Genomic DNA, 144,179 nt, shown 5'->3' on the forward strand with positions numbered 1-144,179 from the left:
CTGACACTTGTTTGACCTATCTCATATTACCTCTACTCCTCTCTTCATTCCGTTCTCCTTATAGTCTTATTTGGACCTCCTCGGATGATCTAACACCCTCGGATTGGGCCATAAGCCCAGTTAACAATGTCTTAACAGTACTTCCTAATTAATTGCCCCCCCCCCCCCCCACACACACACACACACACACACACACTATATATATATATATATATATTTTTTTTTTTTTCTTTTTCAAGTCGAGGTTCAAATAACGGTTGTGACTGTTGGCAGAAGGCTGGGTAGATGGTTGCGGAAGCCAAGCAGACAATGGCAGGGCCATCAAAGTTTTAATGCTCGACAATATGGATAAGAAAAGAAGAACGTGAAACTCACAAAATCAGCTTTTAAGACTGCTACTGGATCATCTTTATGCTCATCATGAATTATGTTCAAGTCAAAAAGAGTCCAGCCAAAATGAATCATCAAATCCAGAGCTAATAATACTGGCATTTGGGATTTTAACATGCACAAATGTAGATTATCACTTCAACTAAGTTCTATTGCAAGGAAACCATTTGATATTATAAAAAGGTGCCGGCAGAAGCCATGAATACTAATATTCGCAGATATGGCATAAGTGCAGTATGATAAGGATCTTCACCATGAAATTCTTGCCAGAGTGTATGAAATTGGATTAGACCAGCTGGTCCATATATCCAAAAAAAATATGAAGAAAAAAGACACGTCTTTTCTGGTAAAATCTAATTTACCTGACCTCATTGTTTTCATACATTAGTATTATTTAGAATTTGGAAGGACACATTTGAGGTTATCAGCTCAGTAACCAAACAGGTGTCTTAGAACTCTTTTACATTTCAACCTCCAGCTTGATTTTATAAACAACCATCCATGTTTGCATGTGGAAATGTAATATTAATGAAAATGGTGGATGCAAGAATTCTCCATAACTCGAAATATTATACATAGGGGGAAAATTTTTAAAATCAAAATGCATAATATATTTGGTTTGCAATAGGTAACAATTTTATTAAAGTATCATCTTTAGGCAATCATTTGTAACATAAGGACAAACAAGATACACCCAGAATTGCAGACAAAAAAACTCCAGTGAACAATTTTATCTGTAAAAAAATATAAACATCAACCTTGAATAGAATCTACTCAACTAAAGGTCTGCATTAGACACAGAACACAATGGAAAAGCATACAAGGTAGGCCTACCTTTAATACATAGTTTGCAATGTCTCTCACAGTCCTGTAATCACCTTTAGATATAGAACTTGCCATTGTTTATATAAATTTTCCTTTGCCATTGTTTATATATATACAAGAATCTCAGTCAAAAAATATATGCAAGAATCTGTATTTGTTGATTTTAGGCTAAAGTCCAAAGCACACTAGTTTGGGGGTCTTTGAATTTTACACTCAGAAATTTCAAAATTTTGATTTAACATTTGAAGTCAAATTCTGTTTGCAACATAAATTTGCCAAATGTTTAGTTCATCCAATAAAATGATGTCATGTGGCATAATAAAAATGATGTAACATCATTTTATTAGAGAAACTAAACACACATTATAACATTCCAAATAATTTTTTTTATAAAAATTACATCCTCATGCTTCATTTGAGATTCATAAGGAAATGAAATGATCATTAAGCCTTCATTTGGGAGTTTTAATAGAGAGAATAAAAATTCAATTCCTTTGTTTAGGAGTTTAAATGGAAGGGAATAGAATGGTTAGGAGGAAATACTCATTCTTTTCTATTTCCTCAAAACCTTAAATTTTCATTCTCTCCAAAATTGGGAGGAATTGGAGGGAATGAAATTAGATTTAATGAATTTTTTACAAACTCTCAAAATTCACCTACTTTAGTTTGAAATTTTACAGCACCCTCAAGCTGAGTCAGCCTACCACAGGAAAGACACAGAATTGAGCAAGAATTTGTATGTGCAGAAAAAAATATTCAGAAATATTCATAAATCACCATCATCTCCGGTACAAATTTTCCTAGAGAGCCTAAAGAAAAAAATATTCAAGAAACATGAAATATAATAGAATCCACCAACAATTTTTTAACTTGGGTATTGCAATTGACAATGATCCTGCAAATCACAGCTCCAAAATAAATAGCACCTAATAATACTTGCAAAACCATCACCTAAAAAAAATTACATTATAATGGAGAAATGGTACATAATGTTGGGTTTTGTGGAGTTTAGTTTTGTTTAATCCGGTTTGACGACCCGACTTGAATAATATTGGTGGTTTTTAATGGGAGATTTACTGAGGGTGTTATTGCTGTGTTTTGAGAGAGAGAAAAAATTGTAGCCGCACTTTGTACTTTTCCCTGATAATAGTAAAATCCTTGCAACTCCGTATACGTAGGCAAATTGCCGAATCACGTAAATACTGTCTTGTGCGTGTGATTGTTTTTCTTTGGCGTGTGTTTTCTCTATTTTTTGTTCCTCACAGGTTGAGATTTAGGTTAAGTTCCCTACACATAAAAGGAAAAAAATATAAATGTTCCCAAAAATGACCACATTTCAACCTACTTCTATGAAACCTTTGCTAGAGTCAAACTTGTTTGATATGAAAATAAACTCATACAGGTGAATTAACAAGCATATTCAAAAGTGTAACCAACGCATAAAAACATGACAATAATAAACACATAGCATGGCTTAGCTCGTGTTTAACTATCATAAAAATTGAAAAATACGAAGTTCAACTTAAAGCATACAATCCAAAAGTTCATAATTACATGAAAGTGCTTATAACATACAATCTAGAAAGTCCTTTATAAATATGACATCCCAAATGAAGTTTCATAATTCAACCTAACATAGTTCAACTAAAATATAAGTTCCATAAAACTCGTCAAATGCTAAGCATCACATTTGATCAAGTTGGAGCAACCAAAAGAGAGTGCAGGAGTACCACCCATAGATTCCTTGTTGATGTCCAAATCATAACATCTTCCTCAATCTCATCCAATCCTCATTTGTGCAATTTCTATGGCAAAAAATACAAACATTAATAGTTACAAAATATAATCATTAAAAGTGTAACTTCTGATTGTGAACAACTTAGACCAACTAACAAAGCTGTAGATAAAGCAAACGAAACATAAGAGGATACCTATGTAATAATCTTGTCAAAATTCTGTATTAGTAAATGACATATTTCATTTATGCTACATTCTTACCAACCACTAACTTAGGCAAGCAAAATACTCTCAAGGAGTCAGTTTCATTATTAGAATTCGATATAGAGAATTCTGGAGCCTTCAAAAGGAATTACACATTTCCATTTAAACATGGATAGCCATCTATTTTGCAAAAATCAATAGTTTTTATCATCATGCCAGATTTACAACCATAGTCAGATAGGTCTACAACTAAGTTAAGCATTAAAACCTATATGACTACAGTGTGAATATTGTCATGTGCTTACCTACCCATTAAAAGGTCTCCAAAGGCAAAATATTAGTATGAAGTTGAGCCCATTGTAGTTTTTTTCAATCGAGGAAAAAATCATCTCTCTCACTCTCACACTCACACACAGACACATGCAAATAGGACATAAATCCTCATAAAGATTGAGCCCGTTAGCTATCATAAGACTAGTCCTTATTTAGTCTTTGTTATTTCTATTTTTTTTAAAGTAAAATAATGTTATCGAAAATGAAAACACTACTCTATGTTCATGATCAAGAACACAAAGAACCCCGGAGAAGCACAAGCAAATTAATTAGAAAATCGAGAAGGAAGTTGAAAATTAAAAATTGAGGTACAATTAGTAAAACCTAGACAAATCAAACAAGGTATGAAGCAGGATAGTCTTTAATTCAATAGGTCTATCAACCTCCTCAAAATTGTGACTGTCATGCTCCTTCCACACTAATCACATCATGCATGTTGGCACCAAATTTCATACATTCGGGAATATTTTCAAAATTTTACGCCAACCAAAAAGAATGGGTGCTATTTTGTCCACAACACCCAATAAATCCAAAAATCATAAAATCATTACTACATAAAGCATGAGCAATATTGCAATGGATCAAAAGATAATCCACTGTTTACCTACTGCATCTACAAATACAACACCAATTGACTAGCGGTAAACCCCTCTTGTTGAGGTTATCAATTGTGAGAATCCTACCCCACGAAGTTGTCCACAAAAAGAATGACACCTTCTTGGGTACCTTGGCACACCAAATACTCTTCCATGGAAATAAATGAGCATTAATTCCACAGAAACCATTAGGTTCTGAAATGTTACAGCACCCTCAACTAAGTCAGCCCAACACAGGAAAGACACAGAACTAAGCATGGATTTGTATGTGCAGAACATAAATCACCATCATCTCTATTATAAATTAACCTAGAGAGCCTAGAGAAAAAAAAAAAAAAATCAGAAATATGAAATATAATAGAATCCACCAACAACTTTTTAACTTGGGTACTGCAATTGACAATGATCTAGCAAATCATAGCTTCAAAATAAGTAGCACCTAATAGTACTTGCAGAACCAACCTTTGAAAACCATTGACACCAAAATATACATAGAAAAGTAAAAAAACAAACAAAAGCATGCAAAAATAATGATACAAAGGAGGGGGAAAATCAATTAAAATAAAAGACAGTATATATGAACGTGAAAGATGGATAAATTGAATTTCAATGGCACGTTGAACCGGTAAAAGAAGATAACAATAAAATACGACAAAAGTAACCAATCGGTAATTTAACTCACCTCAATTGGGGCCATCAATTCTGGTGGCTTATCCCAAGTAGACTCAACTGTCCTCTTGTTGTAATAATATCTAGAAAAAAACAAGAATCAATCAGAGTAAGCTACCGAGAAAAGAACACTAAATGCCACCAACCACTTCCATGATTTTCTAAAATTCAAATCGGAATGTTAAACTATTACAATGAAGCATGAGGTCAATAACATTGCAGGACACAAGCAGAAATGATAGGACCTGCAGCCATAGCAAAAAATTACCTAATCTCTTGCCAATCAGATGAGGAGTGTTGATTAAGGCTAGGAACAGTTATTGCCTGGAATTCCAAATTAGAGATTCCAAAACTATAACTAGTCAGTTTTCACAAAACAAAAACAGATAAATCAATGCAAAAGGACTAAGGCTAGATACAAAAATTTATTAGTATCATATATAAGCAATAATCAGAATCCTAATTCAAAGTTTCTCACGATTTCCTTAATTTCAGCCACTGTAGTACATTTCCAGTGCACTTGGATTGGTTACTTCAAAATATCACTATCCTGCCGCTCCAGTTATTTACCCTTCAATTCATACTCACCTCACCTCTCAGGTAATCTGCCCTTCACCTTGATTACATTTTGTTTAAATTACAAAAATCCATTACTATGCTAATCATAGTTGTCAGTATCGTATGATATGCGATACGTATCATATGTAAAAAGTTTCATATTGTAAGGGCGTATCAAGTGCTCATGAATCATACGATACAGTATGCGAATCGTAAAATCATATGCATAGTACGATACATAATCAAATGCTTTAAAATGGGGTTTTTATTTGTTTAAAATTTGTACTTTTATTTGTCAAAAGTTATATGGTGCAATGATCAATAACCCACACAAGTTAGCAAGTAAACCTAGTCTAAAGAAAAAATTGCAACCTTGTCATCTTTTTAGTTATACATTAATTAAACCAAGAAGTTTTAGGTGATTGAATCCACCTTCTATTTTAATAAAATAGAGACTCGGGATCACATTGACAATTCTCTATACCATGAGGATGCAATGATGAGATTGAAAAAAACGAAAACAAAGAAGCATCACCTTCTCCAAATTAATAAATATTAATGAGAAATGTCATACTTCATGAACAAGAATAATTTTTTTCAAGAAACTTGAAAAGCACAAAAAAAAAAAAAAATAGTGAAACACAAAGAAAAGGAAGAAGAAAATATGTGACCCTGGTAACTTTTTAACTGAAGAGATTAGAATGAAATAAAATGTAACAACAAAAAAACACTTACAGAATCTGTAGAAGGAATGACTGAAGGTTGTTGACCAGTCTGCAGTACTGGTGTCGCAAATGCTGCACTAATATCATTGGGCAGGCCAGGCACATGATTTGTTACAGGAGGGACCCTTGGTTGACTCAGATTAGCAGGCATTGCAACATTTGAGAGAGACCCCTGTACCATAGGCTGAAACTGCTGAGATGCCGATGGAACACATGTCTGTCCTTGCTGGGTTGGCACAACTGGCTGAAACTGCCACGAAAGAAATTTCCCATGACACAATAACTCAAGACTCTTATAAAATAACAAATAATAAAACATGGATGGGAGAGGAAATTACTTGCATAGATAAAGATGAACCAGGAACAAAAGAATTAAAAAAAAAAAAAAAAATGTCACATGCCTTCGTATAAAATCTAAATAAAGTGTGAGCATATATATGAGATTAAAAAGGTTTTACCATAAGCAAATATTCATTAAAAAATGATTAATTGAACAGACCAAAAAACAAAGAATAGGTTTAGAAACAGCTGAGCTGAGCACAATGTCAAGCCAAAGTGAAAGCATCATGTTCACATATTCACATTCAAGTCAATTTTAATTGAAAAAGAACCAATCAAGAAAGGTAAGAATTATATTTTTCATAATTTGAGGGAGGCAAACAAAAATGACCGAGATACACAAATGCTCATAAAAAAGGACCACATTTCAACCTACTTCTATGAAACCTTTGCCAGAGTCAACTTGTTTTATATGAAATAAACTCATACAGCTGAGTTAACAAGCATATTCAAAGTGTGTAACCACCCATAAAAATATGGCAATAATAAATCCATAGCATGGCTCGGCTCGCCTTTAATTACCACGATGTCATGTAAACTCCTGTATTCACATAGGTTGCTTGTTAGATAGAGATGTTAACACCCATATACCATAGTCCCTGCATAAGATGGTGGAGTAGAGACTCACCTGCTCCTTGAAAGGAAGAGACTCACCATCAGAATTATCTTGTGAAATCTTTGGTTTCTTCTGCTTTGATGTATAAGAGCAGTGATCCCTGCAGCTGCAAGTCAGGTTACTATTAGCAGCATATCAGACAATTGTTAAGTCTTTGTAAAGAGGTGAGAGAAACTTACAGCAACTGGGCATCCAAGATATCTATGCTGCGATCCATGGGATACTTGTGGGTGGCCACAACCGAAATATTCAGGTCCTTGAAACCTTCTTGGTCTGGGTCCATGTTAGATATTTTAGAAACAACAATTACGACACAATACAAGTAAGGAATATCAATGTACTGTTCACGTTGCCTCTGCCTCTTATTAGTATTAGGAATGAAGGAGGACTGCAAGAGAAGACAGAATTTACTATGACCTAAATGGAGAAGACCGTGAGGACGATGCTCAGCTAGTAATTCTTTCTTCCCAAAAATTTCATCGCAAGTGTCGAGATAGCCCTCGAACCACTCATCAGTAATCAGATTGTAAGCGTGTATAACCAATTCATGTCTAGCTAAAAAATCGAAGGAAACCCAATGGAGAGTATCACCATCTGCTAAAGCAGTATTAGTCCTCGGCCTGAAACCACTACGACGACGTAGCTTGCATTTTGACACGGGAGTGTCGAGTGGTTCCCAAGACTGATCATCGATGTTGTATGTGAGGAAACGACAGTCAAGAGGACGATCGTCAGGAGTATGTTGACTAAGGAATGAACTGACAAGAATCTGCTTCTTGGGCTTAAGAAGAAGAGCGATAACATTCCGACTATGATTGCCAATCTCCACTGGAGGATTGGGTAACGGTTTCCACACTCCTATTTTAGGATCTAAAACTTCCATCCAGGGAGACTCAACTTTCCGTAAACCACCTAAAATGTACAACTTTCCGTCGACGACGAACTTGTGTGGCCCGACTCTACTAACAATCGATGGAGGACCAGGCTGCCAACCATCAATATCACCACCGGTAAGGTCGAAAATCTGAACCCGATCACGATAGCGATGACTGCTAATACAATAGATAGAGGAGTCTAATGCTGCAAAGTAACACTTGTTCTCAATCTCCATCACCGAAAGCGGATTCAGCTTTTGCTTTTGACAGTGTGCGTCTGCGTCTGCGTCTGCGTCTGCGTCTGGGACTTCAATGGAAAACCATTCTATCTGTGATACGGTGGCTCCATCATCCCTCACCGACGGTTGCTTGGACCGGGTGAAACCGCCGAAAACGATGGCGGATCTATCGTCATTTGGCCTTGACGTTGTCGATGAACTTTCGACGGCCATAGAAATAGAATAGAAGAGGGTTTGGGAATTGTGAACGGGAATGGGATGAGAGGAAATAGGGGTTATATACTTTTTGGTTTCGCCAGTGTGCACTGCGGTTTCCTTTATTGGGCCATCCTTGTCTCGTCTACTCTTTGGGCCTATATTATTGTTCGTTTGGTACATTAGGCCCATATCGTCTCATCTATTGTCGTTAACTTTTCTTGTTCCGGGCCTTAGGGCCTACTCTAGCTTGTTTTGGTATATTAGACCCACTTCAAGCCTAAACTCTTTAGGCCCACTTCATCCTTTGGCTATAAATTACCATAAGCTTCTTCCTTCTACCTCTCCTTGGACTTTTGGGTTAACTGTTTAAAAAATTTGCATTTTTATTTTTTATGGTTCAATATGAACACTGGCAAAAAGTAGGAAAAGGTGGGTAAGTAATACCTTCCAGCGAGACTCTCCCAAGTAGGAGCTTTCCCTCACACATTCCGTGTGGATTCTTCCTCCACCTCTGTGAGGTCTTCTCCACCATCTGAGGGTGGGTTTCTCCACCATTACGTGTGGGTCTTCTCTACCCATTCTTTTTGTGGTCACTTTACTATTTTTTTGTAAATCCCTAAATCTAAATCCCAAAAATCTCAGTTACATATAACCATCCACCATCCCATATCTCTCTCAATTGTCGCTTATTTTGTCTGCTGGCTCTAATGCGGGCAACACCGGTGAAGAAACTCAATCATTGGACTCAGCAAGGAAGTGGGTCGGCATCTGATTAAACAAAACCCGGTTTTCATTTTGGAGCTTTTCTCTCTCGCCGAATGAGCAAAGTTCTTTTGGAGTGTGGGTCTTCTTGGTCTGGGTGGGCTTTGATCTATTGTTGATCGATTCTCGATGGCTTTTCTGTCTGATGCAACTGCTGCAAAGATCATTTGTAGGGCGATTCACCGGCATTTATGGGTAATTCTGATTTGCATTTCTTTATTGCTTCTAGGGTCTGAATTTTGGGATTATCTCTTTATTTGGTTCTATTTGGATGTTTTGTTTGTTTCAATGGGCATTTTTACTCTTGGTTGGATATACTTTGTATAGACTAAGATATGAAAAATACAGAAAGGTCACACCACTGAAAACAATGAATTCCCTTTGTTGGAACTGTCGGGGAATTGGGAACCCCCGGACAGTTTATACGCTCCGCGATTATGTGCGGTGCTGGAATCCCAATTTAGTTTTCCTTTCGGAAACTAAATCAAAATGCAGACGTATGGAAAAAATAAAATTAAAACTTGGTTTTACAAATGGATTATGTGTATCGAGTAGGGGCCGAAGTGGAGGGCTTGCTTTTCTTTGGTCCAATGACACAAAGCTGGAGATTAAAAGCTATTCTAACCATCACATTGATGCGATAATTACAGAGGCAGACACTGGTCTTGTTTGGAGATTCATCGGGTTTTATGGATACCCGGAGACCCACCTCAGGGAAGAATCCTGGAAACTCCTCTCCTATCTTCATAGTCAATTTAATTTACCTTGGTTTTGTTGTGGTGATTTTAATGAAATCCTTTCAATGACTGAAAAAGCGGGTGGAGCTCAACGTTCCCAAAATCAAATGGATGGCTTTCGTAGAATTGTAAATCACTGTGGCTTTAAGGACCTAGGATACTGTGGCCCAGATTATACTTGGTGTAACATGAAGGAAGGGAGTAACAGGATTTCGCTTCGCCTTGACAGAGCTTTTGCTACTAATGAATGGCTCGGACATTTCAAGGACCCTATTGTTCACCATTTGGCTGATTCTACATCTGACCACTGCATTCTTGCCATCACAGACTCTCCTCCTCCATCCCGTAGAGGTAAACGTCGTTTCCATTTCGAAGTTATGTGGGTCAAAAGGGAGGATTGTCATGATGTGATTGAGGCTGCATGGCACTCCGGTACTCTCTTTGTCACTCCTGAAGGGGTTGCTTCAAATCTCCAAAAATGTGCAAGTGCGTTGGCAAGCTGGAATCAGAATGTAGTAGGCAATATTCCAAAGAAAATAGCCGAGAAAAGAAAAGCTCTTAACTCCATTACAACTGTTGATCAGCAAGGCAGCAGAGGGCCTGAAATTAATTAGCTTAGAAAGGAAATAAATGACCTTCTGGACAGTGAGGAGACCATTTGGCGACAACGTAGCAAAGTCCACTGGTATAAGGAAGGTGACAGAAATACGAAATTTTTTCACGCCCGTGCTTCGGAGAGGAGGAAGAAGAATTCCATTTTGGGGCTTTGGAATGAGAACGGTGTTTGGTGTGAAAGTAAGGAAAGTATCACAGCCACTGCTATAGCTTATTTTGAGAAAATCTACACTACATCTTCTCCCACCGGAATCAATGAAGTCACTAATGCAATCCCTAGGCGTATCACAGATGAAATGAACTCTAAGCTCACCAAAACTTTCACAAGTGAGGAAGTCTTGAAGGCACTTCAGCAACTCCACCCCACCAAAGCACCTGGGCCTGACGGTATGTCCGCGATCTTTTTTCATTATTATTGGGACATTGTTGGACCTAGCATTATAAACATGGTTTTAAATGTGCTGAATTCAAATCTGCCCATGACTGAAATAAACGAAACCAACATCTCCCTCATACCAAAAACCAACCAGCCAGCTAGAATGACAGAATTCCGCCCCATTAGCCTCTGTAACACCACCTATAAAATCATTTCTAAGGTCCTTGACAATAGGTTTAAAGACATTCTACCAAACATCATATCCAAAAACCAAAGTGCATTTACCCCTAATCGCTTGATCACGGATAATGTTCTTATTGCCTTCGAGTTCATGCATTATCTAAACCATAAAAAGAAGGAAAAGAAAATTACATGTCTATTAAATTGGACATGAGCAAGGCTTTTGATAGGGTAGAATGGAGCTTTATTAAAGGTGTGATGGAGAAATTGGGTTTTGTGGAAAAATGGATTGATATTATTATGAATTGTGTCTCTTCTGTTTCTTATTCAGTGCTTATAAATGGGGAAGCTTGTGGGAACATTTCTCCCTCAAAAGGCATTAGACAGGGGGATCCGCTCTCCCCTTGCCTCTTCCTCCTTTGCGTCGAGGGCTTTTCAGCTCTTATTCATGAAGTTGCTATGAATCAGCAAATTAATGGATTTTCCATCTGTAGAGGCTGCCCTTTAATTACTCACATTTTCTTCGCCGATGATAGCCTCTTGTTTTGTAAAGCAAAGGAGCAAGAATGTCATACACTTGTTAGTATCCTCAACAGATATGAAGAGGCTTCGGGGCAGAAAATTAACACTGACAAATCCTTAGTATTCTTTAGCCTGAACACTTCCCAAGAATTAAGGGATGGCATCCTAAACATCCTCGGTCCAATGCAAGATTCCAGGTATAACAAGTATTTGGGGCTGCCTTCCATCATTGGGAAATCCAAAGCTCAGGTGTTTGCTGAAGTTAAAGACAGAGCGGCAAAAAAGCTTGCCGATTGGAAGGGCAAACTCCTTTCAATTGGTGGGAGAGAGATCCTAATCAAAGCGGTGGCTCAAGCAGTGCCTACATACACTATGGGTTGCTTCCAACTCCCCAAGACTCTTTGCCAAGAATTGGAAAGTATGATGAGGAGCTTTTAGTGGGGGCAAAAGGACAAAGAGAACAAGACTGCGTGGGTTAGTTGGAGGAAGATGTGTCGATCTAAACTCCATGGAGGTATGGGCTTCAGAAACATACAAGCCTTTAACCTTGCCATGCTAGCTAAGCAAGGTTGGAGAATTCTCACAAACCCCGACTCCCTAGTGGCTCGAGTTTTCAAAGCAAAATACTTTCCTTTTGATGATGTCCTCAATTCCAAAAAAGGGAGTAACCCCTCATATGCTTGGCAAAGCATCCACAATAATCTTGAGGTTATTAAAAGGGGCACAAGGTGAAGGGTAGACAATGGCCGGCGAATCCATATTTGGGATGATAGATGGTTGCCAACACCATCAACCCACAAGGTGATTTCCCCCCAAGCTGGCTATGGAGACTTTCCCTGGGTGTCTTCCCTCATAGACAATGACACTAGATGGTGAAAAATTGATGTAATTAATGCCACTTTTCTGCCCCATGAAGCCAGCACCATCCTTAAAATCCCACTAAACTATAATTTGCCCGAAGATTGTCTTATATGGATAGGCAACAAGAGGGGTGAGTTTACAGTTAAAAGTGCATATCATATAGCTTCAGGTATTGTGGATTCAATTGAGGAAGGTGAAAGCACCTCAAGCAGCTCAAGGACCTTTTTGTGGAAGCAGATATGGCAGCAAAAAGTCCCTTCGAAGATCAAAATTTTTGCTTGGAGGACTTGTGTCAACGGTCTTCAAACTATGAAAAATCTAAACCACAGAGGTGTTCATTGTTCTAGCTTCTGCCCACTATGTGACAAAGCCATTGAGACCACAGCCCATGCACTTCTTCATTGCGATCATGCAAAAATGACTTGGGCATTTTGGTACAATTGTCCTGTGGACCTCTCTACCTCTTATTGTGACTTGGTGGATATTGCCTTAGATCTTATTGCAAAAGGCTCCCCGAATGATTTAGAGCTCTTCTTTGCTGTTGCCTGGTCTATTTGGTGGAATCGCAATCAAGCAATCCATGAGGACTCGGGTTCCCCTCCAATTCATGCTTGGGAAATGGCAGGTGGGGTCTTGGCCGAATTCAAGGCAGCTTGCTCCTGTCCAAGGTTATCTCAGTCCATTCCTCAGTCCAAGTGGAAAGCTCCACCTACGGGCTTCATTAAAGTTAACACTGATGCAGCAGCTTTTGAAGATGGGAGGAAATCGTGCATCGGTGTAGTCATTCGCGATAACATGGGTGAAGTTCTAGCAGCTTCAAACAAGGTTCTACCCGCGTCATACTCAGCTGAGATCTCAGAAGCTCTGGCCATGCAAGATGGTGTGCTTCTCGCAACGGAAATGGAAGTCTCCCACGCTATTTTTGAGTCCGACGCCTTATCCATTATTCTAGCAATTAACGATGGAATCCATGGTGGTGAGCTTGGGCACATAATCAGGAACATCAGAGAAGTGGCTGCTTTGTTTTCCTGGTGTTCTTTTAAACATCTGAAAAGGGAAGGCAACAGAGTTGCCCATGAGCTTGCAAAGGTAGCTGGGAATTCTGATGTTTCACAGGTTTGGAAAATGTCTTTTCCAAGTTTTCTAGAGCATCTTCTTATTGAGGATCTCTGTTTGTAATGCTCATGCTTTGTCTATCCTTTGTAATTCTTTTTCAGATGAATGAAATTCTCTTATTTCCCATCAAAAAAAAAAAAAAAATATGAACACTGGCTGCATGCTTAACAGATTCAAGTCCGACGGCAAGATGTTATGAATGTCCTGAAAACATGATTTGATAGTGTCTAGAAGGGCTTCTACACTTGGAGAAATGATCAAAAGCAACTAAAGTGTAGCGTGAATAAATAGTTCCTTTTTTATTTTTATTTATATATATATTATTTTTTTTTAAGAACAAATAAATAGTTTCTTAAGCTCATGGCATGGGATTATAATTATCCCAATGTAGTTAAAAGACTATTTTCGATGCTGGTATTAGACCATCCAATCCATCTAGATTGTAGAAGTTTGAGAAAAGGAAAAACCTCATTCTAGTTTGAGAATATGTGACTCAAGTCCCAATATTTACTGTTTAACTAAGGGAGTTGTGGAGGCCAAAATGGCCCATTAGCATTAATTTTTGAAATATTTAGCAACAGAGCACTGTTTCGGAAATAATTAGGGAAATACCACTTTTTCTGGTACTCGAGCTTGGTGAGCTCGAGTACCATGTTTTTTTAATCCACCATCGCCCCATATTCAAGGAGCCCTATAGTGGCGTTTTTAAGCCCTATAGTGACGTTTTCGGGCCCTATAGCGGCGTTTTTAAGCCCCCATACCAGATTAAGGGGCCCTATAGTGACGTTTTCGGGCCCTATAGCGGCGTTTTTAAGCCCCCATACCAGATTAAGGGGCCCTATAGTGACGTTTTCGGTCCCTATAGCGGCGTTTTCCTGCAAATTTTTTTTATAAGTCCCATAACAGGTTCAAGGGGCCCTATAGTGGCGTTTTTAAGCCCTATAGTGACGTTTTTGGGCCCTATAGCGGCGTTTTCCTGCAAAATTTTTTTATAAGTCCCATAACAGGTTCAAGGGGCCCTATAGTGGCGTTTTTTAGCCCTATAGTGACGTTTTCGGGCCCTATAGCGGCGTTTTTTTTTTGAGAAGATGTTTGACCAATGAAAAGATGGTACTCGAGCTCACCATGCTCGAGTACCGGAAAAAGTAGTATTTCCCTAATTATTTCCGAAACAGTGCTCTGTTGCTAAATATTTCAAAAATTAATGCTAATGGGCCATTTTGGCCGAGTTGTGGAACAGCTATACTGTAGAAGGAACAACTAGCTTCAATCTAGTGAGAAGCTACTTATATTAGAGATTTTCGATCCATCTGATGGGGACTTTGTATAAAATATTTTCTAAGGTGCTAGCCAACATATTAAGAAGCTATTGGGTAATCTACTATTAAATTCACAAAATTCTTTTGTGGAAGGTAGATAATAGATTCGGATTTAATAGCAAACTAGTCGCCAACCCGTGCTATGCACGGGAACCTACCTATTTATGTGGTAAACTAAATTGATTTTATAAAATTTTAAATTGATTAAGAAACTACATTATTGCATGAATTGCTCTTGTATAACTTCAATTTGTGTTACAATTTGATAAAGAAGTCATTGTTTGAACGTGCAATGACTTACGAAAAATATTAAAGAATAGTTCATGACTATAAACTTATAACTATTGAAAAGAATCAAAAGATTAAGAGCTTAAAAATTATAAAAATATATATGTGTGTGTGACTACACAACAGAGAAATATAAGAGAAAAATTTGTTACACTCAAAATAATAATTCATGGTTATAATTATTGAAATTTTCCAGATAGTTTTGGATATTACAAAAATATAACTCAAAAAGTCAGATGTTAAAACTTCCAAAAGGCCAAAAAATATTAAGGAATCATAAGATTTACATCCTATAAATTATTGAAACAAAACTATATATATATATGATTTTATAATAGAGAAATATAAAAGAAAAATTGATTACCTTCAAAAGAATAATACATGGTATAGTTGTTGAAATCTGCTAAACATGTTCAAATATTGCAAAAACTAACACAAAATATTTGACTATTCAAAAGAGAAAAATAAGAAGAAGAAAAAAGTACATGAACCTATAAAGTAATAAGTTTTAAATTTTAATGGGTCTAAACTTTAAACAATGAAAAAAAATCACATGTTAGGTTGTGTTCCTAGCAACCTTGAAAGTAAAAGTAAAGGGAAAAAAAAAACCATGAAATACCATCAGCCAATAAGTTTTAATGGGTTTAAACTACAAACAATGAACAAAAATAATCATAAACAATCATAGGTGCAGGGTTTGGTTACCAAGATCAGATGGTTGTAAAACACAACATTTCAACATTGATTTAGGGTTATGCAGAAGGCAACATAAATGACAGAAAATTGTTTTTACGTTGTCTGCTATGCCAACCATCTAAATATATTAATTCCAAAAAAAATTAAATAAAATAATTCCTAGAATTATATGAGATAATTAAGAAGAACATCAAGCCCTTGCGTGGATGTTATTTGTGGACGGCTGTCCATCACTGCAATTCATAGACTTTGTTGTTAATAAGACAATCGAGTTCAAAACTAAAAGCAATTAGGTGGCCTTTGTATTACAGGATTTGTTCTCGTTGAAGAATCAACTTGCTTCCTACTATGGCTTCAATTTGATATGTGTGTTTTCTTTGTGAAAATTTGAGTGAGTATGAAGGGTTTCGACCTTGGCAGAAGTTTATATTTGTGAAAATTTTTGTTATAGAATTTTAGTTGAAATAGAATTTTCAAGTTTTTGAAACATATATCTAATAGAATTTTATTTAAACTAAACTATTGTAATACTTGATAAGATATAAAACCAAAAATAAAAAGAATCTAAAATAAAAAGAAAAAGAAAAAGAAAATAGTGATGACGTGGAAAATTGTGGGAGCTCCAAAGGCTATTTTCAAGCTTTTGAAACATATATCTAATAGAATTTTATTTAAACTAAACTATTGTAATACTTGATAAGATATAAAACCAAAAATAAAAAGAAAAAGAAAAAGAAAATAGTGATGACGTGGAAAATTGAACCAAAAATAAAAAGAATCTAAAATAAAAAGAAAAAGAAAATAGTGATGACGTGGAAAATTGTGGGAGCTCCAAAGGTTTCGGTTTTATATATATATATAGATTAGCCACAAACCTGCGCGTTACGCATGATAATTATTTTTATGGTAGTTTTATTAAATTATTTTTATACAATTTAAACTAATTTAATAAAGAGTAATGTATTTTGTAATTATATTTTTATTCATTATAAGAATAATCATAAATGTAATATAGAAACAATCATAAATCATAAATTTAATAATTTTTGTCGTACTAAAATGAAAAAAAATACAATTTTTTTCAAAAATTCAAAAGGCAATTTAACGAAAATATTTATTTTTTTAATAAAAGTTATTTATAACATTTTGTGAATCATTAAAAAGAAAATAAAATTTAGAAATTATTCTTTTAGTTTTAAACAAACTTTCTCAAACTTATTTTTTCTGCCTACAATCCAAAACACTGAAAAACGTAACTAAAAAAATTAATAAAACTTAACTATGATTAATTGGACCAATTAGGAAAAAAAATTGTTATTTATAATCTACTAAGGTTATTTTCTTTGTGGAAATTGTAATTTCGTCCACCCAAAACATATTTTCAAATAATCAATTATTAGCAAAATCTAAGAATTAAATTTCTATATATGCGTTGTTATAAAATAATAATAATAATAATTAAAGTAAAATTGCGAAAGATAAAATTTGTCTCTCATCCAATAACTTTTGTTTAGCCAACCTTTGCTTTTCTCTAAATAAATTGTATTATAGAGTACTTTGTCTACCACAAAGGATTAAAAAATAAACAAAAATGATTAAAGTCTCGTAGTTTAACATCTAAATTGAGCACTATAAAAATCATGCTATCAAATTACAGTAGCTACCAAATTAAATTATACAAATCATACTATGTATTAGAATAATATTATATTTTTGTATTTAATCCTTTATAATGCAATAGGATAACATTTAACAATCAAAGAGAAAGAGAGAGAGAGAGAGAGAACTGAATCGCATTAACCTAAAGTAGACCTAAAGTAGATTAAAGAATATAAAAAATTATCAACCTAAAGCGAAGATGCAAGAAAAATAAAAATAAAAATCCACTCAAAAATTGTGTGTGTGTGTGTGTGAGAGAGAGAGAGAGAGAGAGAGAGAGAGAGAACCTTTTTTTTGTAAGGGAAAACTATGCATGGAATGAATAAGATAGTGACAAATTTATAATAAGAAAGTGTGAATAAGAAGAGACAAAAATAGAGGAAGATGAAGGGAAAGATGAAGAATGATATTAATGTAGAGAGTAGTGGGGAGATGAGAAGGTGAGAGAGTGAGAGAAGGAGAAAGGTTAAAGAAGTAGTGGGGAGATGAGAAGGTGAGAGAGTGAGAGAAGGAGAAAGGTTAAAGAAGTAGTGGGGAAATGAAAAGGTAAGGAAGGAAGAAAGGTTGGAGAAGTGTAAATATGAAAAAAAAAAAAATTATAAATAATTATAAGAAAATGGAAAAAAAAAAAAGATGATGACGTGGACGTTGACGTGGCTCAACGTGAGCGCAGCAGCATTAAACGCTACGCTTCAGCTTTTAGTAATATATTGATGAAGTCCTGGATAGAAGAGTTTGTAGTAGATCCAATGGATCATTTGTAAGTTGGACTTAGAGAAGGCGTACGATTACATCAATTGGAATAGTCTCCTTTATTTGCAATAGCGATTTGGGCTTAGAAAGAAATTTAGGACTTGGATCAACACGTATCTTTCTTCATTCATATTTTTAGTCTTGAATGGCAGCCCTGCAGGTTTTTTGGAGAATTTGAGAGGGTTACATCAAGGGACACCCTATCCTCTCTTTTCTTCATCCTAGTTATAGAGTTGCCTTGTAAGGTGATCGATAGGGCGGTAGAGGAAGGTTGTCTGATGGGGTTAATAGTCGAGGGTAGTAATGGAGATGCCTTAACTATGTCATACATTTTTTGCACTTCATAAATAAAAAAAAAATAAAAAAAATCGCTTTCCTCTACGGATGATGCGATTCTCTTTGTGAGGTAGAGATGGAGCAAATAAAAAAGGGATAAGATAAAAATAATAATAAAATAAAAGGAGTTAAAATGAATGCAAAGTATGCATTTTAGTGGAAGACATGGCTGTTATTTGGAAAATGAAATTCATAAAAAAAAAACATTTCAGGTGTTGAAAAAGTTGAGAAACGGCTAGATGATGCTCAAGTCTTGCTGCAAATCTATGGAATAGCTTTATGAGGAAAGTTTCATACTGTTAGGTTCTAAGACTTTTAGGAACTAATGTATTAGAACTTCAATGTGTATTATGTGGCAAATCATAATCAAAACATAGAGTCTAGGTTTAGACTTGCTTAAAGTGTGATTTATTATAAAATTGGAATCAAGTGATTACAGGATTTATTGGACAAAATCTACAAAGCTTGATCAATCGATTATTAGACTCCATCGATCAAAACTCGTGCAGATTTAATTTTCTGTAGAAATTCCAATTCAGCCCAAGCCCATATGACATGTAGGGTTAAGTGTTTTACTTCAAGTATAAAAGGAAAAACCCTAACTACGTTTTAGAGGTCTTTAGAGAGTTGAGTGTTGGATCTTCTGTGGGATCTAGAGGTGTTTACCTTCATACACACACATAGAGTTATCAAGATCAAGATTCGCGTCAAGAACTTGATGATCTCTTCAATTGCTGCATAAAGAACTTTAAAGAAGAAATAAAACCTTTGAGTGGAGTCTCAAAGTCACAAGTAGGAGAACTTGTAGTTGTAGCAGATCAAGGAAAGAAGTATTCCGTGGACTCGGAGCTGTCACGTGGTCATGATAGTAAGTTTTCTACTCGAGGTAGCAATAAGATGTTAGTTGTCTAAGTTCTATTGTAAAAACTTCAATTCTTTCATAGTGGATCTTTTTTTTACCTTGAGGATAGCTAGGTTAAATTCTCCCCAGATTTTTTACCGGTTTGGTTTTCCTGGGTCATCATATCATGGTGTTCTTTATATTTCTGCTGCTTTACATGATATGATATTGTTGTATTAACCTATCACTTGGCTAGATAACTAGGTTAAACAATCTAGTTTATAGGGATCTAAAACTAACGCATACTAATCGCATTTCATACTTATTGCTTAAGCTTATTGAAAGTATGGCACCAACGATTTTCTTTGGCTTTATACAGTTCTTTTCTATTCAACAATGCATCCTGTTTTTTCGTTCTCTTTTTGTTCTTTTCTTTCCCTCATTTCTCCTGTTCTACTCCTTGCTTACTGCTCCTTTTTTATTTCTCTATCATTCAAAAAACACCATGATTATCCTCTAAAGTAAAGGGTTTATAGTGGGAGATAGATAATGATAATTTAGAACTTCTCTTACTTGAGCCTCCTTTTAATCTGCTGTCATTTAGGACAGGAACAAGAAGAAAATGGAAACTTCAAGTGACCAAAGACTATATCTTTACTACAAGAAAAACTAAGTTTTATTGGGTTTTGCACTTGCAAGTTTTATGGCATGGGGTTTGGCCTGTGTCCAGTGGCCAATGGCTAGTGGACCCGTTAGGATACGGACACGTGTCCAAGACTGGATATGTGTCCACATCGCAACATGTCTAGTGGCACTAGCCACTGGACACAAGCTCCACCCATATGGCATGGATATAAGATGAACAGTATGCAACTAAGTCTTGTAAATAATTGTCTTTAGTACTTCTTGTGTAGATATTTTGTATCGTACATATTACAATTTGTATGTTATATCCGTTTTTGGCAATTGCAATTGAGGATCAAACAGATCCATTCCATTTCCATCTAATTAGATATCTCTGGAGCTGTGGATATTAGAATAATTGAAATCGTGCTTTTGTTTAATGAAAGCTTTTGCAAGAATAAAAAACCATTACTTGATGAACTGGGGTTTCTTTCCTCTAGATTCATTCCTGTAAGACAAGGTTGATTCATAAGATAGGGCACATAAACACTGCAGGTAATTATCACCCATACATTGTGATCATGCTAATTAGTAACTATTGAAGCAGAGTAATCTACTTGGAAGGATGATACATGCGTGATGTTTATTGATGTAATATCAAACACATGTCATTTCCTAGAGAATTGTTTGATAACTGCCTCCTTATTTTTCATTTTCTTTCATTTAAGCAAAAATTATTTTTTACTGGCTTCTAGATTGATAGTAAAACAGAAGATCGTCCATTCCATGCGGGTTGGTTCATGATTGGTAGCTGGTGTGATGTTAGAATATATAAAGGGTGAATCCTTGAGTAGCCCTAACGTTTAGAAAATTTATTTAATTAAAATAAGGCTTTTAATTTTGTATAAGTATGTTGTTAATTCTTATCATAATGCGTGTAGTAATTTTTTGTTATTTTTTATTTTCTAAGAATTTATATATATCTTTTCATTATTTCATGATTGTTCTTTTCCTGTATATGAATTTTGTTTGTTTAAGGTTGTATTTCATATCTAAACTTTTACAAGGACACATGTATGTCATGATCTAGGTAAAAACTTATTTTATACAAGGGCACATGTAGGAACAATGTTCATAAGTATATGTTTAAGAATTTCTGAAAATTGGGTTGATCTAAGTAGATCAGTATGTTAACTTCTATAAACTGATGGATTTTATAAAAATGTCTGTGAATTGGGGACATTGCACCCCTCTTTGACATCAAGGACAAAAAGTCTGGGAAGCACTGACGCGGCTGGGAGGGTGTCGCACCAGCGTTCGACGTGGGGTGCGGCCACCGACACCGCTGTTTGCATGTCGGTGCCGCGTTTGAGTTTTTTTTTTTTTTTTTTTTTTTTTTTTTTTTTTTTTTTTTTGTGGATTCGAGCCTACTTGGCTCGATTCACACTGACTCGGTTTCGATTCAAGCCGAACCAGGTTGATTTGGCCAGAATCGGGTTCTATTGGCTGAATTGGATCGTTTCGGCCTGTGGCCGAAACTTACCGAAACGGCCGAAAAAAGGCCGAAATCGTTAGAGCACAATCACAGATGGCACCACCAAGCTCTGCTGATCTGCACCTTGGAATCTTTTTGGGCAAAAAATTAGAGCACCACCATAGTCACAGTGGGTTTCTTCTTCATCCTCTCTCTCTCTCTCTCTACTGATCTGCTTTGTTTTTTATTTTTTGGCGTAGATGCACTTTTAGTCCCTACATTTTAAACTTTTTCCATTTTGGTCCTTACATTTTATTTTTTCCACTTTTAGTCCCTAAACCAATTAGCGCGTTTCATTTTAGTCCTTTCCAGCAGCTAACTAGCGGAAAAGGTTGACGTGGCAGCCGAAGTGAATAAAAAAATAATATAAAATGCCATGTCAGCATCTAATTTTTTTTTAAAATAATTTATAAATTTTAACTAAATAAAAAAATTAAAAACAGAATTAAAAACAAGAAGAACACAAAGAACACAAAAACAAACCCAGAACCAAACACAAACTCAAATTTAAAAACACAAATAACACAAAAACAAACAAAAAAGAAGGAATTCAAAATCCCAAAATGGCAGAACACACAAGAGCACAAACCCAGAAATCAAACACAGAAAAATCATAAAAGAATATTGTAAGAAAACTTGATTGCTCAACACAAACCCAGAACCAACCCAGAACCAAACACTAACCCAGCATATTGTAATATTATAATCGATTGCTCAACCACAGACCTACCTCAACCATACCAACACAAACCCAGCTCAATCCCTCTGTTTTGCCCTTTAACCTCCACATCTCATTTTTGTGGATCAAGCGCCGTTCAAGATCTGCATACCCAGAAATTTGAACCCACAAACCCATTGATCTCCAACTCGAACATCCACTGATCTCCACCATCCTCTAGAAACAAGAAGAACACAAAAAAAAACCCAGAACCAAACACAAACTCAAATTTAAAAACACAAATAACACAAAAACAAACAAAAAAGAAGGAATTCAAAATCCCAAAATGGCAGAACACACAAGAGCACAAACCCAAAAAAATCATACAAACCCATAAATCAAACACAGAAAAATCATAAAAGAATATTGTAAGAAAACTTGATTACTCAACACAAACCCAGCTCAACCACAAACCCAGAACCAAACACTAACCCAGCATATTGTAATATTATAATCGATTGCTCAACCACAAACCTAGCTCAACCATACCAACACAAACCAAGCTTAATCCCTCTGTTTTGCCCTTTAACCTCCACATCTCATTTTTGTGGATCAAGCGCCGTTCAAGATCTGCATACCTAGAAATTTGAACCCACAAACCCATTGATCTCCAACTCGAACATCCACTGATCTCCACCATCCTCTAGATCCCACCATTTCGCCACAAACCCATAAACCTACTGATCTCCAACTCAAAAACCCACTCATCGGAATCACAACCCACAAACCCACCAATTTGCCACAAATCCACAAACCCAGATCTCCAACTCGAAAACCCACTCATCAGAATCACAACCCACAAACCCAGATAAAAAAAACTCACAACCCACAAACCCACCATCGGAATACACGACCATCTATCTCAACCTCAACCGTGATCTCCACCATTGAGTAGAGAGATAGAGAGATGAAAGAGAAAGACCCACCGATTTGACAGAGACCCACTGATCTGAGAGAGAAAAGCACCGATTTAAGAGAGAAAGACACCAATCTGTGAGATAGAATCTAGAGAGGATGAGCGTGAGCCATTTGGGTATGAGTTTGAGCGAATCGAGAGATATAGAAAAGAGGGTCGGTCAGAGAAAGAAAAGAAAAAACCACCGCCGATTGTGGTGGTGGCGGTGGTGATGAGTGAAGGAGGCCAGCCATGGAGTTTGAAAGATATTTGTGAGAGTTTTGGAAGAGAGAGAGAGAAAGGAAGGTTTGAGAATGTTTTGGAAGGGTTGGTTCTGGGTTTATGTTTGAGTTGGGTTTGGAAGAGAGAGAGAGAGAGAGAGGAAGGTTTGAGAATGTATGATTTTTTTGGGTCTATGCTCCTGTGTTCTGCCATTTTGGGATTTTGAATTCCTTCTTCTTTTTTTTTTTTTTTTTTTTTTTTTTTTTTGTGTTTTTAAATTTGAGTTTGTTTTTGGTTCTGGGTTTGTTTTTGCGTTCTTCTTGTTTTTAATTCTGTTTTTAATTTTTTTATTTAGTTAAAATTTATAAATTATTTAAAAAAAAATTTAGATGCTGATGTGGCATTTTATATTATTTTTTTATTCACTCCGGCTGCCACGTCAGCCTTTTCCGCTAGTTAGCTGCCGGAAAGGACTAAAATGAGACGCGCTAATTGGTTTAGGGACTAAAAGTGGAAAAAATAAAATGTAAGGACCAAAATGTAGGGACTAAAAGTGCATTTATGCCTTATTTTTTCTTCTTTTCTTTACTTCTTCGTTCAGTCCGCCAGTGGTTTATTTGTTCAAATAAGATTTTCTTTACAATCTGCTTTTAAGTCCTACATGTGGTGGGTTGCACTTCAAGTTGTATTCTAAAGCAAAGTAATACTCCCCAACCTAAACTTCAATTTAGATTACAGTTTGCTACAAGTCCCACGTGGGACCCCGGGTGTGATTTTTCTTACTTTGTTATTAGTCATTAAATTAATTAATCTATTATATGATATGTAAATATAATAAACCATTATTAAAACTGATACAATATACTTTGTCTATTTTTTTTTATTTATTTTTTTTTATATATAAAAAATGAAAATTATTGATAATTTTATTTCTAATTCGATCCTTGACAATTCCCTCTTAAAAAGTATAGATTACAATTTTGAATAAAAATATTTAACCTTTTATATTATCGCTTGTTTTTGACATATTTAGATTACAAGGCAATAGTAATGTATTTGGCATAAATGCATTTTTACCATTTTTAGTCCCTAAACCAATTAACGCGTGACATTTAAGTCCTTATCGTCACCCAACTAATAGAAAATGCTGACGTGGCTGACGACACAGTAAAATAATAGTTAAAAAATCTATTTTAGCATTAAAAAATTGCCACGTTAGAATTTAAATTAAAAAAAATTAATTTATTAATTTTAACTAAATGAAAAAAATTAAAAACAACGGTGCTTGTGTTCTTGATACGGTGCTTGGGTTCTTGGGTTCATCAGATACATAAGCACCGTACTCTTTTTCTTTTTTGTTTTCTTCTTTCTTTTTCTTTTTCTTCCCCAGATCGTTCTCCGCCTCCATTCTTTCCTTTTCTTCTTTCTTTCTTCTTCTTTTTCTTCTTTCTCCCTCAATCTTGGTCTTAGCCTTCTTGAACTCTCTTTATCTCTTGATTTTGCTCAAACCCAAACCCAAACCCATATGCCTCAAGCTCCTCTCTCAAATCAATGGGTCTCTCTCTTTGGCATTTTTTTTTTGTGGGTTTCTATGCATATGGTGTTGCCGACTTGCCGTGGTGAGGTGGAGGGCGTGGGTTTGTGGGGATCGGCGTGGTGGAGGTCTGAGTTTGTGGATTGGCGTGGTGGAGGATGTGGGTTTGTGGTGATCGGTGTCTGTGGTGGAGTTTTGGTGATGGCACAGATCAGAGTTTGGGTCGGTCAGTGATGGGTTGCATGATTGTTCGGTGGCTGGATTGGTAATGGTTGGTGGCTGGATTGAAGTTTGGTGGTGGGTTTCAGTGGCTGAGATTGGAGTTTGGTGGTGGGATTCGTTCACAGATTGGATTTTGGTGATGGGTTTCGTTCTCAGATAAAAGAGGAATGGTGCCTGGACTAGCTGGGTTTTTTTTTTAAAAAAAAAAAAAAAAAAAAATCAGATTTGGGTGGGGTAGTTTGCTCCGATGGGTTTGTGTGGGTAGTGGATGGGTTTATTGTTTTGGATTTGTGGTGGATAGTTGATGGTTTTGTGGCAGATTCTGATGGATTTGTGATTGTGATTTGAAGGCAGTCACGGGTTAGGAAAGAAAATTCTGTGTTTAGGTTTGTGTTCTTGAGTTCTTTGATCTGGGTTGGAGTTTTTGTTTTCATCATGTTCTTCCAGAGTTTTTTTTTTTTTTTTAATTTTTTTTAATTTTCATTTAGTTAAAATTAATAAATTAATTTTTTTAAATTTAGACGATGATGTGGCAATTTTTTAATGCCAAAATAGATTTTTTAATTATTATTTTACTGTGTCGTTAGCCACGTCAGCATTTTCTGTTAGTTGGGTGACGGTAAGGACTTAAATGTCATGCGTTAATTGGTTTAGGGACTAAAAGTGGTAAAAATAAAATGTAGGGACAAAAATAGAAATTGGGTCAAAACGTAGAGACTAAAAGTGCATTTACGCCAATGTATTTTTTAAGAATATTTTAATAGTAAAAATACATAAAAAATATAAGTAAAAATATTTTTAATAATTTTTTATTGCCCCACCTAGCCTCACCCGCACCCTATTTTTTAAAAAATTGCCGAATCCTACACCCGCACTTGAATCCTAAAACGCACCCATGCTTCTTACTATAACCGAGGATGTCAACTTAACAAATCTCTGAAGTCTATACCCAACTAATTGGGTTAGCTATAAAGATTTGTATGTTGTGATATCATATACTATATATTAGAAGCCGTGATTGTGTCAAGTGACTATTCACTCAATACGACTAGTAGCTACAAGCTCCTCATACCGAGTGGCTCTCCTTATTTTAAAAATTGGGTGAATTACATAATTCTTCAATAGTTTGGGGTTGTTTCAAATTAAACCATAAATTTTATTTACTTTTTTAATTAAAACCAGTACCTTTTTAAATTGCTTCAATTCACTATTTACATAAGTCTATGTTAACTAAAAGCAATAGAAACTCACATAAAATTTAGCTAAAATCTATCCAAACACACACACAAAAAAAAAAAAAAAAATCATTCCATGTAAACTTATATAATAAAAATAAGTTATTTAGTTATTGTTATCAAAACATTTACAATAAAGTATAATAAGTTATTTAGCTACACACACGCCACCCACTCACCCACACCCTATAGATTTAGCCTCCTGTTTTCTGACAGTAAGATTTAAACCTAAGACCTACCACAACCACAACCAACTCTTTGACAACTCAGCCACCTAGTCAATAAACTCTTCTTTTGTGTTCTAATTCATGACTAACCCTTGTGGACAAAAACAACAGAGGGTTTTATTCTAGTAAGTTGGGCTTTTGCACAGGCTTAGTACTTTTCAGTCCATTGTAAAGCATATAGAGGATTTCCTTTGACTGAAAATAATACTTGCTCCTTCTCCCAATATGTAGGGTGCTCTTCTTTTGGGCCATCCCAAAATTTTTGGGAGTTTCCAAAAATGAAAGCATCTATCCATTTAACATCCCTATTACCCTTTAATTTGACATCAAATTTTCTCAAATTTGAACCCACCTTTTAAACTGCATAAGGGCATTTTAGGATGATTATGTTGTTTACCTTGTTTCATAAGAATGAATTTTCAATGCCCATCTATTTTCTGATGAGGGAGTAAGACTTTGGTGGTGTACGATTGTATCTGATTATGTTATTGACTTATCATTTGGCTTGAGTGTGATAAAACCAGAAAGTTTCTCTCAAAGTATATGTGACAATTAAATTTTTTTTTTTTGATAAGTAAGAAGAGAATATTATTAATAAAAGAAGAGCAAGAGAAATACAAAGAGTTCACGGTAGTGAACAAAGGAAAAAGGAACAAAAAGACAGATGCAGCCCCTAATCTATTCTAATAGATGAAAGAAAATCCAAAAGGGTAGAACAATCTGTGAAACCCCAACATCGGGACCAATCAAAGAGGGTCCGCTAGCAAAACTCTAATAACTGAACCACAGTTTTCCCCTCATTCTCAAAAGACTTCCGATTCCGTTTAGTCCAAATAGTTCACATTAAACAGCCTAGAACCAAATCCCAAATATCAGAGCTATGCTTCCCAATCCAATGATACCAACTAAATAATAAGTCCACAACTGAACCTGGCATGACCCAATCAATCCCGAACAACCGAAGCATATACATCCGTAAAGAATGAGTTATCGGGCAAAAAAGTAAAAGGTGATCCACAGATTCCGCATTGCAATAACACAAGTAACAACGATTCACCAAAGGGCGACCGCGAAGCATAAGATTATCCAAAGTAAGAATCTGACCATGGGCTATTGTCCACATGAAAAAAGCCACCCTTTTAGGAACCTTAACTTTCCAAATTTCTTTCCAAGGGAAAGTGGAAGGAGCTGCATTTCGAATCTTATGATAAAAAGATCGAGTATCAAACTTCCCACTACTATTAAGATCCCAACAAAGCCTGTCACACCCTCCACCCCTAAGAATTCAGGTTTGGATGAAATGAAGAAGGGAAAGGGAAGCTGCCAACTCTTAATCATTGAACTCCCTATGAAATCTTAAACTCCATACTCTGTCATTATTACCCACTGGAGGGCTTAACACATCAGAAATAAAAGCCTCCTTATTAGTTGAACACAAAAATAACTGAGGATAAAGAATTTTAAGTGGAATGTCCCCAATCTACTTATCATGCCAAAAGAGAATGCGAGAACCATCCCCCACCACAAAAGAGAAATGCATAGCGAAAGTGTCCCACCCTTCGCTAATACTTCGCCATAACCCACAACCATAAGTCCTAGAACAAGCTCTAGTGCACCAACCCCCTTTTCCCTCCCCATATTTCATGGCAATGACCCTCAGCCACAGATGTGAGGTTTCATGGCTGTACCTTCAAAGCCATTTCCCTAATAGGGCCTGATTAAAAGGCGCCAATTTCCGAATACCTAAACCACCCAACTCACGCGGTAAACACACCTTTTCCCAAGCCACCAATGGATATTTGAAACTCTCAATTGATGAACCCCACAAGAAGTTCCTTTGAATGCATTCCAATCTAGTCGCCACAGCTTTAGGGATAGTAAAAAGGAAAAGATAATAAGTTTGAAGGCTTGAGAGGGTACTCTTCAGCAAGGTGAGTCTACCACCCTTTGACAAATAAATTCGCTTCCAGCTTGAAAGCTTCTTTTCCATCCTCTCAAGGATCGAATTCCAAATAGAGGCTGTTTTGTACAAAGTTCCCAAAGGCATACCTAAATAAATCATAGGCAGACTGCCCACCTTGCACTGAAGGATATTAGCCAAAGACTGAATATTACGCACCTCCCCAATAAGGACAGTTTCACTTTTCCCCACATTCACCTTCAAACCAGTAAAAACTTGAAAACAAGTCAAAACCAGCCTAATAGAAAGAATCTGCTCTCTAGAGACATCACAAAATAGAATGGTATCATCAGCAAATAAAAGATGAGAAACACGGATACTAGTAGAATTAATAGGGCCCACATGAAAACCTTGAATGAAACCACCTTCCTCCGCTTTCTTCAGGATGCGACTTAAAACCTCCATGATCAAAAGAAAGAGAAGGGGAGACAAAGGATCCCCTTGTCTAAGACCTCTAGAGCTACTAAAGAAACCAGCAGGAGAACCATTAACTAGAACAGAGAAACGAACTGTAGAGACACAGGTCTTTAGCCATCTCCTCCATCTATCCCCAAAACCCATCCTCTCTAGCAAATAAAACAAAGCGTCCCAATTCACATGATCATATGCTTTCTCAATGTCTAACTTACACACCACCCCCGGAGTATGACATTTCAGTCTACTATCTAAACATTCATTAGCAATAAGCACTGAATCCAAAATCTGTCTATCACCAACAAAAGAATTCTGTGACTTTGAAATAAGTTTATCCAGCACCCGCCTCAATCTGTTAGCTAAAACCTTAGACAACAACTTATACACACTACCCACTAAGCTGATAGGCCTAATTGTTATCAAATGATGCAGTAATTCTATGTCATTGCTACAGAAGTAGTGCACATATTAAGGTGTGGATAAGCAGTTCATAGCCAACTTATCTTCAAGTAACCAACTGTCAACCTAAAATTATGGGAAAACTTTCCTTCATTCCAAGTATCATTATGTGTATAAACTGGAATGAGGTTTCAAAAAGAGGCATCATGGCCTTGAACTAAGCATGTGGTTCTACATAAGTTCAGTATGCTTGATGGAAAATCCATCATTAAAAAGAATTTCTTTCATCTTTTTTACTTTCTAATAAGTATTGTTTTTCTCTCATATCCCAAGAATGAACAATAGGGCAGACCATTCAGAATTCTTTATTTGCAGATACCCTGATTAATTGAGGGAACGAAGCTGTTTTATAGTTAGCATACAATTACTTTCTGTCAATATTTCACATATATGTCCTTCAAGTTCTGATTTCATATTTCTTTCCTATATACAATCAACATACTAATGTGTATCACTGTCAACAGGTTCCAAATGCTGGACACTCTGCTAATGAGCCAGGCATAGCTGCAGAACTTGTCACTACAAATGAGAGGCTGAAAAATATCATCAAGAAGAATGGACTTTGAAAGGACTTGCATAGCACACATTAGAAGATGAGAAACAAGCTTCTTGTTTGATGTTCTTAGATGATGACAACTGAGAGAATTAAGGTTCCAAATAATTGAAGCTAGTTTAGTGGAATATAATGTATGTTGAGTTTAATGTGTTTAGCATGTATAATTAAGATTATTTATTGCTCCACATTGGCACTGCTCCTTTCACTGGAATGAAGACCTTGCTAGTCAATAGAGCCATGGCTTTCCCATCCCACCTACTTTATTTCTTGAAATTGGAATTTGTGGTTCAATACACTGCAAGAGTGTGCAGGGGCTATAATTTTATTCAAAATTATTCATCAGCAGCAGCTCAGGTAAGCACGAGAAGTGCTCATTTTACTGATGGAGGTGATCTCTTGAACATAATAATGCATTAATCTAAAGGATTTTTTAGATTTGTGCATTGCAAAATGGGGCTTATGGTCTGTGACGTAGGACAACCAACTAACAATAGAACGAAAAAAGATAAACCCTAGGAGTCAGCACCTAAGGGTTGTTTGGAGTCAGCACCAAGCAAACCGGAGCCGGCACCAGTGAAGGAAAACACACGTTTTTTTAATAATTCTCAAAACTGTCTTACAATAATTTGAAAAAGTGTTTAAATAGCTAACAATAAAAATGCATAAAGAAACCCTAATCATTAAGTGCTCGGGATTGCTTAATTTCAAGCCCAATAACTAGTATGCTCCATTTATAAGGCCACAGGTTGGGCCGTCTTCTTTTTGCTCTTCCTCCTATACGTGCGTGTAATTGGGGGCTTGTACCTTGTGTCCGCACCAACTCCCCCCGGGTGAGAAGAACTCGACCCCGTCGAGTGGAAATCTGAAGAGCTCTGATAGTACTCCAGCAAATTAGGATCCAGTCGCAGTAGCTCATCTTGAGTAATCCATGTACAATCAGAATCTGGTCGCCCTCACCACCGAACTAAGAAACGGTGAACTCTTCCATCCTTGGTAGAAACAATCTGCTCATCTAAAATAGCATCAATAGATTCTTTATGTGCATAGAGCAAATTTAAGGGTAAATGAGTGGGAATAGGGGCATCAATAGGATTAGGCAAAGACTCATCAAAAGGGGTATCAGGAATAGCCGTGGGGCTTTTATAAGCAACTAGATCCTCAATATTAAAGGAGGAGCTAATACCATAATCATGAGGAAGGTCAATGACATATGCATTTGGGCCCATTCGTTTCAATACCTTGAATGGTCCGGCACTACGAGCCTGCAATTTCTTAAAGGTCCCAGAGGGAAACCGTTTAGGTCGAATCTGAATCATGACATAATCCCCTACCTGAAACTCTGCATGACGTCGATGAGTGTTAGCATGAATTTTATATTGAGAATTACTGATGCAAGACAATCAGAACAAAACTGAAATAACGGAAAAATAAAAGATATGACCTAGGAGTCAGCACCTAGGCCTTGCTTGAATTTTTTTGCAAATCTCATTATGCAAATCATGAATATGTCGTGCAAATGCCTTAGCAGACTCAGAAATCCTAACATGTGGGGACATGGGCAAAAGATCTAAGGGCTTCCTAGGTGTATATCCATGCACAATCTCAAAAGGACTAGCACCTATAGACCTATTGACAGAGCTATTATATGCAAGTTGGGCTACAGGAAGAATTGAATCCCAATTCCAATTGGCTTCACCCACTAGACACCGAAGCAGGTTGCCTAGACTACGATTAAGCACCTAAGTTTGACCATCAGTTTGAGGATGAAATGTCATGGAAAATTTCAATTTGGTGCTCACTAAATGCCACAAGGTTTTCCAAAAATAACTCATGAAGCGAACATCCCTATCAGACACTATGGTTTTGGGAAGACCATAAAGTTTGACAATCTCATCAAAGTAGAGTTTTGCAATCTTAGAAGCATCAGAGGTCTTAGAACATGGTAGGAAATGAGCCATCTTGGAGAAGCAATCAACAACTACTAGAATGGAATCATGCTTCCTAAAGGTGCGGGGCAAACCTAACACAAAGTCCATACTCACATCCTGCCACAGGTGATCTGGCACAGGTAGAGGTGTGTATAGGCCAGTGTTTTGCTTGCGATGTTTGGCTAGTTGACATGTACTACACTGACCAACTATCTTGGCAACGCCCCTCTTAAGACTAGGCCAATAGAATTGACGTTCCACTTCCTCAATTGTCTTGTCTTGGCCAAAATGACTTGCAAGGCGTCCCGCATGTATCTCCCAAATTAGGAAATCTCTCACTGAAGACCGAGGGATACATAACTTGTTGGCCTTGAACAAGTAACCATCTTGAAGGGTATAATCATCCAGGATTGGCCGTGGGGCATTACTTAGGCTAGTGTAGAGGTCCCCAAAATCTGGGCATGACTCATAATCATCCTTGAGTTGTTCAAACCCAGTAACCTTAACACTCATAATGGATAGCAAAGACACCCTTCGACTTAGTGCATCAGCAGCCTTATTCTCAACTCCCGCCCTATGCTTCACTACAAAGTGATAGCGCTGCAAAAATTCAACCCAACTACTGTGCCTAAAATTCAGCTTCTTTTGGGAATGGAGGTAGCGCAAAGCTTCATGATCAGAGTAGAGAACAAATTCTCGAGACAGCAGGTAATGGCGCCAATGCTAAAGAGCTTGAATAATGGCATAAAACTCTTTGTCATATGTGGAGTATTTTTGCTTAGCGTCATTCAACTTTTCATTGAAATAAGCAATTGGGTAACGCTCTTGACTAAGTACTCCCCCTATACCAATACCTGAGGCATCACATTCCACCTCAAAAGGCTTGGTAAAATCAGGGAGACGCATGACAGGTGCCTCAGTCATCTTTTGCTTTACCTCATTGAAAGCCTTAGCAGCAACTTTAGTCCAAACAAACTCCCCTTGTTTCATGCAGTTAGTGATGGGGGACATAAGGGTACTAAACCCCTTGATGAATCGGCGATAAAAGGAAGCGAGCCCATGAAATCTTCGAATTTCATGGATATTTTTGGGCTCGGGCCACTCCACAATCGCTTGAATCTTTTGAGGGTCGGCAGAAACTCCCTCAGAGGATACTATGAAACCTAGGAAGATGACTCTATTGGTGAAGAAAGAACACTTCTTGAGGTTGCCATATAAACTCTCATTCCTAAGGGTAGTACAAACTTGAGTTAGGTGGTCTAAGTGTTGCTCCATAGACTTACTATAGATGAGGATGTCATCAAAGTACACAACCAAGAATTTTCCCATAAAAGGCTTGAGCACTTGAGTCATCACTCTCATAAAGGTACTAGGAGAATTGGACAATCCAAAAGGCATTATCATTCACTCATATAAACCATCCTTTGTCTTGAAGGCAGTTTTCCACTCATCACCTGAACGAACCCTAATTTGATGATAGCCGCTTTTTAAGTCTATCTTGGAGAAGATCATTGCTCCAGCCATCATATCTAACATGTCATCCAACTGGGGGATAGGAAATCGATATTTCACAGTGATCTTGTTGATGGCATGACTATCAACACACATCCGCCGAGTTCCATATTTTTTTGGAGTTAAGAGTGCAGGGACTGCACAAGGACTCATGCTTTCACATACAAAACCCTTCCTAAGTAGTTCTTCTACTTGCCTTTGCAACTCGGCATGCTCTGCAGGGCTCATCCTATAATGAGGCAAGTTAGGTAGGGCCGCTCCGGGCACAAAATCTATGGCGTGTTGTATGTCACGCATGGGATGTAAATGATCAGGGAGTTCCTCAGGGGAAACATCCTTAAATTCCTGGAGCACTAACCTCACTTCTTCAGGTTGCTCCTCACTGATCTCCCCACGTAGTTCCCTGGCAACTAAGACAAACACAATGGATTCTTGAATTGCTACCCTTTCAAATGCCTTTAGGCTTATGATGTTCAGGCCTTTCGCCTTTGGTGCTTTTGTCTTCTTGCTCATGTCAATTGGCTTGGGTTTCAAAGGATTGAGCACAATCTTCTTACCTTCAAACATAAATGAGCAAGAATTGGATCGCCTATGAAGGGTGACATCCAGATCATAAAGGCAAGGTCTACCTAAGATGATATGCCCTACATCCATGGGAATTACGTCACACCATATTTCAACCTTGTAGGTGAGGAATTGAAGTGGGACAACACATCTTTCTTTTATGGCTATGGAGGAAGTATCCACTCAAGAAACTTTATATGGGTTAGGGTGTGAGGTCAATTTCAAGCCTAGGCGGGAAACAACGCTAGAAGACACTGCATTAATGCAACTTCCACCATCTAGGATAACCTTGCAAGTTTTGTCTCCACACTTAGTGTAAGTTTGAAAGATGGCACTCCTTCGCCAATCATCAGTGTCTCTTTGCTCTGCCAAAGCACACCTTACCACATTCACTCTAGGGACACCAAAGTTCTTGAAGTCATCAACTTGGGGAGAAATGGCTCTAATGCATGCGAGATAGCTAGGATCATCTTCCCATTCTGCTTCAACAACGTGGGTTTCTTCAACATTTGGATCATACACTAGCTCCTCAACATCTTCTACCTTTTCATCATCCTTTTGAATGACAAGGGTCCTAGAGGGACATCTACCAGCGATGTGTCCAACCCCATTGCATTTGAAGCATTGGAGGCGAGAGCCTAATCTTGAAGGCTCATTGACCACACCTTTTCCCTTGTCCTCTTTTTCTATTGGGGTGCTATTGGGGTTGACCTTAGGGGGTAAGGCAAGTCTAGGTTTGCTACCAAAAGGTTGAGGGTTGGCGAGAACACTTCGGAGATTTGGATGCTAATTCTCAATTCCTAGCGAGGTCATATGCTTCTCTTAAGGTAGTGACTCCTTAGGTGATAATCTCGCCTAGGAGGTTAGCATTTAAACCTTTCTTGAACCTATTGAGTGTGACAACCTCTTCCTCGACTATTCAAATTCGCCTCTTGAACTCCTTGAACTTCTCTATATACTCAGCCATAGGAGTAATGCCTTGCTTCAGGCAATCCCATTCCTTAAGGAGGGAGCTCCTATAAGTTGAAGGAAGATAATTCCTTGAGAGTGCACCCTTCATCTCAAGCCAATCAGTAATAGGGGGCTCATGTCGTCGCCTAAGGGTATCCTCAAGGTCCTCCCAGAAAAGGTCGGCTCTTCCAATTAACTTCATCCTAGCATACCTCACTTTCTTATTCTCAGCCCAATGGTAGTAGTCAAAGAATTTATCCATTTGATGTAACCAATCAGTGAAAACCCATGGGTCTAGGCAGCCATCAAAGGTGGGTGCTTCTATCTTTTCTTTGAACATCCTATCATCATAATCCCTAGGGTCATTGTGATTATAGTGATCATGTTCAAAGTTTGGAGCCCCATTAAAGTAACCGTGGTGATTTTGCCTAAGCAGGTTATCTCCTTCATGGTTAACGGTCTCTCTTTGAGATGCTTCAATTTGATCAACCCTATCCATTAAATTACGGAAATTTTTTGCTAGGTCTTCTATGGTTTGCTCTAAGGAGGGCCTAGACTCAGAAGTGGATTGATGTTCAGAGTTTGACATGATGCGACCACTACGTAGATGCATGCACACTATATTTATGAATGTAATTTAGATTCACAAAAGTTCAAGTAACCAATTCTCAATGTAAAATTAGGGTCAGACAAGAGTGCATGTGAAGAAATTGCAGTCAAGTAGTGACAGTGTTCACAATATTGAGAGATAGCCCAAATAAAAGTCAATTTCCAATAAGCTCCATAATTAATAATGAGGATTAGATATTTCAAAGAAATTGGTTTTTTTTTTTTTTTTTTTGAAATTTTAGAATAAGTACTGAGAGAAAGCATAGATAATAAAATAGCTAATTTGAGCACAAAATGGGTAGGCCAATGGGATATGGTGGGACATGCACATAAAAAATATAAAGATAATATTTTTCAATGAGACAAAACTGAATCCACCAAAAAGAGAGTAAGAACCATACCCTTGTTAGTAGCCAACTTACTGCACTTGGTTCCTCATGTGAGTGGGTCTAATCAGACAAAATGGATCTATGACAAAAAAAACAACTTGCCCATACGTGCAATGGGCTGGCAGCAACATCACGTTAGAAGATATGGAAATTATTTATCTTGGAATAAAGTTTTATGTCCATATGAATTTATTGTTCAGTTAGAAGTTTGGTAGAATTTGTGTGAGCTGGACCGTGAACTGAATGGTTACCCTTTTTGTTTCACCAAAACCACTTAAATGGTTGGCATGCCCTCTGCTGAAAGAAGCACTATGGAGTATTACCCCTCTTGCCCAATTGAAACCTAAGGACCCAAGGACTTGTCTCTCCATTTGAGGGTTTTGCTGCCATTAGTCCTTCTAAAGAGGACAAAGTATATATTAAGGCTCAGTGGTCTCATGCTTTGAACATGAAAGTTTTTGGTAGAAATGTAGGGTACTTGTATGTTGTCAAAGATTTAGAACCCTGTGGAACCTAGTGTGACAATGTGGAAGTCCTTTCCTTGATTAAGCAGGAAATTCATGCCTTGGTTAAGGTAAAAGACTCTACTGACTCTTGACTCTTAAGTTGTAGTTTGTTAGTCCTATACTTGTTAAAAGATGTCTGTTGTGAAGGAGCCTATGTAGTGGCATGTCCTTGTGACCTCCCTTGGGCGATTTTTGGAGATTCTAACAATTTCCTGAAGAAGAAATATATGGGGGTCGTACTATCTGTACTAAAAGAGTGTGCATATCAGGATTGCATGAATCATTGTGAGATGATAGACCTTAGGATTTTTGGACAAAAACTTACCTACTCAATATGAAGGCTGCTGGATTTAATTCAAAAAGAATTGGTTGATGCTGCATAAACACAAGCCAGTCTAGAGGTGTTTTCCTTAAGTAAGATCAAGTCAAGTCTTATCACTGTCCACTTCTTTTGAACCTTTTTCCCGGTAGAGATGCTGGTTGTATCAGGCCATAATAAATCTGGGAAGGTACTTGGGCTTTCCCATCAACAAGAAAAGGAGAGAGATAGAAATGATTTAATTTTGAAATAGAAGTGCAAGCAAAATTGGCAGGTTGGAATTGTAATTGTCCTCATCAAATCAAATCTACCTCTTCAACTGTGACCAAAAGTTAAGTGTGAATTTGCACAATCAAGTTTGAGACCTTGGACTGTGTCTTTGTGATTGAATTTTGATTATTAAGTCATTGTGCTATCATGTGAAGGGTCTCATGTCGAGTATATACAAGATTGGTTTGAGTTATATAAATGATTACAGAAGGTTCAAATTTGATTAATCCTTGTGTGGGAATAACAAAGGTTTGACTAACTTTTACTTTGTAAGTGACATGGGTGTCAATTGCTAGCTAACAATATCCCATTCAGTTTGAGAATAAGCTTTCCCCAATGGGGAATAACAACAGTAAAATAATAAGCGATAGGACTGACACATCGTTTATTTGAAACTACACAATATTGTTATGTAAAATTAAACAAGGTTTCAATCATGAAAATTAACATCAAAGGAACAACGTGCTTTTAACAGCAGTAAGCAGGACATATTTTTCTTATAATTTTTTTAAAATGTATCAGAGACTTACAAATTGATCATTGTTTGTTGTTCTGTCCACCTTCCTTTCACCATCTTCATGCACATCATAGTCAGGTTCACTTTTTCCATGGACTTTTTAATTTTTCTGAGATCGGAAACAAAATATCAATCATATAGCTCCATGAATCTCAGTTATGAGAGGAAAAATAGTTTGATAATAAACTTACCAGGTATACATTTTTAAATATTCTTTCTGAGTTTCTAACCAGAGGCGTTGGAGCTGTTGTAATTTCTTTCAGAGGGGCAAGTTTTTTCTCCAAGTTTGCTTCCTTAAGAATCCCTCTTTCCTAAAACAACTTAATTGACATCAGATATGAAGGAAAAACTTTTAACTCTCTTTAAAAAGACAGGGTTGAAAAAGTTCACATACATTAGTTCTTAGCCTAACAGGCTTGGGATTTGTGGGCTTTGGTTTCCTATACTTCACACTAAGAGCACTGGTGGCAGGGTAGCAGAGATGGAACTGTCTTCTAAAGTCAAGTCTTACCTAGCTCAGTTAACCTGCATCATTTTTGCAAGTTGGGAAATGAGACTAGGATGAACAGTTTGTACAAAAGCAGATCTGACAAAACAAATATGATGTTCTAGCAGAGAGGCAACCTTTTGTGATACTTTAAAGTATCATGCTTCCCCAGAGTTATTCTTTCACGGTGCCATTATTCTGATTCTGCACACTCTAGTCATTTAACACAAAAACAACGCTGATATATGATCTGCAAGAAAATAAGACCATCATGATAACAAGAAATTGTGAATGCACAAGTTCAATACCTGTTAACATCTGATGCCAAAAGCATTTTTCTTTTCATCATTATCCGAGACTTTACTGTCATTTTCTGTATCATCACAGGTCACGGCATTTTCCTTGTCATCGTTTTTCTTGACTTTATGAATTTCCCTTCTCCCTGAACTTGATATTATTTTCTCCTCATAATCACTTCCTCCACTAGTCCCTTCAGCTGCTCCACTTAGAGATTGGGAATTGGGAACATCTTTTTCTACTGAATCCCTTTCTTCAGAACTTTTTTTTTTTGAGAATCCTTTCTTCAGAACTTGATAATGCAATAATGTCAATGATTAAATTGAAATTAGGTGTTAAGGTTATCGACCAAATATATAATTTATCCTAAAATATTTTAAACTGAATAACAAAACTCAACTTACTACACAGTCTACACTAGCACTATATTAATTATTAACACACACAACCACACTTATTGATATATAAATAATACAATAAGTGTCTACTTAACCAATCAAAAAAATCACTAACCTTACTATTTTTTTACTTGAATCACTAATTTTAATATTTTATAACAAAAAGTTAATATAATATGATAACAATACACACGTATGTAACAAACCATTTATGTTTCCTAATTATTAATTTATATAAAGTTATATTATATTCATATTATGCACGCACATGTTCACACACATCACAATTCACACAAATAATAATAATAATGCACACAATCAGTATCTAACATGTACTCACACACATATAATATAAATTTATAATATAGAGAGAAGCACTCAACTCAAAAACACTCACTCTTTATTTTTAAAGTCAAAGACAACGAGAGAGAGAGAGAGAGAGAGAGAGAGAGAGAGCGAGAGAGAGAGAGAGAGAGAGAGTGATTTGTGCTTTGTGATGTTGTTTGGTTTTGGGATGAGCTAATCTATGTTGTTTAGTTTTAGACTGGGCTAATCTGTAATCAAGACATGCAAAATTTAAGTCAGGATGTACAAAAATAATTTTAAAGGTAAATTAAACTATTAAATATTATATATATTTCAAGTTGGGGTTCAAATAATCAAGGTGAACAACATATAGGGCCACCTGAGATTACAGTCCTACCATACTATACACACTACTATATGAACTGAAATCGTTTTGCAATTAAAATTCTAAAAATATGTTTTAGAAACACGATTTCAAACTGGAGTGAGCAATAACAAGTGTATAATAAAATTTTCCCAATGAAAAACAAAACCACTTTTCTTACTTCACACAATATCAATTCACCAAAATAAAGTTTGGTTACAAACGTGGAGGCCACAACCAACAATAGATATATATTTGTCTCTATCATGCAACAAGGACACATGCAATAGTGTATGTATAATTATTCCAAGTGAGTCATGTGCTACAAGGACTCATGTCAGAGAGAGAGCGAGAGAGAGAGAGAGATCTGTGATCTGTGATGTTGTTTGATTTTGGGATGGGTTTATTTGTGTTGTTATTTGGTTTTGGATTGGGTTGATCTATGATCAAGGTATGTAAGATTTAAGCCAGGTATCCAAAAATAATTTTAAAAGTAAATTAAACTATTAAAAAAAATTATATATATAATATTTTTTTTCAAGTCAAGGATCAAATAACAGTTGTGGTGGCGAAAGGCTGGGTAGACGGTTGCGGAAGCCCAAGTAGGCAATGGCAGGGAATTTTTTTTCCAAATAACATTAAATATCAAAAAATTTAGTTAGTTGTCACGTTTCAAAACAATGTTGTAAACTAACATCTCGAGTGTCTAAAACTCGAGTTCCAAGATAAAACTCGAGTTTTTAAGTCTCGATTTGTAGGTGGTGGGAGCTGATGTGGAAGAAAATCCATGTGAAACTCCAGTTTTTAAGACTCAAGTTTCACTTTTAAGACTCGAGTTTTAAAAACTCGAGTTTCACTTCTTCTTCCTCGCGTTCTTCTGAGTACCCAGCGTTCTTCTTCGTGCAAATCTGACCCAGTGTTATTCTTCTTCCTCGCGTCCAATCGGAGCTCCAGCGTTCCTCCTCTATTCTTCGTCTCTTCGTCAGATCATTCCTCTATTTGTTAGCGTTCTCTTCGTCTCTTTGTCAGATTGTTCCACTGTTCATCAGCGTTCTTCATCTCTTCCCCACGTCTGTTTGTTCTTACTAGATCGTCCACCCAGTCGCTGAATATCAAATTGTCCACTAGCGTTCTTCTCCAACCAGATCGCCTACCCAGCACTAGATCGTCTTCTTCCGTGCTGCATTCTTCTTGAAGTCTGACAAAAATCGAGTTTCGAAGACTCAATTTTGCTTTATAGAACTCGAGTCTTATAGACTCAAGATCTATGTGGCTAAATTGGTACACGGCAGCAGTAGAACTCGAGTTTGAAAGCCTTGATTTTTGTCATCGATCTCGAGTTTTTAAAACTCGAGATGCTAGTTTCCAGAATCATTTCCAACGTATGTTAACTTATCATATATTTTCCCCTCACTGTGCTAATCTGCAAAATCCCTCCAATGACAGGGCCATCAAAGTTTTAATGCTCGATTAATTAGGAAAAGAAAAGAAGAATGTGAAACTCACAAAATTAGCTTTTAAGATTGCTACTAGCTCATCTTTATGCTCATCATGAAATTATGTTCAAGTCAAAAAGAGTCTAGCCAAATGAATCATCAAATCCAAAGCCAACATTACTGGCATTTGGGATTTTAACATGCACAAATGTAGATTATCACTTCAAATAAGCTCTATTGCAAGGAAACCATTTGATATTATAAAAAGGTGCCTGCAGAAGCCTTGAATACTAATATTCGCAGATATGGCATAAGTGCAGTATGATAAGGATCTTCACCATGAAATTCCTGCCAGAGTGTATGAAATTGGACTAGACCAACTGGTCCATATATCCAAAAAAGATATGAAATAAAAAGACACATCTTTTATGGTAAAATCTAATTTACCTGACCTCATTGTTTTCATACATTAGTATTATTTAGAATTTGGAAGGACACATCTTTTCTTATCTATCTATTTGCTATTTGAGGTTATCAGCTCAATAACCAAACAGGTGACTCAGAACTCTTTTACATTTCAACCTCCAGCTTGATTTTATAAACAACCATCCATATTAGCAAGTGGAAATGTAATATTAATGAAATGGTGGATGCAAGAATTCTCCATAACTCGAAATATTAAACATGGGGGGAAAAATTTTAAAAATTGAAATGCATAATATATTTGGTTTGCAATAGGTAAAAATTTTCTTAAAGTATCATCCGTAGGCAATCATTTGTAACATAAGGACAAACAAGATACACCTAGAATTGCAGACAAGAAAACTCCAGTGAGCAATTCTATCTATAAAAAAATATAAACATCAACCTTGAACAGAATCTACTCAACTAAAGGTCTGCATTAGACACAGAACACAATGGAAAAGCATTTAGGCCTACCTTTAATAAATAGTTTGCAATGTCTCTCACTGTCCTGTAATCACCTTTAGATATAGAACTTGCAATTAGGGCCTACAAATAGATGAGAATAAGGAAATCAATAAAAACACTAACTTGTAATTAGGTTAGTAAAATGTGATTCCAAAGGGGAAAAAGCACACTTCTCCTTTTCCTTTTTATTAGAAACTAAAAGTCTTTCCACAACGTCATCATCACATATTTCCCATTCTCTAGTTAGTTGTTAGACATTACCCCTTGTTTATATAAATTTTCCTTTACCATTGTTTATATATACAAGAATCTCAGTCAAAAAATACATACAAGAATCTGTATTTGTTGATTTTAGGCTAAAGTCCAAATCACACTAGTTTGGGGTTCTTTGAATTTTATATCCAGAAATTTCAGAATTTTGATCTTGTCCTCTGAAGTCATATTCCGTTTGCAACATAAATTTGCCAAATGTTTAGTTCGTCCAATAAAACGATGCCATGTGGCATAATAAAAATAATGTAACATCATTTTATTAGACTAATTAAACACACATTATAACATTCCAAATGCTTTTTAAAAAAAAAAAAATCACATCTTGATTGTTCATAAGGAAATGAAATAATCATTAAGCCCTCGTTTGTGAGTTTTAATGGAGGGAATAAAAAGTCAATTCCCTTATTTGGGAGTTTAAGTGGGAGCGAATGGAATGGTTAGGAAATACTCATTCTTCTCTATTTCCTCAAAACCTTAATTTTCATTCTCTCCAAAATTGGGAGGAATTGGAGGGAATGAAGTTAGATTTAATGAATTTTTTACTAACTCCCAAAATACACCTACTTTATTTTGAAATTTTATAGCATCCTCAAGCTGAGTCAGCCCACCACAGGAAAGGCATAGAATTGAGCACAGATTAGTATGTGCAGAAAAAAATATTTAGAAATATTCATAAATCACCATCATCTCCAATACAAATTATCCTAGAGAGCCTAAAGAAAAAAAAAATTCAAGAAACATGAAATATAATAGAATCCACCAACAATTTTTTAACTTGGGTACTGCAATTGACAATGATCCAGCAAATCATAGCTCCAAAATAAGTAGCACCTAATAGTACTTGCAGAACCATCACCTAAAAAAAATTACATTATAACGGAGAAATGGTACATAAAAGGAAAAAATATATAAAAGTTCCCAAAAACGACCACATTTCGACCTACTTCTATGAAACCTTTGCCAAAGTCAAACTTGTTTGATATGAAAATAAACTCATATAGGTGAGTTAACAAGCATATTCAAGAGTGTAACCAACCCATAAGAATATGACAATAATAAACACATAGCATGGCTCAGCTCACGTTTAACTACCATAAAAATTGAAAAATACGAAGTTCAACTTAAAGCATACAATCCAAAAGTTCATAATTACATGAAAGTGCTTATAACATACAATCTAGAAAGTCCTTTATAAATATGACATCCCAAATGAAGTTTCATAATTCAACCGAACACAGTTCAACTAAATTATAAGTTCCATAAAACTCGTCAAATGCTAAGCATCACATTTGATCAAGTTGGAGCAACCAAAAGAGAGTGCAGGAGTACCACGCATAGACTCCTTGTTGATGTTCAAATTCCTAACGTCTTCCTCAATCTCATCCAATCTTCATTTGTGCAATTTCTATGGCAAAAAATACAAACATTAATAGTTACAAAATATAATCATTAAAAGGGTAACTTCCGATTGTGAACAACTTAGACCAAGTAACAAAGCTGTAGATAAAGCAAATGAAACATAAGAGGATACCTTTGAAATAATCTTGTCAAAATTCTGTGTTAGTAAAGGACATATTTCATTTAAGCTACATTCTTACCGAGCACTAACTTTTTAGGCAAGCAAAATACTATCAAGGGGTCAGTTTCATTTTTAGAACTCGATATAGAGAATTCTGGAGCCTTCAAAAGGAATTACACATTTACAAAGCATTTAAACATAGATACCCATCTATTTTGCAAAATCAATAGTTATTATCATCATGCCAGATTTACAACCATAGTCAGATAGGTCTACACCAATATACCCTAGAGTGTGACTGCATAAGAAGGTGGAGCAGAGCATACCTGTTCCTCAAAAGGAAGAGAACCACCATCAGAAAATTATCTTATGAATACTTTGGTTTCTTCCGCTTTGATGTATAAGAGCAGTGATCCCTGCAAGTCAGGTTACTATTAGTAGCATATCAGACAATTGTTAAGTCTTTGTAAAGAGGTGAGAGAAACTTACAGCAACTGAGCATCCAAGATATCTATGCTGCGATCCATGGGATACTTGTCGGTGGCCACAACCGAAATATTCAAGTCCTTGAAACCTTCTTTGTCTGGGTCCATGTTAGATATTTTAGAAACAACAATTGTGACACAATACAAGTAAGGAATTTCAATGCGCTTTTCACCTCGCCTCTGCCTCTGAGGAATGAAGGAGGACTGCAAGAGAAGACAGAATTTACTATGACCTAAATGGAGAAGACCGTGAGGATGAGGATCAGCTAGTAATTCGTTCTTCCCAAAAATTTCATAGCAAGTGTTGAGATAGCCCTCGAACCACTCATCAGTAATCAGATTGTAAGCGTGTATAACCAATTCATGTCTAGCTAACTGATCGAAGGAAGCCCAATAGAGAGTATCACCATCTGCTAAAGCAGTATTAGTCCTCTGACTGGAACCACAAAGAGGAGGTAGATTGCAGATGGACACGGAAGTGTCGACTGGTTCCCAAGACTGATCATCGATGTTGTATGTGAGGAAACGGCATTCAAGAGGACGATCGTCAGGAGTACGTTGACTAAGGAATGAACTGACAAGAATCTGCTTCTTGGGCTTAAGAAGAAGAGCGACAACATTCCGACTATGATTGCCAATCTCCACTGGAGGATTGGGTAACGGTTTCCACACTCCTATTTTAGGATCTAAAACTTCCATCCAGGGAGACTCAACTTCCCGTAAACCACCTAAAATGTACAACTTTCCGTCGACGACGAACTTGTGTGGCCCGACTCTACTAACAATCGATGGAGTACCAGGCTGCCAACCATCAATATCACCACCGGTAAGGTCGAAAATCTGAACCCGATCACGATAGCGATGACTGCTAATACAATAGATAGAAGAGTCTAATACTGCAAAGTAACACTCGTTCTCAATCTCCATCACCGAAAGCGGATTCAGCTTTTGCTTTTGACAGTGTGAGTCTGCGTCTGCGCCTGGGACTTCAATGGAAAACCATTCTATCTGTGATACGGTGGCTCCATCATCCCTCACCGACGGTTGCTTGGACCGGGTGAAACCGCCGAAAACGGTGACGGATCTATCGTCATTTGGCCTTGACGTTGTCGATGAACTTTCGACGGCCATAGAAATAGAATAGAAGAGAGTTTGGGAATTGTGAACGGGAAAGGGATGAGAGGAAATAGGGGTTTTATACTTTTTGGTTTCGCCGCAGTTTCCTTTATTGGGCCCATATTGCTGTTCGTTTGGGACATTAGGCCCATATCGTCTCTTCTATTGTCGTTAACTTTTCTTGCTCCGGGCCTTAGGGCCTAGTCTAGCTGGTTTTGGTATATTAGACCCACTTCAAGCCTAAACTCTTTAGGCCCACTTCATCCTTCGTCTTTAAATTACTATAAGCTTCTTCCTTCTTAGACCTTAGGTCCGTGTCCAACTCTCCTTGGGTTAGCTGTTTAATAAATTTGCATTTTTATTTTTTATGGTTCAATATGAACACTGGCTGCATGCTTAACAGATTCAAGTCCGACGGCAAGATATTATAAATGTCCTGAAAACATGATTTGATAGTGTCCAGAAGGGCTTCTACACTTGGAGAAATGATCAAAAGCAACTAAAGTGTAGCGTGAATAAATAGTTCCTTTATATATATATATATATATATATATTTATTTATTTTTTAGAACAAATAAATAGTTTCTTAAGCTCATGGCATGGGATTATAATTATAATAATGTAGTTAAAAGACAATTTTCGATGCTGGTATTAGACCATCCAATCCATCTAGATTGCAGAAGTTTGAGAAAAGGAAAAACCTCATTCTAGTTTGAGAATATGTGACTCAAGTCCCAAGATTTAGTGTTTAACTGAGGGAGTGGTGGAACAGCTATATTGTAGAAGGAACAACTAGCTTCAATCTAGTGAGAAGCTACTTACATTAGAGATTTTTCGATCCATCTGAGAGGGACTTTGTATAAAATATTGGCTAAGGTGTTAGCCAACATATTAAGAAGGTATTGGGTAATCTACTATTAAATTCACAAAATTCTTTTGTGGAAGGTAGATATTAGATTCAGATTTAATAGCAAATGAAGTCCTGGATAGAAAAGTTTGTAGTAGATCCAATGGATCATTTGTAAGTTGGACTTAGAGAAGGCGTATGATTATGTCAATTGGAATGGTCTCCGTTATTTGCAATAGTGATTTGGGCTTAAAAAGAAATTTAGGACTTGGATCAACATGTATCTTTCGTCATTTATATTTTCAGCTCTCTTGAATGGCAGCCCTGCAGGTTTTTTGGAGAATTTGAGAGGGTTACATAAAGGGACACCCTATCCTCTCTTTTCTTCATCCTAGTTATGGAGTTGCCTTGTAAGGTGATTGATAGGGCGGTAGAGGAAGGTTGTTTGATGGGGTTAATAGTTGAGGGTAGTAATGGAGATGCCTTAACTATGTCATAAATTTTTTGCACTTCATAAAAGAAAAAAATCGCTTTCCTCTACGGATGATGCGATTCTCTTTGTGAGGAAGAGATGGACAAATAAGAAAAGGATAAGATAAAAATAATAATAAAATAAAAAGAGTTAAAATGAATGCAAAGTATGCATTTTAGTGGAAGACATGGTTGTTATCTGGAAAATGAAATTCATAAAAAAAACATTTCAGGTGTTGAAAAAGTTGAGAAATTGCTAGATGATGCTCAGGTCTTGCTGTAAATCTATGGAATAGCTTTATGAGGAAAGTTTCATACTGTTAGGTTCTAAGACTTTTAGGAACTAATGTATTAAAACTTCAATGTGTATTATGTTGGCAAACCATGATCAAAACATAGCGTCTAGGTTTAGACTTGCTCAAAGTGTGATTTTATTATAAAATTGGAAATGAGTGATTAGAGGATTTATTGGACAAAATCTACAAGGCTTGATTGATCGAAAATTAGACTCGATCGATCAAAACTCGTACAGATTTAATTTTCTGTAGAAATTCCAATTCAGCCCAAGCCCATATGACGTGTAGGGTTAAGTGTTTTACTTCAAGTATAAAAGGAAAAACCCTAACTACGTTTTAGAGGTCTTTAGAGAGTTGTGTGTTGAATCTTCTGTGAGATTTAGAGGTGTTTACCTTCATACACACACATAGAGTTATCATGATCAAGATTCGCATCGAGAACTTGATGATCTCTTCAATTGAAGCATAAAGAACTTGAAAGAAGATCTGAAACCTTTGAGTGGAGTCTCAAAGTCACAAATAGGAGAACTTGTAATTGCAGCAAATCAAGGAAAGAAGTATTCCGTGGACTCATAGTAAATTTTCTACTCGAGGTAGTAATAGATGTTAGTTGTCTATTTCTATTGTAAAAAACTTCAATTCTTTCATAGTGGATCTGTTTTTATCTTGAGGATAGCTAAGTTAAATCCTCCCCAGGTTTTTTTACCGATTTGGTTTTCTTGGGTCATCATATTGTGGTGTTCTTTATATTTCTGCTGCTTTGCATGATATGATATTATTGTATTAACCTAGAACTGAATAATTTATCTAAGTAATCATTTGGCTAGATAACTAGGTTAAACAATCTAGTTTATAGGGATCTAAAATTGACACATACTAAACGCATTTCATACTTATTACTTAAGCTTGTTGAAAGTATGGCAGCAACGATTTTCTTTGGCTTTATACAGTCTTTTTCTCATCAACAATGCATCCTGTTTTTTTGTTCTCTTTTTGTTCCTTTCTTTCCCTCATTTCTCCTGTTCTACCCCTTGCTTGCTGCTTCTTTTTATTTCTCTATCATTCAAAAAACCCCATGAGTATCCTTTAAAGTAAATGGTTTACAGTGGGAGATAGATAATGATAATTTAGAGCTTCTCTTACTTGAGCCTCCTTTTAATTAGTTGTCATTTAGGACAGGAACAAGAAGAAAATAGAAACTTCAAGCGACCAAAGACTATATATTTACTACAAGAAAAACTAAGTTTTATTGGGTTTCGCACTTGCAAGTTTTTTGGCATGGGGTTCGGCTTATGTCCAATGGCCAATGGCCAATGGACCCATTAGGATACAGACATGTGTCCAAGACTAGACATGTGTCCACATCGCAATGTGTCTAGTGGCATTGGCCACTGGACACAAGCTCCACCCATATGGCATGGATATAAGATGAACAGTATGCAACTAAGTCTTGTAAATAATTGTCTTTAGTACTTCTTATGTAGATATATTGTATTGTACAGATTACAATTTGTATGTTATATCTGTTTTTGGCATTTGCAATTGAGGATCAGACAAATCCATTCCATTTCCATCTTATTAGATATCTCTTGAGTTATGGATATTAGAATAATTGAAATCGTGCTTTTGTTTAATGAAAGCTTTTGCAAGAATAAAAAACCATTACTTGATGAACCAGGGTTTCTTTCCTCCAGATTCATTCCTGTTAGACAAGGTTGATAAGATAGGGCATATAAACACTACAGGTAATTATCACCCATGCATTGTGATCATGCTAATTAGTAAATATTGAAGCAGAGTAATCTACTTGGAAGGATGATACATGCGTGATGTTAATTGATGTAATATTAAACATGCATGTCCTAGAGAATTGTTTGATAACTACCTCCTTATTTTTCATTTTCTTTTCATTTAAGCAAAAATTATTTTTTAATGGCTTCTAGATTGATAGTAAAGCAGAAGATCATCCATTCCATGCGGGCTGGTTTGTGATTGGTAGCTGGTGTGATGTTAGAATATATAGAGGGTGAATCCTTGAGTAGCCCTAACGTTGAGAAAATTTATTTAATTAAAATAAGGCTTTTACTTTTCTATAAGTATGTTGTTAATTCTTATCATAATGTGTGTAATAATTTTTTGTTATTTTTTATTTTCTAAGAATTTATATATATTTTTTCATTATTTCATCATTGTTCTTTTCCTGCATATGAATTTTGTTTGTTTAAGTTTATATTTCATATCTAAACTTTTAAAAGGACTCATGTATGTCATGATCTAGGTAAAAACTTATTTTATACAATGGAACATGTAGGAACAATGTTCATAAGTATATGCTTAAGAATTTCTGAAAATTGGGTTAATCTAAGTAGATCAGTATGTTAACTTCTGTAAACTGATGGATTTTATAAAAATGTCTGTGAATTGGGGACATTGCACCCCTCTTTGACATCAAGGACAAAAAGCCTGGGAAGCACCAACATGGCTGGGAGGGTGCCGCACCGGCGTCCGACGCGGGGTGCGGCCACCAACGTTGCCTCCTACATGTCGGTGCCGCTTCTGAGTTTTTTGTTTTTTGTTTTTGTTTTTTTTTTGGATTCGATCCTACTCGGCTCAATTCATGCCGACTTGGCTTTGATTTGAGCCGAACAGGGCTGATTTGGCCAGAATCGAGTTGTATCGGCCTGTGGCCAAAACTCACCGAAACGGCCAAAATCGCTAGAGCACAATCACAGATGGCACCACCAAGCTTTGCTGATCTGCATCTTGGATTCTTTCTGGGGAAAAAAATTAGAGTACCACCGCAGTCACAGTGGGTTTCTTCTTCATCCTCTCTCTCTGCTGATCTGCTTTGCTTTTTATTTTTTCTTCTTTTCTTTACTTCTTCATTCAGTCTGCTAGTGGCTTATTTGTTCAAATAAGATTTTCTTTACAATCTGCTTTAAGTCCTACACGTGGGAGGGTTGCACTTCAAGTTGTATTCTAAAGCAAAGTAATACTCCCCAACCTACACTTCAATTTAGATTACAATTTGCTACAAGTCCTACACGTGGGACCCCGGGTGTGATTTTTCTTACTTTGTTATTAGTCATTAAATTAATTAATCCACTATATGATATGTAAATACAAAAAAACTATTATTAAAACTGATACAAATATACTTTGTCTAATTTTATTTTATATATAAAAAGGAAAATTACTGATAATTCTATTTCTAATTCGATACTTGACAATTCCCTCTTAAAGAGTATAGATTACAATTTTGAATAAAAATATTTAACTGTAAGGACACGATTCTTTTGCGGCCCAATAATGATGTTGGGCTCGCACATGAAAGATCCCTCACAATATGATTTGTAGAGAGTGGGCTTGAAAAGCTAGCCGTTGGACACGGGGTGATGTTCCGGTCTTGATTTTAGAGGAATTCATATAGAAAGAGGAGTTGGGTTTGAACATTTAAGCCCTACAGTGTCGCATCCTATGGGGTTGGACTCCTCGGACTTGATCCAAGGATTATTAAGGTCTTACCCCGATTACCCGACGGTGGGTTTTTCTGTGATGTGCAGGTGTTCTCCTGATGTTTTCCCCCATGGAGTCCCTTTTTTTTTGGAGGTGGAATGGGCCTCCTCTCCAGATTCACCTACTTTTTCTTTTATACTAGCCTGCGTTAGCTGTCCTTCGTCCACGTGTAGGGTCAATCTTTACAAGGTTGATATTTGTCCCATTAGTCTAATCCCAGAATTGTTGGGGATGGTTGATAAAATTGGAGAATACGGCTCTGTTAGGTGTAGAGTCTTATCTGGGAAGGGTAGTAAGGATAACTCTCCCAAGATATTTTAGATCTCCTTCCACATTTGTTCCTTTATCTTTTTTTTACCCCTCCCTTCAATGGAGCTTTGGGTTTGCCGAGAACGAAACTGTCCTCGGCTGCATCTCCGGGCCATTACCTTTTTCGGCTTGGGCCTTTGAACTCCCCATGAGCAAGTGGGCTTGGCCCATAAATTATTGGGCCCCACAATAGCCCCTCAAAACCCTGCTGTCCAACATCCTGGTTGGAATGGGGGGTTTTGGTAATACCAAGCCTTTATTGTGACTCACTTAATTCAGCCTTTGACTGACGCTGGCGACTCTTCACCTGCCCAAGAAGTGTACCGGTCTACAAGATGCTCCTTTTAATTTCTTCATGATGCGCCTATGCCGTTTGGTTATCCGAAGCGCGTCTTTAATATCTTCCCTTCACGAGACCTCCCAGATTTGGCGGTTATTGATGGCGTGGGGGGACGAAACGGGTGTATTCTTGTCTGCAGATTTCCTCGGGAATCTGCACACATTAAGTATTCTCCTCTTCGTCCCCTATATAAAGAGGAGAAACAAGAATCGTTTCTCCCACAGATGAGTCCCTTTAATCCCTCCAAGATTTGAAACCCTTAAATTCCTTCCGGAGTTTACTTTTACTCTCCGGTTATTCCTTAACCTGAAATATACTCGCCATAACAGTAAGCAATGAAAAAACCATTCCCCTCCCAGAAACGCCCTGTCCTAACGAAGCTCGAAATGGCTCGGTCAGGGCAAGGATGACGGAGACTTAAGATTTGTCCCCCCTTCCTTTTAGCCAAAATCCGAAGCAGGGGCTCATCACGTCAAACTTCCTGCGTGACTGAGTCGAGAATTCCCATCATCGTAACCAACCGCTCTCTTACGAGCATACCTAATATGGTCTTAGTGTGTTAGGAGTCAGGAGCGAGGCAGGGACTAAGTGTCTCTGCTTCTTCCTCTCTTCGTTCACTGGTGGCCCCCTTCGCCTCCCTTTCTTAGTCTTCCCAGCACCAGATCCCTCTTGGTGCTTTCACTTCTCCCTCTTTTGCTCATTTTTCTTTCTTTTCATCTCTTCTCTCTTCTTCTCTTCCTTCTTTACTCATGTCCTCCATCTTCCTCATTCATCTCCTCCATCCTCTTCTTCCTTCTCCTTCAAATTCTTCTTCCTTCTCCTTCATCTTTTTCCAAAGAAGGTTCTTCTTTCGATATGAGCAATACTGAGGCAGAGATTGGAGAGACTTTGAAGACGAGTTTAAAAGACACCTGACTGTTTACTTATCTGTACTGCAGATGTTAGTGTTGCTTCGGCAGCTCACCTTTTGTATAGGCTTGTTTGAGCCCCACTTTGTACGTTGTAATGATTTTTCATATTAATAAAAGTTGTTGTTATTTTACTTCGCATGTTCTGTCTATGTTTTTACAAATTTGCAAGCGCTGCTCGGCACAATAATATATCATTTGAATCAATGATAACTAAAGCCAAAATACTTGCTAATAAAAAGATGTCACCATAAATTTAATAGAATTATTTGACATAGCAATGCGTACCTGTAAATAGCGATACTTGTCCGAAACAAAGCCGAGATTAGAACTGGATGTTCTATGTGGTGTAGGAAGTAATTATTCGAAGACATATCACCCGCAAAAATGAACAGCCCCCTTAGGCTACCGAATAGCGGAGCGTCCCGCCATCATCCTAACACTCTTATTGGCCTTAACAATTTACAGTATTTGAGCCGAGGACTTTCCCTATCTGAGCAGTTGGTTTCCCCATAAGTTTGAGTCCGAGGACCATGCAAGGCCTTGGTACTGTACAAAACTTGTAATTTTTCTCTTCTTTTTTTTACTTGGTTTCCCCATAGGCTTGAGTCCGAGGACCATGCAAGGCCTTGGTTCTGTCCAAAACTTGTAATTTTTATTTTTTGTACTTGGTTTCCCCATAGGCTTGAGTCCGAGGACCATGCAAGGCCTTGGTTTTGTACAAAACTTGTAATTTTTCTCTTCTTTTTTTTTTTACTTGGTTTCCCCACAGGCTTGAGTCCGAGGACCATGCAAGGCCTTGGTTCTGTCCAAAACTTGTAATTTTTATTTTTTGTACTTGGTTTCCCCATAGGCTTGAGTTCGAGGACCATGCAAGGCCTTGGTTCTGTCCCTGGGCCCCTATGCTGAACAGGCCTAGGCCGCGAATTTACTGGGCCCACAAATTAAGAGGTATTCCCGTAGTCTTTGGTCATGCGGTACTTTTTGGCGTCCCAGTGTTCGAGGTGCGCCTTCACGAGACTCCTTTAATCTCAGGGTTGCAGACGGCGTTGGAAATCGAGTCAGAGACATTTTGTCTGTAGCGTTCCTTGGGACGCTGCGTGAATTAAATGCCACCACCTTATCTTTTTAAATAAATAGGAGAGAAAATTGCTTTACCTACGCACAAGTCCTTCAGCTTCCTCCCTTAGTATATCATGTTTAAGGCGAGGGTTGGGGAAAAGAAACTCTCTCCGCCACAGAGGCGCCGTGTCTTCCTGAGACTCAAAAGAGTGATGTACGGGCAAAGGAGGCATAAATTCAAGAGAATATTCCAGTTCGACAGAGGGGAAAGGGTGTTTCTCCCTCTTTTAGTCAAAATCCGAAGCAGGTTCTGTTCATGCCAGAATTTTGGTGTGTCAGAAGAAAGATTCTCCGCCACCAGCGCCTCTGCCTTGTCGCAGACAAATTTTTGGTGAAGGCTCCTCAGCTTCCGGCTCCCCGCACCTTTCCTTCAGCGGTGTAAGGCTCAAGTTGGGTTCTTTTGCTGCCTGAGTTATGGGCGTGCAAAAGCATTGAGGAGGAATAAGATCTCGAAGCAGTAGCCAACCTCTCCTCTGTGCTACCTCTTCAGCTTTATCTTCACTCTCTTGTATTTTTCTTTACTTACGCAGTTAGCTTTAATGTAAGCTTGTTTCAGTTTTTCATTGTACACTGTACTGTTTCTTTGTCTTAATAAAAGATGTGTTTATTTCTTTATACATACTTTTCTTCTCTGCAACAACTACTTTGTGCATGAATATTAAATGTAAACTTGCCTTTAATGATATTCCGGGTAGAAAAATGCCTTAACACAGATTCCTACTGGTTTAAACTCACAAATATTATCAAGTATAACAAGGGTAGTCCTCAATAAATTAAACTCTTGGAACTAACCGGGATAACTGCTGAGTGCTGCGCGATGCATGCTAGACCAATGTCCGAAAACGATAAACTCTAAATAATTCGTCCGAGAAGGTAGCCGAGTAGCGAGGGACTTTGATTGTGCTTTTGGGTAATATATTGCACCGTGTCGCATCAACCCCTTTGGTACTGGGGATTCGAGGGTAGACCGAGGAATCCGTGCAATTAAGGGATTAACCCAACTGTTAACGAGGAGTTCTCTTCGGATGGATTTTGAGGTTTATGTGCCATAGTTTTTATTTTTTATTATTTTATTATTTTTTATTTTTTATAAATAGTTGGTTTCCCCATAGGCTTGGGTCCGAGGACCATGCAAGGCCTTGGTTCTGTCCTTTTCTTTTTTGTACTTGGTTTTCCCATAGGCTTGGGTCCGAGGACCATGCAAGGCCTTGGTTCTGTCCTTTTCCTGTCCAAAACTTATGGGATTTCTTTTTTGTACTTGGTTTCCCCATAGGCTTGAGTCCGAGGACCATGCAAGGCCTTGGTTTTGTCCAAAACTTATGAGATTTCTTTTTTGTACTTGGTTTCCCCATAGGCTTGGGTCCGAGGACCATGCAAGGCCTTGGTTCTGTCCAAAACTTATGAGATTTCTTTTTTGTACTTGGTTTCCCCATAGGCTTGAGTCCGAGGACCATGCAAGGCCTTGGTGCTGTCCAAAACTTATGGGATTTCTTTTTTGTACTTGGTTTCCCCATAGGCTTGAGTCCGAGGACCATGCAAGGCCTTGGTTCTGTCCAAAACTTATGAGATTTCTTTTTTGTACTTGGTTTCCCCATAGGCTTGAGTCCGAGGACCATGCAAGGCTTTGGTTCTGTCCAAAACTTATGAGATTTCTTTTTACTTTCGTTTATGCTTCGAATGTAAGCCCCTGGATCAAGGCGGGGAGAGCTGGTTTGTGGCCAAAAGCCCCTAGAGCTGCCCTTGCCGGTGGCACCACAAGGCATAGCCCCTAGCAGAAGTTTATGTCGAAGCAACCGCTGTGTGTTGCCGGAGACGTAGGAAACCTCACGAACCTCTGCTTGCTAGAAAGTCAACTCCACCGCCACCCGCGCCAATGCGCAAGCTTCCCCACAGACGGTGCCAATTGTAAGGACACGATTCTTTTGCGGCCCAATAATGATGTTGGGCTCGCACATGAAAGATCCCTCACAATATGATTTGTAGAGAGTGGGCTTGAAAAGCTAGCCGTTGGACACGGGGTGATGTTCCGGTCTTGATTTTAGAGGAATTCATATAGAAAGAGGAGTTGGGTTTGAACATTTAAGCCCTACAGTGTCGCATCCTATGGGGTTGGACTCCTCGGACTTGATCCGAGGATTATTAAGGTCTTACCCCGATTACCCGACGGTGGGTTTTTCTGTGATGTGCAGGTGTTCTCCTGATATTTTCCCCCATTGAGTCCCTTTTTTTTTTGAGGTGGAATGGGCCTCCTCTCCAGATTCACCTACTTTTTCTTTTATACTAGCCTGCGTTAGCTGTCCTTCGTCCACGTGTAGGGTCAATCTTTACAAGGTTGATATTTGTCCCATCAGTCTAATCCCAGAATTGTTGGGGATGGTTGATAAAGCTGGAGAATACGGCTCTGTTAGGTGCAGAGTCTTATCTGGGAAGGGTAGTAAGGATAACTCTCCCAAGATATTTTAGATCTCCTTCCACATTTGTTCCTTTATCTCTTTTTTACCCCTCCCCTCAATGGAGCTTTGGGTCTGCCGAGGACGAGGACGAAACTGTCCTCGGCTGCATCTCCGGGCCATTACCTTTTTCGGCTTGGGCCTTTGAACTCCCCATGAGCAAGTGGGCCTGGCCCATAAATTATTGGGCCCCACATTAACCTTTTATATTATCACTTGTTTTTGACATATTTAGATTACAAGGCCATAGTAATGCATTTTTTAAGAATATTTTAATAGTAAAAATATTTTATTGTTGCACCCTGCCTCACCCGCACCCTTTTTTTAAAAAAATTGCGGAGTCTCGCACCCACACCTGCACCTACACTCGAATCCTAAAACGCACTCGTGCTTCTTAGCAAAAAGCTATAACCGTGGACGTCAACTTAAAAAATCTTTGAAGTCTATACCCAACTAATTGGGTCAGCTATAAAGATTTGTATGATGTGACGTCATATACTATATATTAGAAGTTGTGATTGTGTCAAGCTACAAGCTCCTCATGCCAAGTGGCTCTCCTTATTTTAAAAATTGGGTAAATTACATAATTCTTCAATAGTTTGGGGTTGTTTCAAATTAAACCATAAATTTTATTTACTTTTTAAATTAAAACCAGTACCTTTTTAAATTGCTTCAATTCACTATTTACATAAGTCTATGTTAACTAAAGGCAATAGAAACTCTCATAAAATTTAGCTAAAATCAATCCAAACACACACACACACACACACAATCATTCCATGTAAACTTATATAATAAAAATCAGTTATTTAGTTATTGTTATCAAAACATTTACAATAAAGTATAATAAGTTATTTAGCTACACACACGCCACCCACTCACACACACCCTATAGATTTAGCCTCCTGTTTTCTGATAGTAAGATTTAAACCTAAGACCCAACACAACCACAACCAACTCTTTGACAACTCAGCCACCTAGTCAATAAACTCTTCTTTTGTTTTCTAATTCATGACTAACCCTTGTGGACAAAAACAGCAGAGGGTTTTATTCTCGTAAGTTGGGCTTTTGCACAGGCTTAGTACTTTTCAGTCCATTGTTAAGCATATAGAGGATTTCCTTTGACTGAAAATAATACTTTCTCCTTCTCAGAATATGTAGGGTGCTCTTCTTTTGGGCCATCCCAAAATTTTTGGGAGTTTCCAAAAATGAAAGCATCTATCCATTTAACATCCCTATTATCCTTTAATTTGACATCAAATTTTCCCAAATTTGAACCCACCTTTTAAACTGCATAAGGGCATTTTAGGATGATTATGTTGTTTACCTTGTTTCATAAGAATGATTTTTCAATGCCCATCTATTTTCAGATAAGGGAGTAAGACTTTGGTGGTGTACGGTTGTACTTGACTATGTTATTGACTTATCATTTAGCTTGAGTGTGATAAAACCAGAAAGTTTCTCTCAAAGTATATGTGACCATAAATTTAAGACTTAATTGTTTTGAGGGTGCAGAATAGTAAGATTACTTATCAAATGATGCAGTAATTCTATGTCATTGCTACAAAAGTAGTGCACATATTAAGGTGTGGATAAGCAGTTCATAGCCAACTTATCTTCAAGTAACCAACTGTCAACCTAAAATTATGGGAAAACTTTCCTTCATTCCAAGTGTCGTTATGTGCATAAACTGGAATGAGGTTTCAGAAAGAGGCATCATGGCCTTGAACTAAGGATGTGGTTCTACATAAGTTCAGTATGCTTGATGGAAAATCCATCATTAAAAAGAATTTCTTTCATATTTTTTACTTTCTAATAAGTATTGTTTTTCTCTCATATCCCAAGAATGAACAGTAGGGCGGACCATTCAGAATTCTTTATTTGCAGATACCCTGATTAACTGAGGGAACGAAGCTGGTTTATAGTTAGCATACAGTTACTTTCTGTCAATATTTCACATATATGTCCTTCAAGTTCTGATTTCATATTTCTTTCCTATATACAATCAACATACTAATGTGTATCACTGTCAACAGGTTCCAAATGCTGGACACTCTGCTAATGAGCCAGGCACAGCTGCAGAACTTGTCACTGCAAATGAGAGGCTGAAAAATATCATCAAGAAGAATGGACTTTGAAGGACTTGCATAGCACACATCAGAAGATGAGAAACAAGCTTCTTGTTTGATGTTCCTAGATGATGACATCTGAGAGAATTAAGGTTCCAAATAATTGAAGCTAGTTTAGTGGAATATAATGTATGTTGAGTTTTACTGTGTTTAGCATGTATAATTAAGATTGTTTATTGCTCCACATTGGCACTGCTCCTTTCACTGGAATGAAGACCTTGCTAGTCAACAGAGTCATGGTTTTCCCATCCCACCTGCTTTATTTCTTGAAACTTGGAATTTGTGGTTCAATACACTGCAAGAGTGTGCAGGGGCTATAATTTTATTCGAAATTATTCATCAGCAGCAGCCCAGGTAAGCACGAGAAGTGCTCATTTTACTGATGGAGGTGATCTCTTGAACATATTAATGCATTAATCTAAAGCATTTTTTAGATTTGTGTATTGCAAAATGGGGCTTGTGGTCTGTCTGGATAGTACCAATGTTATAGATATGGAAATTATTTATCTTGCAATAAAGTTTTATGTTCATATGAATTTATTTTTCAGTTAGAAGTTTGGTAGAATTTGTGTGAGCTGGACCGTGAACTGATTGGTTACCCTTTTCGTTTCACCAAAACCGCTTAAATGGTTGGCTTGCCCTCTGCTGAAAGAAGCATTATGGAGTATTACCCCTCTTGTCCAATTGAAACCTAAGGACCCAAGGACTTCTCTCTCCATTTGTGAGCGTTTTGCTGCCATTAGTCCTTCTAAAGAGGACAAAGTATATATTAAGGCTCAGTGGTCTCATGCTTTGAACATGAAAGTTTTTGGTAGAAATGTAGGGTACTTGTATGTTGTCAAAGATTTAGAACCCTGTGGAACCTAGAGGTGTTTTCCTTAAGCAAGATCAAGTCAAGTCTTATCACTGTCCACTTCTTTTGAACCTTTTTCCCAGTAGAGATGCTGGTTTGATCAGGCCATAATAAATCTGGGAAGGTACCTGGGCTTTCCCATCAACAAGAAAAGGAGAGAGATAGAAATGATTTAATTTTGAAATAGAAGTGCAAGCAAAATTGGCAGGTTGGAATTGTCACTGTCCTCATCAAATCAAATCTACCTCTTCAATTGTGACCAAAAGTTAAGTGTGAATTTGGATAATTAAGTTTGAGACCTTGGACTGTGTCTTTGTGATTGAATTTTGATTATTAAGTCATTGTGCTATCATGTGAAGGGTCTCACGTCGAGTATATACTAGATTGGTTTGAGTTATATAAATGATTACAAAAGGTTCAAATTTGATTAATCCTTGTGTGGGAATAACAAAGGTTTGACTAACTTTTACTTTGTAAGTGACATGGGTGTCAATTGCTAGCTAACAATATCCCATTCAGTTTGAGAATAAGCTTTCCCCGATGGGGAATAACAACAGTAAAAAAATAGGCGATAGGACTGACACATCGTTTATTTGAAACTACACAATATTGTTATGTAATATTAAACAAGGTTTCAAATTTCAATCATGAAAATTAACATCAAAGGAACAACGTGCTTTTAACAGCAGTAAGCAGGACATATTTTTTCTTATAATTTTTTTAAAATGTATCAGAGACTTACAAATTGATCATTGTTTGTTGTTCTGTCCACCTTCCTTTCACCATCTTCATGCACATCATAGTTGGGTTCACTTTTTCCATGGACTTTTTAATTTTTCTGAGATCGGAAACAAAATATCAATCATATAGCTCCATGAATCTCAGTTATGAGAGGAAAAATAGTTTGATAATAAACTTACCAGGTATACATTTTTAAATATTCTTTCTGAGTTTCTAACCAGAGGCGTTGGAGCTGTTGTAATTTCTTTCAGAGGGGCAAGTTTTTTCTCCAAGTTTGCTTCCTCAAGAATCCCTCTTTCCTAAAACAACTTAATTGACATCAGATATGAAGGAAAAACTTTTAACTGTCTCTTTAAACAGACAGGGTTGAAAAAGTTCACATACATTAGTTCTTAGCCTAACAGGCTTGGGATTTGTGGGCTTTGGTTTCATATACTTCACACTAAGAGCACTGGTGGCAGGGCAGCAGAGATGGAACTGTCTTCTAAAGTCAAGTCTTACCTAGCTCAGTTAACCTGCATCATTTTTTCAAGTTGGGAAATGAGACTAGGATGAACAGTTTGTACAGAAGCAGATCTGACAAAACAAATATGATGTTCTAGCAAAGAGGCAACCTTTTGTGATACTTTAAAGTATCATGCTTCCCCAAAGTTATTCTTTCACGGTGCCATTATTCTGATTCTGCACACTCTAGTCATTTAACACAAAGGGTAAAACTTAGGCACAGTTCTTTAAGTACAGTACATTAGGTTCCCTTCTTAAAATCTTGACATCTGTCCAGTTTAACAAACGGCGTTAAAACTTAATTTTTTTTTCCCCTTCTTCCTTCTTTTACCTGCACTGCACTTGCAAGAGAACCCACGGCTTCATATTTCAGATCTTTCAAATGGTAGGATCTGTGGCTTCCGCTGAAGAATAAAGAGATGAGCTATGCTTTCTACTCCAAATAAATCCAAATAAAGTAAAAAGCCAAAATTCACTGTGGAAAATCCAAATAAATCCAATAGTCATGGGCTCACTGCAACTAAAACCATATAAAATAATAAAAATAACCATGAAGATAGTGGAGGTACTCCTTTTGAGAGAAGAAAAAGGAAAACAAGGAAGTCCATCAGCTATAAACTTGTTCTCATCTCAGCCGATCAAAAGCTATGCTTTCTGCTTTCCCACGGTGCTCACCAAAAAGCAAACAAAAAATCTCCAGCAAAAAAAGTAAAAAAGAAAGGAGAAAATAAAGAAGCCGGCGATTTTTTGTCGCTGGAGAAACTATGGAAACCATTACTTTAACTATTCTAACACTAGATCTAGCTGGAAACCGGCGATCTGGCAGGAGAAGAAGAGGTATGTCACCACGGTGGAGCCATCAGTCTTGAAAAGGTTGAGCTCTGCGGACGATCTGAGAGTGGCGAAGATCGGTCCGGCGATGGAGAAGGTGACAATTTTGAGAAGAGGCAAATCGTTGGACTCAAAGCTTTTTGCTTTTTTCCCCTTTCTTCCTTATTTTTTTGCTGGGGCTTTTTTGTTTGCGTTTGATGATGATATCTATTTATTCTTCAACAGAAGGCACTAATCCTACAATGCCAGGATCTGAAGCCATGGGTTCTCTTGCAGTTGCAGTATAGGAAAAAAAAGGAAGAAGGGAAAAAAAAATTAAGTTTTAACGCCGTTTGTGTGGATTGTTAAACTGGACAGATGTCAAAATTTTAAATAGGGTACCTAATGTATTGTACCTAAGGTACTGTATCTAAGTTTTGCCCTAACACAAAAACAACGCTGATATATGATCTGCAAGAAAATAAGACCATCATGATAACAAGAAATTGTGAATGCACAAGTTCAATACCTGTTAACATCTGATGCCAAAAGCATTTTTCTTTTCATCATTATCCAAGACTTTACTGTCATTTTCTGTATCATCACAGGTCACGGCATTTTCCTTGTCATCGTTTTTCTTACTTTATGAATTTCCCTTCTCCCTGAACTTGATATTATTTTCTCCTCATAATCACTTCCTCCACTAGTCCCTTCAGCTGCTCCACTTAAAGATTGGGAATTGGGAACATCTTTTTCTACTGAATCCCTTTCTTCAGAACTTTTTTGTTTGAGAATCCTTTCTTCAGAACTTGATAAGGCAATAATGTCAATGATTAAATTGAAATTAGGTGTTAAGATTATCGACCAAATATATAATTTATCCTAAAATATTTTAAACTGAATAACAAAACTCAACTTACTACACAGTCTACACTAGCACTATATTAATTATTAACATACACAACCACACTTATTGATATATAAATAATACAATAAGTGTCTACTTAACCAATCAAAAAAATCACTAACTTTACTATTCTTTTACTTGAATTACTAATATTAATATTTTATAACAAAAAGTTAATATAATATGATAACAATACACACATATGTAACAAACCATTTATGTTTCCTAATTATTAATTTATATAAAGTTATATTATATTTATATTATGCATGCACATGTTCACGCACATCACAATTCACACAAATAATAATAATAATAATAATGCGCACAATCAGTATCTAACATGCACTCACACACATATAATATAAATTTAGAATGTAGAGAGAAGCACTCACAACTCAAAAACACTCACTCTTTACTCTTAAAGTCAAAGACAACGAGAGAGAGAGAGTGTGTTTTTAAGTTGTGAGTGCTTCTCTCTATATTATAAATTTATATTATATGTGTGTGAGTGCATGTTAGATACTAAGAGAGAGAGAGAGAGAGAGAGAGATTTGTGATTTGTGATGTTGTTTGGTTTTGGGATGAGCTAATCTATGTTGTTTAGTTTTAGACTAGGCTAATCTATAATCAAGGCATACAAAATTTAAGCCAGGATATACAAAAAATAATTTTAAAGGCAAATTAAACTATTAAATATATATATATATATATATATATTTCAAGTTGGGGTTCAAATAATCAAGGTGAACAACATATAGTGCCACCTGAGATTACAGTCCTACCATACTATACACACTACTATATGAATTGAAATTGTTTTGCAATTAAAATTCTGAAAATATGTTTTAGAAACACGATATCAAACTGGAGTGAGTAATAACAAGTGTATAATAAAATTTTCCCAATGAAAAACAAAACCACTTTTTTTTTTTTTTTTGATAAGTAACTTAAAAGTATATTGAAAAAACACAGCCCTGTACATAGGAAATGTACTTAAAAGGCAAAGACATCAAGAAATAAAAGTACAATGCTCAAGCAACCCAGAAAGGGAAATACAAGAAAGAGAAGGTAAAACCAAACACCATTCGAAAAGAGTAGAAAAGAAAAAAGACTTAAACTCAAGAATGGACCGTTCACGATCCTCAAAGCTTCTCGAATTCCGCTCCCGCCAGATACATCACATCAAATAGTGCGGCACAATCCTCCAAACAACTATATTACAATGTCGCTTGAAATTGCAAGACCAGCAATCCAACAAATCCGCCACCCTTTGCGGCATCACCCAACAAATACCAAACAAACAAAAGATCATACTCCATATCTCAGATGCAATAGGACAGTGAAGGAGGAGATGATCCACAGATTCCCCACACCCTTTGCACATATAACACCACTCAAGAACAACAAAGTGCCTCTTCCGAAGATTATCAATAGTTAGAATCTTGCCTAAAGCTGCAATCCAAGAGAAAAAAGCAACCCGAGGAGAAACCTTCGATTGCCACACCATTTTCCAAGGGAAGGGAATGACAGTAGAAGGGGATAGGGAATGGTAATACCCACTCACCTTAAAACCTCGACTGCAGGCTGGCTTCCAACAAAGTTTGTCAACACCAACACCCTGGACCTTTGTGGAATAAATTAGGACCAAAAACGAATCCAAAGAAAGCGACTCTTGGTCATTCACTAAGCGACGAAACTAAATGTCTCAATTAACTCTCTCATTAGCGTAGCTCAAAACCTTAGAGACCGAAGCCACTCTTGTCCTACTAATATTATACAATTCTGGAAACTCCTCCTTAAGAGGACGATCCTTACACCACACATCATCCCACATCACATCGAAGGCACTTGGAAAATTTCAACTAGCCACTTCTAATGCACTTCCACAAACAAACACCATAAGCCCCCAACACAGATTTTGTACACCAACCACCCGACTCATTCCCATACTTTGCCCCAATGACCCTTCTCCAAAAGGCATCATTCTCCCAACCATAACGCCACAACCATTTGGCTAATAAGGCATTATTAAACCTTCTCAAGCACCGAATGCCTAACCCTCCATTCTTCACTGGCCTACAAACCTTAGACCAATTCACTAGGTGAATTTTACGATCATCCCCAATACCAGACCAAAGAAAATCCCTTTGTAACTTCTCTATCCTCTTAGCCACCTTAGCTGGAATAGGAAAAAGAGAAAGAAAATAAGTAGGTAGGCTAGAAAGAGTACTCTTAATAAGGATAACTTTACCCCCCTTGGAAAAATACAACCTCTTCCAACCAGCTAGCCTTCGCTCCATCTTCTCCAAGATAGGATTCCAAATAGACTTATCTTTAAAAGAAGCACCCAATGGGAGACCTAAATATTTCAATGGAAAAGCAGACTCCCTACAACCCAGAATCTCCACTAACTCATGAAAATTAGGCACATCCCCAACTGGAACCAATTCAGACTTTCCTAAATTAATTCTTAGCCCCGACATCTCCTCGAATCTAGAGAGAATCCCATGCAGAGCTGTAATATGAGTGCTGTCAGCATCACAGAAAACAAGAGTATCATCCGTAAACAATAAATAAGACACCGACATCAAGGAACCAGCTTCATTTCCAACTGTGAAACCCAAAAATTGGCCAGTTGCAGTAGCCGCAACCAACATACGGCTCAAGGCCTCCACGACAATATCAAAGAGAAAAGGGGATAAAGGATCACCTTGCCGAATTCCTCTAGAACTCCCAAAAAAATTAGAAGGATAGCCATTGATCAAAATGGAGAATTTAACAGTTGAAATACAACACCTGATCGACCTTCTCCACTTTTTAGAAAAACCACACTGCTATAACAAAAACATGAGAAACTCCCAATTCACATGGTCGTACGCTTTCTCAATGTCCAGCTTGCACAACACCCCCGGAACCCCCGCCTTCAATCAACTGTCTAAACACTCAAAAGCAATAGAAACAGAGTCTAAAATCTGTCGACCTTCCACAAAGGCATTCTGAGATTCAAAAATAAGACCGTGAACCACCCTTTGCATTCGATTGGCTACCACCTTAGCAATAATCTTGTACATCCCACCCACCAAGCTAATAGGACGAAAGTCTTGTACATCCATAGCATCAAATTTCTTAGGAATGAGAGCAAGAAAAGTAGCATTAAAGCTCTTTTCAAACACAGCATAGGCATGGAAAACATGAAACACATTCATAACGTCAATTTTCACAGTGCTCCAACAAGATTGAAAAAATGCCATTGTAAAGCCATCCGGACCTGGCGCTTTATCCCCTTTGAACTCATTTACCACTCCAAAAACTTCATCCTCATCGAATGGTCTGTCCTACCAAGTGGCATCTTCCTCAGAAATACTAGAAAAACAACCTCATCCAAAATAGGTCGGTGAACCACATTCTCCGAGTAAAGCTGCCTATAGAATTGAGTAATACACCCTTCAATGATCCCCTGATCTGTAGATAACTCACCATCCACCATAAGTCTATCGATAGTATTGCTTCTTCTATGTGAATTTGCAATACGATGAAAGAACTTTGTGTTCCTATCTCCCTCTTTAAGAAAAAGAGCTCTAGATTTCTGCCTCCAACAAATCTCTTCCAACAAAATAGATTTTTCTAAATCTCCATGAATTCGATCCTTTTCCCTCCTTTCCTCCACTGTAAGAGCACGAACTTCCTCGATAACTTCCAACACTTTAAGATCCTTCCATAAGTTTTGCACCCTTAGGCCTATATTACCAAACTCCTCCACATTCCATCTCTTCAAATCCAATTTCAGCATCTTCAACTTGTTGGCCAAAGAAAAACTAGGAGTTCCTTGGAAATGATAGGACCCCCACCATGAACACACCTTTTCCAAAAAGCCCTTATCCTTTAACCAAATGTTCTCAAACCTAAAAGGTTTTTTGCCTCCGTGTAAATTCCCGCCCTCAAGAAGGATAGGAAAATGATCAAACATCAACCTAGGAAGACGGCGTTGACAAACAGATGGAAATTTCTCCTCCCAATCTGCGGACAAAAGAAACCTGTCCAATCTGGAACTAGCAACAACCTCTCTAGAGTTAGACCAAGTAAAATTCCCCCCAACCAAAGGTAGATCAACAAGGCTTTGCTTGGAAATAAAATTTGAAAACCGAAGCATAGCTGAAGAGAAGTTAGCAATACCAGAACATTCAGAAGGAAAACGCACCACATTAAAATCACCACCCACACACCAAGGCACATCCCACCAACTACGTAAGCCAGATAACTCTTCCCAAAGAAACCTCCTGTCTCTATCACTATTGGGTCCATAAACACCAGTGAAAGCCCAAACGAAATGATCCGCACATTTTTGAATTTACATGAGACGGAGAAACAACCCACCACTTCGTCCACCTTATCCACAACCCTGTTGTCCCACATCAACAAAATCCCACCAGAGGCACCCATTGAACCTAAATAGAGCCAATCCACATGTTGACCCCCCCATAAACTACAAATGGTGCCTCTATTAATTAGCTCCATCTTTGTTTCTTGCAGACAAACAATATCTGCTCTCCACTTTCAGATCAAATTTCTAACCCGAAGTTTTTTATCCTGCTCATTCCCTCTCACATTCCAAGAAACAATTCTTAAATTCATTGATGCACAACAACAGCCCGATCCCTACTATCACTCCTGCTCCTTTCTGAATCTTTCTCCTCACCCAACGAGCTCTTTAAGCTCTTCAACTCACGATGCCCTTTGAGCCTAGCCTTACCCAACTTCCTCTTAGAATCTACAACAATCATCCGCTGTTTTCTTCGCTCTTCTAAAGCTAGAAGCAGTCCTGTAACTTGTTCTTCGAAACCCTCAAGCGAGGTCCTGACAGATTTCTGGAAAGTTTTAATTCTATTAGTTACCCAAAGTGACAGCTTGGTGTTATCAACATCAACCTTGCCCCCAATCTTCTCAGCTATAGGAAACTCCTTGCCCACAGAATTATCCATCGCCAGAGGTGCCACTTCAAGTGGATCACCTAAAAGATTCCAATCCAATAACTCCTCATCAGAGTTCCACACCTCACCCTCTGACCCAAAATCAAAAACAACAGAGCCCCCAACACCCTCACCCTCAACCTCAGAATCCCAACAAACAATATGTCCCTCATTAACAAGATGAGTCAAACCTGGATTAGGTACACCCTTCGGTGTGAGCTGATTCGACACAGAATCAGGGGAGCGATAAGCGGAGAGCGGGATAACTATTTTCCTCCCATCCCGGAGTTCGAGCATCCAATCCTTAGAATTACCCTAGGTTTTGCTCAAATCCCCAACAAAGTCACTGATTCTAGGACTAAGATCGTGAGGCGCTATGGTGAACATCGGTTCTGAAATCTCTGAACCCTCTGCATGCTGAATTGGCACTACTGATATATTCTCCAAGTTCCCCTCTTCTGACCCCACTCCAACTGCAATCCTCACTGGGTTACTAGAACCCACCTTAAGAGTGAGGGTGGCGGCTGAGATTCCAAAAACCTAGACCCAGGTAGCACCTGAAGCGGCACCGAGTGAGAATTTGGAGCCTCAGAAACATTTGCACCAAAAAGAGGCAAAGACCCAAGCCCCGACTCATGACAACCCGAGACATTAGACCGAGAAGAAGCCATACATGGTGGCAGCTAAGAATCCAAAAGCCCAGACCCAGGCAGCACTTGAATCGGCACCGAGCGAGAATTTGGAGCTTCAGAAACATTCATACCAGAAAAAGGCGAAGACCCAAGCTCCAACTCATGAACACCCGAGACATCAAACTGAGAAGAAGCCACACAAGACTATACTGCGGAGTTGCAAGCGAAGGAGGAGATCGCATGTGAAGACCCAATCCCAGGCAGCCGTAATGCTCTATCGGAAGAAGCTGAAACTCCTGTTTGAGTTACACCAGGAACGATTTTTGAATTAAAATGTTGAGACCTAGACTTGTAACCAAAATTTTTAAGAGACCCATCATGGGCTTTTAGTTTCCAAGTAGCAAAAGATCGAGGCCCACTACCATTAAACAGCACAGTTTTAAAACTATGTGGCTTATTAACTCCAATGGGCTTCACAGCAACCGGGCCCACCTCCTTAATCTCGGAGGATATAACAACCCACTTCCCTTCATTCCCACGTTCCACACGCAAGGAGATATCCAAGGACAGAGAAGTATTAACGCTAGGATTTTCAGTTTCATTTATGGCCGACGTGACTGACATGACTTCCGCCCCAACATGATGCTTGTCAGTCCCAGAAATCCCTCCCCAAGAAATACACGATTTCAAATTTTGAAAACCCAAAGCAGACTCCTTACCTTTGTTCCCCAAACCTCCAAGTGCCTGCTGGACTTTCTCCGTCATCCTCACTGGTCTTAAGGTGGCACTCCTGTGCTTCGCACCGTTGTTCTGAATTTGCGGAAGGATAGTCTTCCTCAACTGAACTCCAAAACTTTTCTAGCCACTCCCCTGTTTTCCTTCCGGTATGATAATGAAACCCTTCCGACGGCCTTTATCTAACTCAGATACCAACAGAAAAGAGCCATAGGCATTGGACCCCAGTTGCATAATAAGAACGCTATTACCCTCCCTAACCGTTCTCGCAAACTGACCCAGATTTGGCTTAGATAGCAACTCCTCAACGTGAAACAGAATCCTGTTAGCGCACTCCTTACTCAAACATACAGAACGAAGAGAACTCCTACCTCTCTCAAGAATACGTAAAAGGAAAAAAGACCCCCCTTCCTCAATAGCAAACTCAAAGGTTTTTGCTTCATAGCAAACTCAAAGGTTTTTGCTTCAATGAAAACAAAATTAGAACCTCCCATTATAATTTTACTACTCTTCTCAATTTGGACCAATAACTAACTAATGGGATGGAACTTTGAAGAGGATAAAGGGAAGAGCATTGGAACCTTTCAAAAAAATTGATTAATAGTTAATTGGTATAGAATGTGTGATGGTACTTTACCCAATCACTTTTCTTACTTCACACAATATCAATTCACCAAAATAAAGTTTGGTTACAAATGTGGAGGCCACGACGAACAATAGATATATATTTGTCTCTATCATGCGCGACAAGGACACATGCAATAGTGAGTGTCTAATTATTTCAACTGAGTCATGAGCTACAAGGACTCATGTCCGAGAGAGAGAGAGATCTGTGATGTTGTTTGATTTTGGGATTGTAGACACCCTATTTTACAACTTGCATTTAACCAACTGGTAGATCTTAAGATTTGTGATACAAAACAGATCTTGATGCTCTAACGATCATAATGGTATGTCATGGGTTTTGATCGGGCCACCTGATCAAAAATTATCATACAAACAACTTTCAATGATCATGGCTCGCCTGTACGATGGGCCTAATCACATCCTATTCTAAACACTTAATTTTGATCGGTTCTCACAAGAATTAATTTGAAATTAATTAAGTGTGATTTTTGATTGGATTTCATTTTTTTTAAGAAATAATAAAAAAAACGTTTTTCTTTATGGCATCTTATCTGCTCTGTTTTTTTTTTAAAAAAATTTCTGGAGATATGATCCATGAAAAATTCAAAAAAAAAAAGAAAAAGAAAAGAAAAATGCTCAAAAAACGTCATTATCTTCAGCTGTAACTTGAATCGCATTTTTAGTCAGAAAAATGTTGAAATTTGGATTTCTCTATTTCTATAAAAGTTGTAGAGAATTAAATTTCCTTTCAAAAAACATCAATCCTGAATCAATTGGAATTTTGAGCAGCAAGTTATGGCCAAAATACGAAACAGGTGTAGAAGATAACACAAATTCAGCATTATCTTCAATTTTCTCTCAAAATTTCAAATGAGTTCAACATCAAATCTGTTCAAGCCTATCTAATAGACTTATCCTTTCCCTTTGCTTCAGAAGAAAGATTTTTGAAAAATAAATTGGGTAAAGAAACAGATACAGCCTATGAAAAAATTCAAAAATGCTCGAAAGACGTTACTATTTTCAGCAACAATTTGAAACACATTTTTGGCATGGATAATTGAATTTCCTTTCAAAAAACACCCACCTTGAATCAATTGGAATTTTGAGTGGAAAATTAGAGCCAAAATACGAAACAGGTGCAGCATCATTTCAAAATTTGAATGGAGATCAACAAGAAATTCGTCCCCAGCTCATTTAAACAGGTTATCTCCTCCCTTAGCTTCAGAAGAAAGCTAATAACTTAGCTTTAAAGCTAAGCCATCTCTTCCCCTATAAATAGAGAAGACCTCTTCCATTTTTTGGAACCCGAATTCCCTCTGGAGAGCTAGTGAGAAAGCAGAAGAGAAAAACTATTGAGCAACCATTGTTCTTACTTTGGTTGTAGTTTAGTACTTCCTTGCTTTCTCCCTAACTCTTTAAGTGATCACTTCCCCCTTTTAATTTATGCTTGTAAGTAATTAATTGTTTTTTTTTTTTTAATTCTTTATACATGCTAGAATAGATGCTTACAAATCATTATTCACTTCTTTTATGCTATGCTTGGATGAACATGCTTATATGTCTTATTGATTATCTCTTACGTGCTTAGATGAACATTTCTAGGTGATACACAATTTTCTTTTGAATGCTTAGATGAGCAATTCTAGGCTAAAACACAACTTTCTCTTTAATACTTAGATGAACATGTCTAGGTAGTTGTTTTACTTTTTTAAATGCTTGAACAAACATGCCAAAGTATTTTGATTTTGTCTAGATAAATATGTCTAGGGTTTTTCCTTTACTTCTCTTCATAATTGCTTGGATGATCAAATATGCTTAAAGGTTTTATTTTTATTTGTTTCTCTTTGCAATTATGTTGATGACAAATAACATGACAATTTTGTTTTTCCTTCACATGCTTAGATGAACATGTCCAGGCTAGGAATTCTTTATTTATATTGATTTCTTGGATGAACATGTCATTGCCTTCATTTTCTTTTACGTCAAAATTGTTATCTAACAAGTTTTATTATTATTATTATTATTATTTTTTGTTTCTCTTTATGTCAAATTTCCCTAACACATATTTATTTACAATTCCTGCAAATCACACGTTTATATTACATATTCTTTGTATTTTTTTTGACATGACATGACATTGGCCACCTTAACCTAGGAGACCGATTTTACCGGACGAGATGGGTGCTTAATCCCTTCCCATTTTGTAAATTAGCCTCCGAACCAAGATCAAGGGTTCTAGACTATACTCTTGTATATATAATTTTACTTTTTTTTTTAGAATGTAACTAGGAAATTAAGCAATGTAATTTACTTTTCTTAGATTGTATCTAGGACAAAAAAGCATTGTAAATTTTTATTACAAAATTTGATGTAAATTGTCATATACATTAATACAACAGAAGTATTTTTCATTATAGGTTTTCTTATTTTTCCTTTTAAATTAAATAAGTGGCGACTCCATGTAAAACCCTCGATCTAGGGGGGAGCACATTTTACAGGGATGGGTTTATTTGTGTTGTTATTTGGTTTTTGATTGGGTTGATCTATGATCAAGGTATGTAAGATTTAAGCCAGGTATCCAAAAATAATTTTAAAAGTAAATTAAACTATTAAAAACAATATTATATATATAATTTTTTTTTTCAAGTTGAGGTTTAAATAACAGTTGTGGTGGCGGAAGGTTGGGTAGACAGTTGCGAAAGCCCAAGCAGGCAATGGCAGGGCCATCAAAGTTTTAATGCTCGATTAATTTGGATAAGAAAAGAAGAATGTGAAACTCACAAAATCAGCTTTTAAGACTGCTACTGGATCATCTTTATGCTCATCATGAAATTATGTTCAAGTCAAAAAGAGTCCAACCAAATGAATCATCAAATCCGGAGCCAACATTACTGGCATTTGGGATTTTAACATGCACAAATGTAGATTATCACTTCAAATAAGCTGTATTGCAAGGAAACCATTTGATATTATAAAAAAAGGTGCCTGCAGAAGTCAATGAATACTAATATTTGCAGATATGGCATAAGTGTAGTATGATAAGGATCTTCACCATGAAATTCCTGCCAGAGTGTATGAAATTGGACTAGACCAACTGGTCCATATATCCAAAAAAGATATGACGAAAAAAGACACATCTTTTTTGGTAAAATCTAATTTACCTGACCTCATTGTTTTCATACATTAGTATTATTTAGAATTTTGAAGGACACATTTTTTCTTATCTATCTATTTGCTATTTGAGGTTATCAGCTCAGTAACCAAACAGGTGACTCAGAACTCTTTTACATTTCAACCTCCAGCTTGATTTTACAAAAAAACCATCCATATTAGCATGTGGAAATGTAATATTAATGAAATGGTGGAAGCAAGAATTCTCCATAACTCGAAATATTAAACATAGGGGGGAAATTTATAAAAATTGAAATGCATAATATATTTGGTTTGCAATAGGTAACAATTTTCTTAAAGTATCATCCGCAGGCAATCATTTGTAACATAAGGACAAACAATATACACCCAGAATTGCAGACAAGAAAACTCTAGTGAGCAATTCTATCTGTAAAAAAATATAAACATCAACCTTGAACAGAATCTACTCAACTAAAGGTCTGCATTAGACACAGAACACAATGGAAAAGCATTTAGGCCTACCTTTAATAAATAGTTTGCAATGTCTCTCACTGTCTTGTAATCACCTTTAGATATAGAACTTGCAATTAGGGCCTACAAATAGATGAGAATAAGGAAGTCAATAAAAACACTAACTTGTAATTAGGTTAGTAAAATGTGATTCAAAGGGGAAAAAGTACACTTCTCCTTTTCGTTTTTATTAGAAACTAAAAGTCTTTCCACAAAGTCATCATCAAATATTTCCCATTCTCCAGTTAGTTGTTAGACATTACCCCTTGTTTATATAAATTTTCCTTTACCATTGTTTATATATATACAAGAATCTCAGTCAAAAAATAAATACAAGAATCTGTATTTGTTGATTTTAGGCTAAAGTCCAAAGCACACTAGTTTGGGGGTCTTTGAATTTTACACCTAGAAATTTCAGAATTTTGATTTTATCCTTTGAAGTCATATTCTGTTTGCAACATAAATTTGCCAAATGTTTAGTTCGTCCAATAAAATGATGCCATGTGGCATAATAAAAATAATGTAACATCATTTTGTTAGACAAACTAAACACACATAATAACATTCCAAATACCTTTTTTTAAAAATATTACATCTTGAGAGTTCATAAGGAAATGAGACAATCATTAAGCCCTTATTTGGGAGTTTTAATGGAGGGAATAAAAAGTCAATTCCCTTGTTTGGAAGTTTAAATGGGAGGAAATGGAATGGTTAAGAGGAAATATTCATTCTTCTCTACTTCCTCAAAACTTTAAATTTTCATTCTCTCCAAAATTGGGAGGAATTGGAGGGAATGAAGTTAGATTTAATGAATTTTTTACTAACTCCCAAAATACACCTACTTTATTTTGAAATTTTACCGCACCCTCAAGCTGAGTTAGCCCACCGCAGGAAGGACACAGAATTGAGCACAAATTTGTGAGTGTAGGAAAAAAAATATTCATAAATATTCATAAATCACCATCATCTCCAGTACAAATTATCCTAGAGAGCCTAAAGAAAAAAATATTCAAGAAACATGAAATATAATAGAATCCACCAACAATTTTTTAACTTGGGTACTGCAATTGACAATGATCCAGCAAATCATAGCTCCAAGATAAGTAGCACCTATTGTACTTGTAGAACCATCACCTAAAAAAAAAATTACATTATAATGGAGAAATGGTACATAAAAGGAAAAAAATATAAAAGTTCCCAAAAATGACCACATTTCGACCTACTTCTATGAAACCTTTGCTAGAGTCAAACTTGTTTGATATGAAAATAAACTCATATAGGTTAGTTAACAAGCATATTCAAGAGTGTAACCAACCCATAAAAATATGACAATAATAAACACATAGCATGGCTCAGCTCGCGTTTAACTACCATAAAAATTGAAAAATACGAAGTTCAACTTAAAGCATACAATCCAAAAGTTCATAATTGCATGAAAGTGCTTATAATATACAATCTAGAAAGTCCTTTATAAATATGACATCCCAAATGAAGTTTCATGATTCAACCTAACACAATTCAACTAAAATATAAGTTCCATAAAACTCGTCAAATGCTAAGCATCACATATGATCAAGTTGGAGAAACCAAAACAGAGTGCAAGAGTACCACCCATAGATTCCTTGTTGATGTCCAAATTCATAACATCTACCTCAATCTCATCCAATCTTCATTTGTGCAATTTCTATGGCAAAAAATACAAACATTAATAATTACAAAATATAATCATTAAAAGTGTAACTTCTGATTGCGAACAACTTAGACTAACTAACAAAGCTGTAGATAAAGCAAACGAAACATAAGAGGATACCTTTGTAATAATCTTGTCAAAATTCTGTATTAGTAAATAACATATTTCATTTAGGCAACATTCTTACCAACCACTAACTTAGACAAGCAAAATACTCTCAAGGAGTCAGTTTCATTATTAGAACTTGATATAGAGAATTCTGGAGCCTTCAAAAGGAATTACACATTTCCATTTAAACATGGACACCCATCTATTTTGCAAAAATCAATAGTTTTTATCATTATGCCAGATTTACAACCAAAGTCAGATAGGTCTACAACTAAGTTAAGCATTAAAACCTATATGACTACAATGTGAATATTGTCATGTTCTTACCTACCCATTAAAAGGTCTCCAAAAGCAAAATATTAGTACCAAGTTAGAGAGCCCATCGTAGTTTTTGTCAATTGAGGAAAAAAGCATCTCTCTGACTCTCACACTCACACACACACATGTAAAAAGGACATAAATCCTCATAAAGATTGAGCCTGTTAGCTATCATAATACTAGTCCTTTTTAAGTCTTTGTTATGCTCTGTTGTTGTTGGTTTTTTTTTTAAAATTAAAATAATGTTATTGAAAATGAAAACGCTGCTCTATGTTCATGATCAAGAACACAGAGAACCTTGGAAAACACAAGCAAATGAATCAGAAAATTGAGAAGGATTTTAGAAATTAAAAATTGAGGTACAAATAGTAAAACCTCATGTCCTAGACAAATAAAACAAGGTATGAAGCAGGATAGTCTTTAATTCAATAGGTCTATCAACCTCCTCAAAATTGTGACCATCATGCTCCTTCCAAACTAATCACATCACGCATGCCGGCACCAAATTCCATACATTCGGGAATATTTTCCAAACCAATTACGCCAACCCAAAAGAATGGGTGCTATTTTGTCCAGGACACCCAATAAATCCAAAAATCATAAACACATTGCTACATAAAGCATGAGCAATATCGCAATGGATCAAACGATAATCCACTGTTTACCTACTGCATCTACACATACAACACTAATTGACTAGCAGTAAACCCCTCTTGTTGGGGTTATCAATTGTGAGTATAATCACCCTGGCATGTTCACATACTCACATTCAAGTCAATTTTAGTTAAAAAAGAACTAGGTTTCAATCAAGAAAGGGAAGAATTATATTTTCATAATTTGAGGGGCGCAAACAAAAATGACTGAGAGCACACAAGTGCTCATAAAAAGGACCACATTTCAACCTACTTCTATGAAACCTTTGCCAGGGTCAACTTGTTTTATATGAAATAAACTCATACAGCTGAGTTAACAAGCATATTCAAAGTGTGTAACCACCCCATAAAAATATGGCAATAATAAATACATCGCATGGCTCGGCTTGCCTTTAACTACCATGATGTCATGTAAACTCCTGTATTCACATAGGTTGCTTGTTATATACACCCATATACCATAGTCACTGCATAAGAAGGTGGAGCAGAGCATACCTGTTCCTCAAAAGGAAGAGAACCACCATCAGAAAATTATCTTATGAATACTTTGGTTTCTTCCGCTTTGATGTATAAGAGCAGTGATCCCTGCAAGTCAGGTTACTATTAGTAGCATATCAGACAATTGTTAAGTCTTTGTAAAGAGGTGAGAGAAACTTACAGCAACTGAGCATCCAAGATATCTATGCTGCGATCCATGGGATACTTGTGGGTGGCCACAACCGAAATATTCAAGTCCTTGAAACCTTCTTTGCCTGGGTCCATGTTAGATGTTTTAGAAACAACAATTATGACACAATACAAGTAAGGAATTTCAATGTGCTGATCACGTTCCCTCAGCCTCCAATTAGTATTAGGAATGAAGGTGGACTGCAAGAGAAGACAGAATTTACTATGACCTAAATGGAGAAGACCGTGAGGACGATGCTCAGTTAGTAATTCTTTCTTCCCAAAAATTTCATCGCAAGTGTTGAGAAAGCCCTCGAACCACTCATCAGTAATCAGATTGTAAGCGTGAATAACCAATTCATGTCTAGCGAAATAATCGAAGGAAACCCAATAGAGAGTATCACCCTCTGCTAAAGCAGTATTAGTTGTCTGACTGAAACCAAAACCACGAAGTAGCTTGAAGACGGACACGGGAGTATCGAGTGGTTCCCAAGACTGATCATCAATGTTGTATGTAAGGAAACGAAATTGAGGAGGACGATCGCCACTAAGGAATGAACTGACAAGAATCTGCGCCTTCTCGGGCTTAAGAAGAAGAGCGACAACACTCCGACTATGATGGCCAACCTCCACTGGAGGATTGGGTAACGGTTTCCACACTCCTATTTTAGGATCTAAAACTTCCATCCAGGGAGACTCAACTTCCCGTACACCACCTAAAATGTACAACTTTCCGTTGACGACGAACTTGTGTGGGTTGACTCTACTAACAATCGGTGGAGGACCAGGCTGCCAACCATCAATATCACCACCGGTGAGGTCGAAAATCTGAACTCGATCACGAAAGTGATGACGGCTAATACAATAGATAGAGGAGTCTAATGCTGCAAAGTAACACTGATTCTCAATCTCCATCACCGAAAGCGGATTCAGCTTTTGCTTTTGCTTTTGACAGTGTGCGTCTGCGTCTGCGTCTGGGACATCAATGGAAAACCATTCTATCTGTGATACGATGGCTCCATCATCCCTCTCAGTCTCCGACCTTTGCTTGTCCAGGGTGAAGCCGCCGAAAAAGATGACGGGTCTATCGTCATTTGGCCTTGACGTTGTCGATGAACTTTCGACGGCCATAGAATAGAATAGAATAGAAGAGAGCTTGGGAATTGTAATGGGATGAGAGGAAATAGGGGTTTTATACTTTTTGGTTTCGCCTGTGTGCAGTTTCCTCTATTGGGCCATCCTCGGCTCTTCTACTCTTTGGGCCTAATTGTTGTTCGTTTGGGACATTAGGCCCATATCGTGTCATCTATTGTTGTTTACTTTTCTTGTTCTGGTCCTTAGGGACAACTCTAGCTTGTTTTGGAATATTAGACCCACTTCAAACCTATACTCTTTAGGCCCACTTCTTCCTTTGCCTATAAATTATAAGCTTCTTCCTTCCTAGACCTTAGGTCCGTGTCCACCTCTCCTTGGATTTTTGGGTTAACAATTTACATTTTATTTTTTATGGTTCAATATGATTAGTGGCTGCATGCTTATTCAAGTCGGACGGCAAGATATTATAAATGTCCTGAAAACATGATTTGTTAGAGTCCAGAAGGGATTCTACACTCAAAGATTATTTTTGCCTATTTATTTTACTATTTAACTTATTTTTGCTACTATTTATAAGTCTCACTGCACTTTTTGGTACTATTTATTGGTCCTACTGTATTATTTCAGCTAATTTTTATCAATACTTTCAGCAAAAAATTTTCAATTTCAGCAAAATAAGTAGATCTCAAACGGACACTAAATGTAGCATGAATAATAGTTTATTTTTATTTTTTTTATATATTTATTTTTGAGAACAAATAAATAGTTTCTTAAGCTCAGTGGCATAGGATTACAATGTAGTTAAAAGACTATTTTCGATGCTGGTATTAGATCATCCAATCCTTGTAGAAGCTTGAGAAAAGGAAAAACCCCGTTTAAGTTTGAGAATATGTGGCGCCAACCCCATGATTTACTGTTTAACTAAGGGAGTGGTGAAACAACTATATTGTAGTAGGAACAACTAGCTTCAATTTAGTGAGAAGCTACTTATATTAGAGATTCTTGACCCATCTAATAGGGACTTTGTATAAAATATTGGCTAAGGTGCTAGCCAACATATTAAGAAGGTAATCTACTATTAAATTCACAAAATTCTTTTGTGGAAGGTTGATAATAGATTCAGATTTAATAGCAAATGAAGTCTTGGATTTAAAAGTTTGTAGTAGATCCAATGGATCATTTGTAAGTTGTACTTAGAGAAGGCGTATGATTATGTCAATTGGAATAGTCTCCTTTATTTGCAACAGCGATTTGGGCTTAGAAAGAAATTTAGGACTTGGATCAACATGTATCTTTCTTCCTTCATATTTTCAGTTCTCTTAAATGGCAGCCCTGCAGGTTTTTTGGAGAATTCGAGAGGGTTACAACAAGGGACACCCTATCCTCTCTTTTCTTCATCCTAGTTATGGAGTTGCCTTGTAAGGTGATCGATAGGGCGGTAGAGGAAGGTTGTCTGATGAGGTTAATAGTCGAGGGTAGTAATGGAGATGCCTTAACTATGTCATACATTTTTTGCACTTCATTTAAAATTAAAAAAAAAAAAAAAAATTGCTTTCCTCTACAGATGATGCGATTCTCTTTGTGAGGTAGAGATGGAGCAAATAAGAAAGGGATAAGATTAAAATAATAATAAAATAAAAGGAGTTAAAATGAATGTGAAGTATGCATTTTAGTGGAAGACATGGCTGTTAGCTGGAAAATGAAATTCATAATAAAAACATTTAAGGTATTGAAAAAGTTGAGAAATTGCTAGATGATGCTTAAGTCTTGCTGCAAATCTATGGAATAGCTTTATGAGGGAAGTTTCATACTAAAAGCATTTCATACTTATTACTTAAGCTTGTTGAAAGTATGGCACCAACGATTTTCTTTGGCCTTATACAATTTCTTTTCTAATCAACAATGCATCCAGTTTTTTCGTTCTCTTTCTGTTCTTTTCTTTCCCTCATTTCTCCTTGCTTGCTGCTCCTTTTTATTTTTCTATCATTCAAAAAACACCACGAGTATCCTATAAAGTAAAGGGTTTACAATGAGAGATAGATAATGATAATTTAGAACTTCTCTTACTTGAGTCTCCTTTTAATCTGTTGTCATTTAGGATAGGAACAAGAAGAAAATGGAAACTTCCAATGACCAAAGACTATATATTTACTACAAGAAAAACTAAGTTTTATTGGGTTTCGCACTTACAAGTTATATGGCATGGGGTTCGGCTTGTGTCCAGTGGCTAGTGGCTACTGGACCCATTAGGATACGGACACGTGTCCAGTGGCTAGTGACCATTGGACTTGTTAGGATATAGACACGTGTCCAAGACTAGACATGTGTCCACATCACAATGTGTCCAGTGGCATTGGTCACTGGACACAAGCTCCACCCATATGGCATGGATGCAAGACGAATAGTATGCAACTAAGTCTTGTAAATAATTGTCTTTAGTACTTCTTGTGTAGATATATTGTATCGTACAGATTACAATTTGTATGTTATATCTGTTTTTGGCATTTGCAATTGAGGATTTGACAGATCCATTCCATTTCCATCTAATTAGATATCTCTTGAGCTGTGGATATTAGAATAATTGAAATTGTGCTTTTGTTTAATGAAAGCTTTTGCAAGAATAAAAAACCATTACTTGATGAACCAGGGTTTCTTTCCACCAGATTCATTCCTGTTAGACAAGGTTGATAAGATAAGGCATATAAATGCTACAGGTAATTATCACCCATACATTGCGATCGTGCTATTTAGTAACTATTGAAGCAGAGTAATCTACTTGGAAGGATGATACATGTGTGATGTTTATTGATGTAATATTAAACATGTGTCATGTCCTAGAGAATTGTTTGATATCTGCCTCCTTATTTTTCATTTTCTTTTCATTTAAGCAAAAATTAATTTTTACTGGCTTCTAGATTGATAGTAAAACAGAAGATCATCCATTCCATGCGGGCTGGTTCGTGATTGGTAGCCCTAACATTTAGAAAATTTATTTAATTAAAATATGGCTTTTACTTTTGTATAAGTATGTTGTTAATTCTTATCATAATGTGTGTAGTAATTTTTTGTTATTTTTAATTTTCTAAGGATTTATAATTTTTTTTTTCATTATTTCCTGATTGTTCTTTTCCTGTATATGAATTTTGTTTAAGGTTGTATTTCATATCTAAACTTTCACAAGAACACATGTATGTCATGATCTAGGTAAAACTTATTTTATACAAGGGCACATGTAGGAACAATGTTCATAAGTATATGTTTAAAAATTTCTGAAAATTGGGTTGATCTAAGTAGATCAGTATGTTAACTTCTATAAACTGATGGATTTCATAAGAATGTATGTGAATTGGGGACATTGCACCCCTCTTTGACATCAAGGATAAAAAGTTATAACCGAGGACATCAACTTAACAAATCTCTTAAGTCTAAACCCAACTAATTGGGTCAGCTATAAAGATTTGTCATTTGTATGCTGTGCCATCATATACTATATATTAGAAGTCGTGATTGTGTCAAGTGACTATTCGCTCAATATGAAGAGTAGCTACAAGCTCCTCATGCCAAGTGGCTCTCCTTATTTTAAAAATTGGGTAAATTACATAATTCTTCAATAGTTTGGGGTTGTTTCAAATTAAATCATAAATTTTATTTACTTTTTTAATTAAAACCATTACCTTTTTAAATTGCTTCAATTCACTATTTACTTAAGTCTATGTTAACTAAAAGCAATAGAAACTCACGTAAAATTTAGAAAAAATCTATCCAAAAAAAAAAAATCATTCCATGTAAACTTATATGATAAAAATAAGTTATTTAGTTATTGTTATCTAAACATTTACAATAAAGTATAATAAGTAATTTAGCCACACATATGCCACCCGCGCACCCACACCCTATAGATTCAGCCTCCTGTTTTCTGATAGTAAGATTTAAACCAAAGACCTACCACAACCACAACCACAACCACAACCACAACCAACTCTTTGACAACCCAGCCACCTAGCAAAAACCCTTGGTTTTCAGCAAGTTTTGGTACTCAGCAACTGCAGGAAATTAGTTCTACTCTTTAATGGGTTTGCAAAGCCAGATTGGAGGTAAAGAACAATGATGGCAGATCTTAGTCACATGCAACAAGCTGGTTTAGTGTCTAAGCTGATTTTTGTTCCGAAGGTTGTCCTAGAAAATGTCTGGAACTTAGCTAAGTTGGCTACTAATGTGCCAACTCACTTTTGTTGGCCTCATATGGTTCAGTTTGTAACTTAACTGTTTGTATTTCTTCCTTTACTGGTATCCAAAAAAAAAAAAAACTCTTCTTTTGTGTTCTAATTCATGACTAACCCTTGTGGACAAAAACAGCAAAGGGTTTTATTCTAGTAATTTGGGCTCTTGCACAGGCTTAGTACTTTTTAGTCCATTGTAAAGCATATAGAGGATTTCCTTTGACTGAAAATAATACTTCCTCCTTCTCCCAATATGTAGGGTGCTCTTCTTTTAGGCCATCCCAAATTTTTTGGGAGTTTCCAAAAATGAAAGCATCTATCATTTAACATCTCTATTAGAGCATCCACACTAAATGTGGTAAATGTGCCAAATGCCAAATATTTGGCACATTTACCACACCAACAACCAAAAACCATCTTTATCAGATACTCCAAATGCCATAATTTTTACAATATATGAACAGTGCCGTTGTATATTTGCCACTGTACGGACAAAAATGGTATACTGATTAATAATTTTTTATTCTCTTCTCTCTCTCCTCTCTCTTCAGTTTATTCTTTTCTCTTCTCTCTCACCTCTGTCATCGCCGATCCTTCATCGCTGATCGTCATCGCCGATCTCTCACCGGTTGCATTTTGCATCGTCATCGTCGATCTCTTCGGGCATCGTCATCGTCATCGTCATCGCCATCGCCATCGCCAATCGAAATCAACGTGGGCATCGACGTTGAAGTGAGATTAGTGTGTTCGTCACGATTGTGGGCATCAACATTGAGGTGAGGTGAGATCTTGATCGTGGGTTGCCGGTGCTAGTGCGTTTGAGTTGATCGGAATGTTTTCTAGGTTTGGTTTGAGTTGATCGGGGTGTTTTCTGGGTTTGAGTTGATCGGAGTGCTAGTTGATCGGAGTTGATCGGAGTGCTAGTGGTTTGAGTTGATCTGTTTTTTGTTTTGCAATGGATTGTGGCTACCACAGTGGTGGTGGTGGTGGTGGTGGCGGCGGCGGCAACAGTGTTGTGGTTGTTATTTATTGTGTTAGATATATTATTTTAATGTGTAGAAAATATTATTTTAATATATAGAATTGAATGATAAAACATCTGATAAATGCGATGTTGTAAAATGATGTGGTAAAATAATAAAGTAGGTCTTTGGTGTGGCAAAATAGCATTTTTTTTACAACATCTGCTGTGGATGCTCTACCCTCTTATTTGACATCACATTCTCTCAAATTTGAACCAACCTTTTAACCTGAATGAGGGCATTTTAGGATGATTATGTTGTTTACCTTGTTTCATAAGAATGAATTTTCAATGCCCATCTATTTTTAGATGAGGGAGTAAGACTTTGGTGGTGTACGGTTGTATCTGATTATGTTATTGACTTATCATTTAGCTTGAGTGTGATAAAACCAGAAAGTTTCTCTCAAAGTATATGTGACCATTAATTTAAGACTTAATTGTTATGGAGGTGCAGAATAGTAAGATTACTTATCAAATGATGCAGTAATTCTATGTCATTGCTACAAAAGTAGTGCACATATTAAGGTGTGGATAAGCAGTTCATAGCCAACTTATCTTCAAGTAACCAACTGTCAACTTAAAATTATGGGAAAACTTTCCTTCATTCCAAGTGTTATTATATGTATAAACTGGAATGAGGTTTCAGAAAGAGGCATCATCGCCTTGAACTAAGGATGTGGTTCTACATAAGTTTAGTATGCTTGATGGAAAATCCATCATTAAAAAAAAATTCTTTCATCTTTTTTACTTTCTAATAAGTATTGTTTTTCTCTCATATCTCAAGAATGAACAGTTGGCGGACCATTCAGAATTCTTTATTTGCAGATACCCTGATTAACTCAGGGAACGAAGCTGTTTTATAATTAGCATGCAATTACTTTCTGTCAATATTTCACATATATTTCCTTCAAGTTCTGATTTCATATTTCTTTCCTATATACAATAAACATACTAATGCGTATCACTGTTAACAGGTTGTTCCAAATGCTGGACACTCTGCTAATGAGCCAGGCATAGCTGCAGAACTTGTCACTGCAAATGAGAGGCTGAAAAATATCATCAAGAAGAATGGACTTTGAAAGGACTTGCACAGCACACATCAGAAGATGAGAAACAAGCTTCTTGTTTGATGTTCCTAGATGATGACATCTGAGAGAATTAAGGTTTCAAATAATTGAAGCTAGTTTAGTGGAATATAATGTATGTTGAGTTTTAATGTGTTTAGAGGGTATAATTAAGATTGTTTATTGCTCCACATTGGCACTGCTCCTTTTGGAATGAAGACCTTGCTAGTCAACAGAGCCATGGTTTTCCCATCCCACCTGATTTATTTCTTGAAACTTGGAATTTGTGGTTCAATACACTGCAAGAGTGTGCAGGGGCTATACTTTTATTCAAAATTATTCATCAGGAGCAGCCTAGGTAAGCAAGAGAAGTGCTCATTTGACTGATGGAGGTGATCTCTGGAACATAATAATGCATTAGTCTATAGCATTTTGTAGATTTGTGTATTGCAAAATGAGGCTTGTGGTCCGTCTGGATAGTACCAATGTAACAGATATGGAAATTATTTATCTTGGAATAAATTTTTATTTTCATATGAATTTATTGTTCAGTTAGAAGTTTGGTGGTATTCCTGTGAGCTGGACCATGAACTGAATGGTTACCCTTTTCGTTTCACCAAAACCACTTAAATGGTTAGCATGCCCTCTGCTGAAAGAAGCACTATGGAGTATTACCCCTGTTGCCCAATTGAAACCTAAGGACCCAAGGACTTGTCTCTCCATTTGTGAGGGTTTTGCTGCCATTAGTCTTTCTAAAAAGGACAAAGTAGGCTCAGCGGTCTCATGCTTTGAACATGAAAGTTTTTGGTAGAAATGTAGGGTACTTGTATGTAGTCAAAGATTTAGAACCCTGTGGAACCTAGGGTGACAAAGCTCATGATCTTATTAGAAAATTACCTTTTGATGGGGAAATGACTATTGATACCATTGGCTTCATAGGGGGTTGTGGCTGCTTCGGCATTCTGGACTGGGCCAATGTGGAAGTCCTTTCCTTGATTAAAAGCAGGAAATTCAAGCCTTGGTTAAGATAAAAGACTCTACTGACTCTTAACTCTTAAGTTGTAGTTTGTTAGTCCTATACTTGTTAAAAGATGTCTGTTGTGTAGGAACCTATGTAGTGGCAGGTCCTCGTGATCTCCCTCAGGCGATTTTTGGAGATTCAAACAATTTCCTGAAGAAGAAAAATATGGGGGTCGTAATATCTGTACTAAAAGAGTGAGCATATCAGGATTGCATGAATCACTGTCAGATGATAGAGCTTAGGATTTTTGGACAAAAACTTACCTACTCAAAATATGAAGGCTGCCAGATCTAATTCAAAAAGAATTGGTAGATGCTGCATAAACACCAAGCCAGTCTAGAGGTGTTTTCCTTAAGCAAGAGTTCCTCACTCAAGTCAAGTCTTATCACTGTCCACTTCTTTTGAACCTTTTTCCCAGTAGAGATGCTGGTTTGATCAGGCCATAATAAATCTGGGAAGGTACTTGGGGCTTTCCCATCAACAAGAAAGGAGAGAGATAGAAATGATTCAATTTTGAAATAGAAGAACAAGCAAAATTGGCAGGTTGGAATTGTCATTGTCCTCATCAAATCAAATCTACCTCTTCAACTGTGACCAAAAGTTAAGTGTGAATTTGCGTAATCAAGTTTGAGACCTTGGACTGTGTCTTTGTGATTGAATTTTGATTATTAAGTCATTGTGCCATCATGTGATGGGTCTCACGTCGAGTATATACTAGATTGGTTTGAGTTAATAAATGATTACAAAAGGTTCAAATTTGATTAATCCTTGTGTGGGAATAACAAAGGTGTGACTAAATTTTAATTTGTTAGTGACATGGGTGTCAATTGCTAGCTAACAATATCCCATTCAGTTTGAGAATAGCTTTCCCTGATGGGGAATAACAACAGTAAAATAATAAGCGATAGGACTGACACATTGTTTATTTGAAACTACACATAATTGTTATGTAAAATTAAACAAGGTTTTAATCATGAAAATTAAGTAAAGTCAAAGGAACAATGTGCTTTAAACAGCAATAAGCAGGACATATTTTTCTTATAATTTTTTAAAAATGTATCAGAGACTTACAAATCGATCATCGTTTGTTGTTCTGTCCACTTTCCTTTCACCATCTACATGCACATCATACTCAGGTTCACTTTTTCCATGGACTTCTTAATTTTTCTGAGATTGGAAACAAAATATCAATTGTATAGCTCCATGAATCTCAGTTATTAGAGGAAAAATAGTTTGATAATAAACTTACCAGGCATACATTTTTAAGAATTCTTTCTGAATTTCTAACCAGAGGCCTTGGAGCTGTTGTAATTTCTTTCAGAGGGGCAAGTTTTGTCTCCGAGTTTGCTTCCTTAAGAATCCCTCTTTCCTAAAACAACTTAATTGACATCAGATATGAAGGAAAAACTTTTAACTGTCTTTTTAAACAGACTGGGCTGAAAAAGTTCACATACATCAGTTCTTAGCCTAAAAGGCTTGGGATTTGTGGGCTTTAGTTTCCTATACTTCACACTAAGAGCACTGGTGGCAGGGCAGCAAGATGGAACAGTCTTTTAAAGTGTTACCTGTTACTCAGTTAACCTGCATCATTTTTGCAAGTTGGGAAATGAGACTAGGATGAACAGTTTGTAAAGAAGCAGATCTGAAAAAAAAAAATGATGTTCTAGCAGAGAGGCAACCTTTTGTGATACTTTGAAGTATCATGCTTCCCCAGAGTTACTCTTTCACGGTGCCCATTATCTGATTCTGCACACTGTCGTCATTTAACACAAAAACATTGTTGAGATATTATCTGCAAGAAAATAAGACCATCATGATAACAAGAAATTGCGAATGCACAAGTTCAATACCTGTTAACATCTGATGCCAAAAGTGTTTCTCTTTTCATCATTATCTAAGACTTTACTCTCATTTTCTGTATCATCACAGGTCACGGCATTTTCCTTGTCATCGTTTTTCTTGACTTTATGAATTTCCCTTCTCCCCTGAACTTGATATTATTTTCTCCTCATAATCACTTCCTCCACTAGTCCCTTTGGCTGCTCCACTTAGAGATTGGGAATTGGGAACATCTTTTTCTACTGAATCCCTTTCTTCAGAACTTTTTTTTTTTGAGAATCCTTTCTTCAGAACTTGATAGGGCAATAATGTCAATGAACAAATTGAAATTAGGGGTTAAGGTTACCAATTTTTGAGAAATTGACGAAATGGGGCTTATATTGGGACTTCTTGTTGCCATGACCTGTATGGTTAAAAGCCATCATCTCTAATTTAGAATGACGAAACTTTGAGGAAGAGTTAAATTTAAAGAAAGGACTACCCTGAAGAACGAAAATTTTGTAGATTGCTTTGGAATCCATTTCTTCCTCATGCTTCTGGTCACACCATAAAACACAATTAACATAAACATAGGGTAACTCAAGTCAACTGAGTGAAAATTGCAAGACATAGTTTAGCAATTAAAACTTAAATGTCTCACAGACTCCGACTACATGCTAATCAACAGGTGTATTGAACTCAAAAGTGAGTTCAAATTCCATTAGAAAAAAAAACACTATGCACTGAGATATTAAAATGGATGACAGGGATCTTGAGCAATAGTGGGATCAATTAATTTTGTAACTGTTTATTTCCTTATATATAAATATGATTTCAACATAACCAGGAAACCTCAATAGCTGTATGATCCACCAATCTTTGAAAGTCTTGGGGAGCAAGTAAATTTTTTTAAAAGATCATTTTTTGTTTGAAGTACAGTGGTATTTTTATCCACTTCTAACAAATAAGCAATACGCTCTAATTTAAGTTGTCTTTTTCTCTTTTTCTCTTCTTCTCATAAATCTAACAACTAATGCAATAAATTATAGTGGGTACCTCATACCAAGATTTTATCTAACAATATCAATATTGATCATGGTTTATATTAAAATCATATTCAATACCTTGTATTTCTTTCAAGTTTTCATTAACTTATACTGGGATTTTAGACAAAGATTTTGATTTCTTGCCATGGCTTGAAATTCAATCAGATCTTATTAAAAAAATTTCAAAAGGGAAGAAAAAAAAAAAACCAATGGTTTTTCTTTTTCCCACTCCCCCCCTTCGTTTTTGAAGCAGATTGGATACTGCACTGATACCTGTGCAGCTTGACTTGTGGTTAAATCCAGCAACAACGGCATGAACAAAGAAGCAAGACATGATTGAAGAAGTTTCGCGAGGCACGGATATTCAACAGCTTGACCTGACTCACTTGAATGAGTTCAGAGCAGATTCACACCCGGCAGTTTTGGTGTCCATAAGGACCATAACACATGGGTTGATGTCTCTTATGAGGCCAGTATCTCCAATTTGTGTCATAGAATAATTCAATGTGCCCATCACATATTATGGCCAAAATTATATAGAACAAAGAGGGAGGAAAAGAAAAACCTATTGCATTAGCAGAAGTGTATTTATTTACTAGAAGAAAGACTAGGATTTAGAGGATCAAGATGAATTATAAATCACTCACACTCCAAGAATAAACAAAATTTTTTACTTTTTATTTTTAAAAAGCTCTACTTCAATACAAGGGCATTTTTTATTATACACCATGTATGCTGATAGACAAAGTCCTAGGAGAATACAACCAGAAAATTTATGTCCTAAGTTCAAGGGCCAAGTAATGTAGATGAGCAATAACCAAACAATATTTTCCTCTCAAGAACAAATAGCCCCTTGTTTCAACTGTTCCAAGAACAAGGTCTAGTTTTGACTTTGTTATGGTTAACACTGATTATGGAGAATCTTAAATATTCTTACAACGACTATTCAATTTCTTCATTTGCTTAGCTAACCTCTCTTCCAACAGAAGAGCCTCTGAACATAAGAACAAAGTCTACTTTTGATAATGCAAGAAAGAATTTGGATTTCAGACAAGCAAAACGGATTGCAAAAAGTGATTGAATGAATAAATAAACTATTTTGAATGTCTAACATATCGAGCCTTTAATATCACCCCGAGAAATAAAGCATCCTTAAAAGAAAAATGAATGCAAAATGACAAATCAAAAGAAAAAATTACCAGGTGGGCATCTGCTCTGAACTTACCCCAAATGAGTAAGGTCATGCCATTGAATCTCTGTATCTCACAAATAATATTAAGTGATTCAGATGTCTTGCTTCTTTTTTCCATTTCACCTTTTCCTTTGGAAAAAAGTTTTAACTTTAAAAAATGTACATCTTAATTTAATTTCATGCCATGCAAGAAACTGAAATCTTTGTCCATCCCAGCATAAGTTAATGAAAACTTGAAAGAAATTACAGGTATTGAATATGATTTTAAAATGGACCATGATCAATATTGGTATTGAGAAACAATACATAAAATCTTGGTAAGAAGGCACGGAAGTGTGGTGTGCCATCATCAATTCATACCTGGACTTCCTTGAGTGGCTCATAGAAGCAGCTTCTACTTGCCACCATAAAAATGCATAGGCAATTGCAAACTCCAGAACTTGAGTGTCTTGCGGAACATCTTTTTGTATGTAGGAGATCATATACTCAAGAAAAACTTTTAAGTCCATCCAACATCTCAAGGGGAGGAGATATCAGTTGCCCCGCATCATTAAAATACAAGAGGTGTCTCTTCCAGGAATTAATGATAACCCCACCTATTCAAAACCAAATCAGAAAGCATATTCTATTCAGAAAGCTAAGAAAGTATAGGAGGCCACACTGCCACAGGTGCAGATCATCTCATGAGGTGCCAACTGAAAGGCTTAAGTATCTTTAATTTAGAAAGAAATGGACACGCTGAAGCTTATTGTACTAACTTGAGGACTTTCTGAATTTCTAGCCACTTTTTACTTTCTTTTTTTAAACTAAATTATCTTCCTCCTTTTCTAGTATTAATTCTATAATATCAACTGTCTTCAAGATTTATTTGATTCGTTTTCTTTCTTACTTTTCTACTTATCTCCATACCACAGCCAGGTCATTTCATTTGATTCATATGACTCTTTCAACCAGGTACATCTGTCAAACCACCATCTTCCTTTTACAGACTTTATATCATCTTCTTTCATTTCTAGTGTAGACACCTCAAGTAAACATGTTAGAAGAAATGAACTATTATAGAGAGAAAAAAAATACTAATACTTGATGATAAATCAATGCAGGTCATGCCTTTTTGGGTCCACCAACTGGAAAAGCCAAGCTTTAAGCAAATCACCAAGTTAGACTACACCTGCTAAACAAGGATATGGCAATGCATTTTGATGTTTAGAAGGGCTCCTTAAGTAGTTTGACTCAGAATTCTTGAAAATAGATACATTTTTTTATTGGTAAGTTACACGCACACCCAGTGGGCCTAAAACCCATGACCTCACCCTCCATTCCATTATTATGGAAGAAATATAGATAAGAAATAGTTCAGTCAACATCTTCTGTGAATTAGCAAAAAATAGAATACCAAGGGCTAGTACTAATAACAAGGACATCATAGAAGTCGGCCATCTTCTGGAACACCGACGTCAATTCGATATATTCCCTGCAGCCCATCTTGATCGCCAAGATTGACTGTTTTGGCTGCCACCTTTGTTTAATCAGTTGTGACCATGTAAATTATAAGGTTGCCATTCCCAAAATGTATAAAGAATAAACGCAGCTTAAACTATGATAGTTAACAACATTTTGAATTAGATTTAAATTCAGGGTAACTATCAAAACCTTCATCAAGTCAGAACCAAGGAAAATCCTCACTGAGCAGGATAGACCAAGAAAAAAGGAGCAAAACATTTCAACCACTTATGTCATGTATCCAATTCAGAAAACATCCATCAATAAGAATATGAATTGATTATACTTTTTTGATAGAAAGATAAATATGTATTGATTATACTTTTTTGATAGACAGATAAACATATATTTATTATACTCTACAATGCCATTATCTCAAATGAAGGTAATTAGTAAAATGATAAAGACATAGAAGTTAGCATAGACTATTTTAATTATTAAAAAGCCTCTACAATAAAAAGGATGGCGCATATAGTTAGATGAAATTACAAAACTGGTGGCCTCCACAACTTGCAATCCTATTTATCCTTTCACAACCATGAGCATAAGGATGTTATTAGGTCATTTATTATAACTTAATAAAGTTTCCATGGATAGCAGATATCGTATAGAAAGAAACAATTTTTCTGAAATACACAAATGCCCCCAAAAAAAAAACAGATATAATATCAAATCAAGACATCATGTTATATATAGACCAAGCAGAATTTTGTTTCCATTAAACTCAATCTGTTTTAAATTAATAAACCTATCTTACATCCCCAACTTCTCAAAGAATGCAATCCTTAAACATTCAACCTAAAATTAAGCCCCATATCAAAAAATATCAAAGAAGTTCAACTTCTGAATGGAAAATCCCAATGAAAACCACAATCATTTCATACCCACAAATACATACAATCTTCAATACTTTTTTTCTTTACTTGTTTTGTGTAAAGCCCATTAATCTCTTCAACCCAGGAAATAACACTGAAAGAGAAGATTTTGCAGATGGGTTCTCTTCCAGCAAGTATTCCTCAACCATCTCTTTCACAGACCTAGCAGACAATGGATGAAAATCCATACTCCAATCTGAAACAAACCCTTTAACCAAAACCCATTTTTCCTCTTCATCCATTTTCCTCCACTTCATCTTCACCTCCTCTCCTTTCAAAGCAAGGTACTGGCACAGCTCTGTGAACAGGAGCTCTTTGCTCTTCTTCATGGCCTCCTCTCTTTGCACAAAATGGGTGTTTATCTTTGCCACCTCCAAAGCCAAATCCGACGCAAGCTCTGCATCGCTGATTTTTTTCTTGGCGCACGAGATTTGGGTTCTGGGTTTGTTGCTCAAATGGGTTGTGGAGGGAAAAGTACTGGTATGTAATTTTTGAGGTAGTGGGGTGATTATAGAGGACAAGAAAGGAACTCTCAAAGCCATTAAGGTTTTGTAGAGATGGGTTGTCTTTGATTTATTTTTGAGAAGATAAAGGTTTTGATGTTGAAACAGTGAACTGGACTGTGGGAGAGGGACGTTCGAAATCAAATATTCTTTTGATTTTGATATTTTTTTTTTTTTGGGTAAATTTGATATCTACAAGCATAGCCCAAAAGTTGATAGTGTGACCTGTGATTTACTAAAATACTCATGTATGTAATTGGACATTGGGCCTAAACTTACTCATTGTATTATCCTCTGGCTTTGCCTATCAGGCTATCAGCAGGATCGGCTCTAGGAAGTAGGAAGGCCCATATTTTATTTATTTTTATTTACTTTTTTTTTAATATTAAAAAAAAAAAACCTTGATAATATAATGGTAATTATTTTCAAAAAATTCAGGAAAAAAAAAACATAAATGAATTGTGTATTCTTTCTCCACCTCTAAACAAAAATTGATTACTAGAATCCTAACCCAATTAAAAACCGTGAATTGTTTTTAAAAATTACTATAAGTATGATGAATTATCATTGACAATTAATTTCCACTAATAAGTAATAATTTATATTTTTTTATTTTTGTAAACCAACTTCACACATGTTCTTTTTAAAAAAATTCACGCATGTTAGATTGTCACCACTAACCATTTAATCTCTTAGGTGACTATATATCAAACAATCTCTTTTTATCTCTCATGAATTTGAATGCTCAAATTAGTTATAACTTATTAGCTTTCTCTTCTTTCTTCTTCTTCTTATTCTTTTTTTTTTTTTCAATATTACCAAGTTCTATTTAGTTATAAGGAATACCAAGAAAGCATAGAAAACTACTTGTAAGTTGTAATAATTCCCATAAAAACAATTTTGGGAGTTCCAATCTTATACATTTTGGAAGTCAATCAATTAGTTATCGAGTACAACATGATGCAAAATTCTCAAAATATAGAAGGTAAATATACTTGGGAGTCTTGTGTTTTTAGGGCTGATGAAGGTTTTGCTTATCTAATAAAGAAGTCTTATTTATTAAGAACTCCATATCGGAAAAAACAATTTTACCCCTATTTTATAATCTTGATAATATGAATATTTTTCTTCCAAATTTATTTATCAAAAATGGTATAATTAAAACAAAGTTGGCAATAATGAGTTTTCAAATAAAGACACACTATATTTAGAGATTAGGGGAAAAAAAAAATTTAAGGATATTTTTATTTTTATCAAACAATATTTATATTTTTTTTAAGAGTTTTGTAAGGACGCGTTTCGTGGCGGACCGTAACAGAGTCGGGTTCGCACGTGAAAAGGCCCCTAACAATATCATTTGTAGAGCGTGGGTTTGGAAGGCTAGGCCTTGGTTGATAGGCGGTGGGTTTTTCACGGTGTACGTACCAGTTTAAGTTTTCCTACACCCCTGGAGTCTTTCTCCTGGAGGTGGGTTGAGAGGCTCAGGTTTCTGGCCATTTTTCCCCACCCCCTTTTTGGCGCACCTTCCTTTTTATTATATAGTCCGGCCCGGTTGATCCTGACCCTCCACTTGTAGGTCAGGCGGGAGCTTATCCCTGTACCCGTCCCATCAGCCGTCCCATCTAACTTTCTATTAGTTGCATGGATCAAGGTTCACACTGTCCAAACGTCTGTTCTTTTCAACCGTCTCTGGGTATTGGCAGGTGCATTTACTGAAGAAAGGACGCGTTTTCTTTAGTCCGACTTTCACACCCTGCTTCCCTATGGGCCCCATTTCGTTCACATCCCCTGGAGGAGGCTGTTTGGGGATTGCCTACACCGCAGTGTGGGCCTTTCTATTACAGCTCCGGAATGCCGAGGACAGGGTAAGTCCTTGGCCGTTCCCTTCGCCATGTCGGCCACTGACCATTCGTCTTCGGCAAGATACCCCCTCAGCACGGGTTCTGGGCCCAGGTAGAGTTTGGGCTGGGTTGCAGACCTCTCGGGCCCACAAGTTTCAACCTATAGCATCTGCTTTTAATAATAGCTCTTTATTATCAAACCAAAATACCAATCAATTTTTGGTGTAGGCAGGAATTGAATCACAAATCTCTTATTCAACCATCAAAGACTTTACTTTTTTTTTTTTTTTTTTTTTTTTTTTTTTTTTTTTTTTCAGAATGCAAGACTTTGCTAGTTGAGCTAACTAAAACCCACGATATTTATATTCTTGAGTAAGCATGAAACATGCCCTTTTACATTGTCACAATATCATGAAATTTTCATATTTCTAAATGCAAATAATATGATTAGATCCCTAAGCCATTCTTTTTGCCTTTCTATTTGTCTATAAAATAGCTCACTAAAAGCTCAAAAATGTATTAAATTAAAAAAAAAATTTCACAAAATTGTTTACAAGGAAAATTATTGAGATATTGGAGAAAACTAATAACAAGTTAATAAATATTACATGCATGTAGATATTTTTTGTTGCAATAAGGACTTAAAAATACTATTATATTACATCAATATTTTACTTGTTGCGATATCTTGCAAAAACTTTGTCGCAAAAGATTAATCCCTCTTGCTTTTTATTTGTTGCAATATTTTTTTGTTCAGATTAAGTATTTTTAATAATAATAAAAATATTTTATTGCAACAAATGTTTTGCAACAAAATTCTATTACAACAAAATTTTTGTTGTAATAGTCTATTGCCACAAATTTTATTACAACGGTGGGCAACAAATTTTTTTTTTTATTGCAACGGTGGGCAAAAAAATTTTACCTTTGCAATAGATGTTAACTGCAACAATTTCACCTTTATTGCAACATTGCGGTAAGGTTTTTTTTCTTGTAGTGATACATGCTCTTAGTGACTAGTTTTTATTATAATTTCTTGTTGCCATTGATAAAATTTTTTTTCTCTCTTTTTAGGTTCGAGCCATTCAAAATTCGCAAAACCAATCTCTAATAACATATATTGGCTGAGACAGATGCTTTACAATTTGCAATTGGCAATCATCATTGTAAGTTGTTAATGGATAATATTAGATACCTTTTTATTATAGGGTATTACCACTATAAAGAGTTATGTACTTGCTTATAGGTACGGGTAAAGAAGCTTATGGAAGATCTTTGTTAAAAAATTTATGAGCGAGATTTTGGTTGATCCATATGATGTTTTAGAATTTTCTAAATTATTACCCTATAATTTCTTCCTTTTGATTTGAAGCATTAATATCTTTTTTTTCCCCTAAAACTCTGAAAGTTATTTTGAACTAGTTTGCTTATGTGGATTATTATTAATATGTGTGTGAATTTTCTATAGACTTTTTATCCCCAAGTGCTCTTGGAAAGAGAAAAGCAAACCACGGAGGTCAAAGAATAGGAACTTGAAGGACAAAATACACCTTACATATCATTTGTACAAGCATTAGTTAATGGATTAGTAAGGTGTGAAGAATTAGGGGAGTAAATGAAAATTTCTATTTGTACAAGCTATATGACAGTACTAGTGACTTCATTCATGATCACGTATCATTTTTGAATGTTTAAAATATCAATGATTTAACTTCTCACTACTTATCTTTGTACTTTAGGATGTTCCTATTCAACAAATTTTGTTTGAAAATGTTGTCCTTTTGTTGCAATAGGGACTTAAAAATACTATTATATTACATCAATATTTTATTTGTTGCAATATCTTGCAAAAACTTTGTCGTAAAAGATTAATCCCTCCTGCTTTTTATTTGTGGAAATATTTTTTTGTTGCAAAAAAGTATTTTTAATAATAATAAAAATATTTTATTGCAACAAATGTTTTGCAACAAAACTCTACTGCAACGAAATTTTTGTTGTAATAATCTAATGCACAAACTTTATTGCAACAGTGGGCAACAGAATTTTTTTGTTGCAATAGAGGTTTATTGCAATGGTGGGCAACAAAAATTTTTCGTTGCAATAGATGTTTATTGCAACAATTTCAAGTTTATTGCAACAAAAAATTTCGTTGCAATAAGGCTTTTTTCTTGTAGTGTATGGATCTTCTTCATGTGGAATTTTATCAACCCAGCAAATCTAATGACAAGGTTATAAAGAGGTGGTGAATCTTCTTTTAGACATATTTGTCTATTGATAATAACCTATCCCAATTTAGATATGACTTATACTGTGATCAAGAAAATCCACCCATCCATCATCATGTTGAATGTAGGAGATGTAATTTCCATCTACTTGCAACACCGCCCCATACAATGTATAAAACTTTCTCTATCAAATAAAGTTTTTAACACTAGTTATTGATGTTGTACTAATTAATAATTGACTAAAGAAAGGCAAGTAAATAAACAAACTAAACAGTAGCATACTGTTTTGTTAGCATCTCTGAGAATGATGTTAGTTTCATAAATGAATGATTTATTTTCCAACTGTCCATCATTTGCAACCGATTTCTCCCGTTTGAAGATCAAAATTTGTGGTAGCCTACTAAAATAGTCAGTTTTCTCCACTTTACCAATACTGCTGTATGGACAATCACGACTATTAATTTTGCTAACACAAAACTGCCTAACGATTTCTGTAATTGTAAGTCTCTCACTGTCATGCAAAACAATGGCTTTTTATTCGGTGGACTGCTTCAATGATTTCAAACACAAAGGGAAGTAGTGCTATATTTGGACTATCATCGAAGTTATGATATATGGAGAGCCATTCCTCACTGCTTGATAGGTGCATTAGGAGTGAAATAAATGCGGGGAACTTTAAAAGATGTGAGCAGGCTTCTTTGGAATTAAAAACAAAATTTTGAAAAATTTTATCGTTCATTGTAATTTTAGATCTCCTGTATAACCAAAACTAGTATACTTTCTTTAGTGCATAGAAAGTATACTAGTTGTGGCTATACAAGAGAAGTTGTATATGTAATTAGTCTATAATAAACATTAAAACAATTGGTTATTATAATAACACAAATTTGTGAGTGCATACACTCTATCAAGGCATCCTCAATTTTCAATTAGTTCTACTCTAGGAAGCACGAGTGCGGCTAAATGATAGTCGTACCTATGTCAGATGCAGCTGGACGCAGGGTTAGCTTCGACGCAGTTGCATGCGTGTCCTAGACAAATTTTTTTATTTTTTTTAAAATCCGATACAAGCCGAGAAAAAAATTGAATTTCGGCTTGAAAGTGAAAATTGGGTGAAATAAAGAAAATACAAAAGAAAAACAAAGTAATCAGTAAAAAAATAGCAAGTGTTATTGTTGCCATTGTTTTGGCAAATATCTCGTGTTGCTAGGAACAGAGCTAGGATTCCAATTGAGGGGACAAAAATATAGAACTTTTTTTTTTTTTTTTTTTGGAAACTTCAAATTAGTAGCTAATTAGTATTAACAAAATATCAACAAATGAGAAAACACTAGATAATTGTAGCTAAGTAAATAAGAATATAAAAAACAAAAACAAAGGCAAAATATATATGATAAATAGGCAAAGAGAAAACCAAATATCACCTAGGTTCTAAGCTATTAAGTTAAAAAAATAATGACTCCAATCTATACACAAACAATTACTAATGATAAATTTACAACTTCTCATCATGAAATTAACTAATTGCATATATGTGCACTGATAATCGAATAGTGTATCACGGCCCATGTGTTGTAGCATTTTTAAATTTTTTTTTTAAGAATCTTAATCTTATTATTATAGTAGTTGTTAAGTATTCCACAAACTAATTCTAATACTGAGTTAGTTAATGGTATATGAATTTTGATATAAACCTTCCAAACTAGAAATAAGAGAAAGCATCCTCAAAAAAAAAAAAAAAAAAGAAAAAAGAAATAAGAGAAAGCAACCCCGCTAGGGCCACTAGCCCCGCGATGCCATACGCACTAAATTCAATATAAAACATGTAACTTTACTCATGTTGAAATCAAATACAGAATACGAAAGAGTGAGAGAATGATCCTAGAAAGTAACCTAGAAGAGAGAGAGGTTCTTTAAGAGAGTACCAAATATAAAATTGCAGATGAGCCTCACCGGCATGGAGTGCAGCTATGGGTGTGGCTTGTGCTGCTGTGTAGTCGAAGCAAAGAGGAGACGAGACTAACATATTTGACTGGTACTAGTATGAAATTAGGGATTTTTTTTTTAATAGAAGTAAGATATGTGATTTGAAGGGCTGCAAAATGGGCATGAGATCAATTTGTTTTGTTATTGTTTGAGCTTAATTAATTTTGTTGTTTGGGTTGATTTTTTGTTATTATTTGGGCTAAAATTTTTTGTTCTTGTTTGGAAAATTAATTTTTAGGTTCAAGGGGTTGAGGATTACATGCTAGGGGCCAAGAAGAATTTTTTTGGCCAAATTATAAAATCTTAGGTAAATATGTATAGTATTAAAAAAAAAAAAATCTAGGGGGGGGGGCCTTGGCCCCCTAAGGCCAATGAATAGCTCTGTCCTTGAGTGCTGCCGATCATACCCCCTCCCCTTCTTCTACATCGTCTTCTTCTTCCACACTGAGAACACGATAACCTCTGCTCCTCCTTCATTTTCTTATAAATTTTGTCTTTAGACTTCAGAGTTTAAGTCTTTAGATAATTGCAAATTTTTGTTTGTGGCAGTGTGCCGTAACAAGCCACCTATGTGAAGTTAATTATAACAATTCAAATTTCAAACAACTTAAAAGCGAAATATATTTAGTTGTAAACCTGTCATGTTTTGCTTTTTTTTTAAAAAAAAAAATTATAATTGTTTAAGTAGATCAATAATACTTAATTATTATATTAAGTACTAAATAATAATACTAATACGTGTTCACTTTATTATTATCTTAAATTAATATTATCATTATATTAAAGAAAAATGTTTAGCAATATATAGAAAATTTAAATAAAAATATATTTAATAATTGATTAATAAACGTATCATGTTGCACCCGTGTCCTACTTTTTTAAAAATTGACTTGTCACCGCACTGCACCCGTATCTGTGTAGGTGCTTGCTAGGTTATGCTCAACTTGTCTCCATATTCTCCTTAGATACTAGTTTCTTCAATCGGCTTTCCTATGCAGTTATGCATTAGCCTGTTCAAGTTCTCTTCTGTAGATATATCAACTTAAGCTTCTGGTCAATTCAATATTTCAATGTATCATCTTCCTAACTAAATGATCAAATATTCAAAACCGATAGAACTCAAATAAGTAATGATTTTATGTAGGAAAAAGATCCTCTCCTTTTATGCAATAGACGAAATGGATAGGATCATGTTCCTTCTATACAAACTACTTGGATACTAGATAAGGCATTTCAGAATGAAGGACTTGAAATGTTGGAGAGGTATGAAAATCAACCATATCTCCACTTGCTTGTGTAAACACATCACCCAATGAAGTGGAATCACCATGAAGTAACCAACCTAGCTAGAACACCCCATTTGGCAGCCATATTAGCTTCAAATAGTTGTTCTTTTTTTGTCGATCCCGTCCCTATTGAGCAATTCTTACCTATCGTTGCATCACAATTTTGCATATCAAAAAGTAAGAAAAATAAATTAAAAAATATAAAATTTGTAATATATATAGTTAAATAATATTATTTAATTGATATTTCCTAAATTATCTCCTAATTTAATAACGTATATCAACTTCAAACTTATTTTTCTTTCTTAAAACTAAAAGTATATAAGATACAAACCCTTGGTCAATCTGATAAACCCATTTCATCATGTTTTCACATAAATTTTATTGGATGAATCCTCAAAAGTAGTGAAATCTGAAAATTATCGGAAAAAATGAGATTGCTTGGACAGATAGTCTTTGTACACTATAATAGACAAACTCTAGCTGATTCCATTCACAAAGGAATATCCACATTAGAAATTTGAAAAAAGAAAAAAAAAATATTTGTCATCACCTCCCTCTAGAATGAATATAATTAAACTATGTTATTTGATTGAGGACCAATTAACCATGTTAAAGTCAAAGACAACTCCTTTTATGGCATTAATATTGCTAACTTGCAACTATAGAAGTGGAAATTATACCATGTTTTGGTTATATATAGTCTCTCTTTTAGAGTAGGTGGGCCCACTCATGTGTGGGACTCACCTACCTTGAGAGAGAGAATACATGTAACCGATACATGGTATACCTCCTCCTAAATAAGAAACCACTTTCCTGGTAATTATCCAGTTTTGAAGTCAAATACAAACCCTTAATTAAAGTCATAAAATGGAATATTACCAATAGATAAACAGTCTAGCTAAAACGTATTCGTTTAGACAATTAGGAGTCTTGGACAAAACTTTCTATGGATTATATATATATGAGGTGATAACGAAAAAGAAGTCAAAGTAAAGAGGCACACATCAGCACATGCATCAAGACAATTCATACAAGTAAAAAAAAGAAGACTATTTGCTAGAGTTGCCATATCTCAATCATAAATCATTAACATAACCAACAATTAATATCATGTTACAAAACCAAACTTCCCTAGTACAATTCACCTAGATATGTATGCATTAGCTGTGTCTATGCATTATACATAGTATCAAACATCATCATTCTCCAAGTTTTGGATCTACCATTATATTCCATAGTTTCAAGACTGAGAATGACATAAAAGGAGAAGTAGGAAAACAAATGCAAAGTTTAGAGAACCCAAAAACCATAACAATTTCTTCAACTTTAGATAAGAGCTTTTGAGTTATTCTTAGTTTTTATTTTTCTTGGTCCATTGCCGCCTTCTTTAATTGAAAACTCCACCCTTTGGTTGCTTAAAATTTTCTTCTTATTCACTATCATTCTTGGTTCTTCTTCTTCTTCTTCTTCTTCTTCTTCTTCTTCATCATGGTTGCATCCTTTGGCTAGCATCTCCATGGCTGAGCACCAGAATTACACTGCAATATTGGACTTTCGTGTACTAAACAGAAGAAAGTTACTCAAGTGTGACGATCCAAACCCTTATCTGAAAATTAGTGTTGATCCAAACTCTTCCCTGTTAAATGAAGAATACCTTACGGTTACTATTAGTGGAGTTCTAATTTCCTTCTAGTAGTGATTGGGTTGCCATGATTTCACCATCTTCTTCCAAGTAAGAATTATATAGAAACCTTTTACAAAACTTACACATTTAATGTCATCTATATATTCTTTAGATTATATGTTACTAAGTTTGTTTATTAATTTGTTCTCTAATAAATAAATGCAGTGTCACAGATTGTCCATTGAGTGAGGCTTGTTATGCCCAAACTGGTGACCTTAGTGATCTTCCTTTGCTATGCCAGTATCCTGTTAAGGTATTACGATTCTAAATTTGAAAGTCAAGCATGCACTAATAAAGATGCAGATTGTATAGAAGGTTTTTAATTTTTACTTTTTTATGAAATGAACAAAATAAATGAAAAATGGAATGACTGACATGTTTTGTTAGATAGCAATAAGTTTAAGGACATAATAATAATAATAATAATAATCATAGAAGGGAGCACATAAATTGGTATGTTTATTCTCATTGGTGAAAAAAACGTAATTCCAATGATAAGTCTATGTTAAAGTGAGGTTGCTCAAATGAAATGATGATATGCTTTGTTAAAAAGCAATAATGCTCCATTTGTTTTGATTGAAAATCTTATGTGAATATAATTTTCATTGGTTTCTGGTATTTGGTAGCATCATAAAAAAATAAATTAAAGGAAAATTATTTCTTAATTTATCTTATTTAGCTTGATATGAAATAGAGTTGTTTTCCATTATTATTATTATATTTTTTTTTTTTTGAAAAACAATTCTATATTACATCAGTCTAAATAAGAGAAGGTAAGATATAATTTTTTAACTTATTTTAAGGTTGCTACCAAACATGGAAAAATGGAATAATTTTTAGAAAGTTCTTTTTGAAAAATGAATTATTTTTCGGAAAATGCTAATGAAACAAATTGAATAATAATAATAATAATAATTGTTGAGGTGGCATATGTGTTCTCATTGGTGCAAATAAACGTAATTCCAATTAAAATTTGTCATATCAATAATTATGGAATTGATAGTGAAAATTATGAAGGGTAATAATAGAATACTATGTAGGTACAATAATTGCGTACTCTCTCTTACATAATAGTATGTCACACTTATTAAATTTATAGTGAGATCAATTATTCATGTGATAGGAATGAACATACATTTATTTTACTTTCAAAATATTCTATAATTTTTCATAAAAAGGGTGAAGATTATTTTGTAGCATTACTGGCTAAAGAATATTAGCTATAAATTTATAGTTGACTAGTTGTGCTTTGCCACGTCATTTAAGAAGGAAAATCAAGTAAAATTTATATAAGGAGAACCTATGTGATAGGAATGTAGAAAAACATAATGCACAGGAAGAAAATACTTTCATATACTTTTTTTTTTTTTTGAGAAATACTTTCATATACTTAATGTTTAGAACGGCCGCATATATTTAATACATTCAGGTAGGTAGGTAGGTACGTAATATGTCATAGTTAACTAAGGCTGTGTTTGGTTGCCGTAAAACGTTATCCGGAAAATACATATTTTCTGGAATTGCTAATTTCTGGAAAAGGAAAATATTTTTGTGTGTTTGGTTGTATTTCAAAAAATTTTCCGGAAAATATTTTCTAGTGTTTGGAAAAGAAGGAGGAAAACACAAACCCAGAAAAACACAAGTCACAACCCAGAAAAATCGCGGTCTCGCCGTCGCGAGATCGCGATCAACGTCGCGATCTCGCGACGGCGCGATCTCGCGTTCGCGATCTCGCGGTCGACGCTTCGCGAGATCGCGCCGTCGATCGCGATCTCAATCCAGTGCGATCTCGCGAAGGCGAGATCGCGATTGACGGTGTGATCTAGCGAACGACGCTTCGCAAGATCGCGCCGTCGATCGCGATCTCGATCCGACGCGATCTTGCGAAGGCGAGATCGCGATCGATGCTTCGCGAGATCGCGATCGACGGCGCGATCTCGCGAAGCGTCGATCGCCGTCGTCGGACTGGTCCACGCGCGTGGACTGGAGCTCGGACGGGAGATCGGCGTGGACTGGAGCTCGGATTGGTCTTCTCCTCTCGCGCGCGCGCTCTCTCTCTCTCTCTCTCTCTCTTTTTCCGGAAATCCATTGAAGTGAAAATGAAGGCAGAAATTCATTTCCGTGGTCAAACTGAAAATTTCGGTCAACAGGAAATCATTTTCCGGAAAATAATGTTTTCCGTGACAGCCAAACGCACGCATTTTCCTGAAATTGATTTCTGGAATTGGTTTGAAGCCGATTCAAATGCAGCCTAAAAAAGTCCGAGTAAGTAATTGAAATTGCATTGGAGTGACTTAAACAATTGACTATAACATTATTATCAACACATGTATCATTCTATCTTATAATAATGTACATTCCTTGTGGTTTTTCTTTTTCACATATGTAGTTGATTGTCCAAACCATTGAATTACATAATTGATAAATATGGTTTCTTTTACTTATAGAGAAGAATATAACTAAACACAAAACATGGATATTCTAGCCACCAAAATAACTTTGAACTTATAAATTTATGCTTAAAATTGACTTCTAAAACTATATATTATATATGTTTATGTAAAATCTCGGGCTCAATACGTGAAAAATGATCCAGACTATCTCAATTGCACGAAGAAGGAATGCCAGGAATCTGTGCTTGGTAAATGTGTGGTGGCCACTTGCAGTGGTTCCCTGACATTTCATGTTATTAATATAAGAACCAACATTGAATTTGTGTTCTTTGCTGGTGGCTTCGACACACCTTGCATTCTGACTAGGCCGAACCCTTTGGATTTTACTAATCCAAATATGCCACTATATGGACATCTCTCAAGCATAGATTCAACTGGGAAATCGGTAAGGAGCTTCTAAAATAAAAAATAAAAAATACTTGTTCTTGATTTGGTTTTCAAACAGAGACAGATACAAAGAGAAAAGCCAACATAAGGTTCCTTATTTTGAACATTTACAAATTGGCTAGTGGTACAGATGAGATTAACATGGGTTAGTGGGGATGAGAAGCCTCAGCAAGTGCAATATGGAGATGGCATGTCACAAAATTCTGTAGTTACTACATTTACACAAGATGATATGTGCAGTAGTGAGTTCCCTTTTCCATAGTTAATTTATATTGTCACATTCTAATTATCCAAACAATGGTATGTTAAAGATTTCTGTTATATAACCCTAGTGTGTGTGTGACGGAGGAACTGCACATGCCTAAGAGAATAGTCAAATACTCAAAAATGTCTAAATATCCTTATTTATATAAAAAATATATATATTTATTTTATATATACTAGTATGTAGCCCCGTGCTACCGCACGGGAATGGATATATTATTAATCATGAGTTTATTCATGTTTAAAAGGAGTTAAGTCTAAATTCATATTATTAATCAGAAAATTTCATTAACAAAATTTAGCAGTATATATATTTTACACAGAAAAATGAACCTTGGTGATAATGTTTATCCAAAAGATCCATTCACGCTTTTGAATCTTCAATCTCTATTGGTGATTGAAATTTTTGCAGCTTAAAAAATTTAAAATTAAAAAAAAAAAAAAATCCTCAGAGTTGTACTTATTTTGTAGTTTTACGATGGGTCATTTTGTAACATGATGGGCATTTGTGTGAAGAAAAAACTCTAAAGTTCCATGGCTGATAAAAGAAATTCTCTCCAATCTCTTTTTATAGAGAGAGGGGTTTGTGCGTGTTTTTATATATCCTTCATAGTTGTATTATCACGAAGCAAGTCCAATAGATTTAGATTGGTACTACCGATTCCCAAAGTATGAGTTTTTAATGTGTTATTAATTTCATCTTATTGGCTTCTGCACATGACAAAATTAAAAATAATTAGATTGTACACGTGTATAGTAAAATTGGACTCCAATTTTAAATTCTAATCGAACAATTGGAATGATAATATATGATAGTAACAACAATAGGAAAATTCAAATAAAATTTCGAATTAAATTGTAACAATCTGAATAAAAAATTCTAGTAGAAAGAAGGGTGGAGTGATCCACTCCAAGAAGGCAACCAAATTTGCGTAAATATAGAATAATAAATCTCTCTCTGGAAAATTTACATTGTTCATAACCTTTACCTTTCCACTCCAAGAAGGCAACCAAATTTGCGTAAATATAGAATAATAAATCTCTCTCTGGAAAATTTACATTGTTCATAACCTTTACCTTCACTGAACATTTTAAAAACATAGTGACTCACATCTGCCATCCAGACATCTACAGCCGGATCCTCTCCAATTCGCGTGAGATTCCATTGATCACTAAGTTCCTTTGCAGTTTGCAAAAAGTATCATCCATCGGTCCATAGCAGTGCTTTCTTCATTGTTATAAGTGTCAAACTTGAACAAAAAGCCAAATATAAGGATAGTGAATTTTAGGCATAATGTGCATCTAATCACATATTAGAAATTTATAACAAATGTAAAGATGCAAACTTTGTAAGTGAATAGTAAACAAAACTCAGTGTTAGAACTAAGACAAAAACACTTTAATCCGAAACTCAGTGCAAATGTAAAGATGCAAACTTTGTAATCAATTTATAACAAAGATGCAAACTCTAGCTTTGCTATCTTTTTGGAAATTATGCAATGTACCGAAACAAAGTTTTTATTACCGATATTAATCTCTTTGGTTTTCACGTTTGACTACAAAATCAAGAAAAAACCTTAATTAGCATAGTAACTCACTTGACCCGATACATAAAAGTGGTTTTAATAAGAATGAGCCCACATACATTTAACCACATGATGCAAAATTCAACTTCAATTTCAGATTCTAGACACATGGCACAAAATTAGAGTTCTAATTTGGAATTCAATTTCACACTCTCTCTGTTTCACCTATTATTTTATATATAGATTAAGCCAATTTGATTTTCTCTTTTTGATCTCCAATTAATTTTCCATCTTCTACTTAATTAGATTAATTTTTGTGTATGAAACTGAAAATTATAGGTTCGACTCTACCGAGTCCGGCCAAAGACTTCGGGTGGCATGACCCAGGCTTCATTCATACAGCAGTGATGACAGGACTTCAGCCTTCAAGCAACTTCTTTTACAAATATGGAAGGTATGGTTAGCATCTCACAATTTATCACATAATTTACTATGTCATCAAATGTTCATCTGTCAAATTGTTCTGAACAAAGGTTTTTTATTTTATTTTATAAGATTAACTTAATTAATGATCATATATAAATGTTATAATTGCTAACATATCTGGCATTACGACAATGTAGTGATTCAGTTGGTTGGAGTAATCAAATCCAATTCAAGACTCCACCTGACGCAGGATCAGATAAACTCTATTTTATTGCATATGGTGATATGGGAAAGGCTCCTCTTGATTCTTCAGTTGAACACTACATTCAGGTAGGATGTGTTCAATATACATAGTTCCCTTATCTTATGGTTATAATTCTAAAAACTATAAATTAAAAGGTTTGAATGTATAGATTGAGAAATATTAATTCTTCGATTATCATCTGTACTACTACAAATTTAGTATTAAATTTTTTTTTCTCAGTGATTCATGGTGGTGTTGACACAAATTTAAAATTACTTTAAAAAAAAATAATATTTGCAAATAATTTGATAGTAAAAAAAAAAAATCAAATCAAATAATAGAGCATTATATTCACATCATTTTTTTGTCCTTATGACACTCATTAAAATAATCCAGTAGTAAACTATAAAATTCATTAGTGTTTTAGCATGATGATAAAAAGCAATAATCATTGAAGGGACCACATAAATTTTAAATTCTATAATGTATATATTAAAAATATATCATTGAATGTCAAAAGTTTATGTGCATTGATTACACATTTTTCATTTACCAATGTACGATTATCACATCTTCACGAGTGGATTAAGGGTACCAGTTTAACAAAAACTAATATAACTTTTATAAAACTTTTAGGGAGTTGGCTTAGTAGTTTCTAAGGTCTCATGAAATCTTTGAGGTTTTGGACCGTCTTCAAAACATCTAACCCCCATATTGGTGTTACCCCTAAATAGTGACAAGTTGACAACTAACTGTTTTTTAGTGTAAACCATTAAGCTGCATCTCAAAAACTCCACCATCATCAAGCTCCACTAGTTTAGATTGAGATTCAGTGCAATATTGCACTATGCAATTGTCACATGCATGTGAAATATAAATGTTGATAGGATAAAAATGTAAAAGGTTAAAAAAATTAAAAATCAAATATTTTTTACCCAATCAATTTATACATCTCACATAGCATTTGCATTAGCTCGTGTAAAATAATAAAAAATAAAAAATATAGACACGAAACCCAAAAATGAATCGTATTAGATTATGATCCAATTATACAAAATGAGATTTTGCTACACTACTTATACAAATATATAAGTTATTGTATCTTATGCAAAAGGTTTTTATTTATTTAATTTTTATATATCTCGAGAAGAGTGTTTGTGTAAGAAGATGAGGAAACATTAAAAAAAAATACAAACAATAAATAATGTTTTAATGAAATAAAATATATTGTGGGGCCCAAATGATTTATGGGCCAGGCCCATCTACCCGGGGAGAATCCGAAGGCCCAAGCCGAGGAGGGCTATGGCCCAAACTCGACAAGATAGCTTTTGGATACCGCCGAGGGCAGTTCAGTCCTTGGCAGACCCAAAGTACCCCCAGAAAGAAGAGTAAAAACGGTATAGGACTGAAACTTGGAAAAAAGATCTAAAATATCCAGGGAAAGCTGCTGTTACTGCCATTTAATGCTCTGAACCTGACAGAACTGCATTCTTTGGCTTTTACAACCCTTCCCAACGACTTTAGGCATGGACTGACGGGACAAGTATCAGCCTTGGAAAGGTTGACCCTATACGTGGATGAAGGATAGTGGACGCAGGCGAGTATAAAAGGAAAAATAAGGAACCTAGAGAGGTGGTTGGGAAAAATGGCAAAAAACCAGAGCCTCCCAGCCCACCTCCAGGAGAAAGACTCCAGGGGTGAAGGAAAACTTAAACTTGTACGAACACCACGAAAAACCCACCGCCTGTCGATCAAGGCCTAGCCTTCCAAACCCACGCTCTACAAATGATATTGTTAGGGCCTTTTCACGTGCGAACCCGACACTGTTACGGTCCGCCACGAATCGTGTCCTTACACCACGAAAAACCCACCGCCTGTCGATTAAGGCCTAGCCTTCCAAACCCACGCTCTACAAATGATATTGTTAGGACCTTTTCACGTGCGAACCCGACACTGTTACGGTCCACCACGAATCATGTCCTTACATATATAATTGATAATCATATGTTAGTGTTTTGAAAAATAATTAGTTAAAATAGAAAAAATAAATTCTTATATTAATACAGAAAGTAATTTTTGCATAAACTAGGTCTAGTCTAATCAAGGACTTGCTTTCTTCCTACCATCACAAATAGGTTGGGCCAAATCAGAGACAATCCAACCCAACCCAACCCAATCTAATCTGGTAAGTTGCAACAGTCCTCTAAGTCCAAACCTAACCCACTTTCTCAAAAAAGAAAAAGAAAAAAGAAAGTCCAAACCTAACCCAATAATCCATCCATGAAGTCCAATGTATTCCACAAATAACATATATAAAAATATTGACATGTGCACGTTAGCGTTACCCCACACTTTAAAAAAACCCATTTGAACAACTAAAAATCAAATTCCCAGCCTTATCACTTTCAGCTCTAGCCGTCAGCGTTGCAGGTAAAAAAACCAACACAGAGAGAGAGAGAGATAGCAACAATGGCTGGTGCTGTAGCCAGAGTAGGAGTGGGATTTGGGCTTTCATGCTCGACAACAAAGCTTTCTCATAGACACTCTTCTTCTTCTTCTTCTTCAAAAACGACTCGTCGTTGTTGCGTCAAAATGGCTGTCTCGCTCGATGAGAAGAAGAAGAATTACAGTCTTCAAAAGTCCGAAGAAGCTTTCGCTGCCGCCAAGGTACTCCTTTTCTTTTTCATTCCCATTTCGATTCGTTCAAAATTTCAACTTTTCTACGCTTGGAATTGTTTTGGGTTCTGTTCGGTTAATTTTGACTTCAGTGAAGGAATTATGATTGTTTAAAATTGAATTTGGGTCTTCAATTTTGTTACTTTTTTTTCTAACTAAGTGTTAAATTTGAGATTTGCAACCTTATTAATGATGGGTTTTGTGTAATATTGATTATTTGGTCTATGCTGTATGATGGGGACAGCTTGAAGGTTTCACTGGTAGTGTAAAATGGATACAATAGTAAACAATTATTGTGGGTCAGATAAATGAATGTGACCAACAAGTGGGTCTTGGTCTATGATCTTAGAGGGAGAGTTCATTTCACGGATAAGATTTTACTTCCCGGATCTAACAATGTACAAAGTATCTCCTTATTTAAAAATTTTAAATGACGTGATCCTAGATATACTTTTAGATTTGTAATATTTAATTCGAACTAAGAAATGGATCCATTAGGTTGTTAATTTGTTTTTGATGTATGTTTAAAAAGCCTAAGGACTTGTCTTGGCTAAAGAAGTTGTATAACAGTTGATTATTAGCTCTTGTTATTGTTGTTATTTGATGTTTCGCTCAAACCCTTTTCTTTTTATGATGTTGAATGGCGAAATTTGGTTTCGAATTTCTTGAGAACTAACTTGGTGTAAGGTTTTTGTTAGGAATTGATGCCTGGAGGTGTGAACTCCCCCGTACGTGCCTTTAAATCTGTTGGTGGACAACCAATTTTGATGGATTCTGTTAAGGGCTCTCGTATGTGGGACATAGATGGCAATGAGTACATCGATTATGTAGGTTCTTGGGGACCAGCAATAATTGGTCATGCAGATGATGAGGTTCTGTTCTTCCTCCCTGTCATTTATTCTTAAAACTTTATCTAATCTTACATTTGACCTTCTTATGATATTCTAGATATTGTGCATTAGGTGACGATCTTCAATTTTAATTCTCCAACCATTCCTTGCTATTTATTTATTTTTTGGTTGCAGACCTATACATTTTGTTTAATGACACTGGTCAAGTGTTCCTTTCTCCCACTTCATTTTTACAACAGCAAAATATTTGTAGTGTTTGTAATTTTTTTTTAAAGAAAAAAAAGATTTTGGTAATGTGATAATTTATATGCATTTCTTTCTTAAAAGTTGATGCATTTGCATTTTATTTTATTCGTTTTTTATTTTTTAATCTAAATACACTGTAAAAACTAATTTTAGCTGGAGAAGAGATATAACTTATAACGCTTTATTGAAGAGAAGTGATAACTTTGTTGAAGTAGGTTTGTCCACAACTCCCCATACACAGCCCTCTTTCTTGGGGAAAAGTAAAGAGTTGGAGAACTGTAATTCTTAAGATTTATCTTGCCAATACCCTGAACTCCCTGAACTAGACCCTGTCACGGTGAATGAATCCTTCATTTGGTTTTTCAATTCTGATGGTAGTCTTTCAGATATTGCAGTAGATAACATTCCTAGTTATTATTTACCTGCAGGTACTTGCAGCCCTAGCTGAAACGATGAAGAAAGGAACTAGCTTTGGTGCTCCTTGTCTGCTAGAAAATACTTTGGCCGAGATGGTCATCTCGGCTGTTCCAAGCATAGAAATGGTCCGGTTTGTTAATTCAGGCACAGAAGCATGCATGGGTGTGCTCCGACTGGCCCGTGCTTACACTGGCAAGGAGAGGATTATCAAGTTTGAGGGCTGTTACCATGGCCATGCTGATCCATTCCTTGTCAAGGCAGGAAGTGGGGTTGCCACCTTAGGGCTCCCTGACTCCCCTGGTGTCCCCAAAGGAGCCACTTATGAAACTCTAACTGCCCCTTTCAATGACATCTCAGCTGTGGAAAATCTCTTTGAGACCAACAAAGGAGAGATTGCTGCAATGATCCTTGAACCTGTTGTTGGGAACTCTGGTTTCATTGCTCCTAAACCTGAGTTCCTTAATGCCATACGCAAAATCACTAAAGAAAATGGTGCTCTTTTAATCTTTGATGAAGTTATGACTGGATTTCGTTTGTCTTATGGTGGAGCTCAGGAATACTTTGGCATAACTCCTGATTTGACAACACTTGGGAAGATCATTGGTGGTGGTCTGCCAGTTGGTGCATATGGAGGGAGGAGGGAGATAATGGAAATGGTGGCACCAGCAGGACCAATGTACCAGGCTGGGACCTTGAGTGGAAACCCATTGGCAATGACAGCAGGCATACACACTCTTAAGCGATTGCAGGAGCCAGGAAGTTATACATACTTGGATAAGATCACAGGTGAACTTGTTCAAGGTATAGTTGATGCTGGGAAAAAGGCAGGGCATGCAATGTGTGGTGGGTATATACGTGGGATGTTTGGGTTTTTCTTCACAGAAGGGCCTGTTTACAACTTTGGGGATGCAAAGAAAAGTGATACTGCTAAGTTTGCAAGATTCTATAGGGGTATGCTGGAGGAAGGAGTATATTTTGCTCCTTCACAGTTCGAGGCTGGATTTACAAGCTTGGCACATACTCCTGAAGATATCCAGAAAACAATAGCAGCTGCTGAGAAGGTTTTACAGCAGATTTAGTGTGGCAATTCCTGTATCTATAGTCTATGATTTACCTTCCCATTTTTTCCCCGCTAGCATAATACTGTTTGCAGGAGGATTGAGAGTGTGTTGTAGTTAATTTTCTTTAATGAGAACATGCATTTCTACTTATTAATGTAATCTAATATATATAAAAATCAAAGTAGTTTTTGAGTTGTTGACCTCTTCATGTTGTGGAACATCAGCTTTGGAGGCCTCACAATTTTACATATCATTATTAGGTTTTAATTTGACTAATTATTTTCTAAAATTTGTTTTTGGGCTTGAAAAGTTCTGAATTATCCATCCAATAACCCTAAACCTAACTTTGTAACCTCAGTATTCTCAAAAAGAAAAAAATATATATATGATCCCAGCAGTAGCACTATCATAGTACCTCTATCGTAATGTCTCTTCCTCCTTGACTTTCTCAAATTCTCCTTCAGTCATCATGCATTCATCTAAGCCAAGTTCTTCCCAAAAGAACTCTTCAAGCAAGCCAATACCAAGAGAGGACCCAGACAGCTGTGTTTTAGGTTCAGTACAGATGTGTTCTGGTACCTTGGTCCACTGGCCTCTGCAACTGCTGCAAAGATGACAAGATGTTCCAGGTTGCATAACATGATGGTGCCAATTTTAGGCAAGTTGCGGATATTGTAGATAGAGGATCAATATGTAAGTATGGTGAATGTGGTTTAAGTGATTAGATGTATTAGGGTGATGATGATGGTAGTTGGTGTGATTGATTGTTAAGAAGTGTGGTAGTGATTTCTAGTGCAGCTTGTGCTGCTAGAGGAGCACTGTCTGCATTAATTACCAGCCAGTCTTTGGGGTGATCAATTGTGTACAAAGTTGCTGAAGACTTTCTTTTAGTGCAAATTGAAATGTTTTTGAGATTTTTTGGTCTGCTTACGCATGTTTGAATGATTGTAGTGAAGAATTACCCTGTGTTATACAGGATCCTGTCTTTGCTATGGAAAATGAATATGCTAATTTATTTAGGTAATGGTGCCAGACCTCAAAAAGAAGTATGAAGGGAACACAGGATTGACAAGCCCTGAAAGAAAGTTTCCATATTCTATATTGATAATTCCTAATTTTGTTTGTTTCCATTTGAAATAGTTTTAACTGTTCTTTTGGTTGTTTATCATATAGGAAAGCTGAGTATTACTATTAGGCCTGATGCTGAATGTATTATATGCTGCAGTGCTCTTCCATTGTATAAGGAGATGGTAGAGAATGATTGACAGGATATCTGGTAATGCAAAAAAAATTAGAATTCACTTAAATTTTCTTAGAAGGCTTCACTGTAACTCATTATGGGAATATACAATATATATTTCAAAGCTCAGCATTGTTCCTATGATCTGTTTTATAGCTTTCTCATGATCTTTCTGATGTGTTAAGGGTAAGTGGAAATCTTGAATATGTCATACTGATCTCTTAAGGGATGCTGATATGTTTGACCAAGGCTGTTTGTTGGCATTTTATTTTATTTAAATTTCTTTTTATAGAGATTGTTGTATGCATCTTTAAGATCAATTATAGCAACATGTCCATGTTTATTTAGTGAAATTATAGATTGGTTTGTTAATCTTAATCTTGGTTGAACAAAAACTCTTGCCGGTGGCCTACTAAAATCTCACTCTCTGCCAAATCCCACAATTATCCACTGATGTTCCATTCTTATCCGTGGTGTTGGATCTAATTCCTTAGATCTGGCTCTTCTACACCATACCTTTTCCTCTATGCAACATCCTACTTCTTGTCCAAGCCTGAAACCACAAAGCTGCTCTTTGGGATATTATACATGGAATATATACAATCTAATTGCCTCATTTGCTTATCTCTTTTTTCCTTCTTTATTTTTTATTATTATTTTTTTGGTTTTGTTTTTTTTGGGGGGGGGGGGGTGTGGTGTTCTAAGTCACTTCTAACTGGTACCATTGGATCTAATTTCATGCTTTTGGTTCACAGGGGTGATTAACACATCAATGAAGATTGATGAATAAACGTAATAAGTTGTTTTGGTGATTGGTTTCTTTTAAAGGCTATTAAATCTATCCTTTACAATTTAAAAATAGATAACATTACGTTTTTGAGATGTAGTCATGTAACAATGTACTCAACTTTGATTTGTGACAATGACATGATTTGGCTGTTACAATAGGTTCTATTTGTTTAATTTTAAAGAAGATTTTTGTAGTTTCTCTTAGCTGTTTTTTTTAAGCTTTTATTATGCTTTTCAGCTAAAAAAAAAGGATTCTGTTTCAAGTTGGCCAAAAATGAATTTGTGGTCATTCTTCTAGGTATGATATAAATTATTGAGCAAAGCTTTTACTTGCATATTGTTTCTGTGTTTTTAGGAAACAATTAGTTCATTAGTGTTACTTACCATTATCGTGGATGGTAATAATGTGAATTTGTTTTGCCATATCTGGGAAGTGAAACCCATGCAGGAAAAGGGGAGTTGTATAGGGATTATAAAAGGAGAGTTGTATCACGGATGGTAAGATTTGTGAATTCTGATCTTAATCACGCTCTGAATGGTTGTTAAGAGCAACTCATGCAGGAAAAGGAAAGTTGTATAGTATGACGCATTTTTATCTTTCATTTATTGGTAAAATAGAATCTGGCTTGAAATTTTGTTGATCTCCATTCCAAAGTATGTACTTTTCATGTATGTCAAAAAGTCCTAAGGCCTTGTCTTTGTTAAAGAAATTTTGTATAACAGTTATATGTGAACTCTTGCTATTGTTGTTATTTGATGTTTGCTCAAACCTTCTTCTTTTTACGATGTTGAATGGTGATATTTTGTTTCGAATGCCTTGGTAGCCAACTTCGTGTAAGGGTTTTGGTAGGAATTGATGCCTGGAGGTGTGAACTGCCCTGTACCTGCCTTTAAGTCTTTTACTGGACAACCTATTGTATTCAATTTTGTTAAGGGCTTTCATATGTTGGATGATGAGTTCCTGTTCTTCCTCCCTGTCTTCTGTTCTTAAAATGTTATCTAGTATTAAATTTGACCTTGTTTTGATATTCATAGATATTGTGCATTTGGTGAGAATCTCAATCTTGATTCTCCAAGAATTCCTCGCTATCTTTTCTTGTTGGACGAATACATTTTGTTTAGTGATATTGGATATTGGTCAAGCGATCCTGCTTCTAATATCATTTTACAACAGCAAAATATTCGTAGTCATTGTAATGTAATACTTTATTTGCATTTCTTTCTTACAAGTTGATGCATTTGAATTTTATTTTAATTTTTTTAAAATAATCTAAATACAGCATGAAAACTAATTTTAGCTGGGGAAGAATTATAATGCTTTATTGAAGAGAAGTGATCCCTTTGTTAAAGTAGTTTTGTCCACACACAGCCCTCTTTCTTGGGGTAAAGTAAAGAGTTAGAGAACTGACTCCCCTGGTTTCCCGAAAGGAGCCATTTATGAAACTCTAACTGCCCCTTTCAATGACATCTCAGCTGTGGAAAATCTCTTTGAGAGCAACAAAGGAGAGATTACTGCAATTATCCTTGAACCTGTTGTTGGGAACTCTACCAGTTGGTGCATATGGAGGGAGATTATGGAAATGGTGGCACCAACAGGACCAATATACCAGGCTGGGTTCTTGAATGGAAACCCATTGGCAATGAAATGACCACTGACACACACTCTTAAGCGATTTCAGGAGCTAGGAAGTTGCAAATATTTGGATAAGATCACTGGTGAACTTGTACAAGGTATAATTGATGCTGGGAAAAAGGCAGGGCATGCGATGTGTGGTGGGTATATAAGAGGGATGTTTGGGTTTTTCTTCACAGAAGGGCCTGTTTACAACTTTGGGGATGCAAAGGAAAGTGATACTGCTAAGTTTGCAAGGTCTATGTACTTTGCTCCTGAACAGTTCGAGGTTGGATTTACAAACTTGGCGCATACTTCTAAAGAATTAGTGTGGCTGGCAATGACAATTCTGGTATCTGTTAGTCTTTGATTTACCTTCCCATTTTTTAAAACCCTCATAAGTACTGTTTTGTAGGTGGCTTGAGATTTGAGAGTGTGTTGTAGTTGGTTTTGTTTCACGATAAGGTGCATTTCTACCAATGTGTTATTGGTTTTTTTTATTTTTATTTTATTATTATTGTTATAATTTTTTTAAAATTATATATATATATATATATAAAAATAAAAATTCAATAGTTACAATAGGAGAGGGTGGTTTTGAACCTTATACTTTTCTGTTAGAAATACTAGACTGTGTCAATTGAACTACAAAGCTCTTGACAATGTGATTTTCTAAAATGTAAGCCTCTTTGTATCTTTTGCTTGAGCAATCCTTTTTGTGTCTGTGTAACCGTAGTGTATTATTTACTCAAAAAGCTTGTTGGGTTGTTTCCTAATGTGGTATTTGCTAGCACTCAACATTATTTACTATTCTTTGGGTACTAGTAATTCATAGTTTCCAAAACAAAACTGTTGAAAGAATAAAAAGAAGAAGAAGAAGAGATAATCAGGGCTGTTTATGACGTGAGTTCAAATAATAGTTTTTAGTGTGTGCCAAAAAAAAAAAAACAAAAAAAGGTGTATTTAGTAGGAATGTTTAATTAAGAGTGTTTGAGTTATAATTTTCAACTAGCCATGTACCCATAAATATTATGTAATGATGTGTAACATATAAAAAAGTAATAATTACTTCAAGTATTGTCTATTTTAAAAAAAAGATTTCTACAAGTACTTTTAATCTTTTCATCTTTACAACTATATCATTTTATTTTTATTATTTTTATGTTTGATTAATATTTTTTTAAAGTGAACCATATTCTTCAAACTTCTATTGTAGTATATTATAATTTTTTTAATATACAATTGTAAGGGGGTGGGCTGTGCTAGTGGTGTTGGGTTACCTCCCGCTACACTAAGCTCAAGTTTTCTAGATAAGAGAGTTGGGACCGGCCGAACTTCAGCTTAAGTTAGTTCGCCTTTTGCGTAAACTAGGCCAAATTTGCCAGGGACGTGTTCACTGCAGACGAAACTGTTTCAAACAAATCGTGGCAGGCGGACATAATAATAATAAGATAAACAAAAAATATCTAGCCACTTTAATAGGGGGATTGACCAGATAGCCCTTAACATCAATTACAATAACAATACTATTTTTATTTTTTTTTTATTTTTTTTTTTTATGGGAGAGAAAGGAAAAAAAAAGAATAACAGAGAACATCAAATGTTTATAATCACGGGTTAATCGGAATACTAGAGGAAATCGGCCGGAAATTCAATTCATAGGAGCAGAACCACAAAGGGAAGGACGTCCCTCCTTAAAGTGGTCAATCTCTCAGGAAAGAGTCTTGCCGTAAAGGTTAACAGCCCTGAGGGAAACGAGCCTGAGTGGTTTTTTGCATAGGTATTTTCGAGTTTTTTCTTATAGAGGGCCGGATTTCATAAGGGAGAGAAAGGATTAATCTACTGATGCATGCCCACTTTTCTAATTCTCACTATTTCTTTCTCTCTTCCCACTTTGTTTTCTTTGCTATTTCTTTTAAGTTTTCCATTTCCTTCTCCAAGTTCCGTTGTTCCCCCTCCCCCCCCTTTTTTCTGTTCATGGCAAGACCCTCCTTTTATAGTGCCTGTCGTGGCCTGATTTTACTATTTTAACCCTTAACTCCCTTTGTTTGGTCTGGGTGTACTGGCCGACCATCACTATTTTGTTTGCGTGTCGTCCTCCCATCACTAGACAAGGAAGTGTATTTTGTTTGCTAGTCTGCCGTAGCACTCGTTCTTGCCACGGTCTAGGTTATTTCTCTCTCCCTATCCCTCATGGCATGCACCTAATGGTTCCAACTCAGCTTGCCTTTTTTGGGAAGTAAGCCATCCCAGCAGGACACCTCTTCGAAAAAGCCTGAGCCGAAACCATAAAAATAGATTTTCCCCTCTCCCCACCACCAAACCATGCCCTCTGATCCTCTGACCCCCCGACCTCACCATGCTCTGTATTGGCTGGGTATAGGCTGGTGGTGCCTAGGCCTTACGCGTGCCTTTATTCCATATGTGTCCAAAACTTGCCTGCTGCCCATTCGTCTGCCGTGGTCTGAAGGCTTGTCGTCCATGTTTTTTGACCTCTTATGTGGGCTGTTCTTTGTTTTCCCGCTCCATTTAAGAGCTGGGTTTTGTCTGATGATGGGTCTCACATTTCTTTGGCCCATTTCTTGGTTTCCTTTATTTCTTGCAATGTCGTACTGTTATTCCTGCCGTAACAACTTAATCCTGCTGGGCCTCTTTTAGGTCAGCCGTTTATTCCTTCTCTTAGTGGCTTGGCATGGCCACTGATTTGCTTTTATTTATGAGCTCCTATGTCCCTTTTGACTTTCCTTTGGGCATCCTTGGCCTGTTTGCTTTCTTTGGGTTTCATCGGCCCTTTTGCTAATTCCACACTCCCATGGGCTTTTTATTAACTTCATTGGGCTTCCCTGGTCCAATAACCTTATTCTCATCCTTAGGGTTTATGGGCCTGCCTTAAATCCTTTACTTTTTTAGTTTGCATTACTTTGGGCCTGCGGTGGCCCTTTCTCGCTTTTCTACCTCATACACTGCTCATGGGATGCTGTTTCTTTCTTTCCAGGCTTCTTTGAGCCCACTTGCCTCTTCAAGACCTATTTGTTTATTTCTTGGGCCTGTGATCCATTATTCCTGTTGCTTGGGCCTAATGGTTTTACTGTCTACTTTGTCAATTCTTTGTTGCCCTTGTTATTGGGCTTTCTTTCTTTCTACCTGGATTCTCACAAACGGCCCTCAACATTTAGCCCCCTGAACATATGAAACGTTCCTGTGGTTCATATGTGAATGAAAAGACGTTTCTGCCCATCTCTCTTCTCATCTTTTTTTTTTTTTTTTTTTTTTTCTCGGACCCCTTCTTATATATATATATATATATATATATATATATATATATTCCTTCTTGCTGCGAACAGGGTTGTCTCTTCAAATTTCCCAGTTTGGCAGTTATTCTCTAAGCATAGCTGCCGTTTCATTAATTTCATCACATTTTGATGGCTGACCCGTCACCTTCCTTCGTGCTGTTATTAGTGACCCGGGTATTTAAAGAAGAATCTTTCTGCACTTTAAACACAAACTCCTTCTTTTCCTAGAACACATATTACCCGTCTCTTACTCTTCACTATCTTTTTCTTTTCAAACACCCATACCCATCTTCTCCAACTAAGTCTTCTCACCATGTCGCCTGTGAAAAGCCAAAGCTCTTCCTACCGTAAAGGGAAGGCAATCGCTTCCGACTCTCCTGCCGTTCCTGACGTAGGCGAGGAGACAGAACACTCCAATTCGAAACAGTTCGCTGGGGAAGAGACACGGCACGACCCCAATAGTGAATGCGCCTCTTTGATCGACCCATGGTATGAAGTCCACCATTATTCAAATTTCTCATCTATTAAGGAATAAGGAAATTATTATAATAATCAAAACTCATCACAAAATTATAATGTTATCTTAGTCAAAATTAAAATGAAACTAAAGGAATAAATAATGGGCTTTATAATAATTTATTACTCAAACAATTGACAGACATATTCAAATTCCTGTTAAAAAGAAAAGAACCTAAGTACTAATCCCAACTAAAATTGAACCAAAGTTATAAAAGGGAAAGAGAAGACTTTCTAAAGGGATATTAAAAAAAAAGAGAGAGAGAAAAAAGAACCATCAACCTTAATTAGAGTTATAAGAAAGAAAAAAGATTCACCGAGAGAGAGAGAGAGCTCATAGTTTTGTGTGGGAAAAATATGGATTGAATAGGAAAAACGATATCAAATTTATCAAAATAAAATAGGTAGCAGAAGAGTCAAAATATAAGAAAGAGGAAGGAAGTGTAACGGCAAAGTAGTGGGGACATAAAGAGGTAAAAAGGAAGGGAAAAGGTTGGAAGAAGTGTAACAGTAAGTCTGAACTATTAGGAAGAAGAATTTTTAATTTTTTTAAATTTTTAGGGGAAAGAAAAGTTAAAATAGAGAAAAGAAAAAAATTTGATGATGTGGCTACTTATATGGCTCAATAGGAGCGTAGCAACAATAAATCTTATGTTTAAGCTTATATATATATATATATATATATAAGATTAGCCACTAACCTGTTCAATACACGAGATAGTTATACAAAATTAAATTGTTGCACATCAATTTTTGCAAAATTGTAGAAGAACTAAGAATATTTATTGAATGCTTTCTCTAATATACAAATGCTAGTGAGCAAATATATCATCATCTAACTTATAGTGAGAGAGAGAGAGAGAGAGAGAGAGAGAGAGAGAGAGAGAGAGAGAGAGAGAGAGAACTCATATCCAATATCAATTATCAAATAACTCTTGTATGTTAATATCTTACACTATAGCATTAGGAATAGATATTATAACAATGACAATCGACTAAATCAACCACATATAAATGGAAAGTCTTGTGCCACTTAGTTGCAAGCTCATAAACATTAACAACCTCCACATCATTAGGTTTTTCATGAATTGGGGCATTGTGTACACCATATAAACTTATTGAGAATTACCCTCACGATGCTCCTAATTGAATTGCATCAGTTTTGGGTAACCTTTAGCAAAATAAGAAAAAAAATAATATCCATCTGGATAAAAATTTGAGTCAAAACAAATATAATATAAGCCATGAAGTTAGTAAAAACAATTTTAAGAACAAATTGTTCAAGCTCAAAAGTCAAAACTAAATGTGTGTTTGTTTTGTCCAACTTAATTTTGTCATAAAATATCCCTATTCAAAAAGGAAAATATTAATGCTGTCCACTATTCAAATTTGTGTTGTTTGAGTAATTTAAACATCCTAGACCTATATCCAACCAAGAACCATAAAGAAAGGTAGAGGGAGGAAGGAAGGCTGATTTAAATGAAGAAAAATGAGGGCCTCTAGAATAATTCAAACTCGTATTAATAGCGAGCATCGCCTCCAATTTAAACATTAGAGCCCTTATATATGCTAAAATTATCATGCATGAATATGTTTATGGAGTGGTCTCACACCCTTGACCCAAATGATATGCATTTGGCTATAGTTTTAATTGAGTTCTTTGACCATATAATTCCTCAAGGGTTCACTTTTGGGTACACAGTCATGAGGCATGTCCTAAATTTTCAATAAACCCAAAAACCAATGCACTATCGTGGGCTTTCAAGTGAGAAATCATAATTTCAGCTATAATACTTAAGCTTGTAACTTTAGATATACATGCAAAATCACTACTTTTCTTTTGCATAATTGGATGCCAAATGAAAGCATTAGAATGTGATTTGATTTAGGTCTTTTCTCTATTATGCTTGATAAACATGTATTTAGTGCTCAATGTTTGTTTCGTAATTAGAAACTTTTCTCAAAATGGTCTATGAATTGAAGTATACCTCATGTTTCTTAGAATGTATAAGGAACACAAAAATTAAATTAAATTTTACACTGAAACATTATGTCCAGTTTAATAGTAGTTAACTGCAAAACTATTGAATCTTTGACTTGTATAGTCCTTTTCATGGCCAATTTTGGATATCATTATCACATCTTCTACCTAAAAAAACAACAAATCCTAAATAAGAAGTCTTAACAACAGCAAACGCATGTCTCCAAGACATTTAATCAAACAGGTAGGATGTACAAACTTAGAAAACATAAATATTAACTTAAAGGGAACCCAAAACCATGTTAAATGAAAACTGATATTTTTCACTATAAACAACACATCACTAGCAACAATGATGATGAAGACACAATTAAGGACATCAAACATGCTTAGAAAAACAACATGTGTTATATCATACCTTTACTAAGTGAAAAATAAGACAAACTATTGTACCTGTCCAAAAGTAAGTATAATTCCTCTATTAAAATTATCCATTGAATGTATACCTTTGTACACAATCAGTTCTTTGCATACAAAAGCTTCTTAGCAACCACCTATTATTTTGCAATACAACTCTGCACAATGTTCAGCTGATAATCCAATCCTCAAAATTTTCAAAAATCAAATAAACTAATGAAAAAAAGGATTTAGCTTAACTCCCGTATTTTTTAATTGGAATCTTTTTTTTTTTTTTTTAATGAGAAATTGTTACATTTCCCACTAACTAAATAAAATGTGGAGATTAAAGCCTATTACTACTTGCTATTGTGTATTTAAAACAAAATGAGATCTCCAATTCAAAAAGTATTAAAGGTAAGCCAAACCCATAAAAAATAAAAATCTAAAGATTTTCTAAAACAAAACTCAATAACTAATATGGCATCAAATCAACCATACCAAAATTTTTTATTGAACCCCATAAAAAATATATATATATATATATATATATATATCTGCAATGCACAGGCCATATATATCACTAAAAATTCTGAAACCACAATCTACATCAATACATCAACTTCAATTTTTTTTTGTTTTTTTGTTATTGTTTTGTTTTGTTTTAAAAGGAAGAAGAAGAAGAAGAAGAAGAAATCAGAGACAAAACAAATGGAGAAGGAGAGTGGCAAAACTTGAATAGATTACTAGTCTAACGAAATAAATTTAGAATGGCCCTCCAATGAAATAAATTTAGTCCAAATAATCTATTAAAATTTTGAAATTTAATCCAAATAATTCAAAAAAATTAATTACCAAGCTTATTCTTAGGCCTTTCAAAAACATAGAAACAAAAAAACCATTAAAAAAACATCATGGCTTTTGCCAAAACTTACTGCATGAACTCCAATGGCTTGACCAGCATTGGCCTCTCTACACAGGTCAAACGTGTGATAAAAATAAAGATTACTGCAACAATGAACTCCTCTACATGGGCATCAAGAGTCTAGGTATTATCAGCACCATTGGCTTATGTGCTTGGTGCATGTAATTCTAGGACTAAAGTGACCTATCTAAGCTAAGCTAAATCAAATCTGCTAAAAAAACCTATATAGCAAAATAAAGCAAAGCTTGAAGCTAAAGTAGAACTTGTAGGATTGTTGTTAGATTTTAAGTGTTGAGAGGCTCTTCAATACTATCTCCACAATGAAACCCATCCATATCCACAATGTTTCTTACCAAACAAGTAGAATTTGATTTTCTATGACTGTTTCCCTGACTTCAAAAAAAAAAAAGAAAAGAGAGAGAGGAAAAAGGGTTAGGAATTAAAATCCCTAAATTGACAGAAAACCTAACTGCAAACATAATTATAACTCAACTTTGAAGCTCTATTCTATTTAAAACAATTTCAATTTGAATTTTAACCCATATCAATAAAAGAAAATTGAAACTTGAAAAGATCATATTGGAATTTTTCATACCTGAAAAATCGTCCAACATCAGAAAAGAATCCAAATTCCTCAAGTCAGTCCTGAAAATCAAATGCCTAGAAAAGGGGGCCAAAAAATAATCAATACCTAGATGATAAAAACTCAAGAACAAAAGCCAAGGTGAGTCTTGAATTTCGAAGCTTTGAATTAAAAGAACACAAATTAGTAAACTAAAGTGCTAAACTGGACCCAAAAACCACAATTTCACTCCCACTAACAAATAAAGAGAATAGGTTAGGGGAAAAATCTTAAAATTTAAGTAGAAATATAACCATTCCTTAAAACATCAAGAGACAACCTAGGTAAAATTTAATCTTCTATGGTGTTTTCCTGGGAAAAACATAAAAAGAACAAAGAGGGAAACAGATTAGGAATTGAAATCTATAATTGCAACAAACCCTAATTGGGAATCCCCAAATCTCAAAATTAGTTATTTTCTAGTGTCCTTGTTTGTTTTCTGAATTTCCTACAAACATTTGAGCCTCAAAGTTATTTTGTCTTTTGTCCTAATTCAAGAATGTTTAGAATGGAAACAAAAAGCCAAAAATTATTCATTAGCAAATAGATTAGGACTACAACAACAAAAAAGGAAGAGGGTAGTAAAGATTGAGAATTAAGTAGAGTAGATGAAAAAATGAAATAGTAAAACAGCGGGATTACATACTTTTTTTTTTTTTTTTTGGAAAAACGGAACTACAGACCTTTAACCAGATCTATATACTTGGTGTTTGCAAATATCTTATGTGAAACTCAATAACAGTTCTATTAGTTCACATGAGAAAACTAAAGGTTTGTTCATATCTTGATTCTTTATGGTCATATCAATTTATGTTTGGCTCACATAATTTGTCATGTAATTAGGGGATAAGAAAGTATACTCCACTTCAACAAAAGGACTTTAAATCAAATCTTCACCAAATTTTTTTGAACATAGAAACAATAACATTAGCAAATTGAATTTCTACAAGCATGGATACTACAAAACTCTATCATTCAATTTGCTAACTACTAACACTCCTATTTACAGCTTCACACAAATTACACCATATAAACCAATAACGTTACAATCTCAAACATTAAAAAAAAAAAAAAAAAAAAACTCAAATCAATTTTAAACATAGAAACAAAAAATCATATATCAGTACAAAAACGCAACCCAAATACAAAAAAACCCATATATGACCCACAACACAAAAGAGGTAGTAACAAAAAAAAAAAAAAAGCAATAAAGAAAACAATACTATTAATCTAATCCTTACATTGTACTATTATGCAGAGCAATCACAAGAATAGAGGTCAAGTGCAACTAGGATTTAGAGTTACTTGAACAGCTTCTCAGTATTAATATAGTGTGAGGAGAGGAAGAGATGGAGTTAGAAAGCCAAAGTCTGGTGGTAGGAAGCTGAAGGGTTACCATTTGAGATTGTAACCGTGGAACACAAAGGTTGCTGTCTAAAATTGTAATCGTGAAACACAAAGGTTGGGCTTTATGGTAGAATTAAAGCTTGGGTTTGGGCTTTATGATGGAATTAAAGCTATAAAGATTGGGCGTTATGGTGGAGATAGGGCTAAGATTCTTTTTATTAGTATTTTAAATTTAGGAAAACTATTTTTAAATTGTATAACAAATTTAGGAAAAAGAATGATAATGACACGACTGCTAATGTGGCTTAACCTGAGCATACTGACATTAAATACTACGTTTCAGCTTTTAGATTTATATCATAGTTTTAAAGACAGAATTGTTGAAAGAATTAAAAAAATAAAAAAATAAAAAAGAAGAAGAAGAGATAATCAGGGTTGTTTATTATGTGAGTTTAAACAATAGTTTTTAGTGTGTTCCAAAAAAAAAAAAAAAAGAGTGTATTTCGTAGGAGAGTTTAATTAAGAGTGTTTGAGTTATAATTCTCAATTTAAGGTGTTCAAATACTATATTTTGAAAACACATCCAGAACAATTTTAGTTTTTGAGTAATAATATTGAGTGACATTGTTGTAAATATTTTGAAAAACGTGAGACTAAACACAAACGTCTCTCTCTCTCTCTCTCTCAAACTCAGATCTCTTTCTCTCTTTTCACTCGAACCTCTCTCTCATACTCTCTTCAATTGACTCTCTCTTTCCTTCATAAACTCAGCTCTTTGTCTATCTCTCTCTCTGTCCCAAGAGTTTGTATCTCTCTCAATAGTCCTTGGGCTTCATGCAACGCTATCAACATCTCCGAGTCAAATCATGGTGGTTGTTTGGTTGTCCGAAGTGTCACATCGTTCCACATATATGGCACCCAGGGGCGGCGCTATGTGTTAGTCAAGGTGGTCACATGACCACCTTGACCTGAATTATTATTATTATTTTATATGTATCTTTAAACAATTTAAATTAATATGGGGATGTTGACCATCCTAGAAAAAAAACTTGACCACCAAAAAAAAAAACTTGAACATCCTAAATAAAATTTTGAGCCCATTAAAATTTTTTTTTTGACCTTTTCAAAATTTTGGTCCATATAAGATTGATGGAAAAAATTGTCCAAGCAAATACAATTCAAAATCCCAAATAACATAAATCAACCATTTTTGAATTTGGACAAAACTTAGGTATAGTACTTAGGTACTGTTCTTTAGGTTCCACTCTTAAAATTCTGACATATAGCTTTTTTCATTTGGAATAGAATTGTATTTTTTCATATGGCTGAATTTTAAGAGAAAAACCTAAGGTAAGATCTTATTCTCACAACACACATGTTTTAGGTGTCAATTTATAAAATATCCTTAACCATTTGCTAATGACAAAGATCAGTTTGTAAAAATGCAACAAAAACTCTCACAGGCTCACCTCTCCTCAAATATCAGCTTCTCGGTGCAAGCTATAGCAAATAGTGGAGAACATCATTGTAACAAAATTTTCGGTGGTTTTTACGTTGGACACATTGGGTAGGAGACTCCTGAGCTCAATATACCCAAAACACATAAGGAAAAATCATCTCTAGGCTTCTGAGCCAGACACACATTTTTATGAACAAATGCTCGTATCTCACCGGCCCTAAAAAATATTGCCAGATGCTTTACTTTATCTCTTTGGGTCTGGGCAAAACCTAGGTTTTTATTGTGGCTTAAATTAAAGACATTGGAGATTCTGGCATTTTACCCCTTTTATAAAAAAAAAATTGGCAATATGCCCCTATTTCCAAACTATATAGGGGCGTGCCCCTATTTCGATACTTGATTACCTTCGAGTTTCAATTAAATACTCGATTTGCAAAAAATTGAGTTATGCCCAATCAAACTTAAAAAAAAAAAAAAAAAAAAAAAATTGCATGGAACCCTATAGTGGCATTTTCCAGCATTTTTTTATTATTTTTTATTAGTGTGATCGCCCCATACCAAGTTCAGGAGTCCGATAGTGGCGTTTTTAAGCTCTATAGTGGCATTTTCCTGCAATTTTTTATTTTTTATTTTTTATTTTATTTTATAAGTGTAATCGCCCCATACTAGGTTCAGGGAGCCCTATAGTGGCGTTTTGGAACTTGAGCTCCCTAAACTCGAGTTCCATACAAATTTTATTTTTATTTTTTTATTTTTATTTTTATTTGTTTAAGTTTGATCGGGCATAACTCGATTTTGATAAAATCGAGTATCGAAATAGGGGCACGCCCTTATATAGTTTGGAAACAGGGGCATATTGCCAAATATTTTTTAAAAAATGGGTAAAATGCCAGAATCCCCTAATTACATTTCTTTATTTGTGGTGTAACCTTGTAGTGCTTGTTAAAAAAATTTTAATGTGGTTTAGAAAAAGGGCATTTCAGTAAGGATTATAAAAAACAAATCAGAAAATCTAGTCCCTGAGTCTTGTTTGCAATTAAAAAAGATGACAAGATATTTTTTAAAAAATGACAAGATAATCTTCATAGAACGTTAAGTCCTTTCTAATAATTTGTATTGAAGTAGAAATTTCAGATCAATAGCTCAATTATCAAATTGCAATTTATCAAATGTTTAATTGTGATTTTTCAAACTGTGTTTTCAAAAGGCAAATTTTAAAATTGCTAATTTTTTAATTAAAAAATGCATTTTTTTTTTCAAACAGATAGTCAAGTAGTGCTTGCTTAAGTCTTTGGCTAAATTTGTTGGACTTATGTTTTACATTTTGTATATATGCATATTCACTAAAATAATGTTTGAATGCTTTACTAAACATGATTAATGTAATAGTTGAATGTGTTGAATGAACTTATAGTTTATGCTTTATTTTTATGGTAGGCACTATGGATATATTTCTTATAAGGAATCAATTGTATTACAAGACTCATCTTTTAAGAAAATTTGTATGGACTTGAATAATTTTCCGTCGGATCCTAAGCTATTAAAAAATAACTCATCTTTTCATTCTAATTAGTTGCAGTCCCGTGCGTTGCACCCGATAATTTTTTAGGTAAAATACTATTTTAGTCCCTAAACTTTGTAAGACTGTTTAAAAAAAAAAATTATTATATTTTTCATGATCTCATCTGTAAAATTTTTTCACCATTATCATATATTTACTTGTTGATGATTTGCATAACAATGACATTAAATGAGAGGTAGAATTGTTCATTAGATTTTTAAAAGTCATGGTGTATGCATATATATGGTTAAATGAAATGTCAAAAAATAAGATTATAAAATTTTCCAATTTTATTCTTATATAATTTCTATTATTGGAGAACATCTCATTTTTAGTTATGATAGGAAATATAATTTCCCTAGTTAGAGTTCGATTAGTTTAAGTTTGAATTTTGTATTATTATATTTAATTGTTGATTATTGATTTAATTAAGTAAATGTAATGATTGATTTGAATTTTTTTTTTTTTTTTTGCATAGTAACGTTTTTAATGTCCTCTATATGGTCATCTCTATTTTATTTTTACTTTTTTGACCACTTCTTTATTTTCCTTTTATTGGTTACTAATTGACGTTTGATTTTATTTCTTTTTATCTTCATTCATTTATTCTTTATTACTTTTTATGTTACTAATTTTTATGGTTATCAATAAGAAATAGATATCATGGATGTCTTAAATAGTTATAGATGTAGTTACATTAGTGGTATGTCAAGGGTTTTTTTTTTTTTTTTTTTCCAAGGAAATATAAAAGGCATTTCTCTTGTCTGGTCTTAATCAATTAAGATATCCGTAAATATCCTAATTGAAATAATAATGAGTCTTAAATTTTTTTAATGTATGAAGTGGTTAGGTTAGTGGTATGCCAAAGTTTTTTTTTTTTTTTAAATGAATTTCCAAGGAAATATAAAAGGCCTTTTTTTCCCAAAAAAAAATTGGTGAGCTTTTGAAGAGTAGAAATATTATTTTATTTTTTTATTATCTTGTTCATAGATTTTGTAGGGTTAAGGGCCTAAAGTGTGTATTGGGCCTTGGGCCAGATGGTTTGAGGACACGAATGGTTTAAGGAGGAATAAATAGTTATGGGTAATTCCAGTTTAAAGCCACATAAGTAGGGAATGAATGGAAGGTGGTCCGAGGAGGAACATCTCCTCGGATAAACTGGGAACAACTCCAATATGTATCCTGAAAATTAAGGTGACCTTCCATAAAACTCCAGTGACATGGACGTGCATTATAACCGTACCAGGGTGATGGGAACTAAAAAATATCTACGAAAAAGCTATTACCACCACATTAAATGCGCTACAACTACTTTTCTGACTACAATTATGTGGAGAAGACCCCTGAACAATACTGACTTGGCAATCACAACTCACAGGAAGCCAAAAAGGGTGTCTGATGGGACAGATACTCAAGTAAGGGCTCAAATAATCAACAAGTGTAGGATCAAAATGGTCCAAAGGGAGCTATATAATGTAAGAAATCTCCCATGAGGAAGGGATCAGAAGAATCAGGAATGAAACACTGTAGCAATCTAGAATCAGACTTGTAACATTACCTAAGAACTTTATATAAGAACTAGTGTCCTTGGACTTCGCAGAAGATGTTTTTTCTTCAGTTTACATTTGTGTATTTTCATTCTTTTGTCATCAAACCTACCTAACTTGTTGTTTAGATAACTAAAGCCCAATTTTCTAACCCATTCTCTACAAATTTATTATTTTGGGCTTTTTGGGTCTGAGTCCATTCATACCTTGGGCTGAGATTTCAAATCCGGTCCTTACAGATTTCATTATTTAGTTATAAACATCTAAATTAAAGTAGATAAATATGTAAATGCAAAATTATTACCGCATAAGATGAATATATATAGATAATACTTTTTGTTTTTGATTCTTCATGAATCATTATTTCATTGCTTACTTATAAATATCTAAATTAAAGTTTTTTTTTTAATAGAAAAATCTAAATTAAAGTAGATGAATATGTAAAGGAAAAATTATATGAAAAGTTAAAACTATCCAAGACGAACATTTAACCACTTGTAGATATGTGTTTTTTTAAGACTAAAAGTATATTTGATTGCTTTAGCTGAAATTATATAACTTTGCAAATATTGTTGTTCCACCCTTTACAAATTATCAAGTTTGGTGGCCTTACAAAATATGTAATTCAGTTTGAAAAAATTTTTACATGAAGTCTTCTTTTGTGACAACCTTTAAATTTTTTTTTTCTTTTTGCATAAACAACTCAAGAATATTAAAACTTAAGTTACCACATGTGGAAGCTGTAAAACACGTCAATGATTAAAAAAAGAAGAAGAAAGGTTTAAATATTTAAAAAGCAATTTTAGTAAATTATAATATAAAACTTTTTTTCTCAATATTTTATTTAACTTTTCCCACAAAGATCAATATTGTTGACATCCTTTAAAGATGATACATAATATTTTGAGAAGAAGAAGAAGAAGTAGAGAAAATGCTAACACAAAATATTAAATTATTAAATTTGCCTGATTTAAATTTATGGCAAAAAAATTAATATATCTATGGTAAAGCTTTTTTTTTTTTTTTTTTCTAAATGATATATAGTAGTCCATATTCTTTTAGTCTTAATTCAAAAATTCCATTCTCAATAGCCTTTTAAGTTTACAAATTACTCAATCTATAGGCCTAGGAACATTCAAAGAATGCTATCTAAATTATAAATTATATGAACCTTTATTACACAAATATTTTGATTCCCCTAATGTATGGTAAAGGAAAGTAGGTGTGTGTCTAGCCATTTTCTTGATTTGTGTTGCATAATTTAATGAGAATAAAAAAGAGTAAAAATAAAATATATAGTAATAAACATCAAAATTTTCAAGTTATACTATATAATATAATAACATTATATTATTATATACTATATGTATAATGTAGTAGGATAATATTTAACAATCAAAGAGAATAAAAAGATAACAACTTAAAACACAAAATTAAATCGCATTAACCCAAAGCAGAGTTCTAACTAACACAAAAAATTATTATATACTATATGTAAAATGTAGTATGATAATATTTAACAATCAAAGAGAATAAAAAGATAACAACTTAAAACACAAAACTAAATTGCATTAACCCAAAGTACAGTTCTAACTAATACAAAAATTCATCAACCTAATGTATGGATGCAAGAAAAATAAAAAATCAGACAAAATGAAAAACAGAGAGAGAGAGAGAGAGAGAGAGAGAGAGAGAGAGAGAGAGGTAACCTTTTTTGTGTGGAAAAAATATTCGTAGAATGGAAGGAAAAATGTCAAATTTATAGTAAGATGATGAGAATAAGAAGAGTCAAAATAAACGAAGATAAAAGGATAGAGAATGAGTGATATTAAAGTAGAAAGTAGTGGGAAGATGAAAAGGTAAAAGAGAGGGAGAAATGTTGAAAAAATAATAAGAAAAATAATGGTTAAAAGATATTTTAATTTTTAAATAATTGAGCATTTAAGCCACCTTAAATGAGTAAATGTTATGCTTCAGTTTTTAGATATATATAGATGTAGATGATCATGCTGAAATAAGAAGGGCTATACTTACAAATAGGTTCTTGTCAACCTCTTGGTTATCGTAATTGAATGGGATATTAATAGATGAATGATTGCTTAGTTGTGTACATTGAAAAAGATGTAACTGATAAAATTAATAATGAAACTATCATACAATGATTTTAAAATATGAAAACTTGTAGAATTTTTTTTTTTTAAATTTAAGTATTAATTTAATTTTCTTGAGTGTGTGTGATGCCAATATATTCAAGTATTATTTTTATAAAATTTTATTAAATTTATGTTTTTTAGTTGTTGTCTTCGCCAAGGAGTTCTCTATCTTTGAATAAACAGTAGTTAATCCATTGGTTATCGTAATTGAATGGGATATTAATAGATGAATGATTGCTTGGTTGTGTACATTGAAAAAGATGTAACTGATAAAATTAATAATGAAACTATCATACAATGATTTTAAAATATGAAAACTTGTAGAATTTTTTTTTTTTTTTAAATTTAAGTATTAATTTAATTTTCTTGAGTGTGTGTGATGCCAATATATTCAAGTATTATTTTTATAAAATTTTATTAAATTTAAGTTTTTTAGTTGTTGTCTTCGCCAAGGAGTTCTCTATCTTTGAATAAACAGTAGTTAATCCACATCATACTGTCATATGGACTGTCATATGCTTCATATTCAGCCCCATATTTCTTCCAATCTTCATGTCATATGGATTTAGCACCATATTTCTCCAAATTTCTCCAATCTTCATATTCAGCTCCTCTAGAAGAAATTTTTTTAAGTATTTATTTGTGCGTATGATGTCAATATATTCAAGTTTATTTTTATTAAATTTAAGTTTTTTAGTTGTTGTCAACTTATTAGCACTTCTGTTATTATGGTCAATTTCTCCATTTTTTTTTTCATGAATGAAAAGGGGGGGCTGGAGTGACCATGTGTGACTCACCCCCTTGGGCGTGACAATAGGGGCACCCTCCGCTAGGGAATGTTGAATTAAGCCATAACTATTGTGACTGGGGTGCCACAGACCTCACCCTAGCACCCCAAGAGAGCTAGCAGTAAGGCACAATGCATGAGTGCTCCCACCTCCCATCCCCAGCACCCGCCAGGGTTCAAACGAGGGATCATTGTGCATGCATGCGGGCTCCTTACCGCTAGGCCACCCCTCTTGGGGCATTTCTCCAATTATTCATGTCATACGTTCCTATTATGGTCAATTTCTCCAATCTTATTCATGTCATGCATTTTCTATTATATTCGTCCACAATTGAAACGTCCCATAAGTGTCATATTTGCTCATTATTCATGTCATGTTCTGTAAGTTCCATATTTGCAAATTTCTAAGTCCCATTACAATTGATTTATGGTCAATTTCTCCAATCTTCATTCTTCAAATGGATTATTTGCTCACAATTGAAACATATTTGCCACACAATTGAAGCGTCCCATAAGTATCATATTTGTTCATTATTCATGTCATGATATATAAGTACCATATTTGCCAATTTCTAAATCCCACTACAATTGATTTATATGGTCAATTTCTCCAATCTTCATTCTTGTACCATGGGACTATATTTGCCTCATAATTGAAACTTGAATATGGATTATTATTTGCTCACCATTGAAACTTTTGTTCACAAGTAATATTATTTGCTCATGATTGAAACTTTTGTCCTCACATGAGTTAAACTTGAATATGGATTATTATTTGCTCACAATTGAAACTTGGTCAATTTCTCCAATCTTCATTTAGCCAAATCCCTTTTACCAATTTAGTCAAAAGACTTTGATATAAGTTGAATTGAACCACCATAATCTTTGTTCCAACCAAAAAATTAATTTTTAAGGAAATCAACCTTAAACAGTGATCACAAAATGGGAAGAAAGTAGCTCATATAAAATATGAAATTTCACATATCACATCAAAAAGAAATTTTAAATGAACATATGGCATGCAACAATAAGTCAATAACATATAATCAAAATTTCAAAAGAACATATATAAAACACTGCAAATTTTCAACTTATTATGAATTAGAAGATAAAATGAAAGCCACCGACCAACTGTGCTCTACCACAATGACCGTTATCAAGTAATATGTTTACTATTTAGTTGAGCTCAATTATGTGGGTTTGTGACCCAAGTGGGGCCTTAAACCAACGGACTTGGCAAAGGCTCGAGGTTTTCATTAATCTTAAAGAGAGAGAGAGAGAGAGAGAGAGAGAGAGAGAGAGAGAGAGAGAGAGAGAGAGAGAGAGAGAGAGAGAGAGAGGGAATAAATAAAAATAAGATTTGGGAAGGAGAGAGATAGTAAGAGAGAGTGGGATGAATCTGAATGAGAAAAAAAAAATGAATCAAAGGATTACAAATCACCTTTCTAAGAGAAATTTCATTAAACATGCGACCTATAAAATTGATCTTCCATTGAAGATTGCTTCTTTTGTATCTGTGACAGTCTCTTTTAGCCGTCAAGTTCTTGTTCTCTTTCTTCTTCAGTAGTCATTATCTGCCCTTTTTTTGGCAATCTCATTTGAGGGGTTTAACTTTGATGAAGATAAGAGGCGAGAAAGAGGGGTAGTAACTGAAGTTGGATAAATTAATGGCAAAGAAAATTGTAACATAAGAACAACCATTTTATGAAGAATACCAAGAGGTTGGCCATATGAAACTACTAAATTTTGTAGAAGGAGAAATGATAGCTAAGTTGCACAACACAATGGGATTTTAGTAAATGCTAAAAGCCTTTGTTTTTATAGCTTCCTCATTTTCCATTTAATTGAGGCTGACAATGGTCCATGTATTAACACTGGCCCATCCTTTTATATAACAGTCAAAATAGGTTAATGTGATTTTTGGGGTAACAGTAAAAACAACCAGTGGCGGCGCCACATAGAGGTCAGGGTGGTCCCAGGACCACCTTGACCTGAAAAAAAAATTATATTTAATAATTAAATATTTTTTATTTATCTACCCTTAAAAAAAAAATAGGAACACCCTCAAAAAAATTAGGAACACACTTAAAATTTTTTTTTATGCCAATAAAATTAAAGAGAGATGTTATGTTCACAACATTTTTACAAATTGAACTAAAATCTAAAAAAGAAAAAATTGTAATAGAGAATTTAAAGAAAAAAAATTGTAACAGAGCAAGCCCACCCAAGAACACCCTGAAAAATATTCTTGGAGTCGCCACTGAAAACAACTTAATGAAAAGAGGTTAAAAAGGCTAAATGCAAGATTAAAGTGCCACATAGCAAAACTTCATGCACTCCTACATGGGGTCTACTTTATATGCACTTCAAAATTCATATGTAAATAGATTAAAGTGCCACATATTGTACATATTGTACAAAATTCATATTTTAATTTACTTAAAATTAGATAATAGAATAGATAATAAAAATAAATAAATATTTTACTTTTAAGTTATATAATAAATTCATATTGTGTGAAACTATGGTGTGTATATATATACATATAAAAGTAATAACTTATTGTGGGGCCGGGGAGCTTATGATCCGGCCCACGCTCTATCCGGGCTCAGAGCCCGTGCCGAGGAGGTCGTGTGCTGAGGACGAATGATCAAGTGTCGAGGTGTCAAGGGGAACAGCTAAGGACGACCCTATCCTCGGCACTCCGGGACTTCAATGGGAAGAGTAACGTCTCGATGAAGGCTATCCCCGAACAGCCCCCTGAAGGGGATGTGAGTGGGATGGGGCCCACGTGGAGGTACAGTGCAAAATTGGATCAAGGAAAATACGTCCCCTCCGCATTAAATGCACCCGCCAGCGTCCTGGTCATGTTAATGAGAAAAGACGCTTGGACGGTGTAACTTCGATCATTGCAACTAACAGAAAGTAAGAGGGGACAGCTGATGAGACGGGTACAGAAGTAAGCACCTGCCTGACCAACAAGTGGAGGGCTAAGATCAACCAAGAAGGACTATATAATGTAAAAGTTAGTGCACCAAGCGAGGGGCTGGGAAAAATGACCAAAAACCAGAGCCTCCCAGCCCGCCTCCAGGAGAAAGACTCCCAGGGCGAACACGATTTAAACCATGTATGAACACCACGAAAAACCCGCCGTCTGGTGACTAAGGCCTAGCCTTTCAAACCCACGCTCTATAAATGATATTGTTTGGGCCTTTTTACGTGCGAACCCAACATTGTTACGGTTCGTTACAAATCGCGTCCATACAATTGGCGCTGTCTGTGGGGAAGGCTTGTGTGTTGGCATAGTCGGTAGGTCGAGACAGGTCCCTTGCCATTTCTAACAGCCGGTTGTAGTGTTCTAGCGTAAAGTTCCACTAGGGGCTATGTTTCTTTACTAGGGGCTACGATTTGAAGCGTCAGCCGCGCGGATGGTTCTAGGGGCTTGGCCGAGGAGCTAATTCCCCCTAAAACCAAGGTCTCATGCCATAGCCAAGGGGTTAATTCCCCCAACTACTTATCAAAATCAAGTTTTGGACAGAACCAAGGTATTGCATGGTCCTCGGACTCAAACCTATGGGGAAACCAACTACTTATCAAAATCAAGTTTTGGACAGAACCAAGGTATTGCATGGTCCCCGGACTCAAACCTATGGGGAAACCAACTACTTATCAAAATCAAGTTTTGGACAGAATCAAGGTATTGCATGGTCCTCGGACTCAAACCTATGGGGAAACCAACTACTTTAAAGAAACCGGGGTACTAAGCAAGACTTAGCAACTACACGTGACATCTAAAAAAGATGCCTATATCTTCGATTGAATGAGGGTTAGAAATGAGTTCAAGGCTCTGCAGGTGCAGGTAAGCTAAGGTTTTGAAACATGATGTTAAATGCATTGCATACACAACTATTCATACGTGTTAAGATAAATTAGTTCAAAATTCATAAACAATAAGTAAGTATCGACAAGGGCAACTAACAAGTAACCAAAAGGAAAAAGGAAGAAAAAGATTTCATATATGCATGTTCAACAGGTTCGAACTACTAATAGATTACAAAGTTTTCAAAATGAAAAAGAAACAAGTTAATCATTAAGCTAAAAACAAATATGGAGCCTAGCCAGGGTTTCTACTTCTTTAGTTTTGCGTCGGCCACGTCCTGGGAAGGCGAAACGGAATCAGCTTTGACGCCCTGGAGGATAGTCCCTTCTGGGGAAGGCTGAACAAGGTCAGTATCGGTACTCTTGGGGACCACAGCAAGGGGAATCGCCTGTGGGGGCTGGGAAAGTATGGCTGGCTCCTCAGCATTAGGCATCTGAGTGCCAACCACGGGCTCAGTAACATCTTTGGGTGCCTCAAGATCCGTATGTTGAGATATTTCTATCACATCCTGAAGTTCTCCCTCTTTGAACGTCTTGCCAGGAGAGCCGCCGACCTGTAAGTCCTTCGACTGAGTGACCCCTTCCTCGGGTTGGTCGCTCATAGCCACGGAGCTAGAGGAAATGGCCTCGCGGATGGCTGTAGGGTAGAATATGTTCTCCGCCTTCCACAAATCGGATGAAGCATTCACCCCAGCTCGCTTCAATGCCTCTTCCCAAACCTGGGAGCAGTAAAACCTGCATACTCCAGGAATCTGGGCTTTAAGGATGGCTTAGGTTTCAGCTACCCCCGCATTATAACCATCATCCTCGGCCGTTTCCTTGGCAGCCTCAGCATCATTTCTAGCAAACTCGGCCTCCTGCTTGGCCCTTATGGCTTCGTCACGGGCATACTCCGCCACACCTTTGTCATGCTCTGCCGCGGCCAGTTTTTTACTTAAATCCTTGATCAGATCTTTAGCTATTTGCAACTGGTCCACGGCTTCTAGTAGACGTTTTGTTTGGTCCTCGGCCTGTTTTTGGGCGCTAGCTAAGCCCGCCGAGGCGCTATCCCTTTCTCGGATAGCGACTGTTAGGTCAGCCTTGGCCTTGGCGAGGTCTTCCTCAGAAGCTTGGAGAGTCTTCGCGGCCGTTACGCGCTTGGTGCGTTCATTCTCGGCCGCCTTACTCTTATTATTCACCTCTTCCTCCATCCTATAGGTGGCCTGGAGAGCCTGGCAAGGGAGATAAATGTACAGTTAATGACAAACCAGGAGTGAGAGTTAATAAAGTTGTAGGTTTCAAGAAACCTTACCTTGCCCAAGTACCTCTTAGTACTGAGGAAGACCTCCTGCATCCTCATTTTCCTCAGTCCATCCATGTCAGTGGGAAGTAGCAGGGTTCTCCTTAATGCGTCTGCCACGTAGCCACCCTCGCCATCTCCAAGGTCCCTCATGGATGCAGTTTCCAGCAGTGGACCTCCGTGAAGCATTGTGGCAGGAAGCCAGGCGCTTGGCGAGGACTAGGCCTCGATCCCCTTTCCCTTGCTTTGAGAGGATTGGACTTCAGTCTCTTTACCCTTGCTTTGGTGCCCAATCTTCAGTTGTTTTGTACGCGGAGCCTCCTCCTTCTCCTTAGAAGGTTGGGATTTTCCCCCGTCCATGGTTTCCTTGCCCTTGGGGCTCCTCTTTCTCTTTGAATCAGTGCCTTCCGGCCGAGGAGGCAGAGATGGTTGGGAGGAAGCCAGAAGTTTGGGGCGGGGGGATTGTGGCTGTGACTTGGTGGAAGATGATCTAGTCTGGACAATCTGGGGCTGAGGTGGTGGGGAAGGAGCCTTGGGTTGTGGCGTTCCCTGTGTATCCTTCCCAGGTTGACCCTCGAGGAGTTCGAGTAGGGGGGTCGGGGGCTTTCTCTTGAGTCCCATCTCGGCTTGAGAAGAGGTGCCTACTGACGACAATTCCGCCTCGGACAAGGCTGGGTCACCTATATCACCAGAAGGGTCCTCAGATTGTTTGGCTAGGTCAAATACCCCAAAACCTTCCTCAGGCTGGTTTAGCTCGCCTTCGTCCTTCGCTACTTGATGAGACGAGGAGGGGCCCACCGGTGGGATGTTCTCGGGGACAGATGGTTCCTGGGAGATTAAAAATCCTGTCTCGACCACGGTAATTTTTGGAAGCCAAGGACGACTGGCGCTGATCGCGTGCCTTGCGTCCGCAAATGACTTCTGAATAGGAGGGTACCCTAGTATTTTGTGAGCGGCTCGGACTTGACCATCTCCGTCATTTACGAAAACTGCCGCTTGAAGAACAGTCTCCAAGTCTGCCCGGTTGACTAAGTGAAAATGCCGTTGATAGGCGTGTGGATCTACAAAAAGAAAAACACGTATGCATGGTTAGTCACCGAACAACATCAGATTAGAAGGGCGTAAAGGGTCATCACCCTTCCATTCCCAATACCCCACCTAGTTCTCTTTCTACAATGGGGCATGGATTGCCATCGTGCCATTCACCAGAGACGATAAGGAAATCCTTATTTAATCCCTTGTTGGAATCAGGGAGGCACTGGATTAGTCGAACCCTCTCGTCTCTCGTCTTCATGTAGTAGGATTTCCCCTTCAAATTTTGGAGATTATAGCACCAATTCACGTCATGGTGGGTCAGTCTTAGCCCCATCTTTTCGTTTAAAGCGTCCACGCAACCCAGAATCCTAAACACGTTACCGGCGCATTGGGTGGGGGCTAATCGGAAGTGCCTGAGGTAACCCCTCGTTACCGGCCCCATAGGGATTCTCATACCCCCCTCTACAAAGGCGAGGACGAGAATTATTACCTCGCCCGTTTCCCTCTTATAGTGCCATTCCCCCATCTTACAATGCCTCAGACTTACGTTGTGAGGAATTTTGTAATCGGCGATGAACTTGTTCATCGCCTCCTCAGTATCAACTAATTTCCTTAGTCTCGATTTAACCATTTCTATGATTTACTCAACAAACTCAACAGGCAACGGGAGAAGGAAGGGAACCAGAGAAAAATAAACCCAGGAAAGAAAAAAGCACGAATTAATGGAGGCAGAGAACTTACATAAAAGAAGAAAGACGCTTCGGATAGGCTTTTTGTGTTGGAGATAGATTTGAGTTTGGACGAAAGTTCAGATGAACCCAGAATATACGCGCTAGAACTCTTAAGTGCAAAACTGAAGAGACAGATCCATTCCAAAAAATCTCTTATACTTTCTAGGGTAACTGCACAAATTTTCCCGCCCATAAAGACTAAGGGATCACCTCCGTTGATCTTCATCATGCTGTAGAACGTGGGAAACACAAAGCCGCCCGTATTTAATGAGGCCACGTTTCGCCTTCCAAGGGCTCTAGGAACGTGTCTCGGGCAGATAAAAAGTTTCGGGAACCGATAGGTGACAAGTATTGACAGGCATTGGCAGATATCTGATGTCATCAAAACCCTCCTATCCGTCCGAGGAGTCGGATAGCAGGATTTTGAGGGGCTATTGTGGGGCCGGGGAGCTTATGATCCAGCCCACGCTCTATTCGGGCTCAGGGCCCGTGCTGAGGAGGTCGTGTGCCGAGGACGAATGATCAAGTGCCGAGGTGTCAAGGGGAACAGCTAAGGACGACCCTATCCTCGGCACTCCGGGACTTCAATGGGAAGAGCAACGTCTCGATGAAGGCTATCCCCGAACAGCCCCCTGAAGGGGATGTGAGTGGGATGGGGCCCACGTGGAGGTACAGTGCAAAATTGGATCAAGGAAAATACGTCCCCTCTGCATTAAATGCACCCGCCAGCGTCCTGGTCATGTTAATGAGAAAAGACGCTTGGATGGTGTAACTTCGATCATCGCAACTAACAGAAAGTAAGAGGGGACAGCTGATGAGACGGGTACAGAAGTAAGCACCTGCCTGACCAACAAGTGGAGGGCTAAGATCAACCAAGAAGGACTATATAATGTAAAAGTTAGTGCACCAAGCGAGGGGCTGGGAAAAATGGCCAAAAACCAGAGCCTCCCAGCCCGCCTCCAGGAGAAAGACTCCCAGGGTGAACACGATTTAAACCATGTATGAACACCACGAAAAACCCGCCGTCTGGTGACTAAGGCCTAACATTTCAAACCCACGCTCTATAAATGATATTGTTTGGGCCTTTTTACGTGCGAACCCAACGCTGTTACGGTTCGTTACAAATCGCGTCCATACACTTATTATTAAAAGAATGCAATAAATATATTTGTTTTCAAATGCATAAGATACTTTATTTATTTATTTTTAATATTATTTTTTGTCAATATCATGAAACAAAATTTGTATGCTTTTCTTCAAACATACATGGATTTGAATTTGTCATTTATTTTTTAGCAAAATTTGTCATTATATCTATATATAACAACAATTAACGTTTTCCACCCTCCCTCGGCCCCATTTTGATAGCAACTTTGTGCTATCAGAACTTTGTGCTATAACAACGAAGTTGTGATGATATCCTCGGCCACATTTTGATAGCAACTTTGCTATCAGAACTTTGTGCTATAACAAGGCTTGGATTTTGATAGCAAAGTGCTATTAACAAGGCTTGGATTTTCCACCCTCGGCCCCATTTTGATAGCAACTTTGCTATCAGAACTTTGTGCTATAACAAGGCTTGGATTTTGATTTTGCTATCAGAACTTTGTGCTATAACAAGGCTTGGATTTTGATAGCAAAGTGCTATAACAAGGCTTGAATTTTCCACCCTCGGCCCCATTTTGATAGCAACTTTGCTATCAGAATGGCAAAGTGCTATCAAGGCTTGGATTTTGTGGATTTTGATACCAAAGATTTTGTGGATTTTGATAGCAAAGTGCTATATCAAGGCTTGGATTTTGATAGCAAAGTGCTATCAAGGCTTGGATTTTGTGGATTTTGATAGCAAAGTGCTATAACAAGGCTTGGATTTTCCACCCTCGGCCCCATTTTGATAGCAACTTTGCTATCAGAACTTACGTAACTCGGCCCCATTTTTCCATTCCATTGCCTACATGGCGGCTTGACTTTGATTTGGTTTTTTTCCCATACTACGTTCACTATCATTGAAATCTTTTATAGTTGTTAATAAAGCTTAGTATGCTCAATGTGGGACTCACTTATATTTGTTTTGTTTTTTTTTTTCTTCTTCTTCTAAGGAATCTCCGTATATCTCATCAAATGTGAATGATGCTATCAAGCTCTTTATAAAGAGGCTCCAGACTTTGGTTTTTCTCACACCAATCGACTAAGCAATCCTTGTTTTTTTTCCTCTGGTTTCTCTCTTGTTGCTTTGTTCTCCCATTCTCATTGCTTTCTACGTCTCTGTTTCTCAAATTTCTCAATTGGCATGGACAAGCCTATTACCATCTGTGAGTTTCCCACTTGGGGTGCTCAAAGACGAAGATCGAAGCCTTCCCTTGTGAGTTTTATTTTTACTACTGTGATGGATAAAAAGCTTGAGCTCCACTCATGAATTGTTTATATTTGTTTGTTTAACAAACAAGTAAAGTTGAAGCCTAAATTTAACTTACAGACTATCAAAAGAGCCAAAATTTTAAAGTTTCCGTGCTTCTTATTCTAACATAAATGTTTAATGGTTAGCATAAGATTTACTATGTATTTATTCACATCATAATTTACGAGGAACTTAAGCATTTTTCATACTTTGCTTGCAGGTTTACAGCCAACGATGGAAAGATAAAGCTAAGGGGTCTCCCAACAAATATCATCATCATCACAAGTTTGAGGGTTTGTCTGTGCTTGCTCATGCCGTTTCACTCATTACCAGTCCAAACCAATCTGACTCTGTGCTATCTAAAGGAAAGCCACCCAAACCCAAGAGGCAGCGGATCAAACCCAGACCCAGAGTCACTCAGCAAGCTGGTCCTCACCGACCACCATGCTTGCCCACCCAATTCCAGAACAAAATCAATGGGCTTAAGGGCCAAGATTTGAAGCTTGTTATCCAGAAACGATTGTCCAAAACCGATATTAGGCCATACTTTGCTCGCCTTTCCATACCAAATGGTCAGGTGAGGATTGACTTTCTCAGTAAAGAGGACCATACCATTCTGGAGCAAAGGGAAGCAAATAGAATCAATTACAAAGGAATGGAAGTCCCCTTGATAGAGCCCAGCCTTGCAGAATCAACAATCGTTTTGAAGAAGTGGAAGTTGGGTAGCAGCACGTCCTACATGCTCAGCTCTGGGTGGCAAAAGGTTGCGGTTGACAATGGACTTGAAGCTGACAACATCATACAGCTGTGGTCCTTCAAGTCAACCAAATTGTCAACTTGGCCCTTGTTAAGCTTTAGATTTCTGAACGTGATGTTTACTAGTTATTTTACTGTTTCATTTTAAATAGAGTGTTGTTTAGTTTATGATAGGCTACCCAAAAAAAAAAAGGTATTTCTTGCAGGGAAAAAAAAGGTTTTACTTTTTGATAATCACCCTGATAGCTGAGACTAATAGTTGAGTCTGTTCTACTTTGGTTACTCTGTTCTTAGGTATAGCTCAGCTTGTGTAAGAGAATTGGGTACGACAGTCATGGATATTATGTTTTTTTTTTTAGTTATGGATGGTGTTTACAAATTGAATTGGCTAGAATTATAACTTTTACCATAACTTTGCCACAATTTATCCATGTGGAGAGTTATGAGTGGTGGATTTGTGAACACATATAGATCCACCACTCACAACTTGCTACATGAGCAAGCTGTAACAAAAATTGTGGTAAAAGTAGTGGTTCTATAATTTTCCTTAGAAATTTTGAAGTTTTGAGTTGCAAATTTTCTAAATCCTTGTGCATGTATTTGACCACAAAATAAAATTTCCTCCAATAGATAGCAATTATTTGCAGTAACAATTGTGTTGATTTTTGAGGTTTACTTATTAGTTTTATAATAATAATATTATTAATAATTGCAATTGTATGAATGTTGTTGGGGATTCTTGATGGTAATTAGTCTAGAATTCTCACCCTTATGGTAATTAGTCTAGAAATCATTCATTATTATACCATGATGTTTTTGTGGATAAAATATCCTATGAATAATAATACTTTTGATAAAAAGTAAAATTTGACACAAACTACTTATAAAAGGAAATAACCACTAAAGTACCAAACCATTCATTATACCAAACTCTCAAGTGACGCATTATTGATTGATGACACATTGATATATATTCCACACTCAATTCTGTATTTTACGAAGAATATTTGATTGATTGGATTTTCAGTCTTCACGACAATTATTATTAATCAAAATCGCTAGAAAGTTTACATCATTTGATGCGATCAAGACCTTTACAAAAAATCAGGTCCATCTCTAAATCTGTTGTGGGCTCTAAACTCGTACACATGAATAGTGAAAATTACGGAGTATTGTTTTTATGATGATGATGATGATGACGATGCATGGATGGATGGATGCACCAAAATTAATCAAAGCATTAATCAAAAGCATATTCTCCTCTTCGTTGAATCTCACTGACTCGTTTGAATCTACTGTAACTGGATATTTTGGTTCAATGCATTTCAATCCAAGCTTTGAGGACTCTCTCAAGCTCAAGTCTCAACGTGCCACTTCCCCTATCAGAAAAAAAACGTGTCACTTCCCTTTTTGGGGACTCTCAGGGAAGAAAACTTAGGCTGAATTTTCTGTGTCATGCATAACCTGAATAATGGTCCCTCTCTTTTGGCCCTCAAATTACGGTTTTCTTCACATCCTCATTTGTTTTCTTTGTTTTCTGTTTTTTTAGAGACTCGAAGTTAAGAGCGGAATTAGGAATTTTTGTTTGGAAGGCCGAGACTAAACTATCAAATTAACTAGTAACATGTGCTTATACATGGGAATTTGTCAATACTAATGGTGTTAGGGGTTATTTTTATATCTTATTTTATTTATTATTTTTGTCAAAATATGTAAAATTCTTTAAGTCAAAGGATTAGCTAAAAATCATGATAAAATTCTATTAATAAGATGACAACACGATATTTTTATTTTATTTTATTTTTTGTTTGTGTTAATTCTTCGACATTATCATTTTTTTTTTTTTGTAAGAATTGTGGCGGTGCCGAAACTTCTTTGCATTTTTTTAAGAGAAGTAAATTTTTTTAAGAATTCTTTTAGTTATAGAATAATGATCATTAATTCCTTCTAGAGAAGTAAATTTTTTCAAAAAGTATTTTAGTAGTATGACAATGATTTTAACAAAATTGGTTATGCTACGTGCTAAACGTATGCCAAATTGACTATGCCACTTGTTATTATGTGAGACAATTTAAGCTTTTAATAAATTTTATTGAAATCAGCCCTAGTACGAAGAACATAAGTCTTTTAATTATAGGATAATGATATCTACAAAGGTAGTTATGACACTCGACAAAATTTATACAATATTAGTGTTACCATGAGACAAAGATATTTATAAAGTTGGCTATGCCCCTTGACAAAATTTAAACAAATACTAGCTATACCATTTATCAATACATGAGACAATTTAGAGTTTTTAAGGTTTGCCTTAAAATGGAATTAGACACATGAGACAATTTAGAGTTTTTAGGGTTTGCCTTGAAATGGAATTAGACATTTAGACCTCAAAAATTGATACTTTGTTGAATCTTAGAGAGGCATAAAAATTGGAAACAAAATTGAAATAAAACAAAAAAGTGTTCTTTTTAAAAAAATGAGAACATAAAATCTAAAACACTTTTACATTTTGTTATAATTTTTTTTTATGCCAAGTCATTATTCAATTAAAGAGAGAAAATGCATAAAGAAAAACCTAACTTTTGTCACAACTGATTTGGATTTTAAAATTAACATTTGATTAAATCTTAGAAAAACGAACCGAAAAAAAAAAAAAAATGACATTTGTAAAAACAGGAAAAAACACAAACCTGAAAATGCATATTATTGATGTTAATCCTGCAAAAGACATTGGAAATTTTGGTCTACTAAGAGATCATATATGTTCCAAAAGCCCAATAAATGATCTCATAGAGAAAGCAAACACGACTAATTTGTCTAAAATGTACAAACGCTAACCCACTCATGTGTGATCTTATAGAGTAAAAGAATTTATATTAGAAGGAAATTGTGTAGTCGTAGCTTCCATTGCAAACATTCTCCCCTACGCTCAAATACCAAAACCCCACAAACCATACTGCCAAAACAATCACTCTTTACCAACTCTCTACTAGAACGAAGCCCAAATTCACTACATAAATGACATTTTTATCACTCAAACCCTCACTATATCTTTATGTACAAATTGCAAACCAGGCCTACAAACGAATAACTTTGATTTTATGCTAGAATTGAACATGGGTCCATTAAAAATCGACGATTCAAGCACTATATCAATAAATTATACCAAGAACTAACCTCAACATGGCCCAAAATTCTACACCTGAAAACTAATGGGTATACATAGGACAAAACTATGTAAGAATATACTTTAGAGCTTTATACTTGGGAACTATAAAGTAATAATAAACCTACAAAGTAATAATATGCATAATCTACCTTCTGCTATCTTGGAGGCTTGCAGGTTCTATTGCCCTGCCTTTGGATTTAATAAAAGTTGTAGTCTACCAAATACAGTTTAGTAGTTTACCAAAGTGACATTAATATTGGAATATAAGTCACAAATTACAATGAACAATATTTTGGTTATGTGATGCAGGGTTAGAGAATGAGTCCCCTAACCAAGCATCCATCAGTTCCACAACATTGCCTTTTTTCTAGTCTCCATGTCTAAA

The 144,179-nt window shown here is 35.9% G+C and overlaps 6 protein-coding genes, 3 long non-coding RNA genes and 1 pseudogene across 14 annotated transcripts; 4 read left to right on the forward strand and 6 right to left on the reverse strand.

The window, feature by feature from the left end:
- Window positions 1-2,732: 2,732 nt before the first annotated feature.
- On the reverse strand, window positions 2,733-8,331 carry LOC115969203. 3 transcript variants are annotated; one of them, XM_031088802.1, is made up of 7 exons: window positions 7,410-8,331; window positions 7,172-7,265; window positions 7,005-7,098; window positions 6,048-6,287; window positions 5,023-5,078; window positions 4,768-4,837; window positions 2,733-3,020 (listed from the first exon to the last, which is right to left on the reverse strand). In XM_031088802.1, exons 1-7 carry the CDS (start codon window positions 8,317-8,319, stop codon window positions 3,006-3,008), a joined length of 1,479 nt encoding a protein of 492 aa, XP_030944662.1. In that variant the 5' UTR covers window positions 8,320-8,331; the 3' UTR covers window positions 2,733-3,005. The 3 variants fall into 3 exon arrangements, with proteins under 3 accessions (XP_030944662.1, XP_030944661.1, XP_030944660.1); XM_031088801.1 differs by having other exon boundaries at window positions 7,005-7,092; window positions 7,172-8,331; XM_031088800.1 differs by having other exon boundaries at window positions 7,172-8,331.
- Window positions 8,332-9,868: 1,537 nt separating this feature from the next.
- LOC115966636 lies at window positions 9,869-10,417 on the forward strand. Its single transcript, XM_031085834.1, has 2 exons — window positions 9,869-10,072; window positions 10,109-10,417. Exons 1-2 carry the CDS (start codon window positions 9,869-9,871, stop codon window positions 10,415-10,417), a joined length of 513 nt encoding a protein of 170 aa, XP_030941694.1.
- Window positions 10,418-43,000: 32,583 nt separating this feature from the next.
- LOC115967276 (putative F-box/kelch-repeat protein At4g39756) lies at window positions 43,001-45,077 on the reverse strand. 2 transcript variants are annotated; one of them, XM_031086353.1, is made up of 4 exons: window positions 44,199-45,077; window positions 44,030-44,123; window positions 43,867-43,956; window positions 43,001-43,426 (listed from the first exon to the last, which is right to left on the reverse strand). In XM_031086353.1, exons 1-3 carry the CDS (start codon window positions 44,950-44,952, stop codon window positions 43,908-43,910), a joined length of 897 nt encoding a protein of 298 aa, XP_030942213.1. In that variant the 5' UTR covers window positions 44,953-45,077; the 3' UTR covers window positions 43,001-43,426; window positions 43,867-43,907. The 2 variants fall into 2 exon arrangements, with proteins under 2 accessions (XP_030942213.1, XP_030942212.1); XM_031086352.1 differs by having other exon boundaries at window positions 44,030-45,077.
- Window positions 45,078-59,119: 14,042 nt separating this feature from the next.
- Window positions 59,120-61,143, reverse strand: LOC115967560. Its single transcript, XR_004086479.1, has 4 exons — window positions 60,967-61,143; window positions 59,508-59,813; window positions 59,303-59,422; window positions 59,120-59,220 (listed from the first exon to the last, which is right to left on the reverse strand). It is a non-coding gene; the product is annotated as an uncharacterized LOC115967560 (long non-coding RNA).
- A 12,150-nt stretch (window positions 61,144-73,293) lies between these two features.
- On the reverse strand, window positions 73,294-76,516 carry LOC115966637. The gene is made up of 4 exons (XM_031085835.1): window positions 75,616-76,516; window positions 75,378-75,471; window positions 75,215-75,304; window positions 73,294-73,634 (listed from the first exon to the last, which is right to left on the reverse strand). The coding sequence occupies exons 1-3, from the start codon at window positions 76,514-76,516 to the stop codon at window positions 75,256-75,258; spliced, it is 1,044 nt and encodes a 347-aa protein (XP_030941695.1). The 3' UTR covers window positions 73,294-73,634; window positions 75,215-75,255.
- Window positions 76,517-84,635: 8,119 nt separating this feature from the next.
- LOC115967559 lies at window positions 84,636-89,612 on the reverse strand. Of its 3 annotated transcripts, XR_004086477.1 has the most exons (6): window positions 88,223-89,612; window positions 85,657-86,181; window positions 85,486-85,559; window positions 85,261-85,387; window positions 85,056-85,175; window positions 84,636-84,973 (listed from the first exon to the last, which is right to left on the reverse strand). It is a non-coding gene; the product is annotated as an uncharacterized LOC115967559 (long non-coding RNA). The 3 variants fall into 3 exon arrangements; XR_004086478.1 differs by having other exon boundaries at window positions 85,065-85,175; window positions 85,657-89,612; XR_004086476.1 differs by having other exon boundaries at window positions 84,638-84,973; window positions 85,657-89,612.
- Window positions 89,613-90,051: 439 nt separating this feature from the next.
- On the reverse strand, window positions 90,052-90,909 carry LOC115968835. Its single transcript, XM_031088348.1, has one exon. It carries the CDS (start codon window positions 90,780-90,782, stop codon window positions 90,285-90,287), a length of 498 nt encoding a protein of 165 aa, XP_030944208.1. The 5' UTR covers window positions 90,783-90,909; the 3' UTR covers window positions 90,052-90,284.
- Window positions 90,910-93,493: 2,584 nt separating this feature from the next.
- Window positions 93,494-94,297, forward strand: LOC115967988. The gene is made up of 3 exons (XR_004086616.1): window positions 93,494-93,560; window positions 93,659-93,750; window positions 94,053-94,297. It is a non-coding gene; the product is annotated as an uncharacterized LOC115967988 (long non-coding RNA).
- Window positions 94,298-98,033: 3,736 nt separating this feature from the next.
- Window positions 98,034-105,252, forward strand: LOC115966638 (annotated as a pseudogene).
- Window positions 105,253-107,403: 2,151 nt separating this feature from the next.
- Window positions 107,404-110,521, forward strand: LOC115968399 (glutamate-1-semialdehyde 2,1-aminomutase 2, chloroplastic-like). Its single transcript, XM_031087786.1, has 3 exons — window positions 107,404-107,735; window positions 108,443-108,616; window positions 109,270-110,521. The coding sequence occupies exons 1-3, from the start codon at window positions 107,538-107,540 to the stop codon at window positions 110,335-110,337; spliced, it is 1,440 nt and encodes a 479-aa protein (XP_030943646.1). The 5' UTR covers window positions 107,404-107,537; the 3' UTR covers window positions 110,338-110,521.
- Window positions 110,522-144,179: the final 33,658 nt, after the last annotated feature.

The sequence above is a fragment of the Quercus lobata genome, chromosome 11 (assembly GCF_001633185.2).
Source record: "Quercus lobata isolate SW786 chromosome 11, ValleyOak3.0 Primary Assembly, whole genome shotgun sequence".
Classification (NCBI taxonomy): domain Eukaryota; kingdom Viridiplantae; phylum Streptophyta; class Magnoliopsida; order Fagales; family Fagaceae; genus Quercus; species Quercus lobata.

Bases quoted from the DNA above. Each gene is read 5' to 3' on its own strand.
- LOC115969203 (XM_031088800.1), bottom strand. From the start codon at position 8,319: ATGGCCGTCGAAAGTTCATCGACAACGTCAAGGCCAAATGACGATAGA. The intron at 6,288-7,004 runs GTGAGTCTCTAC...CTTTCGTGGCAG, and splicing joins CTCTTCCTTTCAAGGAGCAG to TTTCAGCCAGTTGTGCCAAC. The intron at 5,079-6,047 runs GTAAGTGTTTTT...TTGGAATTCCAG, and splicing joins TCATTCCTTCTACAGATTCT to GCAATAACTGTTCCTAGCCT.
- LOC115966636 (XM_031085834.1), top strand. From the start codon at position 9,869: ATGACTGAAAAAGCGGGTGGAGCTCAACGTTCCCAAAATCAAATGGAT. The intron at 10,073-10,108 runs CCTATTGTTCAC...TCTACATCTGAC, and splicing joins GGCTCGGACATTTCAAGGAC to CACTGCATTCTTGCCATCAC.
- LOC115967276 (XM_031086352.1), bottom strand. From the start codon at position 44,952: ATGGAGATTGAGAACGAGTGTTACTTTGCAGTATTAGACTCTTCTATC. The intron at 43,957-44,029 runs GTAAGTTTCTCT...CCTGACTTGCAG, and splicing joins ATCTTGGATGCTCAGTTGCT to GGATCACTGCTCTTATACAT.
- LOC115966637 (XM_031085835.1), bottom strand. From the start codon at position 76,516: ATGGCCGTCGAAAGTTCATCGACAACGTCAAGGCCAAATGACGATAGA. The intron at 75,472-75,615 runs GTCATAGTAAAT...ACATGGACCCAG, and splicing joins TCACGGTCTTCTCCATTTAG to GCAAAGAAGGTTTCAAGGAC. The intron at 75,305-75,377 runs GTAAGTTTCTCT...CCTGACTTGCAG, and splicing joins ATCTTGGATGCTCAGTTGCT to GGATCACTGCTCTTATACAT.
- LOC115968835 (XM_031088348.1), bottom strand. From the start codon at position 90,782: ATGGCTTTGAGAGTTCCTTTCTTGTCCTCTATAATCACCCCACTACCT.
- LOC115968399 (XM_031087786.1), top strand. From the start codon at position 107,538: ATGGCTGGTGCTGTAGCCAGAGTAGGAGTGGGATTTGGGCTTTCATGC. The intron at 107,736-108,442 runs GTACTCCTTTTC...GGTTTTTGTTAG, and splicing joins AAGCTTTCGCTGCCGCCAAG to GAATTGATGCCTGGAGGTGT. The intron at 108,617-109,269 runs GTTCTGTTCTTC...ATTTACCTGCAG, and splicing joins TTGGTCATGCAGATGATGAG to GTACTTGCAGCCCTAGCTGA.